The sequence below is a fragment of the Rana temporaria genome, chromosome 12 (assembly GCF_905171775.1).
Source record: "Rana temporaria chromosome 12, aRanTem1.1, whole genome shotgun sequence".
Taxonomy (NCBI): Eukaryota; Metazoa; Chordata; class Amphibia; order Anura; family Ranidae; genus Rana; species Rana temporaria.
This window is the reverse complement of record NC_053500.1, coordinates 22,913,450-23,048,586: the sequence shown is the minus strand read 5'-3', so window position 1 is coordinate 23,048,586 and position 135,137 is coordinate 22,913,450. Positions and strand designations below refer to the sequence as shown.

Here is a 135,137-nt window from a genome sequence, read left to right as displayed (position 1 = left end):
AGTCAAAAGCCTTTATGTGCATGCTTTTTCCAGTACAGAGACAAAATTTTAAATCCAATATGGCAGCCAAACAGCTAGCACCAAATAGTACTACAGTTGTGTTTACTAGAAGCCACTTAGGGACCAAGGGTAGCACTGTAAAATGGAGCGCCACCAAAAGACAACAGCCTGCTCTACAGCCTTTGTTGCCTACTGTGATTAGAAGTCAGTGTTACATTAAAGATGAACTGTATGCGTGTGAAAGGTTTTGACTGCCAAAATATATATAGCCTGTCCGTGATTCTCACATCACAACCTGAGACAAATAGCTTGCATTTGAGATGCTTTGACATTCCATTTCCTTAGACTTGTATCATGAGGAATTAAAGTGATGCAAGGCAAAACAGCAATAAACATAAGTATGCATATTCCAGTTGATTCAGGCTGATTCAGGCTGGATTTATACTAGTGCCTTTGCAGTGTGTTAACCACTTAACCCCCGGACCATATTGCTGGTCAAAGACCAGAGCACTTTTTTGCGATTCGGCACTGCGTCGCTTTAACTGACAATTGCGACGTGGCTCCCAAACAAAATTGGCGTCCTTTTTCCCCCACAAATAGAGCTTTCTTTTGGTGGTATTTGATCACCTCTGCGGTTTTTAGTTTTTGCGCTATAAACAAAAATAGAGCGACAATTTTGAAAAAAAATAATATTTTTTACTTTTTGCTATAATAAATATCCCCCAAAAATATATAAAAAAACATTTTATTTCTCAGTTTAGGCCGATACGTATTCTTCTACATATTTTTCGTAAAAAAAAATTGCAATAAGCGTTTATTGATTGGTTTGCGCAAAAGTTATAGCGTTTACAATATAGGGGGTATTTTTATGGCATTTTTATTAATATTTTTTTTTTACTAGTAATGGCGGCGATCAGTGATTTTTTTTTAGGTACTGCGACATTATGGCGGACACTTCGGACACTTTTGACACATTTTTGGGACCATTGCCATTTTTATAGCGATCAGTGCTATAAAAATGCATTGGATTACTATAAAAATAACACAGCTCCAGGTCCCCGCTCTGTAACGAGCAACGCACGGGGTCGGGGGCAAGCGGGGGGCCTGCGCGAGAGCCGACGTTATATTACATGCTCTCCCACAGGGGAACCGACCTGCCGCCGTAAAACGACGGCGGCCGGTCGGCAAGTGGTAATGTGCATTGCAGTACATTGAAAAAAGACTCACAACTCAGGGCGGTCTGCGCTAATTGTTTGCTAAACAATTAGCGCAGCCCCCCTCAGATGCCCACACTGGACCACCAGGGAAGACGCCAGGACCACCACAGAAGCCCCTAACATGTGGATGGCCAGGTAAGTCCCCCTTGGCCATCTACATGTGCAAATTTGTGCTCAACATATGCCAATCAGTGCCCACAAATGGGTACTGACTGGCACCATTTTGGCACAAATAAAATTAGTGATGCCCAGCAATTCCCATCAGTGTCATCAGTGCCACCAGTGTCCATCAGTGCCACCTATCAGTGCTCATCCGTGCCCATCTATCAGTGCCTATCCATGCCACCTATCAGTGCCACCCATAAGTACCCATCAGTGCTGCCTATGAGTGCGCATCAGTGCTCCCTATAAGTGCCCATCAGTGTCACCTATGAGTGCCCATCAGTGCCGCATATCAGTGCCACCTATCAGTGCCCATCAGTGCAGCCATATCAGTGCCCGTCACTGAAGAAGAAAACTTATTTACATTTTTTTTTTAACAGAAACAAAAAAAAGTATTTTTTTTTCAAAATTTTCGGTCTTTTATTATTTGTTGCGCAAAAAATAAAGATCGCAGAGGTGATCAAATACCACCAAAATAAAGCTCTATTTGTGGGAACAAAATGATAAAAAAATTGTTTGGGTACAGTGTAGCATGACCGCGCAATTGTCATTCAAGTTGCGACAGCGCTGAAAGCTAAAAATTGGCTTGGGCAGGAAGGTGTGTAAGTGCCCGGTATTGAAGTGGTTAATTGAACAAGCTGAAGTTAAAAACTGATTGACTACCCTGCACAGCTGCACCACATTTTGACTCTCCAGTGCGCACCACAGCAGGCAGATGTGTTCAGTGGCGTTGCTAGGGGGGTGCGGGCCGCACCGGGTGACACCCACTAGAGGGGTGACACCATCCCGATTTAAAAAAAAAAAAAAAAAAAATTTTTTTTTTTTTAGCTGACATGACCAGAGGTGCAGGCGGCTGTGTAATGTAAAAGGGGTGCAGTGATGCAGGGTGCTGTGTAATGTAAAGGGGTCCAGTGATGCAGGGTGCTGTGTAATGTAAAGGGGTCCAGAGGTGCAGGGTGCTGTGTAATGTAAAGGGGTGCAGAGGGCTGTGTAGTGTAAAAGGGTCCAGAGGTGCAGGGGGCTATGTGATGTAAAGGGGTCCAGTGATGCAGGGTGCTGTGTAATGTAAAGGGGTCCAGAGGTGCAGGGTGCTGTGTAATGTAAAGGGGTGCAGAGGGCTGTGTAGTGTAAAAGGGTCCAGAGGTGCAGGGGGCTATGTGATGTAAAGGGGTCCAGTGATGCAGGGTGCTGTGTAATGTAAAGGGGTCCAGAGGTGCAGGGTGCAGTGTAATGTAAAGGGGTGCAGAGGGCTGTGTAGTGTAAAAGGGTCCAGAGGTGCAGGGGGCTATGTGATGTAAAGGGGTGCAGAGGTGCAGGCGGCTGTGTAATGTAAAAGGGGTGCAGTGATGCAGGGGGCTGTGTAATGTAAAGGGGTCCAGTGATGCAGGGTGCTGTGTAATGTAAAAGGGGTCCAGAGGTGCAGGGTGCTGTGTAATGTAAAGGGGTCCAGAGGTGCAGGGGGCTATGTGATGTAAAGGGGTCCAGTGATGCAGGGGGCTGTGTAATGTAAAGGGGTCCAGAGGTGCAGGGTGCTGTGTAATGTAAAGGGGTCCAGAGGTGCAGGGGGCTATGTGATGTAAAGGGGTCCAGTGATGCAGGGGGCTGTGTAATGTAAAGGGGGTGCAGTGATGCAGGGGGCTGTGTAATGTAAAGGGGTCCAGAGGTGCAGTTGTGGAGAGGGGTACACAGTAGTAACAAAAAGATATTGTAGGATGCAGAGGTATGCAGGGGGCACAGTGGGGTGTTTTTACATTTTAACGTGTGGGGGGGGGGGGTGCCAGATATTGGATCCGCCCCGGGTGCCAAATGCTCTAGGTACGCCCCTGGATGTGTTACCAGTACACAAATTTGACGTCTCAAATGTTTATTGATTACACCAAACCTGTATGTCTTGTCAGTGCTGGCAAGATTATGGTGGTCTGGTTACCCATGGACTAGCCAACTTGGGCACACAGTCCAGAAAGTTTACTTGGGTACAAATGGCTCTTTCATGATATTTATCTGAAAAACAAGGAGGAAGCAGCCATTCCTAAGCGGAATATGGTATGTCCATAAACTAGCCTAATCTGTCAAAGTAATCGACTGTGGAACGTTTCTCACTCCACATTGATCATAATCACTGTATCTCATTTGCCTTTCAGTACATTCTGTTTACTGTCACACCTCACACGTCCTTTATTATTATACTTATCAGTTATCAAAGTCCAGATGGTTATCTTGTAAACAGATGGGAAGATCTGCAGGACAGTGACCTTCCAAAGATGCTGGATGTTTGGGTCTGGAATGTAGAAGTATTAGGCAACACGTAAGTTCATAAGTTAACCAGTGAGATCCCTCATATTCTTCTCATGGCAGGTGTATGTTAAGGGTATGGAAAATGTAAACTCCACAATCACCACAGGGTTCTCAATGGTGCAAACCAACCTCCTGACAAAGCCCCTTTTCCCAAAGATCTCCCTCTTTTATATTGAAGTCACCTGAACTATATGGCTGCCCATAGCCTCAGGTCTGGAAATTTGTCTTTGGAAAAGCCTTAGCTTCCAGAGTGTGAACACTGACCACAGGGCCGCCATCAGGGGGGTACTGGCAGTACACCTGTAAGGGGCGCGGAGGTCCCCAGTGGCCCGGAGCCCCCCAGGGCACCAGATGGCAACCCCCCTTTTTTTTACTTTTTTTTATAAAAAATATATATTTTTTCAATATATTTTTATTTTATTTTTTATTAAAGGGCCAATTTTTTTTTTTTTTTTTTTAGAGGTCCGGAGGTCCCCAGGGGCCCGATGGCCCCCATGGCCCTGGACGGCAACCCCCCCCCCTTTTTTTATGAAAAAATTATATATTTTTTTAATATATTTTTATTTTATTTTTTATTAAAGGGCCAATTTTTTTTTAGGGGCCCGGAGATCCCCAGTGCCACGGATGACAACCCCCCTTTTTTATAAAATTTTTTTTTTTTTATATATATTTTTATTTATTTTATTTTATATATATACACATATATATATATATATATATATATATATATATATATATATATATATATATATATCATTATAATATTATTATTATTATTATTAAAGGGCCCAGAGGTCCCCAGGGCCCCCGGATGGCAACCCCCCTATTTTTTATAAACAAATCTTTTTTTTTATATTATTTTTTTTTTATATATATATATATATATATATATATATATATATATATATATATATATATATTAAAGGGCTCAGAGGGCCCCATGTGGCACCCCCCTTTTTTTATAAATGTTTATTTTTAAATTTTTGTTTATATATTTGGATGGCAAACCCCCTTTTTTTTTATAAATGTTTATTTATTTTTTTTATATTTTTTTTTTAATTTTTTTTTTATTAAAGGGCCCAGAGGTTTTATTTTTATTAAAGGGCCCAGAGGTTCCGGATGGCAACCCCCTTTTTTTTTGTAATTTGTTTTCTGCTCTGCTTCTCTGCTCCAGGGGGCCCATGCCTGAAGCTGTGTAAGGGGCCCCATAATTACTGATGGTGGCCCTGACTTACCATAGTAAATCCTGATCTTTTAGGTCATGTCAAGTTTTACAAACTACTCTTTATTATTTTGTCTAAAATCTTAACACATAAAGAAATACTGCATTCTTTTTAACACTCAGTCTCCTCCAAAACAAAGAGGGGGCTGTAATGGAGACAGCCTCACTCATGTGCTATTTGATAGCACTGGGGCAGTGAAGCTCAATCCATCGTTGCTCGTATGCAGTAATGGCGAACCTTGGCACCCCAGATGTTTTGGAACTACATTTCCCATGATGCTCCACTACACTGCAGAGTGCATGAGCATCATGGGAAATGTACTTCCAAAACATCTGGGGTGCCAAGGTTCACCATCACTGCTCTAATGAATACAAATAGGTGAGGATTGAGGAAATAGCTTCCTCGAGGTCCACCGATAAGGGGTAGCACCGGTCCTTCTGTACAGGGCCCAGGCTCTAAATATTCAACAAGGGACCCATACAGCTTTATGGCAGTTCACTAGACCATTGAGGTAGGGAGCAATTACTGGAACCGATCCCCCACTGATCACCTCCCTCCACAATCCACAATCAGACCCTCCTGCAGCTCTGATCCACCTTGTGTGCCCCCCTTGCAGCGCTGTCAGGTGTCAGAATGAAAGGGGGGGGGGGCATTAAACATATCATATTTACTGGCTCATTCATTTCTTGATTGACCACAGTAAGCAATAGGTACAGATCATCCCTGTGTAAATTTTTAACTGAAGCATAGTAAACTGTGAACAAGAAGCTTCTGTACAGAACACTTCCTGTTAATTCATTTTGCAGTGCAACTGAGGCTGCAGAAAAAGGGATTGTGGAATCTCTGGGCCAGATTCACATACATTTGCGGCCGTGTAACGTAACCCGTTTACGTTACACCGCCGCAAGTTTCCAGTTTTAGTGCCTGATCCACAAAGCACTTACCTGGAAACTTGCGGCGGTGTATCGTAAATACGTCCGGCGCAAGGCGGGCCAATTCAAATGGGCGTGTGCCATTTAAATTAGGCACGCTCCCGCGCCGGACCTACTGCGCATGCTCCGTTTCGCAATTCCCGTTGTGCTTTGCGCGCAGTGACGTCATTTTTTCGAACGGCAATGCGCGTAGCGTAATTCCGTATTCCCGGACGGCTTACGCAAACGACGTTCATTTTTAAATTTCGACGCGGGAACGACGGCCATACTTTATACAGCAATACGATTGCTGTGTAAAGTTAAGGCACCAAAAACGACGACTAACTTTGCGACGGGAAACTAGACTAGCGGCGACGTAGCGAACGCGAAAATCCGTCGTGGAACGCCGTAACTCCTAATTTGCATACCTGACGCTGGTTTACGACGCAAACTCCCCCCAGCGGCGGCCGCGGTACTGCATCCTAAGATCCGACAGTGTAAAACAATTACACCTGTCGGATCTTATGGATATCTATGTGTAACTGATTCTATGAATCAGTCGCATAGATAGAAACAGAGATACGACGGCGTATCAGGAGATACGCCGTCGTATATCCTTTGTGAATCTGGCCATGTGAATGAGTGGTTTATTCATGCAGCTCAAGCTACCTGTTAGTTTATGGGGATGCAGCAGCTGTACAAAAGCCACGGGTCCTAATTTGACAGGTATGCAGGTGCAGGCAAGCATGAACAAATGCACTATGTCTGTATTTGGTGTTGTACACCTGCACCCACATGCCTGGGGGGATCCTGTCAGGTAGGCTGTACGGGGCCCCATTACAGCCTAATCACACAGTGATTTTGCTTTGTGACAATGCCCCTATGAATATGTTGTAAGAAGGCGTGTTGTTTTTTGGTTTCCTCAAAGACAGCACATTGTTGGAAAGTTAGCCTTAGATCCCTTTCACACTGAGGAGTTTTTCATGCGGTACAGCGCTTAAAAATAGCGCTGCTATACCGCCTGAAAAACTCCTGCACTGCATACTCAATGTGAAAGCCCGAGGGCTTTCACACTGAGGCGATGCGCTGGCGGGAGAGAAAAAAATCTCCTGCCAGCAGCATCTTTGGAGCGGTGAGAGGAGCGGCGTGTATACCGCTCCTTCCCATTTAAAAGAATGGGAAACCACGGTAATACCGCCCGCAATGCGCCTCTGCAGAGGCGCATTGCGGGCGGTATTAACCCTTTATCGGTTGCTAGCGGGGGTTAATACCGCACCGCTAGCGGCCGAATCCCGCGGCAAATCCGACGGTAACGCGCCGATATTTTTAGCGGCGCTATACCGCCACCGCGGCTCCCGCCCCAGTGTGAAAGGGGCCTAAGCTGCAAAGATTTCTTTAAAAGCTCCTCTGTCTAATGACAATGCAATGTAGTATTAAACATTTTAAGATTCCTCTAATGTCCTCAGGGTCCTCTTGGGATAAAAACACACATACCGTATTTATCGGCATATACCGCGCACTTTTTTCCCCTTAACAAAAGGGGGAAATCGTGGGTGCGCGATATACGCCGATACCCGCTTCCCGCGCTCAGTTTGAACGCCTCCGCCAACATATACCGATTGCAGTACACTCGGGTACATTGGGCCAGGCTCGGCTTCGCTCGTGCTCACGCATAAACGTCACAGAGCGTGACCACGAGCGAAGCCAAGCCTGGCCGAATGTACCCGAGTTTACTGCACTCGGTATGTCGGCGGAGGCGTTCAAACTGAGCGCGGGAAGCCGGGATTCGACTCGGAGACCGCGCGGGAGAAGCCGGGAGGACACCACCGAGGCCCCAGACGGACGCCGGACCGGACAAGGCCGCCGATGGACACCAAAACTAAGTATAAAATGTTTTTTTTTACAGGAATTTCGGGTCCACATTAGGGGTGCGCGCTATACGCCGGAGCGCGCAATACCCTGATAAATACGGTACTTTTATGTTTTACAGCACATTTTGGTTGGCTGTAATATCAGGATTTAGGCTGCTTGCACACTGATGCGTTCTTGCTGCATTTTTACCATGCTAAAAATGCAGTACCTTTAAATCCTATGGGTCTCTTCACACTACTGCGCCTTGGGTGCTGAGCGTTTTGAAATGTCCTGCATGTTGCATTTTTGGTGCGGTTTTGAAAAACAAACCAAAAACGCAGGTCCCCATTGAAATGAATAAAAAACTCATCAAAAACGCACCTGCATTGCGGTTTTGGTGCATTTTTTGAGTCACATGTCCAAGTTTTACAGGTGCATGCTGGGTAATGGGCAACTGCACTAAAAATACCAACAAAAAAAAATGAATTTTTACTGCATTTTTCTTTCAACAGAGTAGTGTGAAAGCAACCTAAGAGCAACTCAGTCAACACTTTTTTTTTTCGTATCAAAGCAGACCAGTACTGAATGTACTTCACCTCGTTTTGGCCAGTACAATATGGTGAGAAGATCAGCTCCAGGCTTCCACAGCGGCTAGTTCTACAACCATTAAGTAATCTCAGGTGATGGAGACTGATGCACAGACTGCTCTGGCCTTTCTCTTCTGCTTAGATCACAAGATCATGCCTAGGCATTTGGTCATGTAAAGGGCTGCCGGAAAGCCTTGAGCTGCATTTTCTGCAGGGCGGGTATGTATTAAAGAGATTTTTGTTTAGTCATTGTAAGTGTGCAGGATAGTCATTCACATAAATCTGTCAAGAGGTAAGTACAGGCACTGTCATTTAAAAAGAATGCTTAGCTCTGTGGTTTCAGTACATTAGTCAGCTATCTTGCCCGCCTTATTTTTTTTTCTCAGGCTGGTGACCCAAGCTATTGAACTAAGAGGCTCAGCATGACAGCCAGTCAACTAGCATTTTCAGAAATTGAGATCAGCAATCTGTATTTGATTCATGATTGGTTTGCGTAAAGCGATGGGTACATTTCGGTCTAGGTCTTATACTGAACTGTAATATACCATACAGTATGTAATCATTTATTTCTAGAACTATAATCTTTTAAAATGGTATTAAAGAAGCACAGCACAATATATTACATATAGTTTATTCCACTTTAGCCACCATGGTCTGCTATGAGGGTGTTTGGTACAGGTCCAGGTAGGAGCACAGCTGCATTCATTCATTAGTTATCAGAACCTCACTGATTATTCCACCTGTCATTGTGTGACTTTACTGCTCTCTAAATGTAAGGTACATTATAGAAGTGAGCTGTTCTCTCTGGCTATATCATTTACATCTAGTACAGGTATGCCTAACTTTAAGTCGATGTTTGATGCTTTAAATCAGTGGTCATCAACCCTGTCCTCAAGGGCCCACTAACAGGCCAGGTTTGCAAGATAACTAAAATACATCACAGGTGATATAATTTTCTGCTCAGAGATCGCAGTATTCTAGTCTGCATTTCCCCCAAGGTAATAAATAAAACCTGGCCTGTTTGTGGGCCCTGAGGACAGGGTTGATGACCACTGCTTTAAATAACCTGAATTTCTGTAAGCCAGAAATGGTGATGCTAAAGTTAGGTTGGGCTATTCCTTCTGTAGTCGTACATGGGTATATCACATAATTATATGTAAAACAGGGAGTGTAATGGCGCTTGCCAAAGGGAAACTAAAATAAGATAAAATATATTACACACACAACAACGTATATAAAAACGTATAGGTAATGATCAGTAGTGTTCAATCAAACTGTGTTCCACTCCTAATTTCCTTGAAGACCCTTCATAACATCCATAATTCAGGTGTAAAGGGTAGGAGTAGTGGATATAATAGATAAAATAGATTTACAATGATACTATGGAGATCATTGATTGAAGTGAATGTACCAATATAATGTAAACAAAGGTTTCCAGTGTTACCACCACAATAAAGTGCTTAAGTGTTAACGTGAATACAAAAACCCCAAAATAGGACGTAGTTTGTATATCAATAGTTGTAGCAAATAAACCAGTGTGCACAAAGATAAAAAGTGCAAAGTGAATAAATATTGGTATAAATAAATTCCATAAAAAATATATAAATAAAATTATATATATGAAAAAATATATGAAAAAATATATATATAACAAATCCAGTTGATATAGTGTTCAAGTTGACTTCCAAAATTTCATACAAAAAATGTTCAAACGTTGTGTTCCAAACGTGCAGATAAAAGAAAAAAATTAAATAAAGTGAAAAAGAATAAAGATATTCAAAGTGCATATATTTCAAAAGTTTTCCCAGCAGTGAAAAAGTTGTTCAAACCAATGCTCCAATTCACCACACAATCCTCCAGGGTGACTGTGCAGATAGGACAGATAGTGCTAGCCTCTCACCTCAATTGCGATCATACAAGCCTGTTGGATAGGGGATGACACCCAGCAGTACACACTCTGCATATAGGAAGGTTCAGATGACTCCGGTCCTCCACCTCCAAATTCCTCCAGACACTCTCAAGGGAAGCAAAAAACGGGCTCCATAGTGCAGTAAATCATTGGTAGTTTTAATAAAAATATAATAACACTCACAATTATAACGGCTGTGAACAGCATGCAGGTAACTCCACAGTATTATTTACAGATGGTCAGCAGATCTCCGCAATGTCAGCCCATTTGATATCAAATGGGCTGACATTGCGGAGATCTGCTGACCATCTGTAAATAATACTGTGGAGTTACCTGCATGCTGTTCACAGCCGTTATAATTGTGAGTGTTATTATATTTTTATTAAAACTACCAATGATTTACTGCACTATGGAGCCCGTTTTTTGCTTCCCTTGAGAGTGTCTGGAGGAATTTGGAGGTGGAGGACCGGAGTCATCTGAACCTTCCTATATGCAGAGTGTGTACTGCTGGGTGTCATCCCCTATCCAACAGGCTTGTATGATCGCAATTGAGGTGAGAGGCTAGCACTATCTGTCCTATCTGCACAGTCACCCTGGAGGATTGTGTGGTGAATTGGAGCATTGGTTTGAACAACTTTTTCACTGCTGGGAAAACTTTTGAAATATATGCACTTTGAATATCTTTATTCTTTTTCACTTTATTTAATTTTTTTCTTTTATCTGCACGTTTGGAACACAACGTTTGAACATTTTTTGTATGAAATTTTGGAAGTCAACTTGAACACTATATCAACTGGATTTGTTATATATATATTTTTTCATATATTTTTTCATATATATAATTTTATTTATATATTTTTTATGGAATTTATTTATACCAATATTTATTCACTTTGCACTTTTTATCTTTGTGCACACTGGTTTATTTGCTACAACTATTGATATACAAACTACGTCCTATTTTGGGGTTTTTGTATTCACGTTAACACTTAAGCACTTTATTGTGGTGGTAACACTGGAAACCTTTGTTTACATTATATTGGTACATTCACTTCAATCAATGATCTCCATAGTATCATTGTAAATCTATTTTATCTATTATATCCACTACTCCTACCCTTTACACCTGAATTATGGATGTTATGAAGGGTCTTCAAGGAAATTAGGAGTGGAACACAGTTTGATTGAACACTACTGATCATTACCTATACGTTTTTATATACGTTGTTGTGTGTGTAATATATTTTATCTTATTTTAGTTTCCCTTTGGCAAGCGCCATTACACTCCCTGTTTTACATATGCTTGTTGGTGCGTGATCACTGTTTTAGTAGTGGCTGCTGCCTTTATAGACTTATTAACATTTTATTGTATTTTACTTAGTTGCCCTGGGTAGATTGGTTTTGCGCATTAGTTCCCCCCCTTTTATATATCACATAATTGCCATGCAATGACTATACATTTATTTCCTGTATGTTCATGTTATAAAAAAAAATCATGTTTCATAAGAACAGCAAAAAAAAAAAAAAAAATCCATGTTTCTATGTATGGTTGATAAATATTCATAGTGGCAGGTAGGTTAGCTTAGTACTTGAAGTCTATGCTCCCTGGTTAGCAGTGCTGTGTACTGTTCTCTTACAAGACCTGAGCTTGTTCACCATAACACAGGTGCGTTTCTATGTGGTAACTTTAGCCACTTTACAATAGGCAGCATATTCATTTTGAATAGGCTATCGTTAAATTGAAAAATATGCCCTGTATCTTTCTTTTTCTTATTTTTTTCAGCATGTGCATGTGTATTATGGTGTGCTATTATGCAGGTCCATTGCAGCATTGTAGATGTGTGTTGGGGTGCAATCAAATTATATAGGCACTGCACAGCAATGCACATGTATAGTAGCCCTAGTCTGTCCAGACTAATTAAAATGTTATTTTAGCAGTTGGTCTGTATACAGAATGCCTGATATAAAAATGGCCACTTAGGCTCGATTCACACCTATGCATGTTGCTTTTGAGCATTTTTGCAATGCTTTTTGCGGTGCTTGCTGCGTTTTTTGACGTGCGTTTTTACCGCGATTTGCGTTTTATTTTTTTAGCCAGTCATTTTTATTTTTTTACATTTCCTTTAACAACCAGCTATAAACAGGTTGGGAAAAAAAACGCAAAATGCGTTTTGGATGCAGGTCCATTGAATTCTATTGCATGCAAAACGCTGCTTTTTGCTGGAAAAAAAAGTCCCTGACCCTTTCCAAAAACGCAGAGGCATAAAAAAGCATTGATGTGAACATGTTCCATAGGAAACCATGTTAAAAAATGTCCTTGCATTTCTGCAAAATGCATCAAAAAAAGCATTAGTGTGAATGGAGCCTTAAGTAGAGATAGTTATGATTTTTTTTTTGTTCAAATATTCGTCACAGTAAACGTGTAACAATCACATATTTAGCATGGTGGGGAATTCATGGATCAGACCTGTTTTTTCAGCACATCCCACAGATGTTCAATTGGATTGAGATCTGGGGAAACTGGAAGACAGATCAACACTTCACTTCACAACACTTCCTCAAACAATTCTTAAATTCATCAGACCAGGCCAGGGCTCAAGTCCTGCGGGAACGCGTGGGAACGGAGTCCCTGCACTTTTTTCACAGCAGGAACTCAGTTCCCTTTGCAGGACTAGAGCAGCCGAGCCACCCGAGCCAATCCTTCACTAAGCGGCGATGCCCAGCCCGAGTCACTGTCAGGGGCAGGCGAACCTTGGTAATCCTTTATGTTACTGGCCGCTTCCTGTATATGGATTCATCAGGTAGTGTGCGGGTATTCCGTCACTTCCTCGATGCCGCAATGTCTCCTGGGAGCTTTTGTCATTGTTCCCAGGAGACATTGCGGAGGTCTGCCGCGAGTTATATATCAGACAGGAGGCTTCGTATCTTATGCAATTCTTTCTTTACTAAAGCTCATAGCAGAAAGACATAAAAACTTTATGGTAATTTACAATAAAAAACTCAAAAGGACTACCAATCCCAGCAGTCCCTGGGCCAACGTGGCCCCTCCCAGGCCTCAGCCTATATATGGGACTGTCTGAGGTAACCACATCCTCTTTCTTTCTGCTCATCGCAGCTTTCAGATAAGTATAGATGTCATATTTATTGGTTTTATAATACAGCTGATATTTGGGTACTGGGCTGTGGGGAAAACCCCCCCCATCGCCTGCCTGTTTCTCTCAGCTGTGCACTACTTTGTTTTATGCATTATTTTATTCATATGTATGTCTTTTTATGCATTCTTCCATGCATATTGTTTGTATCCTGGTGAGGTGAGGTGACAGGACTCCCCCTACGATTCCACCCACACTTGCCGAGCGCGCAGTGCAGCCGCGCTTCTCTTCTGCACCTCCGCGGCTCACTCTCCGCTCCCCGCCCGCCCGTTGCCTTTCGCCTGACAGGCGATATCCCTGCGCAGTCGGCGCCATCTTTCCCCCCTTCTCCTCTCACGTTCGCGCGCGGAGGGGGGGGCGGTACTCGGCGCCGTCCAATCAGCGCTCTGGAGGCATAGTCTCGCGAGACTTCGCCCCCAGAGCGCGATAGAACGCGGGTTTTTCTCCCTCACACCGCTGCCAGTGCAGATCGTCGGTGTAGAGGTGAGGAAGCCTGCTGCTGTGCTGCCCCCAGCCTTTTCTTTCCCCTTCTGTCATCCGGAGATACTTGCTACCTCCAGACATTTCCCTCATTCCTCTATGCTTACAGCAGCCTGTAAGGATAGTTAGATTTTAAATAGAAAGTACCTTCTGCACTTTAATACCAGGATAGGAAGATCCTTAAAAGAATATACTGGCAGTGTAAATACCTTGAGGTATAGATATATATACAAGTGCAGATATATACAGTAAGAGGTGATCAGTGTTTTAACACATACGGGCTATATATATATATATTAACCATGTCTGAGGACAATTTTACTGCCCCCCTTGCAGGGGAGGCTTTCACCCTTGATACCACACAGTTCATGACGGCTGCTCAGATCCAGGATCTGATTAACATCTCTGTCCAGACGGCTCTGGCCTCGGCCATCCCGTCCAAGGGACCATACACCTCTAAGCCTGCTATGACTACTCCGCCTCTAAATGGCGAACCGCCAAATAAGAAAGGCAAGGTTTCTTTTAAGCAGAAACACATTCTAGCAGCACCTGACTCCCCGACAGGGGAAGTAAACAATTTGTTCCAGGCAGTACCCTCCCCGGCCTGCCAACCTCAATATCCAACAGACCCTGACCGACCCCTGGGCCTCAGGGAGTTAGACACTAAGAGGCAACGGTCCTCGCGAAGGACCAAACCTGACTCCTACGTCGTTTCCTCGGACGAGGATTCGCCAGGTGCTTCAGGGAGAAGCGAGTCTGATGACTACGGGTCGGATGAAGACAGACAGGATATTGAGGATACGGCATTTCACTCCAATGCCACCCCTGATACACAGGGAGAAATTATTTTGGATGCACTGGGGGAACCATTCTTCCACCCAGATGCCATCGCTCACCCGCGATCTGGCGATTGGTCCCCACTGCCTCACGTATCTCAATACGTAGAGCAGTGGGCCAGGAAATCCCTGGACAGACCTGCCCGCAACAAATTAAGGGCCGAATGCCCTAGACCAACCATCCCCAACAAGGTGGTGGCCACACCAGAGGTGGACCCCATGCTAGCTAAATATCTAGCAAAAACAGGGAAACTTCCCAAGAAAGGGATCGAGCGGTCCTTTAAGGCTATCCAGGAACGCATCCTTGATTTAATAGGGCCCCTGACTAAAATTTTGAACTTGTCAGAACAAGCAGCCGCTTCGGGCCAACCAGTAGACCTAATACAACTCCGCGGCTGGGCCCAGAGAGCCATTTGCCTAGCAGGTACGGCTAACACCTCCTGCTCAATCGAGAGACGCCGTTCCATATTAATGCGGCTAGACCCCCAGCTATCCCACCTGGCAGAAACAGAACCCGGCCCTTCAGCGGGCGGTATGCTCTTTGGGGACAACCTCCTCAAAGACATTAATAAATTCGTGGGATTATTTTCGGGCCTTGACAAGGCCCAGACTTCACTAAGGAAGTCAGGAACCGCAAGAGTTTTTAACAGGGCCGGCAGAAGCAGAGGCCGATCTGCCGGCCGCGGTTCCTCATACAGGCCACAAAACAGAAACCCCCATTACCAGTACCAGCAGGCTCCTCCCACCTACCCCGTTCCAGTGGCGCAGCCAGCACCGTTCTTTCCACCCAGAGGCAGACCATGGCGCGGACGCGGCGGACGTGGTTACACACGATCACGGCCTCCATTCGGTGAGTATTCCTTACACTCCACAACCACACATACCAGTGGGGGGACGCCTGAAATATTTTATCCACGCCTGGTCTGCGATTACGGCAGACCCGTGGATATTGCAGACGGTCGTGGGTTTCCGAGTAGAACTTCTATCCTCACCAATCTTAAATGTGGCCCCTCACCCCATCAATTTCACGAGCCACAGCATTGCTCTCATCGAGAGCGAAATTCAGGACCTCTGTTCCAAACAAGCAATTTTAAAAGTACAAAATTGTTCCCCGGGGTTCATAAGCAATCTTTTCCTTGTCAAGAAAAAAGGGGGCGGGTTTCGTCCCGTAATAAATCTAAGAAATCTGAACCAACATGTCTGCTACAGACACTTCAAAATGGAGGGCATCCACTGTCTCCGAGACCTCCTACAAACAGGAGACTGGCTGGGGAAAATAGATCTGAAAGACGCCTATCTCACTGTCCCTATTCACACGGAGTCACAACACCTGCTACGATTCCGTTGGAAGACTCAGATGTGGCAGTTCACCTGCCTCCCGTTCGGGCTATCGTCAGCACCATGGTGCTTCACGAAGTTAATGAAACCAGTGGTAGCATCACTGCGCAGCAGAGGAGTGCGTCTAATTATCTATTTGGACGATATCCTTATCATGGCCCACACAAAGGCCCTAGTGTCCCTTCACATGTCCTGGACGGTGTCTCTCCTTCAGACACTGGGTTTCCTAATCAACCGCGAAAAGTCGGTCCTAGACCCAGCCCAAGGGATGGAATTCTTGGGTTTCCTAGTGGACACCAAACAAGCGGTCCTCCGCCTCCCAAAAACAAAATTAGCCCTAATTCGAAAGGAAATCAGGGCAGTTCTCCGCAAAGGCTTCTTGTCCTTACGGGTTCTGGCTCGTCTAGTGGGACTCTTAGCTGCATCCATCCAGGCCATCTTCCCGGCCCCGCTTCACTACAGGGCTCTTCAGAGACTCAAAATTTTACATATTCGCCAGGGGCTCAGGTATGCGGACGAGATTCCCCTCTGTCCGGAGGCAATAGAAGAATTGCAGTGGTGGCTCCGTCACGCGATCGAGTGGAACGGCAAGACCATTTTCAATTCCGGGCCCGACATCATCATAGAGTCGGACGCGAGTCGCCACGGCTGGGGCGCTCGCTGCGGGACAAATTCCACAGGAGGGACTTGGTCTACCTCCGAGTCGGAATTGCACATCAATGCCTTGGAACTGTTGGCGGCATTCTTTGCCGTCAAGAGCTTCATCCCACAAGCTTCCAATTGCTGTGTACTGTTCCGCATGGACAATGTGGCCGCGGTTCAGTATGTCAACCGCTTGGGTGGCACCAGATCCAGAGTCCTTGCAGATCTGGCGAAGGAATTTTGGCATTTTTGCTTGGCCCGCAACATTATCCCCATCGCGGAATATATCCCAGGAATCTCCAACACGGTAGCCGACTGGTACTCACGACACCTTACCGACTCCAGCGACTGGCAGCTGGATCGCCCGGTATTCCGCCGTCTGGAACGCCTTTGGGGCCCATTGAACATGGACTTGTTCGCTTCTCGCCTCAATCACCAGCTGCCCCACTTCTTCAGCTGGAGGCCCGACCCAGAAGCATCCGCGGTGGACGCGTTCCGCCACATTTGGCCAGAAGGAACGCACTATGCGTTCCCCCCATTTCAGATGATTCCCAGAGTTCTCCTTCATGCCTCGAACCAACATGCGACAGTTGTACTGATAACACCCTGGTGGCCGACACAGCCCTGGTTCCCCCTCCTCTTGGGGATGGTCGTGGACTACCCCAGACTGATTCCCCTGTCCCCAATGCTGTTGACCAACCCGTCCGGGGAACCCCATCCACTAATCATGGAGGGCAACCTACACCTCCTGGCGTGGCTGATTTCAGGATCTCAGAATCGGATCTCAACCTTTCAGGATCAGCTAGGGATCTCCTCGCTGTGGCCTGGGCCCCTGGGACCAGATCAACCTATCAATATGCCTGGCGACTCTGGGTTCGTTGGTGTGGTCAACGACAGGTTGATCCCATACATGCTCCTGTGTCCGTAGTGGTAAATTATTTGGCGGAGTCTTTTGATTCTGGCAAATCTTACAGCTCCATCAATATATACCGTTCGGCCATATCAGCATACCACTGTCCAGTTAATTCGTTAGCTATAGGAAAACATCCATTGGTCTGTAGATTACTGCGGGGTATTAGATTCCAACGTCCCCCTAGGCCCAGATATCAGTCAACTTGGGACGTCTCCAAACTTTTGGACATGTTTGCCTCATGGGGGGACAATGAGGAATTGCCCTTACGGCTGTTATCTTTCAAACTCACAGTCCTACTCTGTTTGGTCTCAATCAAGCGCGTCTCAGACGTAAGAGCGTTAGACATCTCCAGGCGACAATTTTCGCCTCAGGGAGTCAATTTTTCTGTGGTCCGTAGGACAAAAACGAGTATCCAATCTGTCTTCTACCCCTTCTTTCCCACTCACCCGCGGCTTTGCGTGGTTCGCTGTCTACAAACTTATGAAGCACACACGTCGATGCTTCGACCATCTAATCTGTCCCAACTCTTGGTCTCGTACGTCAAACCCCATCACCCAGTCTCTTCCGCCACTTTGGCTCGGTGGGTACGTTCCACCATGGAAATGGCGGGCATAGACGTCTCCTTATTTGGAGCACATTCTACTAGGGGTGCTATGGCTACGAAAATCGTCTCCTCTGGAGGCTCTCTTCACGACCTACTCAGGGCAGCTGATTGGTCATCAGAATCCACCTTCCGTAACTTCTATTTCAGACCGGAGGCACATGTATCCATGTCAATTTTATGAATTTGGTTTTTGTGATTGTGCATGATGATGTTATTGTTTGCTTTAAACTTGCATAAGATACGAAGCCTCCTGTCTGATATATAAATTGAGATTTTCCTAGCTGGTGAAGGAAAATATTAGTTATATGAAGACAGGAGGCGAGTATCTTCCCTCCCTTCCCATCCCTATTACGATTATCTCTCTTCTCCTTTCAGGCTATTGAACCTCACAATCCTGACCCGGAAATGCGGATGATTTAAGTGGCTCACAATCCCTGTTGGATTGCAATTGGTCTGTTTTCTCCTGAAGGCGACGGCCCGGTCGACCCGGTATGCTTCGGTTTCCCTTGATCCCCGTTGGGATGAAGTCAGTTCGGTTGAAGCGGTCCAGTTGGTTTTCCCCCTTTTCGCTCCCTGCAAGACACGGAGATTGTGTTCCGACGAGGAAGCCCCTGATCATCACAAGGAGAGAGGATCGGACTTACATTCTGAATACACGGTTGTTACACAAAGAAAGAGGATGTGGTTACCTCAGACAGTCCCATATATAGGCTGAGGCCTGGGAGGGGCCACGTTGGCCCAGGGACTGCTGGGATTGGTAGTCCTTTTGAGTTTTTTATTGTAAATTACCATAAAGTTTTTATGTCTTTCTGCTATGAGCTTTAGTAAAGAAAGAATTGCATAAGATACTCGCCTCCTGTCTTCATATAACTAATATTTTCCTTCACCAGCTAGGAAAATCTCAATTTATAGCGGGATTTTTCTAAAGCATGCGGTTTAGTAATTCTCCATATGAGCGTATAATTATTTTTTTTTTTGGTGGGGGAGTGGATCTTGGGTGGGAGTTCCCACACTTTTTTCCCCAGGACTTGAGCCCTGGACCAGGCCACCTTCTTCTGATGCTCTGTGGTTCAATTCTGATGCTCATTTGCCATTGTAGGCACTTTTGGCTGTGGACAGGTCAGCATGAGCATTTTGATTGGTCTGCAGCTACACAGCCCCATACACAACAAACTGCCATGCACTGTGTGTTTTGACACCTTTATATCAGAACCAGCATTAACATTTTCAGCAATATGAGCTACAGCGTTTCTTCTATTGGCTTGGACTACACGACCAGCCTTCACTCTTCACATTCATCATTAAGCCTTGGCCATCCATTACCCTGTTGCCAGTATACCGTTCTTCTTTTTTTGGACCACTTTTGGTAGGTCCTGGCCACTGCAAACCGGGAACATCCCACAAGACCCGAGTTTCTCTGACCCAATCCTCTATCCATTACAATTTTGCCCTTGTCAGGATCTCTCAAATCCTTCTGCTTTCAACGCATCAACTATGCAATTATTGCCTAACATATCCCACCCAGTTTCAGATGTCATTGTAACGAGATAGTCAATGTTGTTTGTGTTTACCTGTCAGTGCTCATAATGTTATAGATGATCAGTTTGTATGTACTGTGAAATAAGCATGAAAATAAATGGTGAAGCTCTGCTGACTTCATCATCTAATCATGTACAATCGTAAATGCTTTTTTTTTTCCTCGCATGTGATTGGGTATTCTTTGCTAAGTGACCTTTTACCTCATTTGCTAAACTCTATGCATAACTACTTTGCAAAGTGCAACTTATCTTGCAAAGTCAACTGTCTTTTTGCCCTTAGTAAATCAACCCCTACGACCCCTAGAAATGTGAAGCCCAACCCTGGTCATCCAAAAAAAAAAGTATCCTTTGCACTGCTAGGATCAATTGCTCATTCTGTTCTAAGGCAGTGGTCTCCAAACTCCATGCGGCCTTTTTGCTTGCCTTTTTCCAGCTCTTGGTGCACTGTTCCTCCCACTGATACAGACACTATTTCTCCCACTGACACCAATAATAAGGCACCAGTGCTTCCACTGACACCAACAGTGGGACATAAAATCTGCAACTGAAACCAACAATGGGGCACTATTGCCCCCCCCCCCTCCTTTTTCTTTCCAACACCAATAATGGGGAAATATTCCTTCATTTTTTTTTTTTTTCTCCCACTGACTACCATGCCTGAAGCATTGTCTAATCTCACTGATGCTAGGGCATTTTCCAGTCCCACTGGCCACAGTCCAGCCCCCCTAAAGTCTAAATGGCAGTAAACTGGCTCTTGAACGTTTGCAGACCCCTGGTCTAAGAAAACAAAAAAAGATTCCCTCCACTCATCTCAATAAGGCTTGATCCACACCTATGCATGTTGCTTTTGAGCGTTTTTTGCAGTGCTTTCTGCGGTGCTTGCTGCGTTTTTTGACACACGTTTTTACCGCGATTTGTGTTTTGCATTTTTTTTTTTTTAGCCGGCAATTTTTATTTTTTTACATTTCCTTTTAACAACCAGCTATAAATAGGTAAAAAAAAATGCAAATTGCGGGAAATCGCTGTACTTGCGTTTTGGATGCGAGTCCATTGAATTCTATTGCATGCAAAACGCTGCTTTTTGTGGGGGGGGGGGGGGGGGGGGGGGTCTTAGGCCTGGTTCACGCCTATGCATTTAAAAAAAATAATAATTTTAAGCGCATTTTCAGTTTTGCAGAAACACACTGCAGTCCATTTAACATGGTTTTCAATGGATGCAGTTCACATCTGTGCATTTTATGGAATGGGCCAGGGACTTTTTTTTTTTCAGGTTTTTGGTTCCATAGACTTCAATGGATCAAAAATATGTATTGAAAAATGCACCTGGAATATGCAAACCTGCATAGGTGTGAACCTGGTCTAAAATGGGAACGCGTAACTCTTGGAGAATTTTGTTTTTGGTATAGGAAAAGCGATGCTGACTTGTCAGAGTACCTGGAAATTTTCCCAAACTGAGTGATCAGGTTTATAATGAGAGGCAAGGATTGCGCAGGGTTAGAATTGAAAAGCCGCACACCATCGGCAAATGCAGCTGCCTGTGTTGCATTGTCAAAAATACAATAATAATGCAGATGTGTTTGTTTGTTTTTTTTTTTTCTTTTTTTTTCTTCTCCTGTTGATGTGCATTTCATAACCATTCAATATGAATGGCTTGCCTTGACACAGCATGCCCCAGCACGTAAAGATGTACATGAAGGCCCAGATTCTTAGAGGAGATACGACGGCGTATCTCCAGATACGACGGCGTATCTCCAGATACGACGGCGTATCTCCAGATACGCCGTCGTATCTCTGCGTCCGGCCGGTCGTATCTATGCGCCTGATTCTTAGAATCAGTTACGCATAGAAATCTGTTAGATCCGACAGGCGTAAGTCTCTTACGCCGTCGGATCGTAACTGCATTTTTAAGCTGACCGCTAGGGGCGTGTATGCTGATTTACGCAGCGAAATATGTAAATCAGCAAGATACGCGAATTCTCGAACGTACACGCGGCCGACGCAGTAAATTTACGCCGTTTACGTTAGGCTTTTCCCGGCGTAAAGTTGCCCCTGCTATATGGTGGCGTAAGTTCGGCGTACCAATGTTAAATATGGCTGTCGTTCCCGAACGAAATTTAAAAATTTTGTGTCATTTTCGTAACTCGTCCGTGAATGGAGCTGGACGTAATTTTCGTCCACGTCAAAACCAATACGTCCTTGCGGCATATTAGGAGCAATGCACACTGGGAGATTTCCACGGACGGCGCATGCGCCGTTCGTGAAAAACGTCAATCACATCGGGGCACAGAAGATTAACATAAACACGCCCCCCTGTCCCACATTTTAAATAGGCGGGTTTACGCCGGCCGATTTACGCTACACCGCCGCAACTTACGGAGCAAGTGCTTTGAGAATACAGCACTTGCCCGTCTAAGTTGCGGCGGTGTAACGTAAATCGGATACGTTACGCCGCCGCAAACATATACGCTCCTACGGGAATCTGGCCCGTAATGCACACATAGGTGTCAGTGAGTCCTGGTGGAAGTGAAAACCAAAATTCAAGCACTAAATATGTACATGTACATGTACATATGTATGTGTTTTTTGAATAGTCTTTAGCTGTCATAAAATATTCAATGTATGTTTGATTCATTGCTTGATTCCTACTAGTAAGGACTGCAGAGTGGTAGTGATGCTGGCGTCCTGTGGGAGGCGCCTGTCCTCCACCAGCTGTATATCAGCTTGCACTGATGACTCCCCATCCAGATCAGCAGGATGTCTGCGCTGTGCCTCTGACAAGTTCTGCATTCAGCAAGGCAGTCTCATTTGTGCCAGGAATGGTACTAGGCTGTTTGATACGGATTATCTGATCCAGGGCCTTGCAGAGCTGGGATTATACTTTGTATCCTGCACACACCTGGGTTCATGGAGCAGAGAATATTCCTCTTATTGGGGCTTCTGGTCACATCCAACACAGGTAAGTGCTCTCTGGAAAGGTGTGTGAGCAAGAACAGCTTGGCACTCTACAATCCCAGGTAGAAGGTTGATATGCTGGGAACCATAAGTGTTAGCATGTCTGAACTTTGCAGAGACCTCCTGGAGACAGGCTAGGCTGGTCATTCATCTACTGTATGACTACAGGTCCCAGCATGCCTCCTAGAAGGTCTGTGCTGGCACCTATTGATTTTATAAAGGGTTCGCCTCTTGCATTTTAAAAGTTTGCCTGTTACTTTTTATTTATTTATTTTGGTACAGGTTGTCCATGACATTGTTTTGGGTAAATGGAAATATGTTTTAGGTAGGAACAGTCTAGCTTGTACTTCCATTAAACCTTTATTTTTTAATCAAGGTAGAAATTTTATTAAAGTTTTACAAATATTCATCAAGCCTATTAAAGCATCAAACAGCGCCAGAGACCCTCATCTCAGACTACAATAAAATGAAGAAACCGATAGTTGGCTGGTAATTTAATGATACATAATATTATTATTATTATTATTATTATTATTATTATTATTATCATTTAATGTTTTATATTGTGACAACATTATGACGCAGTATAAAGGAAACGCCAAGCTGTGGTCATCACTATGCCCCAGAAGAGCTTCCAAACTCATTTCCCACCCACCATCCTCTGCTTGCCCTACATGAAACTATTATTATGTGTCCAGTCTGACAAATTTTGCCAAAATTGGTTCATTCATAAACGTAAAATAACCGGTTGGACAAACTGGGTTTCTGACAGAAGTGAAGGTCTTTCTTGGCAGGTGACCACATACATGAGCGATTTAATGTGAGTCATTACATACATCTTAGTTGACATGCTTACTACTTCACATTTGCTTTAATGATTTTCAGAAACCGCATAGTGATTGTTTATCTGCCTTATGATTTTATAAAATCGCCAGTATTTTTTTTTTTTCTTGTAGAATCTTTATCTGATTGAATAAAAACCTATTCAATCTACCAGGAGTCCAACACACACAAGTCAGGGCCAAGGTATTATTATTAATAATAATAATATTTTTTATATAATACATTTTTATATGTGTGTGTGTGTGTATATATATATATATATATATATATATATATATATATATATATATATATATATTATATACACATTTTTTTTTTTTAATCATCCCCCCCCCACCCCCATCTTTTTTAGGCACATGGGGCCAGATTCACAGAAGAGATACGCCGTCGTATCTCTGAGTGTATCTATGCGACTAATTCATAGAATCAGTTACGCATAGATAGCCCTAAGATCCGACAGGTGTAATTGACTTACACCGTCGGATCTTAGGATGCAATACTTCGGCCGCCGCTGGGTAGAGTTCGTGTCGTTTTCCAGCGTCGGGTATGCAAATGAGGTTTTACAGCGATCCACGAAGGTTTTCGAGTTCGTTACGTCGTCGCTAGTAATTTTTTTTCCCGTCGCAAAGTTAAGCCTGCTTTAACATGGCTTAACTTTAGACGAGCCATGTTAAAGTCTGGCCGTCGTTCCCGGGTCGAATTTCAATTTTTTATTTTGCGTAAGACGTCCGGGAATACGAAAGTACGTTACGCACGTCGCCGTTCAAAAAAATGACGTCACTTCGCGCAAAGCACGGCGGGAATTTCAAAACGGAGCATGCGCAGTACGTCCGGCGAGGGAGCGCGCCTAATTTAAATGGTACACGCCCCATTTGAATTAGGCGGGCTTGCGCCGGACGCCTTTACGTTACACTGCCGTAAGTTTACACGCAAGTGCTTGGTGAATCAGGCACTTGCACTGAAAACTTGCAGCGGTGTAACGTATAGACGATACATTACGCCGCCGCATTTATATGTGAATCTGGCCCATAGATTATTTAGATAAACCTGATCTATGTTCTGTAATTGCTTTACATGATACGAATCCCAAAAGTGAACATTTTATGTTTTTGCAGGTTACCAATTCTTAGGCTGCATTCGTGTTTTTTTTTTTTTTTTTTGGAGGCTTTCTTTCCTCTATGGTGATCCAGCCAGTAAGTCTGTTTTTTCAACAGAGCAAGGTGTCCTGTAAATGTAGCCATTAGAGGATTGAAACAAACCATTTACCACTTATGGGTGCTTGCAATGATTGGCTCTTATTAATTGATGCAAAACCTTTGTCCCAAAAAAAAAAAAAAAGTTTGCTGTAACTGATTTATAAAGCTGAAATTTGGCCTTAAAGCGGAGTTCCACCCAAACGTGGAACTTCCGCTTAACTGCTTCCCCATACCCCCCCACAGGGTGTCACATTTTACACCTTTGGGGGGGGGGGGGGAATGGGGATGCAGTAGTTGGGGGGGAACGGGGATGCAGTAGGGAACTGGCCGTGGAGCCGAAAGGCTTCATTGCCAGATTCCCTTACCTGGAATGCACCTGACAGTCTATCGGTTTCGGGACAACCCTGCCTATGAATGTAGTTCACACCAGTGTGTTGCGTTGCATTTATCCAGCGCTAGAAAGCCGATTCTAAATGTTCGTACGGAAAACTCTGAAATTTTCCTTGAACGGGAACAGAATGAACGATTTTCGTTTTAATGTGTACCGTTTTCGTACAAGAAAAATTTAGAAAAGACAGCGCATGGTCAGGAAAAATAAACAACAAAAAAAAGCCTTTGTCGTACGAGAATTTTCATACGAATTTTCGTTCATCCGTTCTGATTTGCTGTGAAATATCAAGGGGGAAAAATTGGATGAACGTTCCCCTGATTTTTCTTATAGTTTACTCAGTGTAAACTAACTCCATATCTGTAGGGGAAGAGCGCAAATAATAATTGTACATTTTTTGCAGTTCTGCACAGCCCTGTTGTGACACCTGTACACCAGCAAATTGTGTCAGGTGTGTGATAATCGCCAACCTCGATACAATGTGTGTGTTTATTATCATTATCTCCTGTCATTGGAGCTGTCTGGACTTGTATATATGATTATGTTTAGTTTCTGTAGGTGGATGCAGCAATGTTAGACTGCAACCCGAAAGCCAAAGCGCACAGTGTAAAGTTACCTAGAGAGACAATTTTTCCAAAAGACCCCTTTCACACTGAGGCGCTTTGCAGGCACTATAACGCTAAAAATAGCGCCTGCAAAACGCCCTGAAACAGCCGCTGCTGTCTCTCCAGTGTAAAAAGCCCCGTGGGATTTCACACTGGAGCGGTGTGCTAGCAGGATGGTAAAAAAAAAAGTCTTTGGAGCGGTAAAAGTGCCCTGCTAGTGGCCGAATAGCGCCGCGAAACCCACCGCCCCAGTGTGAAAGGGGTCTTAATGACAAGTTTCACAGGATTGTAGGGGCTGCTAAGAACTGTGGTCTGTCTGTCACCCTGCCCAGCCCGGTGAGCTGACTATATGGTTTCCCCCTTGACTGCGCAGGCGCAATCCAAGCCAACGGAAATCACCAAACCTGGTCAGCTGTAGCAACAGGTCCAGGGCGACGTGGAATTCGTGGTAAGTGGCCAGTCGGCCTCACGTCCTCGCTTTGCTTGGATGGCTCGCTCGACCTCCTGGCTCTTTTTTTTAACATCCTCCAATCCACGGAGATGGTAAGGAATGAGCCTGGATGCGGCCCCGAGCCGCGCATGCGCCATGTACAGCTGATCAGGTTCGGAGATTTCTGTGGGCTTCATCTGCTCCTGCGCAGTCAAGCAGGGAAGCATATCGATAGGGGAACTAGCTCGACAAGACACCGGCATTCACTTCTCGGACATAGTCACACAGTCCATGCGCTTTTTTATTTTTTATTTTTTTTATTGGCAGAATTAAACTTGGGTGGGGTAAGGGAAGTATGGGATGCCCGGTAGAACTTGCTTGGGACAACTATATACAGTCCAGTGTATATACAGTTAGGTTCTCCTCCTGAACATCGCTTCCTCTAATCTTCAGGCACAGCTAGAACAAAGTGGATAAGCCTGACACTGACTCATCCAGGCCTTAGCAATTGCCCTTTGCAGGCAGGGACCGCAGGCCCCTATAGTGTGGCAAAATAGAAAGTCTCTGGTGCTAGCTGTCCTACATGTGGCTACTGAGCCCAGTAACCCATCTTCAGGCCCCGCCAGCACTCCTGGCTGCAGCTGTCTCTTTCCACTGCCCCTTCCACCACAGTCCACACTTCTGGTTCTGCACCCATTTCAGACTGCAAGCTCCCAGACCCCTTGACTGTGCCTTACTCACCAGCCCTCTTGGCTGCGACCAGTGCTCTCTCCTGCTGTACTCTCCTTGCTCTCTTGTGCCTACGGTCCAGGCCCTCCTTCATGTGTTCCTGAAAGTGGTCAGCACTCCCCCCCAGACTGGGAAACTCCCTCCACGCCCTCTCACTCCAGCTCTTTCACCCCGACAACTCCTCCCCAGCTGAGCTGGCTGTTTTTTTTTAAGCCCCCTGACAATCCAGGTTGGGGATTGTTCAGGGCTCCCTAAAACACCCCAGGCAGCTCCGCCTCTCCTTTTCTCTTTCCAGAACTTTTTGGAAAGAGGGAGGTCTCCGTGATCTAGTCTGTGAGTCACCAGCTGCTACCCTGAGCCATTTCCAGCCCAGACAAGATCAAAAAAGCCATGCCTGCCTAAATTTACATATCCTACCAAATCCTATCTCTAGCACCCACCTACCTAGAAGGCGCCACACAATATAAATTGTGCAATTTTCCCACTCATGCAGTTTTAATTAAGCTGTTCTATAATGTGGGCCAGCAATTTTCAACGGCGCTAGGTGATTAGCAGAGTTGTAGCTCTTGGGATTTTAGGTCCCATTCACACCTGAGCACCAATTTCGGTGCTATAAAACCCTCAACAGTTCACAATCCTATTATTTTAAATAGTGCATGTTCACATCCGAGTGCTGAGGCACCTCTTGCTTGAGAAGTACAGGAGTTACTTTGATTCGTAGATTTCAAGGGGAGCACCTGTGCACAAAAGCCCACATTGCATGCACTTTTCGGATGCTCCCATAAATAGTATATGTGGCCAAAAAAGCAAGAAAAAAATACAGAAACAAGCAGCAAGCACAGCATCTACCTGAGCTACTCAATCCTAAGGTAAGTTTGCATCGTAAAGTGACAGCTGATTGTCTTCTACAGGAGAAAGGGGAGAGACCTAAGTGTACTGATTCTCCTTAAGGACTATAGAAGACTGTTTTGTATTACATCGTAAAATATGTGTTTTTACTGCTTTTAATGAGAAATTGCTTTAATTTCTGTGTGACGGTTACATCTTCCTGCTGCTATCTGGGAAGTTTCACAAACGTGGGAAATGCAATGCTTTTAGGTGCGCTAACTCATACTTTTTGACCCAAAGGAATATATACTGTAGTATTGTAGATTTAAGTATATTGTAAATTATAAATCTCCCTGATGTGTACAGCTGCTCAAAAAAAGAAATTAAAAAAAAAAGTCTGACATGCATTAAGTGTTTGTTTATTGCTGGGGCCCAATAGCGGCACATATTACATCTTAACCTGTGTGCATGAGCCCGATACATTCACTGGGGAACTGGTTAAGTAAAGTGTTTACTAACCTTTTAGCCTGGGTTCACACTGTAGCGAACACAGACATCGCATGTGATTCACACCCGCACCGCAATGCCGATCACATGAGATTTCTGTGCAATGCGAGTTCAACCGTACAGTTGTATGGCTGAACTCGCATTGGATTTGCACAAAAAAAGGTGCAGGGGCTTTTTTTTTTTTTTATCTCCCCGCACTGGAATCGCATTGCATGGGTGTTCTCACCTGACCCACACGTTACGATTCCTGTCCAAATCCATAGTTCGCACTGCGCAGCTGGTTCCCGCATTGCTACAGTGTGAACCCAGGCTCAGGGTCCATTTACACTCTTGCCATGTAGTAGCTCTGGGCCTTATAAGTGCATTACTGAAATGTGCAGCATCACACACGTTGCAGACATGACTGCTGAAAAGCATAGGCTTGATTTGACCAACTAATGTACCAAAGCCTTGCGCCCCCCCCCTCCAAAAAAAAGACAAAGGCTGATAAGGCTCTACCCAGTGACCTTGTGTCTTAGGCCGCGTACACACGGTCGGACAAAACCGATGAGAATGGTCCGACGGATCGTTTTCATCGGTTCACCGCTGAAGTGGTCTGATGTGTGTACACACCATCAGTTCAAAATCCGATCAGGTCAGAACGCGGTGACGTAAAACACACGACGTGCTGAAAAAAACGAAGTTCAATGCTTCCAAGCATGCGTCGACTTGATTCTGAGCATGCGCGGGTTTTGAACCGATGCTTTTCTGTACTAACCATCGGTTTGGTCCGATGGGGCAGCGGTCCATCGGTTCGGTTTTGAAGCATGTTTTAAAATTTTGGACCGAAGGAAAACAGACCGATGAAAATGAACTTCGGTTCATTCTCATCGGACCAAACCGACCGTGTGTACAGGGCCTTAATGGGCAATCTTAATGAAGGCACTTAACCTTCCTGTTTTAGGTTGATGCCCACGTAGATGCCAAGCTTCCAGCAGTCAAGGCTCCCTTTCCCTAGGATGGGGTCTTCATCATTGCCATGCTATTAATCTTGAAAAGGCAACACACCTGGGGTCCCCAGAATATTGTGTCCAGTTCTGGTACAAATACTGCAGCTGCTGACTTTTAAAATAAGGACACTTACCGTTCATAGTGCCCGTGATGTCGGCACCCGAAGCCGATCTCTCCCTCGGGTGCTGCCGTCGCCATCTTCAGTAAAGGAATCGGGAAGTAAAGCCTTGCAGCTTCATAGCCTGGTTCCCTACTGCCCTGGCGCGAATCGTGCTGCGCAATCCCACTGGTCCCTGCTGTCTTCTGGGGCATGTGTCTCCCAGAAGACAGCGGGGGGGGGCGGAGGAGGTGCCGGACGTGGCATAGATGGCTACGGGTGGCTCGGCTATCTATGCCCGGAAGTGGGAGCAAAATACCTGTATTAGACAAATATCTGCTCCCTCCCCCCTGAAGGGTGCCAAATGTGACATCGGAGGGAGGAGGAAACGGAAAAGCGGAAGTGGATGTAAAACCAATTCATGAAATTTGAGCTGGGCACATATATCTGCAGTGTTTTTTATCTCTCTTAAAGGCACTGAGGTCGTAGCTGTCTCCTGCTCTGTTCTGTTATCAGCTGATAACTTCAGACAAGTTCTCCATCACGTATGATGATAAAACCTGATGAAGTTTTGTGTTTGGGAGGATGCTATAAATAGATTAGCAGAGTTCTGAACGATTCAACAAACGGAGCTGAAAGTCAATGAGAGGGGGTGTGTGCCTTTTCTCCAATCGGCTGTTTTGACTGTATGACCAGTCTTCATTGCAGTGCTAACCAGGAAGAGAAAATCTAACACGATCTGAACTGAGCCAAGTATGGAGGAGGAGGGAGGACAGATAAACAGAGTGACTGAGCAGGAGCAGAGCCATCCACAGAGACAGACCCCCTCCTGACCCCCTGTACCATGTCCGCACAGCCGCTGACCCCCTCCTGTACCATGTCCGCACAGCCGCTGACCCCCTCCTGTACCATGTCCGCACAGCCGCTGACCCCCTCCTGTACCATGTCCACACAGCCGCTGATCCCCTCCTGTACCATGTCCACACAGCCGCTGACCCCCTCCTGTACCATGTCCACACAGCCATGTCCACACAGCCGCTGACCCCCTCCTGTACCATGTCCACACAGCCATGTCCACACAGCCGCTGACCCCCTCCTGTACCATGTCCACACAGCCGCTGACACCCCCCCCCTCCTGTACCATGTCCGCACAGCCTCTGACCCCCTCCTGTACCATGTCCGCACAGCCTCTGACACCCCCCCTGCACCATGTCCTCACAGCCTCTGACCTCCTCCTGTACCATGTAATTGGAGAAATATGGTTTTTGACTTTTTTGTTTAACTTAAACACATTGCTAATAGCACTAGCTACATGTTTATAGTTTAAATCTTGATATTTGCACTGTTTAGCACTGGAAACAGGCATTGTAGGTACTTTTGCAGTGCCAGTAAAAAATGTGGCTCTGTCAGTAACTTTTAATAATTTTTGGCAGCAAATAAAATTTGCTGCGTTTTGTAAATTTTGGGGTCCTGCCAGTAAATTTTACTTCGGAGTGGTTGGCAACACTGGCTGTCTGGTGCTGCCGTCGCCATTTCCGGTAAGGAAACCCAGCAGTGAAGCCTTACAGCTTCACAGTCAGGTCCTTACTGTAAGGTGACCAGATTTTTTTAAATGAAATCCGGGGACAATTTAGTTACAATTTGGATCATTCACACCGTGAACACATCCTGTGAACAGAATTGATGTCTGTCTATTTATTTATTTTTAACATCGGTGTCATTGGTGTGTGTGTGGTTTTTTTTTTTTTTATTATTTCTCTCTCTATGGAACACAAAAAAACAGGGATGACATACATGTTTAGGTTCAGAAAACTAGAAGAGGATGCAAATTTTTTTTATTTATTTTTTACCTTTTTATGCGTTCTCTGTATTAAGATCAAAAACATAAACATTCTGTGACCAAGATCGCCCCCCCCCCCCAAATACTTACCTTTGCCCCGTCTCAATCAAGTGCTGTGCCTAAGAGCACTTTCAGCTCTCTCCTTCTTAGTGTCTATGGATGCAGGCAGCGCAGCTTGGGATCGTGCCCACATGAGTGACCTAATAGGAAGCACATTCTTATGGGGGCACTTGCCAAAGAGGAGGAGGCAAGAGCTCCAGCATGGGAACCCAGAAGAAGATGATTGGAGACGCTCTGTGCAAAACCATTGCACGGAGAATGTAAGTATAACATGTTTAATTATACATTAGAATCACTTTAATGTTGTTTAGTGTGTAGTAAGCCACAGCAATATACGATGTGGATTTTGGGTTGTGGTTTTTTTTTCTGCCTCACCCTGAGCTGTTTATTTAACCTAGCAACTGCAAGAGAAAATGTTATCCAAGACACCAGGGGAACCCCCGCTGATAATGCACTGCAGCCCATATGTTTGGTTGGGGTAAAAAATTTGGAGTGGAAAACCTGCTGAGAATATAGAGGCTATCATTGCTAACCTCTACTTCTGAAAGTACTACTTCCGAAAGTACTACTTCCCCTGATGTTATGCTGATCCATTCGTTTAATAGGCAGAGACCCGGAACAAGCATGTAAATCAAAAGAGCCAAGCAGGGTGGATTTGAGTTAAATCAAATCCATTTATATCATGATTTAAATCGCTAGTAAAAAGGCTTGATTTAAATCATAATTTTTAAAGAGCAACTGTCCTCTCTGTCCCGCAGCCGCTCATCCTCCTGACCGGCTGTTGACTCACCGAAAGTCCCATTCACTTTAATGTGATGGCTGGTGATGCGGCAGTGACACACCATAGTGAGGGACGTGTCGGTAGCTGGTGATTGGATGCCCGCAAAAGGGCACTGTCATGATGAATATGAAATGACAGGTGCTCTTTAACTGTAAGGATTTATTCTTGCTGGTAGTTAAAATCTGTAATATTTGCGAACAAAATTAAGGTTTTCTATTTGGAATAATAAGCTGTCAGGTTCGTAAAACAGCGATATCGGAACCGATTTTAGGTTAATCACACACAGTTGGGGAACAACTCAAATTATTTTATTTATTAAAGCCATAACATTGCCAGTGCATGTTATCTCAGCTTGCGGAGCTTGAATTCGTTGAATGAGTTTACCAAAATGTAAATATTGCAGAATATAGAGCCTCATGATACATACAGTAATTTCATGCTGAATGAACTCAATTATTATTGTATCTTAGAAAACTATTACTCCTAAAGCTTTTTTATTATGTTGGATGAAAACAAAAAAAAATCTGATTTTAGATAATTTTTAAATCATCAAGGTGTTTGTGTGTCAAGTCAATGCTGCCATTCCAATCTATCCCTTACTTTTTTTTCCGGCTGTCTCCAAAAAAATAAAAAAATAAAATTTTTTTTTTTTAGAGGGATGTTGGCAAAAGCAATCCCTACATTTTTCTCAGTACAGGCTTCCTTTGAAAGTGTAAGTTTTTATTAATGAAGAACGTCAATGCTTGTTACACAATGCCTTCTCCTCGGTTTCAGGATCTGGTTTCAGGGCTATCACTTATCCTGTCTGTACGGTTAGGGATCGTGTCACATTTGATTTGCTTGATTGATTATGTCTTGGGGAAGGGGGGGGGGGGGATAAGGTTGGGGGAATGTCTGATGAAATTAAAGTTTTCTTAACAAGAGAATCTACTATTGTAATGTTCTCGCTTTTAGAAACTACACATACAAATGAATATGACTTAAATGTATGTGATGCCTCTGTTTTTCTTAGATTTAGATAAAGGCACCATTGGAGAGATTTATTTTATTCTTGGTTTCTGTCCCAGTTAAAATGTAGGAAGAGAAATTCTTGAATGGGGTCACAGACCGGAAAAAAAATCCAACAGGCGTTTTTAGCCTCGCCCCACTCTTCTAAACCAAAAAGCATTTTTATTTCTGTCTGTATTGCTGTTGGAGTCAGTGTAGGGTCTGCACAAATGTTCTGAGTCAGAGGCTCAAGGTATTGAAGCTGTTGGGTCAGCATGGTAGCCCGGCAATCATGGTTCCCAGCATGATGATACCTCCTAGACCCTCCCTCATCAGCACGAGTGATGGTGTTTGGAGTGAAGAAGACCCTAAGGTGCTAGAGACCCTAGAGCAGGGATTTGCAATTAGTGGACCTCCAGCTGTTGCAGAACTACAAGTCCCATGAGGCAAAGCAAGACTCTGACAGCCACAAGGACGACACCCAGAGGCAGAGGCATGATGGGACTTGTAGTTTTGCAACAGCTGGAGGTACGCTAATTGCATACCCCTGCCCTAGAGTAACTCCAGGCTGAACAATCTTGTGACAATTGCAAATCTTTCACACCCATCCCATATGCTCTAGTCGCTCATCCAATATTTCAACTCCCATCTACTTTATACCCTACACATACTAAGGGCTCATTTTTATAAGTGCCCTTTTATCATTTTTTCAGATTATTTTCTGATTAAAAACGCCTACAAAAAAACTTAACAAGGATCCTTTGGATACCTTTAGTCTGAACTGCAGGCATTATTAAACCCAGGCCTACAGGGATGAGGTTCAAATTAAAATTTTTGGATATTATATAGTCCAAATAATTTTTTTTGGATAGCCTCAATAGCGGACTTTCCCAGTACATCGATATCTCTTCATCCAAATATTTTGTTATCGTTTGCAACTTGACATGTCTGTTCCAGTGCAAAAAAATATTTTAAAGATACCTCCTGGCAAGACCTATCCTATCAAACGTTTTCAGCTGCTCCACTCCACTAAGAGCCGGTTCACACTGGGGTGACCTGGGATCCAACTTCAAGTCGCCCCAAGTTGCGCGGTCGAGAAAATGAATGGAAGTGAATGGGAGCCGTCTTAATGTGTACACTACTGAAGTCGCTCCGACTTCAGAAAAGGTTCCTGTACTACTTCAATCCGACTTCTAGGCAACTTGTACCCATTGATTTCAATGGAAGTCGCCTCAGAAGTCGGATCCCTGTCTTAACTGAAGCAACAATACAGACAGATAACATACATTTCTCAGGCAAACCCCTCCCTCCCACAGAGCTGATTGTTGTTTTGATTGGCCACTGGACAGCCTCCTGTCCTGGAGGCGACTTGAAGTTGCCTTGTACTGTCCTGGAGGCAACTTGAAGTTGCCATGTAAGTTGCCTGATGATTCATACTCAAGTCGTGTCCAAGTTCCCTCCCAAAGTCATGCTAGAAGTCGTGTTGCCCCTGTGTGAATGGGCTCTAAGGGAGCTAAATAATTGTTTTTGTAAAAAGACAATAACATTTTCTGATTAAAGTCAAGATCGATCCAGAGCCTGGACAGGCTGAGTGTTGTCAGCTGACAGCAAACTTTATCCTGCTGTCATCTAAAAACGGGTTACTGGAGTGCAAAACGAAGTGCACTCCTGTGACCCACAGGCTTTGAACCTACTTCTTTTAGGCAGGGCAATTTTTCAGCAAATGGGAAAAAAATACCAGACGTATGCCGAATTTTAGTTTACATTTAAAGGGTTTCCTTGTATTTTATTTACACCAATTGCAGTTTAAATATATAAATATAATTAATTTTTTTATGATTACATAACTGAATTAATCAGTGGTGTTTCAGCTTTAAAAGGGTAACTCCACGTTTGTGGGGAAAAAAATTAGCAAGGAAAAAAATAGCGTATACAATTGCGATACAAATAATATTGTAATTGAATGAATGTTCTTAAAAATTGCCTTTTTCTTTTTAATCTGCAGCCGCTGTAATTCTCTGTAAAATACAATGCAATATGGCACCCTGGAGACGTTCTGTACACAGAAGTTGTAGACTCCCCCTCCAATGTAATTTACTGCTTGTGTGATTTTCTGCACCAAGGCTGGCCATACAATATACAATTTTCTTGTTTAAATGTTTCTATAAATTCACCCAAACCATATAATATGAGGTCAAACCTAAACACTTTCAATCTGTATGCAATCAGATAGGCCCTGGAACTAAATGCATGCTGTGAAAAATTATTTGCCCCTTTTATGATTTTTTTTTTTTTTTTTTTTGCATATTTGTCACACTTAAATGACTCAGATCATCAAACAAATGTTATTACACAAAGAGAACTCGAGTAAATACGAAATGCAGTTTTTTTAAAATGATGGTTTAATTTATTTTGGCAAAAAATCTGTCCAAATCTGCCTGGCTTTATGTGAAAGAGTAATTGCCCCCTAAACCTAATAACTGGTTGTGCCACCCTTGGCGGCAACAACTGCAATCAAGCGTTTGCGATAACTGGCAATGAATCTTTCACATTGCTGTGGAGAAAATTTGGCGCACTCTTCTTTGCAGAATTTTTTTAATCGTGTGTGGGCCCCAATCGGTCCTTTATCCTTCGGTCTCAAAATGTATAACTTGCTTTAAAATTGGACCGATGGACGCCTGACCGATAGGTCAAAACCGATGGTTAGTACGCAAAAGCATTGGTTCCAAACCCGGGCATGCTCGGAATCAAGTCGACGCATGCTTGGAAGCATTGAACTTAATTTTTCTCTGCACGTCGTTGTGTTTTATGTCACCGCGTTGGACTCGATCGGTTTTTGAATTGATGGTGTGTAGGCACATCAGACCATCAGTCAGCTTCAACGGTGAACCGATGAAACTGAACTGATCGTGTGTACAGGGCCTTAGAAATCGCTTTGAAACCCTTTCTAGACCGTTACATGTACATTTGCTTCTAGGCCCTTTTTTTTTTTTTCGATTGTGGCTTTTCATGGTCTTATTCGTGTTCTTCTATTTATGTGATTTCTTAAATCAACAGGTCTGGTAGTAATCGGGTCTGGGTGTGTAAAGTAAAATTTTACTCAGCTTTCCAAAAATTTGTGGTTAATCACAATTCGTTAATGATTCAACCAACCAAGTTTGGTAAAATCCTTTCAATGTACATAGATCACCCAGAGGGGAATGGGTTTGTTTTTTTCTCAACAAAATTGGTTACTCTTTAAGGGCATATGGTCTGTTGTGTGCTGCTATTTTTTCATTGTGTTTTCTTTTTTTTGCTAAAAAAAATCCTCTGCAAAAGTGGAGTTACCCTTTTAAAGCTGAAATACCGTTGATTGATACATGTGTGTAAACATTAATTGTTTTTATATTTTAACTGCAATTTAGTGTAAAAACACTTTGCGCTTGGTGTAAAATAAGTTGGATTTTTAAGGTGAATGGTAAACACACATACTACTTAAAACCAAATAGATGTGCTGTTCTTCTTTTAAATCACAACTAGACATTTATGGTGTGTTTGTGTGTTTTTTTTTTATTTTTTTTATGGTATCTAGGCTGAAAAGCGTCACGTGACCGGCCTGAAGACTGCTCTAAATGGCTATTTACACTGCTGGTTTTTAGAAAGAATTAACAGTGTTGTATGCCAGCCTCTAATAGCTGGCAGTTTAAAAAAAAAAAAAAAGGCTTAACAAACACATTAAGGGAGTCCTATGCACACTATGGTTCCAGTGACCCTTCTTGCCCTGGCTAACCAGAATCAACATCTAATGATTTTTTGCACAGCATGCAATGAGTTGCTACAGTCTTTAGTGCAATTTAGAGTATAACATCAGAGGTTATCTACAGTAAGTTGACTGGTTCTGTAGATGATCATAAATCTTAACATGCAAGGTTTGTTTGACAATGTTCATCACACAGCTTTTAGATGTTTGATTTTATAAGCTTTATTTAAAGGGTCAGTCTCTCCAAATTAGGTAATTTAATGGCCCCTGTTGAACTGAATCGCCACTGGCTTTTTATTTATCTTGGAAACTCTGGTGACAAGACTTCTGCACATGGGTTTATGGTCCACCCATCTGCTGCACTATTTGAGGGACTTTTTTCATCGTAATTTATTTTATTTTTTGGAGGGTAATGCAGAAGGCAAGACAAATGCGAGTGTTCCTTTTTGCTGCAACTGTAGCATGGTAAGAAGCTAAAAACTCTAGTGAAAGTATCTTGCTGCTGGCATTAACCCAGAGAGCTCTGGCAAGCCAGTGTGTGATTTGGCCAACCCACATTTGCCAATGTCTTTAATAGTTTTTGGTTAGACTTACCCTTGAACTGAAAAAGAGAATAGCTTTGCATTTCCCATGTTTGCCATGAGTCTTCTTTGGTTTCGTAAATGCATTGTTCTTGGTCATGGGTGGCAAAACATTTCTGTGAGAATTTTAGGCACATTAGATACCACTATTGGATATCTCATAGGATTTGTCCAGGCATGGTGTCATGGCTACCTGCATAACTAAGATGTATATTTTTCTCTTTCTTTTTTCCAGGGTTTGTGCTGGCTCTCTTGCCTCAGCTCTCTGGGGGGAAGGTGAGCCCCCAGATCAAGGAAGGTGGAAGAAAGGCAGGCAGGGGAGAGAAGGAATCGGCAGCTATCTTTCTACAGTCAGGAGTAACCCAGCGTCCAGGATCCACATCCCCTGGACCCCAGGGAACCCCAATACCTGGATATGATCAAATGAGCCCCAGTTTCCACTTGGAACCAGACTCCGGGGGCTCACACAGGAGGGAGAAACGCTGTACATGTTATACATACAAGGACAAAGAATGTGTGTACTACTGTCACCTGGACATCATATGGATCAATACGCCTGAGTAAGTAAAGGTACACATCTTGTCTCCTCTTCACATCTTTCTGCTTTTCGTAGCCCAGCCCTGGAGATCTGATGTTCATATTGGCCTTCTCTGTATTCTGTGACCAAGGGCTTGTGTTGCTGTACGAAAATGTGTTCTGCAGATTGTGTTTTTTCTAGAGTTGTTTTGGAAACGCTTTCTTGTCCCTTTTTTGTAAATGTTATAGTTTAAATTCAGCATTGTTAATTTCGACTTGATGTTCCTAATGTCCTTTTCAATGATGTACAATGGCCCTTAGGGTCCTTGGCTTTGTAAAAATGCGGTATACTAAATTCTTACGTAGAATGATCTTTATATCTACGCACATGTGTGATATTGAATGATACACAGTCTCCTGTGTAACATTTGTCATAATTTCTGGACACCATAATATACAATTTGCTTTCAAATTTAAAGTATTTGATACTGAAGTTGATACTGAAGTTAATTGTATGTCCCACAATTTCTAATGGTGGTTGATCCTTTTCTTTCCAAAGCTTTACTTTGTTGTTGTTCATGAGATAATATATATATATATATATATATATATATATATATATATATATATATATATATATATATATATATATATATATTAATATATAATAATTGTGTGTGTGTGTGTGTGTGTGGCAATTTTTGGAGGTGTCTGATAGTCCTTTCATCCTAAACTTTAATTATCTGGCTGCTTATACATCTTGTGGTTTCTAGCAAGAATGGCTCCACCCTCTGCCATGGCTAATATGAAGCCTTGAAAAGTCTACCGGTGAGCTTGAGAGACCCTAGTAATTATTGAGACATGTGGATGGAGTTGGGAGCACTGGCACAAAGGTTTCCTGTTGCCTCTAAAAGCAGCTGGCACGTGAGTCAGCCCATCAACCTCGAAGCAGGCTGATCCTTTGAGAAAGGGGGAAAAAAGCTTTGGGGGAATCGCAACTCACAAGGAAATCTCAGACAATTTTCCAAACTAGTCAGGGTACACTCTCGCACTATATGGTTCTCTGCAGTAAATTTTCCCACCTCAAGTCACTTGGTGAAGTGCACATTTGTGCATACAAATTCTGAACATTTCTAGAAAATTGGCCCTTCTGCATTGGGTGGAAGAAGGGGGATTCTTGTGTGTTCCCCAATATCCAACTGCTTGTGCCACTCCAGTGATGCTGTTATTTTGCCTAGCAATGGCTCAGGGCACACACATAATACATACTAATTTTAATTTGTTAGTTCACTTGTAACCTAATGATGACACATGTGGTGACTAGTTCCAATAGGTAATTACTAAGTGCTAACATTTGCGCAAAGAGCGTCTATCTCTTTGTCCCCTGCTCCATCTGTCATATGAAGCTTCAATAAAAGGATTTTTGGAAGTGCAGCCATCCGGAATTATTTCTTTGATATCCCTCCACACTTCTGAGTACACTGTGCAGAACACAATACAATTCTGACAATCATCTTAATCTCTGTATTCCATAAAAACAACAGATTCGATATTGCACAATAAGTTTTCCTTCCCAATGAGAGATCCTCAGATATTTTTAGAAAGCTTTAGCATTTAGGTAGTACTGCAGAACAGTTGCCCCCCCCCCTCCCTAAGCAAAATCTATAGTGATGATGTTCATCATTGGTGGTGGTGTCCTTTTTTTTTAGTTGCTTGGTTGTTTCAGGCTCCCGTATTGTAGTAGATTCTTGAACAAGCATGCAGCCAGTGATGTCAATGTACTGATATGACTTCTTGTTCCTGAGCAGTAACTCAAAGTATTAATGCTATCAGTTCAGGATGACTGACAACATTTTTTTTTATAAGTTAAGCAGTGGTGGCCCCCCCAGCCTAGGTTTGCCTTAATACATACATTTTTTTTTATTATTGCGAGTTGCTCTCATGAGTTGTGAAATTTTAGTTTCTGAACATTTGACAGCAAGACAGGTTGCAAAGAAAAAAAGGAAGGAAGTTGGGCAAAAAAAAACTGTACACTCTTGTCAGGTAATCTGTAATTAAATCTGTTGAGTGAATTCATGACTTCTACTGCTACAGATTTCAGGAAGCGGCCTTGTACTTTTCTATATAACTGTCATAATTGTGAAATGTTATGAACAATGGCAATGTAGTAATCACTATGGGGAAATTTTAAGCCTATTTTCTGATTTGAGAATTTGTTGAGTTAAACATATACAGTGGCAAGAAAAAATATGTGAACCCTCCGTAAATTAACTGGTTTTCTGCAGTAATGTGTCAAAAAATGTGATCTTCATCACAGCAATAGACAAACACAATGGGCCAGATTCATCAAGAGATACGACGGCGGATCTCCTGATTCGCCGTCGTATCTCTGAGATCCGACGGTCGGATCTATGCGACTGATTCATAAGAATCAGTTCCGCATAGATCTCCCTTAGATCCAACTGGTGTAAGTGACTTACACCGTCGGATCTTAGGCTGCAATCTCCCGCCGGCCGCTAGGTGTCGCCTCGGTCTTTTACGCGTCGGATATGCAAATGAGGTGAACCGCCGATTCAGAAACGAACGCCCGCCCGTCGCTTTTTTTTTTACGTCGTTTGTGTTCGGCTTTTTCCGGCGGATAGTTACCCCTGCTATATGAGGGGTAGCTAATGTTAAGTATGGCCGTCCCCGCGCCGAGTTTCAAATTTTTACGTTGTTTGCGTAAGTCGGTCTGGAATACGGATGGCCGCAATTGACGTTGCCGCCGAAAACAATGACGTCCTAGCGACGTCATTTGGAGCATGCGCACTGGGAAATTTCGCCGGCGGCGCATGCGCAGTTAAATCGGCGCGGGAACACGCCTGATTTAAATTGTACACTCCCCCTAGCCGCGGAATTTGAATTCCGCCGGGGGAGTTACGATCCGCCGGTGCAAGTTTCGAGGTAAGTGCTTTGTGAATACTGCACTAGCCTCGCTAAATTGCATCGGCGGATCGTAAATCACATAGATTACGCGGATCTAAAGATCCGCTAATCTATGTGAATCTAGCCCAATGTGCTTAAAGTGGGGGTTCACTTTTTTAACATTGGATTCAGCCGAGTTGTCAGAATGACAATCGGCTTTTTTTTATTTTATCCTCGTACATACCGTATTTTCACCGCCGCTTCCAGGTATATATTCTGCAGGACTGGGCATTCCTAATTGACAGGCTTCCGACCGTCGCATACTGTGCGTCACCGAAAGAAGCCGAACGTCGGTGCGCAGGCGCCGTATAGAGCCGACTCGCAGTCTGACTTCTTTCGGCAACTCGTGACGCGCTGTATGCGATGGTCGGAAGCCTTGTCAATCAATTAGGAACGCCCAGTCCCGCAGAAGACATACCTGGAAGCGGCGGTGAAAATACGGTATGTACGGGGATAAAATAAAAAAAAAAACAGCCGATTGTCATTCTGACAACTCGGCTGAATCTAATGTTAATTTTTTAATTTTTTTGGGTGAACTCCCGCTTTAAGCTGATATCACACAAACCATTCTGATTTCTTGTGTCTTTATTGACTGTCTTCCCTGTCTATCTTGAACACACCCATTAAACAATCACAGTGCTGGAGGAGAAAGCAAATGCTGGAGTTAATAGCTGGCCAAACCTCATTTTGGCAGTAATGACTTCAAGCTAGCACTTTTGGTAGCTCTGGATCAGACCTGCCCTATGTTCATGTTCAGGAGGAATTTAGGACTCTTTTTCTCTTTACAAAATGACACATTTGTAAGATGTTTGGTGTGAATGGCTCTCTTGACTTAACCCCAAAGAGATGCTGTGGAATTAAGGCCTGGGCTTTGACTATGCCACTCAGAAAGGAACATTGTCCTGTGGCATCACCCAACATCTATTTAGCTGTTGGATGGCTCCCCTGACATTATCCTGTAGGGTATTTTTGGTAAACCTGGGAATTCATTGTCCCCTTGATGATGGCAAGTGATCCAGGCCCTGAGGCAGCAAAGCGAACCCAAATCATGATGTTTCCTCCACCATACTTCATTATTGGGATGATGATTTGATGTTGGTAAGCTGTGCCTTTTTTTTTTTTGCACCATACATGGTGCTATGTATTCTTCCCGAACAATTAAACTTTTGTTTCATCACACATTATTTTCCTGGTAGCATTGTGTTTTGCCCAGGGGCTTTTTAGCAAACTTTACGTGTGTTGCAAATATTTTTATATTTTTGAGAGCAGCAGCTTCCTTCATTGTGTTCTGCCACAGACAACCCTGCCTATTCAAAGACTTGGGTATGGTAGACTCATGAAAAGGCATGTTTAGCAATTCCAATGATCTCTTCAGCCCTTTAGTCGGTACTCGTAAGCTCCTCTTACCTCCATTAAAGAATCTGTGTTGTGACTTGGGAGTCATTTTGGCTAGGTGCCCACTTCAAGGAAAAGTGGAAACGGTACTAAACGTTCGCCTTTTTATAGACCATCTTGTCACTGTATATTATTAAAAAAATGTGTTTTGCTGCTTTCACTTCCTTGTCAGCAGCCTGTTTACACAAATAATTGAATAAGGAGAGAATATACTAGGGACATTTCTCATAAATATTGTGTTCTTCTCTAATAGTAATCTAGCATTCCAGTTCCGTTTCCGGTAAGGATTTTGGAACTAGATTATATTTTAGATGACAGGTTCTCTTTTTTTTTTTTTTTTTTTTTTTATTGTGAAGGAGATACATTTTTTGAATAATAATTTGGACCTTTCACGGCTTGGTTCACACTGCAGTATGGAGCGTCTCACAGAAGAGGTCTGGTGCATTCCTGTTCACAGTTTCGGGTCTGATTTTCGGTCCATTTTTGATTTAAATTCAGACCTGTAACGGACCAGAAGACACGCAGAACTCCTGTGCAATTCCCTATGAAGCGACCCCGGAGATGTTTAAACCGGCTCCATTGGCCACAGTTTTCTTTTTCAGACTTGGGTATCCCAGACTGCCTCCACTCCTCCCCCACCCCCCTTTTTTTTCCCCAGGTCTCTGTTCTACCTTTCCTCTTCTTTCTTTTCCTATATATATCATCCTTTATCTTTCGCCTCTCTAATATCTTGTGATACCCTGCCTCACTTTTGTGCACACATTGGGCCCTCGCTTCTGCCCTGACTTTGTCATTGTTGTGAGTTTTTATGTAAATTACAACTTCAAGGCTGACGAGCCTTTTTGTTTTGTTTCTTTGCTATTTTAGACATTCGTATGCCTTTTTTGTAATACTTTTGTATGCATTTGAAATAACTTGCCTGATATGATCAGGGCTTTGTATGCCCTTTCGAAATATATATATATTTTTTGCAAAATCTTTTTTATTGAAGTTTACCTTGGCATGCGAAACTGGCCCACGCAGGGGCCGAACATTTCCCCACGCAGGGGTAGTACCTCTTTTGTGACAAAATGCCGCAACAGGGCACAACACACATCTTAAACATCCTAACTTAACTGGGAACAACTGAGACTTGTGCCAGTTCACTCTCAACCCCGTGAAGGCGGAGAAGGCATCCATGATTTCCAGTGCACCCCGCAGAGAGTCACCAGCATCATTCAAAAAGAGCAGCAGATCATCCGCATAGAGAGCCACTCTCCCTTTCGAAATTTTAATAAAAATGTTGGACTACAAAAAAAGCCAATTTTACTGATCTGAAACTATAACCACATGATGATCCTTCTCTCTTTTCTATACTTCCTGGGGTTTTTCTTCAGGTGTCCACATCACTGCCTGTATGGTGTGGACATCTTCTATTTGTGAAGGTGAAACTTGCAGTGGTAGGTTACTCTCAGGCTTCAGAGGCAAGTAGAACTCACTGGGGCAGGGAGGGGATCCATGCTCAAGATATCAAGCACGGAAATGTCTAGTCCCCAAGGTAGGAAATGGGCTTGGTTTATAGACGTAACTGGGACTTGATGCGCTACGTGATGGTTTAGGAAGGTCAGGGAACAAGACTGAGGAGTAAGTAAAAAGAGCATAATGCACTCTTTAAATTACATTTTTGCCTGAATGTGTGCTTTTAAATGATTCCGATAAGAGCACCTACATTCTAACACCACCATGACAGCATTTCTTATTTTATTTATTTTTTTAAATGTAGAGAGCCTACATTTAAAAAAATGTGATGGACCCAACCGGGACCGGGGCTTTTGGAGGGGGCTGCAGGGTAGCCTCTTGCCTACTGACCCATAGGCCCTGGCTTTTATAGGGGGCTCTATATTCTTTGGGAGGTGTGTGCCTGGGGGACCTTTTTTGGAGTGGTTTTACTTCAGATTTGGGTTCATATCTCCCTGGAAACAGACTCTGGGAACTTAGGACCTGGATAAAGATTTGGGTCCTCTGTACCCAAACCAGCATTGATTGATTCAACCCCCTCCTAGACTCAGACTCCTAAGCAGAAGATTAAAATCAACTTCAAACAACCTGATGCTGAGGTCTCCTGCTGTTTATGTATAAACTGTTTTTTATTAAGGTGTCTCTCTCTTGTATAATTCCCCATTGTATGCCTCCTAGATGTGAATCCCCATTGTCAATTGAGTCCCCTATTGTTCCCCAAGCTATGCCTGCTAGTATTGTGCCCACTTCACCTCGTTGCCAAACTAGTGTGGGATGTTTATGTATTTGTTAGCTGGTCATTAGATGTACTAATGATGTTACTGTTTAAAGCTTGCATTGTTTAGAATAATGTGATCAAGCTCTTATGTGGATGTGTGTGGTATATATTCTATGTGAGCTTGCAATAAGGCAGTTCCAGTTTGTACCTAAGCTAGTGTCCTCTAGTTTTTAAATGCAATATTCAGCTAGATTATCTGGTTCCTGGTTCCAGAATGGAGGAAGCTGTATTTTGACAGAGGCACCCAGGCTAGGTGCCAGGTGGCCTGTCACACTCCCTAAGTGCAAAACGCTTATTGTTTAACCAGGTCTGCAACCATCCCTGCTGGAGACCTTGCAAATGTTCATAGTCTGTTGTAGCTGCTTCTGCACTCAATATGCCAGTGCTGGGGAAGGAACTGTGATCTCATTCTGTCTGTGAATTGTAGTTTCCTGCAGACCCCAGAGATTATGTAAGCAAATCCATTGCATGTGTTGTGCAAACTGTGTATGACAGTTTTTTGTTTGAATCTGTAGTTTAGCAACTAGACCAGTGGATCAGCAAGAGCCTAAATAAGAGGGTTGTTCAAAGCTATGTTACAGCTGTGTGTCACAAAGCTTTGGCTTCAAAAAATTTGGATCGCTCAGAGGATAATAAAATGTTCAATGTTCTATCCTTGTTTCTATGTTGGTATTTTTTCTTGGGGCTGTTGGTGATGAATTGTATTTAGTATTATACTTTGACTTTAACATTTTGTAATGATAAAACCGTTCAATGATCATATCCAAGTCTGCTGTATTTCTTTTTACAGTTGCGCCCTTTGACTTTATGTAGTATTTTTGTGGCATTCAGTTATGTTTGTTTAGCGCTAGCTGGTAGAAATAATCATGATAAAGGATTGTGACACTTGCTATCATTTAAAAAATGAAAACCATGCAACTAATAGGTGCATAAAAGGAGATATTGCACGAAGAAGGTAACAGTTCAAATAAGTTATCAGATCAGCCTATCAATAAACATATCCGTTAACCAATTGTGTATAATTTAGAATAATGCTTTAAAATTGCACTTTGATTAATTACATTAAAGCCTAACGCCAACCAAAGTTTTTAGTTATTTGTGATAAAGTATGGAGGAGTTAAAATGTTATGTCTGTTTTTTTTTATTTTTTGGTCTGTGATCCATTTTGGAGATTTTCTTCTTCTTTCCTTTCCCTGTGGGGACTGTACAATAAATAAGGCATGCGGTTGTCACCAGGACAAGACGGTCCAAACCACAATAGAAGCATTGTCAGAAGCTCTTACCCATCTTCACTCAATTTAAATTTTTTGTTTTGCACGTGTCCCTGGTGACTATATTTCCTATCAGTTTTGCTCTGTTGTGAGGAGAAATCATCTTGGTGGTGACACAGATGGCAATAAAAACGTTGCCTTGAGGGGCCAGTTTTTGATTTGGACACCAGACAAGTGAGGGGTGAAATCACGTATATATGTGATATGTAGGAAAAGTGAGGGAGAAGGGAGAGTGAGGATGGGGCATGGAGGGGAGGATTAAAAGAGAATTTTCTATTGTATTAGAAACCCTGAGAGAAGGGGAACACTAGTTTAATTGGTGCATAGCTGAGAAGGAATTCAGTCAAAGGTAGGAGGTGTAGGACAGTTAGGTGGCCACTTGTACCATAAAAGAAAAGTCCAGCCAATAGAACCAATTTATTCAGAACTTGTAATTTTGCCCCTTATGGGAACTAGTCAAGTCTTCCATTAACACAATATCTTCAACATGGTGGAGCCATTGTTTGAATAGTAGGTGGCAAAGTTTATTATGACTGGATTGTTGTATGCCTTGAGAGAAATTGTTGTGTGAACTTGTATCCCTAAAAAAATCTGTAGGGTAGGGCATAACCAGAATTTAGGTAGCATGTTAACTTGTGGTGAGTTACACCTCTAGTAGTTTGGGACAGATGGATATATGGAATTAAATAATGTGGGGGAGCAATACCAAAGGGTAACCATTTTGTGTCTGAACTAGTTTATCTACTGCTTATGGATGAAAGATAAGACAAGGGCAAGTATTTTAGATTGGGCCGTGGGAAGATCTGCCTTCCATTGTTCTGAGAAACAATGTATGGTTTGTAATGGCTCTGAAAGAAGTAAATTATACAGTATGTGAGTGAGTGTCAATTTGGACCAGTGGCCTGGCATTTGCATTTGTGGTTATTCAAACAGGTGAGCAATTCGATAAAAATCTGGAGATGGGACAACTGGAAGATTTGAAGTGGACCCAAAGATGACAAGGCTGGTTTTCCTAACATTTGGTCAGTTGTTAACCAGGCTGAGCTATTGATTAACTGTGATGCGAGTGGTGTGTGTCTGTGTGTGTTGTGTACCGTTAAATTTTTTTTTTTTACATGCTCTGCCTTGTAGGCCAGGGGAAAAGGTGGGGTATCCCAGAATTGGTAGGAGGGGAAAGGGAAATGCCATGTATGGTAAAAGCTTGATTACTCGCATGTCATGTTGGCGCAATGGTGGTATGTTTGCGCAGAGTAGAAAAGGCGAAATTGTTCCATTGAGACTCCTTGTATGGTCAAAGAGTGTCCTCCCCATTCCAGGGCTTGTGTGAGGTAGTCAGCGAGTTGATAGTTTGATATCAGGAAGTGCCATGCCTCGAGGTGTTTTCAGTCTAGCTCTCCCCCCCTTCTTTAAAAAAAAAAAAAAAAAAAGGGGGGGGGGAAAATCAAGCTTTCACCATTCAGCTGTGCACATGGTGCATTTATATGTCAACACCACTTGGGAAGAAGATAAAAGTTGGCCCTGGTTGTATGCATAAAATTTTAAGGAGGTATAAATGTCTGCACTACTTTTGCATTAAGACCTCTGCATGTTTATGGACACGCTAGGAAAGTTAAGTACTGTGTGTTTTTTTTTTTTAAAGGGGGGGGGGGGGAATTATACAGTATAATCTCACTATCAGTTTTCTGCTCCTCATAGTGGTCCTGTGTACCTACAAACTGCTGTTCAGAAAGAGAGGAAACAAAGTGCTGCGGTTTGATTGGCAGATGTGATTTAGGACCTTCATGGAGTGGTTCCTGACCCTCTCTGCAGGACTTAAGCCTACTAACGGCAGCCACTCCCAGAGCTTAAATCGCCCATGAGAGTTTTTGGTACATAGCACATAACCAGAGGTTGCTTTTTATGCTTTGCGGACAGTAGCAAAGCATTAATTTTAATAGAATTTTTATAGTAAAACAAAATAATCAGATTTTCCGTGAAGCAAAACAAACTCTAAAGCAAGCAAAGATCTTCCAATATGTTCTTTTAGTGTCACAAATTGGAAGATCTTTTTTGTTAACTGTTAATACAAATGAGGCAATAATAACTGTCATTCATTCAGTAATTCTACATTTCCAGGAAAACCAGCAAGATATATTATAAATGTTGTATGCAAACATTAAATAAACTATGCAATTACCGTTTTGTAATTTGGAAATTCACTTTCTGGCGGTGTTTAGCCTCTGAAGACACTTCTCCTTTTTTTTACCATGATTTGTATATACTTGCTTATGACTTTTCACAGTGACTTCAGACAGTGGTTATGGTGTGCAAGATGCAATTATATGATAATATCCAATTGGTTGGTATGTGTTACTATACTTTTTGTCTTTTTCTTGCCTTCTCAGATGTGTGCATTCCCTGTGAGATCAGGATTCCTTAAAGTGTTACTAAACTCAGTAATATGAAAATGGTTCATCTAACCCCCCCCCCCCCCGCTCCCGCAGTGCCCACAGCTTATAAATCTTCACATGCTGTTATGAGAGGCGAATCATCAGTGAATTAAGATGCAGCATCCCACCCACTGTGGGATGGGAGGAGGAGGGAGGGACTGGGCTGTCATTTAGGATCTGTATACATGCCCCAATGTGTGTTGTCAATACCATGTGACTTAAACTCAACTCAACAAGGAAATGTTCTCTCCAGCACTAGAGACCAAACTGAGCATGTGCAGCTTTACTACCCTCACGGTCTTGTCTGGTCTTGCCAAGAGACCCTGCAGGAGGGGGAGGTTCTATGCATAGAGCATTAAACGGCCTTTTTACACAATACAGAGGATTAACCCCTTAAGTTCCACAGTGAGTATAACCTGCATGCTATTCTGCATATGGAGACTTGTGGGTTTAGAAACACTTTAACTTAATTTGGACTTTGTGGATCATTGTTTAACGTCTTTAATTCTTTAATGTTTTGTAATATTTTTGATAGATCTTCTGTTTTTTTAGTGTCTAAATTCTGTCTGGCAGAGGTTCTATAGAATATGTTGGTGGCTTTTTTTTGGAGAGCTTCAAAGTAGCCTGAAACCATAGCTCCTAACTGTCCTTCAAGTCATGTTCCTCTTTGAGGTCTAAGTACAGACTTCTATAAAATAAACAGCCAGAAGTGTTATTTACTACACTTATCCTTTCATCCAACCTCTAAATGATTGAATTTGCTGTTGTAATCTATTTTATTAAACGCCATTATAAAGATAACATTGTGGTGAAAATAACTACTTGTGGGTTTAACCAACAATATTTTGCACAGGCTGATGTATTGCGGTATTGGGTTGCTGTTTTTAGTTTTCCTCTGGGGAGCCATCTACATAAAGCTTTGATTTTCTTGACATGTTTTGTATCGGTACTTACTGGTTTTTAGATTTCCTTCCACAATTCAAAAATATTGTGATAGGTTTTCATTTGATCAAACTAGGGGAGTGTGTGTCTTCCTGACTGTGGTAGTCACAGAGAGAATAGTTGATTGCGGGAACCACTATCCCTACAATAGCTACCTAACCTAAACATTTAAGACCTGTTACGCTAAAGCCCAGCTGAAGGCTCTTTTCTTTTTTTTTTTTTTTTGTACTCACCTTTGTTAGGCTGGCCATATGATGCTGTAGGGATTTCTTCCTCTTCTCAAGCTGGGTGTTTTTCCATAATGATTCAGATAATAAGAGATAATGGGGTGGTGGTATAAAAGTTAAGAGGTGCACAACAGGAAGCACCGACCTTCATAAGTCGGTGTGCCAAAAGATATCGTCCTGTGTACATCGGGAGCTGTGCAACTGGTGCTATTCTGACCACATGCATTACCATGTCTGCTATTTCATCATGGACAGCAAGTTGGAACAAAGAGAAAGCGGGAAATTCTGCGTTCAAGGTGTTTTCAGTGTCACGTATGATTGTTCTCCAACGATCATCATGCACAAGATGCCGAATGGTTTCAATGTTTTCAGGGTTTGAGCTTGTTGAAGGTCTTCCTGAACTCTCGTCGTCTTCCAGTGATGATCGCCGTAAACTTGCCAAATGGTGTCAAACATCTCTGTGGCGGATTTTTCCATGTTTCATGAAGCATTTCACAATTGCTTATTGTTCCAACTAGTCTTGGAACTTTTTGATACTACCTCCTAGGTACTGCACTGTGTATGTTTACTGCTCTGAGAACATATGGATTTGTTTAATTCTGCGTTGTTAACCTAGTAGTTCCCAGTGCTGTGGTGACATGCTCGTGACACCCTGCACTCACAGTATGTCCTCAGTCTTCCAGGCTGAATGACTTTAGATGTCATTCAACCTGGAAGACTGTGAACAGCTTGTAGAGGAGAAAATGGACTGAAGAATAAAGCACCGTATTTAAGATAAGTATAGCAATTTGAGCTGGGAGACCTTTTTAGGAAGAAAATCCTTTAGCTTAAGTTTTAAACAAAAACCCATGCTTTGGGAAAGGCTAAACAATAAGTTCTCCCACCCTCCCAATTAGAATATACTTGCCTTTTCTTTGCTCCCTAGATTTCCATTAAGTTACCACTAGCAAAAAAATATACTCAGCACCTCCTATATACCAGCACTGGGCCAGTCACCATTTCTTTCAAAGGGTTAGAGCCCATGTGAAATATCACTAGAACAATTTGAGCTTACCACCAAGTGGTTTTCTTACTCCTAGTAGCTCAACAGACCTGTATGAATGGTGGGGGGGGGTCAGGAAAGGTGATTATACACAACTGGGGGGATTAAAGTGAACCTGTTGCTTTTTCCATACAAAAGCAAAACTTGACTTAATTTTAAGTAGCTTGGAAAACATCTGTGTGCGTGTTTTTTGTCCATTGCTTTTTACCCAGTAGAAACATTCTGTGTGTAAAAAAAAAAAAAAAAAAAAAAAAAAAAAAAAAGGGATTTGGACTTTGATTCAGAATGTTATATAATGTTATCTAACGTCACAGATTAATATGGCTTTGTGCATAGTAAATATGTGAACAGCATGAAAAGGCTTGCAAGGCAAGTTCATCGGGTAGGGTGGATAAAGAGCAGAGCTAGTGTTGTGATCTTTGGATAAATCCTTTATTGCTAAGGCCAGGCCTGGGTCAACTAGTCATGGGAGTGACAAGCGGGGCACTGTGCCAACTTGGCACAAGTTCTTCAACAGTTAGTGCTGCCTTCTATATCTCGAGCACTGGACTCTTGGAATGTGTGCATGAGAAAGCAGTAGGATAAGGACTCGGTGGTATTTTAAAGAAGGCCAAAGTGCAATGGTCTGATTGCTGCTATTGGCTGTATGGTGTTTTAAAAGATACAGTTTCAGACAAATACACTAAAAAAGATGAGCCAAAAAGGGGATGCTATAAAACACAAATCACTGGTGTTTGAACCACTTTTATGACCAGCGAATGTAGATCTTCTTCAGCTTAAATCGCATGGCTTTTTCCAACAACGTATGTATTCTCTTTTTCCAAGCAGGCTGTTAACAGGTGGAGGTTGTATGAGCTGAACACATGAGTTCTCAATACATGATCCCTGTTGTTGACAGTCTAACAATGCAATAAAACACTGCTTTTTTTTTTCAAAATTCACCTCCCACTTCCCTTACACGGGACCCAAAGAAACAATGTGCATAAAAAAGATTTGGGTCAGAGATAAGATATGGCATTGTGTTTTTCCTGATATGACAGAGCGTTGATCGGATGTCGATCGGCAGAACTTTTTCGATCATGCCCCTTTCGACAGAATCCGTCCGAATGTAAATGTTTGTCGTCATTTGGTACTGAGTATAGATTAATAAAAAAAGTAAAAACAGAACTTTTGAGAAGTTTGTGAATTTATTAAAACGAAAAAAAAAAAACAACGAAATATTACATGTACTTAAGTATTTAGACCCTTTATTACTCAATACTTTTGTTGAAGCACCTTTTTGGAGGCAATTACAGTTCTGAGTCTTTTTGGGTATGACGCAACAAGCTTTGCACACCTGGATTTTCTGCCATTCTTCTTTGCAAATCTTCTCGCCATCAGTCGGGTTGGATGGGGACCATCAGTAAAGAGCCATTTTCAGGTCTCTCTAGAGATGTTCAATAGGGTTCAAGTCAGGGCTCTTGGTGGGCCACTTTAGAACATTCACAGAGTTGTCCCACTCCTGTGTTTTGCCTGTGTGCTTAGGATCAATGTCATGTGGGAAGGTGAACCTTTGGTCCAGTTGAGGTCCTGAGCACTGTGTAACAGTTTTTCATTGAGGATAGTGCTGTACTTTGCTCCATTCAGATTTCCCTTAACCCTGACCAATCTCCCAGTCCCTGCTTCTGAAACCCCCCATGGCATGATGCTGCTACCACCAAGACGCAATTGATAAAATAAAATCTGTGGGATGAGAGGGTGTTTCAGCCCCCACCTTCTGAACATCTTACAGTAAGTAATGTATATCTGTTGCTGAAGCTAAACTTTAAAATGAAAAAAATAAAATAAACCCTTGGTGCAAGGGTTAAATGCTCATTAACTTTAGGGTGTAGAAGAAGAGGTTGCATGCCTTGCCCCTTGTTTTGGTGGCCTCCATTACTCTCCTTCTGCTCCTGCCTGTGGGCTGTGCCGTACACACGGGCCGACTATCGGGTGGCATTGGCCAGTTCAATAGAAACCGTGCCAACATTCAGCCTGTGTTTACAGCAGCCAGTCCAACAGAAACCGGCGGCTCAGCCGGCTTCTGTTGGAGGCGCATAACTGAAAAAGGTCTGCAGATCAGCACTTGATCAGCACTGACTGGTGTGTTCTGGCGGAAGGGCCTTCCTTTGTCAACACAATAGCTCAATGGGGGAGATTGCTGTACTAACATCGGATCATTAGTACATCAGCTCCTCCCAAGCACTTCAGTTTTGTTTTTTGTTTTTTCGTTCAGCACATTGGGTTAAACAAAAAAACCTCTGTGTACCAAGCCTAAATGTCATCACTTACAGTGCAGAGATATCGGTCTTGCATTATATGAGAGGAGGTAAGCATACAGGGCGAGTATCTTGAGAGAAGGCTACAGGAAACCGGACATGTAGATGGAAGGAGCCTATCACAGAGGATTGCGATTCCACAACAAAGATATTTTTTATTTTATTTTCTTGTGCCTAGAACATGGTACTGTCCAGTTTTTTTTTTTCAGGCATGGCTTAAGTAAGGGGACTTGTAGAAGTAATAAATACAATTGTTGTATTTTTATTAGGCTCCATTCACACCATGGCGTTCCGTTTTGCGGGCAGAATCGCTGGGATTCTGCCCACTATTCGGAAATGGCGCAATTCGTGGGACGCCCTTGCAATCCCTGTTTGAACGGCACCAAATTGCGGGGTGATTTTTTGCTGTGATTGTCGCCTGACGAATCGTGGTAAAATCACGCAAACAGAATCATCGGACGCCTGATGCCCAAAAGAAGTACAAGAATTTCTCGTAATTATGTGGCTTATCTTGCAGTATGTTTGAAATGGAACATAAAAAAAATATGTGGGATCAACTGGCTGAACATTTGTCATGCATTTTGAATTTTATGTTTAATAACCCTTCTAACATGTCAAAACATTAATTGAGGGAACATCTCAGAAGCCCTGCAGGATTTAAATTTCAGCTATTAGAAAGATTTTTTTTTTCCTGCTGTCAGAGGCAAGGATAGGAAAAAACTACTTTTAGTAACCGATTGGATGTACGAGCTGCATACGCGCGCCCCCTAGGGCTTAGCCATCAATAGTATGTAAGTTCATTGAACAATTAGGTTTTCTTAGAGCCTCTTCTCTGATAAGTTTATTTTGTTTTGAATATATTTTCTTGTTGGGTAGCAGTGGTTGTGTTAATATATTATGGGTTTATTTATATTATTTTATGATTTGTTGTACGTTTTTGTATTTTTTTTTTTTTTTTTTCTGGTTCTTCCTTCTATGACTCAAAACAGACCCTTCCAAACACCTAGCGCCCAGTTAGGAGGAATGCATATGTTTGACCTTCAAATGGCCCTCATGTTTGATTCAGCTAAGTACAGTGCTTTTGTGGTGATTTTCTGAGCGGCTACATCTATTGTGTTTGCTGTCCTAGTAAATAAAAACGTATTTTCTGTGCTTTTATATGGACGTTTTCAATACCGATGACTGAAGTCTATTTTAAATTAATTGTGCAGTACCCCCTGTATCTCCTATTGAAGTCTATGCATGCAAGTGGTTTCAGAATCTTTTGTAAATTACAGCACCTCCTTGTGTTATATATACATATATAATGTTTTTATGTTGGGGGCACTGATTGATACTGGCTTGCAATGTTCATATTTTAGGGGCAAGGGTATTTGTGAATAATTTCAGCAATCTGGCTATTTATATTTCAGATTATTTTTGTTTTAGGATAACTATTTTTTTATTATGAGGATGAGCAGATAGGGTTTAGAAGTCTGAGTTCCTGCTGAGCGACTCTCAAACTCTATACATCTTCAAAGCGATGTTTCTTTATTTTGGTACCAGAGTTTGGCTGTCCGCTCGTGAGAATGGAAAGCCAGCTGTGCCCTGAAAAGATGATCCAAGGTGCTTGCCCTCTGATGTTTTATAGCTGCAGGAGAAGGCACGCTTGGCACGTGAAGCAATGAATCCTGTTACCCTCTGGAAGCAGAGACTGTTCTAGAACGGCATGCTTAATATTCAGATAGCTTGCCAAAGTTTCATGAGCTCGCTAAAACATGCTTGAGATTTGGGTACAGAAGGGTATGTGCTGAGAAACTGGCTGATTTTTGGGGGTGATAAGTCAGCTATTGGAAACATGGTATTCAATGTCTGTGTCTTCAGGCCACTTGTAAAATGATGCCATACTATTACAATATATACAAACTATGGAAGGGTGGAATGTACTAGCAGCGAAGTCTAAAATATTTAACTATTGTTTAGCATAGTTTGACTATACTGGAGCACAAGGATGATGCCATTTATTCATCTTCGTTTTGTGCATTTATGAAGTCTACCTGTTCAATAAACAACTCTTGAACTTCCAATATAAATTTTCTCTCAATGTAAAACCTACAAATCTGTTTAATTATACAATGGCAGCCAGTGCTGGGACTAGGTCATCTAGTGCCCAGGGCAAAAATGCCAAACTGTGCCTCCCCTTCAAGATGTATAAACATTCTATGTCAACAAAAATCTCTCTACAAAAACACTGAGCGCTAATCTGCACGCTTGCCCCCTAAGCATAAATTTCCCCTCCTCCCAGTACATATCTGCCCTCCTGCTGAAATCTATCATCTCACCACAAATCTTTGCCCTCCCCATCCCTTAAATCCCCTCAGCTAAATTGTCTCCCCCCCCAAAAAAAAATCCTCTACCCCTAAAACTTCCCCTAGTGCACATCTTCTCCCCCCACTTCAATTCTCCCCTTCCAGGACTAATTCCCTCAATTCCACCCACATAGCATAAATCTTCTTCGCCATCACCCTCCAAACATCCCCCAAAATCACCACTTATACCCTCCCATTTCCCTTCCAAGAACAATACTTATCCCCTGCAGCCCCCCCAAATTCCCCCTTCCTACACAAATCCCCTCCCCCTCATCTCCTTGTGGTGCCCCACCATCTCACATGATACCACAGTGCCCAGGGCAGCCATCCCTCCTGCCCAACCCTTGTCCCGGCCCTGATGGCAGCTCACCCTCTTAAATCACTTTAGTCGTAGAAATGTACAGCCTCAAAAATAAAGTTGGGAGGGAAAGGTTCATATTAACGCAGACCTCCACAGACCTTCATTTCACTCTCCCGTTGCGCCTTTCAACTGCCAGAAGCAAAAAAAGAAGGCAGGTGCAATATACAATTCAGCCCCTATGGACTTCGCTGTGACAGCACTGTCTGGCCCAGCATTGTCACATTTTTTGCCATACCCAGATCTACTGGTTATGGTACAAATGTTTGCTTTAAAATAAGTGTTTATCCAACTGCATGACATTTAGTTTGATATGGTCCACCATTAAAGGTTAGTCTTTATTGGTAAAATGTGTGACAGGGTGATAACACAGAAAAGCAGTTGGAAGAAAAGTAGTGTTGTTCCCCTATAAAAATATATATATTATGCGCCGGGCGCAAGTACGTTCGTGAATCGGCGTATCTCCCTCATTTGCATATGTGCATAGAAAATCAATGGGAGCGGCAAATGCGCCCACAATACGACGGCGTAGGCAAGTTACGTCAGTCGTAGGAAGCCTATTTTTAGACGTATCTTGGTATGTTGTTTCGGCGCATAGATACGACGGCGCACATTTGTACTTACGTCGGCGTATCTTGAGATACGTCGGCGCAAGTGCTTTGTGAATCCGGGCCTATGTGTCCAAGTTGCAGTGGGTGATTGTTGCATGCCAGGTGTTCAGGAGTGCCTATGTGCAGTATGAAAGGGGTCTAAGGCCCCTTTAACATGGGTGGACTCTGTTGGATGGACCTATCCACTGATTACCTGCTGAGCAGAGCAAGTGGATGACAAGTCTATGTCTGCTCAGTATCTGCAGAGCGGACATGGAAAAGCCCACTGAGCTCTATGGGCGGCTGGGTGTACATAAACTCCACTGTCCATTTACACCTGTCTGCCGTGTGTGTGTGTGTGTGTATAATATAAAAATCTGATCTATATTATATTTCATTATAGAATTTTTTGATCTTCTGTATATTTAAAGGATATTGTGTGGGAAGATTTTAAGATATGTAGCCAGCTTTTGTTGGGCTATATAACCCTGTTTACCTCCTGATTCAACATGAGGGAAGAAGAATCGGAATGTCCGTACTGTTTTTCCACAGCATGCAGGACATGAATAGGAGGGTGGCGTTTGATGATTTTTGGGTTACAAGCCCTACTAAATCAACTCTTCTGTTCACTCCCCTAAGCATGCAAGAGGGCTCGTATGTCATCAAGAGGCTGCAGCGCTATGAACAGCGAGTTTGGATTATATATTATTCAGCCTTCAGGTCACACAATTCCTATGCATTGTAGGACACAGGATTCTTTTAACACTCTTAGACGGCTTCTTCTATTTACATAGTTCCATAGTTTATCTGGTTGAAAAAAGTCCATTTAGTTCAAGCAACCTAGAATAGAATAAAAAAAAAAACATACGCAAATAGAGAACCTTTATATATACAACCCTATCCAGAGGAAGGCAAAAACAAAAAAAAAACAAAGCATGATCCAGTTTGCTTCAGCAGGGTAAAATATGATCTCCTGATCCCCCTAACAGGCAATCGGATACTCCCTGGATAAACTTTACCTATAAAATATATTGGTATCCAGTTATATTATCTGCATTTAGGAAAGAATCCGGGCCTTTTTTAAAGCAATCTACTGAGCTGGCCAGAACCACCTCTGGAGGGAGTCTATTCCACATTTTCACAGCTCTTACTGCAAAAAAGACTTTACATATTTTGAAGAATAAATTATCCTCTGTGACCTTGAGGTGAATAACTACACTGAGTTCACTATATGGACCACTTATGTATTTATACATGTTGATCATATCCCCTCTTAATCTCTTTAAGAGAGAATTTAATGCAGTTCCTCCCAAACTTTACTCATAGCTGAGCTCCTCTATGCCTCTTATCAGTTTGGTTGCTCTTCTCTGCACTTTCTCCAGTTCCTCAGTATTCTATTCCCCAGTTCCCCAAGATATTATATAAACTATAGACCTGGTAATGAAAGGGTTAAAGGAGTTGTAAACAACATTTTTATAAATAACAAACATGTTATACTTGCCTTCACTGTGCAGCTCGTTTTGCACAGAGTAGCCCCGATCCTCGTCTTCTTGGGTCCCTTGGCGGCTGTCTCTGGTCCTCCCCGCACAAACTACACACGTTCATGCGAGAGAGCTCGCATTGTGTGTAGTTCTTGCGGTCGCGCTCCCCTGATACAGCGAGCGACAATAGCCGCTCACTGTATCACTCGGCCCCGCCCCTCGGCACGCCGCGTCACTGGATGTGATTGACCGCAGCACCAGTCAATGGCTTCGCTGCCTTCAATCCATCTGCTCTAGCCAATCAGCGGCGAAGATGATGTCGGGGCCGAGCGTGGGACTTTCGAGGGGTCAGGTAAGTATAACGGGGGGGCCGGGGGGGGGGGGGCAGTGTGTTCGGAAGTTTTTTCACCATAATGCATAGAATGCATTAAGGTGAAAAAACATTTTTCCTTTACAACCCCTTTTAAGCTTTGGTTAAAAAAAAAAAATCCTGGAAGTTGATTGGTTTCTCTGCAGAGCTCAACTAGATTTTGCACTCAAGTTTTAATAAATCGACCCCTTAGGGTTTATGTCAATGGCATTCATTTGCGACGCTTCAGAGACCATTCAGAATTCATTCACAGGAGCATCTGACCGGTAGCTGACCACCTTCTGACCTGTTGAAAGTGGGTTTTGCATTCCCATAGACTTGTATAAGAATAAGAAACCTGCCTGACGTGAACCAATCCCATCAACACAAGCTTAAAGAGGCTGTTTAAATGTGGTGGCTTGGCATATGAGGACATTGGGCCTAAAAATGCTGTTTGAAGATGTTTGATTTAATTACATTTATACAAGCAGAATAGAACAAAAATTCAGCTTTTTCCTTTTTATTGTTATGGGTAACAGCTGGACAGCCTGTCACCCTTCTCACTCCTATCTCAAAGGTGAACTTTATTCTTATTGCAGTATTCTCCTATTTAATCTTATTTGTACATCAGATGGGCAATGTGACCACATGTTAAACGTGCTCCTCTGGGAGCTGCCCTGTTACCCAGGAGTGTAAATGTCACACCTGTTTTATACCCTGTAAAAAAAAAAATTCCATCAGTTCTGTCATGGGTCAACAAGGTGAAACTGATGCTCTGAAATTATACAAAAAATACAATCCTGTGTATGTGTGTGTATATGTATGTGTGTATGTGTGTGTGTGTGTGTGTATATATATATATATATATATATATATATATATATATATATATATATATATATATATAATTAGTACAGACCAAAAGTTTGGACACACCTTCTCATTCAAAAAATGCTGCAAAAGGTGGCTACTTTGAAGAACCTAGAATATGAAATATATTTTCAGTTGTTTCACACTTTTTTGTTATGTATAATTCCACATGTGTTCATTCATAGTTTTGATGCCTTCAGTGTGAATCTACAATTTTCATAGTCATGAAAATAAAGAAAACTCTTTGAATGAGAAGGTGTGTCCAAACTTTTGGTCTGTACTGTGTGTGATAATATATACATAAATCCCCACGGACAGAGAATACGGTGACGTAGACGACACCGACGTTCTCTATCGCGCGAGTTCAATGCTTCCACGCATTCGTTGAATCAATTCGACGCATGCGCGGGATTTCGGTCCGCTGGTTAGACGTACTAACCAGCGGACATGTCCGACGGACAGCTCTCCAGCGGACAAGTTTCTTAGCATGCTAAACTTTTGTCCGCTGGAAATCTGTCCGCTAGCCTGTACACACGATCGGATCTGTCCTCTGAAACTGGTCCGCGGACCAGTTTCAGCGGACATGTACGGTCGTGTGTACGAGGCCTTATAGTATATAGGTGCATTACACACAGTGATATATTTCAAGCATTTCTTTTCTTTGAATTTTGATGATTAGGGATTACAGCTTGGGAAAACCCAGAATTTTGTATCTTAGAATATTAGAATAAGGCCAATAAAAAATAAGGAATTTAAAACAGAGATGTTGGCTTACTGAAAAGTATGTCCATGTACAGCACGGGTCCCCAAACTATGGTCCTCCAATTGTTCAACTACAATTCCCATCATGCCTTTTGCTCCTCAGTTTAGGTAAGACGCTTCTGAAGTGGTCTCTGGTTCAGGAGTGGCTTGAGACAAGGAATGCGAATTCTAGCCCATGTTGTGGATACGTCTGTATATAGTGGCTCTTGAAGCACTGATGCCAGCCGTAGTTCACTCCTTGTGAATCTCCCTCAAATTCTTGAATGGCCTTTGCTTCACAATCCTCTCAAGGCTGCGGTTATCCTGTTGTCTGTGCACCTTTTTTCTTCCACTCAACTTTCCATTAATCTGCTTGGATACAGCACTCTGTAGACAGCCAGCTTCTTTAGCAATGATCTTTTGTGACTTACCCTCTTTGTGGAGGGTGTCAGTGACTATCTTCTGGACAACTGTCAAGTCGGCAGTCTTCCTAATGATTGTGTAACCTACTGAACCAGACAGACCATGTAAATTGGCTGATTAGAGTGTAACACCACAATTCGACAATATTGAACTATTAAACAATATTGCCTGTCTCAGGTTTACCCACCAATACTTTTTACACTTTTTTAATACTACATTTTGTATTGCAAATTATTTGCAAACAGCAGTATTTTCGAAGTAGGATGGATCAGTGCAGTATACCACCATGCCAGCACCCCACCATTTTGTCCTCTCATTTGTTTCCATAATGGCTGGTTACTTTGGAAGTATTGTCAAGTAGATCTATGTAACTTAACAATCTGTGATGGGTTTTTTTGGGGGTTTTTTTTCATGATGCTTGGCTTGTTTGAGAGAGAGAGAAAAAAAAATAGAAGCACATTTTTGTGTTGCTCACAGCAAGCTGTCAGTTCCTAGCTGCCATTTTTCTTGTGATCGATCAGCAGTCTACACTCCATATTTTATGTTGCCCACCTTTTTTTGTGTTCTTTGAAACCTGAGAAATAATTTGGAGATAAATGTTTTTATTAGGCAGTGTTTTTGTGCCAAAGGGAGCATTTTATTTCTATGACTCTTAGTTTTATTGCAGCAATTACAGCACGATATCATAAAACTGGGTGTATCACAGCCCCATTTAGTATGTAATTGTCAACACACAAGAGGGGAAGACAGTCAATTGGAACCTGGATATATTTGCAAGGAGATTGTGTCCGCTTCTCAGACAATATATGAGAGGATGCAAAGGAGGTCTGTGACCTCCCAACAGTCCAAGTGTACATTTATGCGTTCAACCTTAACATGAACATGTTAAACAATCTCAACAGATTCACTTAAATGATGCCCCCATAGCTGCTTATACTTGCCTTTTTTCTTTTCTCTCTCACTACTGCATTTGGCCACTGGAGTTGGGTAAAAAATAACATGTGTAGCTACCCAGTTGGTACTTACAGCTTACACACTACTGAGGACACTTTACCCACGCCCTGTCAGCTACGAACCCCCAGCTCCTGTAGAAGCACGTATAGAGAGTCCCATACATTCCCATCTGGAAGTACTAGGTGTGTGTGTCACTATTCTTCCTTGGGCAAATGGAGCAGTGAAATAGAGAAGTTAATTAAAATTATCCCAGCCATTCCCATACCCCCAATTGTATGGTTTCTAAAATAAACACATACAGTTTGTAAGTAAAGGCTTCCTGAATTTAAACCCTTTTCCTTCAATAAACCTTTCCTTAGAAAAGCTGAAACCCTTACCAACTGCTTATCTGTGGTATTGATTTACTAAAACTGGAGAGTGCAAAAATCTGGTGCAGCCCTGCATTGTAGCCAATCTCCTTCAACTTCAGCTTGTCTAACCAGTTTAGCCTCAGAAGATTTGGCTGCTCAATGACCAGGCCATTTTCAAAACCGCGCTGCGTCGCTTTAAGTGACAATTGCGTGGGCGTGCGACGCTGTACCCAAACAAAAAAAAACACAATCTTTAATAATCTTTCAATAAAAATATTTTCCTCAGTTTAGGTCGATATATATTATTCTCTTACATATACACAAAATCGCAATAAGCGTACTGTATATTGATTGGTTTGCGCACAAGTTTACACAAGTTTTCCGCACTAGAATCGTATTGCATGGGTGTTCACACCCATGCGATCTGATTCCTGTCCGAAAAAAGTTTGCACTGTGATTTGTAAACCGATCCGGGGGTGTCATTAACTTTGTATTGACACCAACAGCGGTTTGCAGAGGGCAGTGTGTACTGCCTGCGGGAGAGATGCGATACAAGACCCTGCACTGGAATCGCATACCTCCCAACTGTCCCTGATTTCGAGGGACTGTCCCTGATTTGGAGCAATGTCCCCCTGTCCCTCATTCCTCCTCATTTTGTCCCTCATTTTGGTCTGATCTATATAGATGAATATAAAATGCACTTTTTATCTATCAAAAAGTGTTTCCCAGTGCTAAACCTTTCATCTGATTTCTAAATTGCTGTATTTGTAAATTCCAAAAGCCAATATAAAGGAATAGTAGTGGTAAAAAAAAAAGCATTTGTGTGTTTAACCAATCTTATTTTTTTTGTACAATTCTCCTTTAAGGGGGCGTGGCAAGGGGTGTGTCCTATGCCTACATACTTTTGCTGATGGGTATTCCTCATTCCCATCTCAGAAAGTTGGGAGGTATGGAATCGCGCTGGTTGCTGCATTTCTATAGTGTGAACCCAGGCTGAAAGTACCTGTAGTAGGCCAGCTTTTGTACACAACTCGAAGTTCGTGCTGTGGGTGGCCCCATCTGCACCACCTGGTTTGACAAACTTCAAATGAGAAATCTAGGGAGCTGCACGATTTATCGTTTAAAAAAAGCGATCTCGATTCAACCCCCCTCACGATCTCTTTGCAGCATTTACACGATTCGTTCATGCAAGTATCGAGACAACAGATGTTTATCAACATTGTCAGCGCTGGGAGATGACTATAAACAAAGTATATTTTATTTTTTAGATCAAAGGAATGAACTTTAGTCTGTAAATGAGGTCAGTTTAACCACCTAAAGACTAAACCTTTTTCTGTCTCTTTCTACAAAAAAATATAATGTTTGGGGGTTCCAAGTAATTTTCATGCAGAAATTACTGATTTTAATTTGTAAACAAGCGTCAGAAAAAGGTTTAATCTTTAAGTGGTTAAACTGACCTCATTTACAGACTAAAGTTCATTCATTTGATCTAAAAAATAAAATATACTTTGTTTATAGTCATCTCCCAGCGCTGACAATGTTGACTATAAACAAAGTATATTTTATTTTTTAGATCAAATGAATGAACTTTAGTCTGTAAATGAGGTCAGTTTAACCACTTAAAGACTAAACCTTTTTCTGACGCTTGTTTACAAATTAAAATCAGTATTTTCTGCTTGAAAAGTACTTGGAACCCCCAAACATTATATTTTTTTGTAGAAAGAGACCCTAAAGCATAAAATGGCGGTTGTTGCAATATTTTTTATGTCACACTGTATTTGTGCAGTGGTCTTCCAAACACATTTTTTGGGGGAAATATACTTAAATGATATGAAAGCGAATTAAACAGTAAAGTTAGCCCAATATTTTTGTATAATGTGAAAGATGATGTTGCGCCATGGGAATCGTGATCACAATTTTTTTGCTTAAAATAAAGATTGTCATTTTAGCCAGAATCCTGCAGCTCTAGAGCTGGGTGGAAAATTGTCGACCAAACCATGACCGCATCCATTCAGAAGCAGTCACTGTCCAAGTATTCAGCCAGCAAGCAGGGGGAGATTACTGTGTGGATGGGGGAATCAAGTTATTGCTCTCATTCAGCCCACATGGCTGATTAAGAGAAATGTTAATACCTTATTGCGTGCTAGCCTTATCTTGCCAAAAGCAGCATTTGCATAGCTGAGCACTTTGCTTTCCAACCTCCTGAAATACTAAAAGTGTTAAAGGGTAGGTAAATACACCGGAGGCTTCTTGCTTTTAATTAAAGTTGTTGGTAAAAATATACATTATTTTCTTAAAAAAAAAAAATACAATTATTTAAATTTACAAGCTCTAGGCTCTAGAATACAGCTCCTATTGGGATCATTTTAGTTTGCTTACTAATTATAGAGCAATTTTCTACTGCTGCCTGCCAGCAACAAATTCCTTATTTGTGTGTACATCATAAAACAGCAGGGTTCTCTAAAAGAGGACATGGAAACACAATTTTCTATTTTTAACTAATTCCTTGCTAATCATTTTTGCAATATCAATGCAGCATTTTTTTAAATCCACCTTTGTCATTAAAGGGGTTGTAAACCCTTGTGTTTTACTTACCTGAGCCGTGGAATTCACTCTCAAAGGGGTCCCGGCTCTTGATTGAATAGATTGATAGCAGCGCTTCCGGGGGGCGGGGCCGAGTCATACATTCTGAAGCTATGGAGCCTTTTAATAAAAATCGCACAGATTTGTGAAGAGGTTTGGTCAGTTTGTAATGCCAGTCCTATAGTATGAAGCCATCTGAGGTAACCAAGCTTACAATGCATTCTTATGTATTGATAAGCCACAAGTGTCCAAAATGTTTCTGGAATTGGGATTGTAGAAGAGAGATTTATGTGTCTTTATGTATTAAGTTCCCTTTTTAAGACTGTAAATGAAAAATGTGTGGAATCTTTTCTGTGTATATACCGGTAAGTGGCAATAGATGGGTTGAAATTTAAAGGATTGTAAAGGTACAATTTTTTTTCCCTAAATAGCTTCCTTTACCTTAGTGCAGTCCTCCTTCACTTACCTCATCCTTCCATTTTGCTTTTAAATGTCCTTATTTCTTATGGGAAATCCTCACTTCCTGTTCTTCTGTCTGTAACTCCACACAGTAATGTGAGGCTTTCTCCCTGGTGTGGAGTGTCGTGCTCGCCCCCTCCCTTGGACTACGGGAGAGTCAGGACGCCCACTAACACACAGCTCCTTTCTCTAGCTGCAACGTAGAGAGCGTCCTAACTCTCCTGTAGTCCAAGGGAGGGGGCGAGCATGACACTCCACACCAGGGAGAAAGCCTCACATTACTGTGTGGAGTTAGACAGAAGAACAGGAAGTGAGGATTTCTCAGAAGAAATAAGGACATTTAAAAGCAAAATGGAAGGATGAGGTAAGTGAAGGAGGACTGCACTAAGGTAAAGTAAGGTATTTAGGAAAAAAAATTGTACCTTTACACCCCCTTTTAAGCTCACCCTGTTTTGCATGTGTAACAGGACTCGTACCCAGAAGTGTGCCAGTTGATATTCATCCTATGACAAATCTTAGGCCCGCCCTTTTCGTGCCCACTGAAAGGCAAGCTCCACAAGCTTGGAGCGCATTGTAGCTGTTGCACCCGGAAGAGTAATATTCCCACCCTCCTTCTAGTCAGTAGAGAGAAACCCAGCACACATGTGATTTTCAATAAATTAGCTGAAACGAGGCTATAGATGCCGGTCTTGGAATAAAAAAAACAAAGCCAAGACCAAGAGAAAAACTAGACCTAGACCAAACATGAGAAGCTGTACTGGTGTTTTGGGAGTCGAGCATTGGTTTTAGAGTTCTAATTTAAAAGGTGATGTGGCATACAGGCGAGCTGTGCTCAGAAGAGGGTCTACCTCTTGAAACATGTTAGCTTGTTGATGTGAGTGATGCCTGGATCTTGATCAGGGGCAGCCTGTCCAGTAAAAGCGCACAGGCTGCGCCCCCTATCCATCACTGCCTTCCCTATCGATGCGTCAAGCCCCTTTCAGGACACGGGCGCATGGATTCCAATGCAAAGGGGTTGTTTTTTGAAGCATCAATTAGAGCCAGAGTTTCTAATAGGCTTCAATACAGGGTGGGCTCGGATCGCAGAGAGTGGTCAGAGACTGACTGAAAGGACAGGTTATTGTATTGGATGCCTAGGAGAAAGGGAGGAGCGGCCACCTGCTACAATGGGTGCCGGACTGACTGACTGACAAACAGCATGGTTGCTGCTGGGGGAGTGGGTGGTTGTTTGCCCCCCCCCCAAAAAAAAACAGTCACCACTGGTCTTGATACAAATCCTAAAGCTGACCACCCTGTTGCTTCTGTTCTTTGTAAATCCCTTTTTGCATGTTGCCTTTTGCGAGTATTCACTTGCCATCGTTTTAAAATTCTAAATTGTTTTACCCCAGTGGAAACCTTGAAATCATTTCCAGGTCTTGATGGACCGCTGTTAAAACCAGTTCATTGGAAGTCAGTGGGAAAAGTGTCTCTGTTGTTGGCAGCCAGTTGGGAGCATACCCCCCCCCCCCTCCCCCTTTCACAGTGGTCCAAACGCCTTGCTTGCAGATAGGTAAAAAGATCTCTGGTATGTTGGAGATACTTGCCATTATGTCCTCCCAGTTAAGAATATTCTGCATGCTGTGGAACTTGTCACATTGTGTATGCTCTGAACCTGTTAAGCTGCCTTTTTGAAGTTGATGCAGATATTTAATATTTGTTGCTAGCATATTTTTGTGTCATTGTATCTAGCTTTACCTATACCTTCATTTGTATAATGGAAGTACAAAAAAGATCTCTGGTGTCATGTTTCTGGCTCTGCCAAGTGGCATAGGTTTCAGAACTAAGCAGGTACCATCAAACGGGAGTTCCACAAAACCATGGTTGAAAATGAATGGATTAGAGTAAAACAAACCCATGTTTTGGCTCTGGAATTCAGAGCCTAGGTATGGAAGAACATTTTTAATATTTAACTATTAAAAACGATTTTCATTTACATGTTTTGCCATTCTCTACGTGCAGGGTTTTGAAGTATTCATTTTTCCCAGTGGAGAGAGCTCAGACTTTGCTTAATGACTCTGAGGCCCCGTACACACGACCAAACATGTATGCTGAAACTGGTCCGCGGGCCAGTTTCAGCATACATGTTCGGTCGTGTGTAGGCGCGAGCGGGCCGAATTCCAGCAAACATTTGCCCGCCGGGCCTTTTCCCAGCGGGCAAATATTCCTGGACGTGTTTTAAAACCGTCCGCTGGAATCCTGCCCGCTCGGACATGTACGGTCGTCAGTACAGACCTACCGTACATGTCCGAGCGCCCGCCGTCCCTCGCATGCGTCGAATGACTTTGACGCATGCGTGGAAGCCTTTAAATGGCAGGCCCGCCCACGTTGCCGCGGCGACGACGCGGACACGCCCCGCGTAGTGTTTACGCGCGGACTTCTGTACGATGGTTAGTACAACCATCGTACAGAAGCCCTCTGGCAGGCATGTACGGTGAAAACGGTCCGACGGACCGGTTTCACCGTACATGTTTGCTCGTGAGTACCCGGCCTGAGCTGTATCTATAGATGGGCAGGCCTGTGTCTTCATCCTTGGGCACCTACATGTCCATATTGTGCGGTTGGTAGGGGGATGTTTTCAAAGCGGAGAAAATACATTCATCCCTTAGGTTATTGTCTTTAATCTGTGACCTTACCGTGCTATCCCTTGGGGAGGCACATTGGCTGTCTGTTTTCCCTGATGCCTCTTTGTGTGATCTAGTTGCTTTCTAAGATCTCCCATGACAAGTTGATAGCCTGACTTGGTGGGTCCTGACTAAGATTGACAGCTTTCTTAATTGAGCACGGATATTGTGTCAAATCTACTTCATTCATCAGACATGTCTTAACACCTCGGGTTTAGTGATACATACTTGGCCAACACAAAGCAGGAAGTTGGGACTTGCCTGGAATGGTGGTGTCTGTATGTATGTGGATATAAAATATTTATAAATGTACTTTCCCAGTGCAGCTTTTTTTATTTCGTTTACAACATAAGAATTTACTATGCTATGTGAGGGGTTAGCTCGGTAGCGGGGTGTGTGACCCCCTTGGATAGGTTCACCACACACTGAATTTATACAGACTGGCAGTCGAAGACGGTTGAAAACAAAGTTTCTGGTTTATTTTTCCATCTTGCTGGAAAACAATTGCAAGCATCCAAACAGTATAAACAAAAATCAAACATAAAATAAATCCTAGCCACTCTGGGCGTCTACCTTCCACACAGGAACCTATCTATGAAGTCTAACACAGCCTACTGCTGGGTAGACAGTGCTGGTCATACAGCACAAAACAATAGTCTTTTGATTTTTATCACACAGAAAAACCAATCCTCTCCTCACCTCCACCGAAGACCTTCTGGCACTGCTCTCCTACTCACACAGCCTTAGGAGTGATGCAGCCAATTAGTGGTAATCCTTTGGGCTACTTATAGAGGCCTTAACTGCCTCATCGTGAACAGCTGGAGTCTTTCAACGCCCTTAGACCTTGTCTGGCTATTTCTCGCAGCTGACGCCTAATAATAGTGTATTGGCTAAGCAACACCCACAGATTTACCTGACTTCCTGTCACAGCTACTTGTAACAGCTTTTTGTAACCAATCCATTACAATACATTTTTGGGGTGCATTGCTTAAAGTGATATTAAAGGCTACAATGTTTTGTAAATGTGTGCTTTTTGATATAAAGACATATGACTCCAACTATTGTAACAGTGACTTATCCCTTTCTGAGACCTCTATGCCTGTATAAGCAGATATAATCACCGCGGGCAATATATCATAATAGCTTGAAAGACACAAACCAGTCATGAAAAATTTGCAGTCATGAAAGAAAATGGCTGATCATCGCCATTAGTAGTAAAAAAAAAAATATTAATAAAAATTCAATAAAACTATCCCCTATTTTGTAAACGCTATACATTTTGCCCAAACCAATCGATAAACGCTTATTGCGATTTTTTTTTTTTTACCAAAAATAGGTAGAAGAATACGTATCGGCCTAAACTAAGGGGAAAAAAAACGTTTTTTTACATATTTTTGGGGGATATTTATTATAGCAAAAAGTAAAAAATATTGCAAAATTTTCACTCTATTTTTGTTTATGGCGCAAAAAATAAAAACCGCAGAGGTGATCAAATACCACCAAAAGAAAGCTCTATTTGTGGGGAAAAAAAGGACGCCAATTTTGTTTGGGAGCCACGTCGCACGACCGCGCAATTGTCAGTTAAAGCGACGCAGTGCCAAATCGCAAAAAAAGACAAGGTCCTTAACCTGCATAACGGTCCGGGTCTTAAGTGGTTAAAATATTTGCAGTTGTACGCTAAGGTGCCGTAGCATTTACCCTGGATATGCTGGTCTATAAGTGTATTTCTGATCATCTCAGAAAACTCTTCTTTCTTTTCTTGACTCTGTTCGGTTCTCTCCCTCACTGAGCTAATGTAACCCCAGTGCTGATGGAGAGGGGCAGGGGGAAACGAGGATGCTGTGCAGATGCCAGAGGACGTCCTTATCAACTGACCAAATCCTTGATTGTTAGGACTGCAGCTGGAAGGTTGTAATGCTTTACAATGATAACCTGTGGCTTTGTATAACTAAAAGGCAGGCTTTATCCACTTTAGACATTTTGCCAAGGCACCACTGAAGAAACATGAAGGCACCATGGTTGAAAAAGGCTGTCCTAAACCACCCACTTTTTTCTGTGCCTTTACAGCTTCAAGCACATTGAAGGGCGTGGACCCAAAAGACTGCGCTGTCATTCGAAGCAGCACAAGCCAGTCAGAATTTCCCGTCCAATGATTTGTGGCCGGGACCCGCTGATCGCCTCAGCGAATGACAGAAGTACAGTTGTTGTTTTTTTTTCTCCTTGCAACCCCCTATTTAACATCTTGATCGCCCAAGATGTTAACCCCCTCCCAGCTAGTTTTATTAGTACAGTAAAGGGGTATTTTTATTTTTTTTAGCATCAATCACTGTACTAGCGTCACTGGAAATGTCAGTGGCAGTTAGTCAGTCCCCAGTGCGGCGGGCAATCTTACCCTATCACAGTCCCACTTTAAGTCGCTGATCACCACAATTTTTTGTTTTTACATATAGAATATGTTTTATAGCAGAAAGTAGAAAATATTGGTGCTTTTTTCAAAATGTTGGGTCTTTTTTCATTTATACAAAAGCACAATCGCCAGTTAGGCTTCATTTCCACTGGCGTTTTTACAGCCACTGTTGTTAGGCTTTTTTACAGCTTAAAAACGCCTGTCCATGTTTATTTTCTAAAAAAAAAAAAAAAAAAAAAATTTTTTTTTTGTGAGCTGCAGCTTTAATAAATGCTGCGGTCACGTTTTTTGCGCGTTTTTGAACGTCTGGCGTTTTTACAGCTCTACTCTGGAGCTTCAGAACGCCCTGGTCTTGCGTTTTTTTTACAGCTCAAAAACGCCTATGCCGTTTGCAGCTCAAAAACATCTATGTGGGCATGATGCCATAGCATAACGTGGACAGGCGTTTTTAAGCTGTAAAAAACGCTCAGAAAAGTGGCTGTAAAAACGCCAGTGGAAATGAAGCCTTAAAGTAGTGCAGTGCTGAACTGCAAAAAGTTACTCTTTTACGTGTCTTGTATCAAGACATAGTGTAAACTGCTATTCGCCAAACTTTTTTCTGTTCTCTGAAATTAGATTGAAAAGTTTTTCGTAGGTGATAAGTTTTATATGCAGACTAGGATTATTGGAATGTTGCTTTACGTTCCAGACTACTCCAGCTATGATCTATGACTGGTGGACTCTGGACAGCCAAGTTCAGACACACATCTGTGTAATAATAGTGCTTGTATTGGCTTCCATATACTTCTTATGCTGGTGATCTAGTTACAGTAAAATGGTCATCGTTTCCATGTGCGCTGTTTTCCGCGCCCCAGTGTTTTACAACCGCAGTAGAATCTGCTTTATCCAACACTTCCATGTGTGTGTTCTGTACATTGATGGAATGGAATGTGAAGGATACAAGCACCACTTTAATTAGAAAACATGTGTATCCTTAGGGGAGCTTGAATCTAGCACATTTGAATGTTGTAGCATTCCAAATTCAGCTGAGATTGTGATCTATAATTAAATTAATGGAATTAAGTCTTCATCTGTAGTTAATTGTGTCCCATACTTAATTATGGTTACCTAGCAGGGTGTGTCCAGCAGTGCTGTTTAGCTATCATCTGTGCATTAATGCTAACTATTTCGATCCAGATTGTTTTTTTTTTTGTTTGGCCATACAAATAGATTTTTTTGTATTCAACCTGCAGGCTGAAAACAAAAAAAATCTTATCAGATTCCTCCATCCATTCAATACATGAATGGAGATATCTCCTGCTGTGAATATTGCATTTTGACAGTCGGCTTTGCTAGCTGTCAATATACCAGAACACTGCCTGAATCTGATTGTAGGTGCGGTTTGGACAGCAATTTGTTCAGTGGATCTCTGATTTAAATTTTACACAAATTATGCAGCGAAAAAAAGGGTTATGTTCATTCGCATGCGGTGATATGACCATTTTTATATTGGCCACTTCCATACAGGGCAGTTATACACCCATCCATACCAGGCCTATTCTGGCACTTCTCTCCTACATGTACAAATCATATTTTTTTGCTAGAAAATTACGCAGAACCCCCAAACATTATATATGTTTTTTTAGCAGACACCCTAGGGAATAAAACGACGGTCATTGAAACGTTTTATCTTGCACGCCATTTGCGCAATAATTTTTCAAACGCCTTTTTTTTGGAAAAAAATTGTTTCATGAATTAAAAAAAATAACAAAACAGTAAAGTTAGCCCAATTTTTTTGTAAAATATGAAAGATGATGTTACACCGAGTAAATAAATACCTAACATGTCACGCTTTAAAATTGCGCACACTCATGGAATGTCGCCAAACTTCGGTACTTAAAAATCTCCATAGGCAACGCTTTGAATTTTTTTACAGGTTACCAGTTTAGATTTACAGAGGAGATCTAGTGCTAGAATTGTTGCTCGCACTCTAACGCACGCGGCGATACCTCACATATGTGGTTTTAACGGTGTTTACATATGTCGGCGGGACTTGCGTGTGCGTTCGCTTCTGCGCGCGAGCTACTGGGGACAGTGGCGTTAAAAAAAAAAAAATGTATTTCTTTTTTTTTTTTTTACATATTTATTTATTTTTTTACACTTTTTTTTTTTATTTTTTTTTTTTTATTATCACTTTTATTCCTATTACAAGGAATGTAAACATCCCTTGTAATAGGAATGTGTGTGTGACAGGTACTCTTTATGGAGAGATGCGGGGTAAATAAGACCCCACATCTCTCCTCCAGGCTGGAAAGCATGAAATCGGTGAAAAAAAATTCACCGATCTCATGCTTGTGGTTGCTTAGCAGCCGCAATTGCGGCTTTGTTTACTTACGGGGACCCGGGCGTGACGTCATCACATCGCGCCCGGGTCCTCCGACGGTCATAGAGATGACTGGTGACCATCTGGTCACCAGTCATCTCTATGCTTCCTGCCAGCGCCGGACGATTCGTTCTCCGGGCCCCCGATGGCACGGGAGAGCCCGGAGAAGCACCGGATGGCGGCGGGAGGGGGGGGATGTCCCCTCCCGCCGCCTGTAAGAACGATCTAGCGGCGGAATCGCCGCTACGATCGTTCTTACGTTGTGCAGAATCGCCGGCAGGAGAGAAGGATATCTGAATGATGCCTCTCGCTGCAGGCATCATTCAGATATCCACCCGGAAAGCCCAGGACGTCATATGACGTCCTCCTGGATCGAGGAGGGGTTCCTGCCGCCGTCACTTCACAATGACGCGGTAAGGAAGTGGTTAAGCCAATTCTTTTCACATGAACCTTAAACCACTTCAGCTCTCGGCCATTTACCCCTCTTTCTGACCAGGCCATTTTTTGCAATACGTCACTGCGTTCTTTTAACTGACAATTGCGTGGTCATGCGACACCGTATGCAAATAATATTGTCCTTTTTTTTCCCCCCACAAATAGCTTTTGGTGGTATTTGATCTCCTCCCTGTGGTTTTATTTTTTTGCGCTATAAACAATAAAGAATTGAATTATGGATTTTGCATTTTGCTCCGAAGAGCGTTGTCCGTGAACTTGATATGCATACACACGGTAGGTACAAACGCAAACAAAGTGACGTGCTCTTTACCACCACCCTTTGGGCAACTTCTGCTATTGTCTGATCTTTAGCATTGGTTCTGAGCATGCGTGTGTTTTACTTTGGACTTTAAGCCCTGGTTCACACTGGGTACGATTTGGAACGATTTGAGATGCGATTTGACATGTCAAATCGCATCTCAAATCAGCGGCATTTGCCGGCAATTGCACTGTCCTAATCAGTGCGACGCCGCATCTAATACGATGGACTTGTGTACACCTGATCGGATTAGCCAACTTGGGACATTTGTTGCTGGAAAGTTTATCTGTTCACACAGCGAACATTTGTCCGATGAAAAAGCAAAAACGTTTGTCAGATGGACCGTACACACGGTCGGATTGTCTGCAAAAACAGGTCCGTCGGAGGTTTGTTGTCAAAGTCTGATCGTGTGTACCGGCCATAAGGGAGATTTATTTTAGATAGTCTGGCTGCAACTATGTACCAGCAAGACATGATCTTGTAATTGGCTTCTATTAACCGGAGGTTCAAAGATGCCTTTATGGGTTCTGTGACAAGGAAGCAAGTTTCTTCCTATGGAGTACCATTGAGAAAAGTAGGAGCCAGGAGCAATGGCAGGCGACCCAAGAAGAGGGGGGTTGGTCCCCTCTGTGCAAAACAATTCCAGAAAGCTGATATGACAAGCTTATAATTAAAAAAAAATAAAATAAAAAATCACTTTTAAAAATGCGCCCCCACTACCTATCCTGCGTACTATACTGCGTAGAAAAAAAATGTCTATTAATGTTCAGTTCAGTTCACTCTAGTCACATGATCTCGCAGCACAGGCTCTCCATGTCGGGGAGTGCTCAAGAAACAGGTGAGATTTCTGGGAGTGGTGATATCACTTAAAGGCTCTCAGCTGTTGTTGGTGCTCCCTCATCTCCCCTTCAGCTGCCACTCACTGACACAGGGTAGATGGAGCTGCAGGATCATGTGACCAGAGCCAACTGAAAAATGTATACAGATTTTACCTTCATAGAGTAGGCAGGATAGGTAGCAGAAGAGGGGAAGATCTCCCATCTTGGTTATTTGGGAGATGATCCACTGATAAAAAAAAACTTGAAAATATGGCAGAACATGGTAAAGTTTAAACAGCCTGTTTCAGTTTAATCGTTATTTTCAATTAATTGAATGCTCAAAAAATGTTTTGTCTCACTCTCATATCTTCTTGTTGCATGTTGAAGCTCTACTTGGAACCTTGTTAAGATCCAACAATGTAAAATATGATTTTCTGCCATTTTTCAAGTGGTCTTAAACTTTTGATCAGGACTGTATGACAGATATTTTTATATATCATGTGGAACCCATGAATAATTCTTCAAACCTTATTCACATAATAGGAACCATTGTGTTTGCTATAATAACGGTGCAGCGCCAGATGCTGCTAAGAAAACTTAATATAGTGCAGCCGCAGGCAAGGGCAGAATGAAACCGATAGCTACAGGGCACTGTTGCAGAACTTGAATTTGGGCCCCTCATGCAAAGACCTTTCATGTCCTGATCAGCCTTTTAAGGTGCAATTTTTTTTTTTTTTTTTTTTTACTTTGATAAAATAATCTTTTCAACTCTTATAAACACGTAGAGGATTAAACTGGAGATACATGAACTTAAAAGTAAACTGCTGTGCATTTTCTCTAGCACAGTAATTATTATACAGGATTTGTATAGTGCCAATAGTCAGAGCCGATCCACCCTACATGCTCACTACGCAAGCTGCGTAGGCCCCCGCAAATTACTTGAGGCCCCGCCTCCCCCTCGTGTCATAGCTCGACTCGGGGTGATCACTGCGATCCTCATTGATCACACATATATCCATCCATGTCACACCAGCAAACTTCTATCACACGCCGTATTACCGTAAGCCCCTGTGTGGGCGTGTCATGGGAGGAGCCGAAACGCCCAACCAGAAACTGACGTGCTCCCAGCTTACACGCCTCTCCCCCGTGACGCAGCCCACTGGGCAGGGTTATAGGGATCCCGCATCTCCTCTCTTCACTGCCATGGAAGTCAAGTAGCTGAAGGTTGAGGGGGCTCGCGACCGGATGGAACATTAATTTCTGGCTTGGGCCAAAATGATGTCCCACAGCCCATGAGTCTTCATGGGCATTTATTTTTCTTTCATCTGGAAGAAGAGAAGAGAGGCTTTCTGAGCTAAGTACACCCTACTGCCTGCATGCCTGAGCTAAGGGCTGATAGGTTCCTGGAAGATATGGGGCTCCTTGCGCAGCCTGTCAGAAGCTACATACAGAACAATCAATTTGAATACAAGCTGGCACAGTCTGTTTGCAGCAGACTGAAAGGTTGAGCTCACAGTGCCTCTCATTTCTTGTCAGAAGCTCTGAGCTCAATGGACTGCTTGGAATCTTGGACCAATGGTAAATTAGCCCCAGCTGTCCAATAAAAATGCTGTAGTGGAGGCACGCCTCTCCAATACTGTGTCATAGAAGGGGGATGTGTCAAAAAGACAAATACTCCCGCCCAGCCCTCTTAACTACAAGGAAATAAGTGGGTTTATGGGTATAAGATTTACCCACAATCCCATGTTTGTTTTTCTCATACAGTTTAGAGGGAGAATGAGAATCTTCTGCTGTTGAAAAGGTACTGTTATAATAAAGGTAAATAATATATTTATGCTATATGTTAAAAAAATTATTTTATTATTGATCTATTTACTGTGAAAATACTGGTTTGAGTTATAACTTTAACCTTCAGTAAATTTCTTCGTTAAGCCACCTGCTTGAGTACAGTTTTTGAAAATATAGTACATTACCTGAAAAACAATTATATAATAATTTGTGTGCTGTTACGATAAATCCTGTTTATATAGGGTATGATTCCCCTTTTAACCTCTCCGACCTTTGATTGATATACCATGCAAATCAGATATCTGAGAGTCAATTCCCATTAAACAAGAAAGACACACACACTCTATGCTAAGTTCAAAGGAAAATGGCTGTATTTTGATTTGTGCTCTTGCATTTTATATTAAATTATATTCAGACAATATATGGTTAATAGGGCATGTGCAGTACATACAATTTTCATAAGCAATTACAGTGGTTGTAGGGGGGGGGGGTTGGGGGGTTAGTCTAGACTAGTTTACAGTCTAGACTAGCCTAGACTGTAGGTGTTTGCAACATCTCCTAAACCTACATGGTTTAAGAGAAATTTTCCAAAAGGTAGACACCGTTGCGCAGCCGCAGTGAGAATCCCATAATAAAAAATATTTGCCAACTCCCACGCGCATATATTACTTATGGTAATTAACCCCTTTGCCACCCAGGCCAATTCTGATGCTGCGTACACACAACCGTTTTTCAGGTTCTAAAGAATGACGTTTTTTTTGTCATTAAAAACGATCGTGTGTGGGCTCCAGAGCATTTTTCACGATCTAAAAAATGGCCCAATTTTTTTTCGAACATGCTCTACTTTTTCACGAAGTTTTTAACTTTGTAATTTTTCAGGTTGTAAAAAATTGTCGCGTGTGGGCTTTAACGACGTGAAAAACCCGCGCATGCTCAGAAGCAAGTTATGAGACGGGAGCGCTCGTTCTGGTAAAACTAGCGTTCGTAATGGAGTAAGCACATTCATCACGCTGTAACAGATAGAAAAGCGCGAATCGTCTTTTACTAACACGGAATCAGCTAAAGCAGCCCAAAGGGTGGCGTCATCTGCATGGAACTTCCCCTTTATAGTGCCGTCGTACGTGTTGTACGTCACCGCGCTTTGCTAGAGCATTTTTTTCACAATCGTGTGAAGTTGAAAAAATCTTTTTTTCTAGACCCTTAACGCCATTTTTTAGAACCCGGAAAACGGTCCTGTGTACGCGGCATGACACTTCTCTCCTACATGTATTAATCATAAAATTTTTTGGTAGAAAATTACTCAGAACCCCCAAATATATATGTGTGCAAATGCCTCATGTTGCTGTAAACACATCCCCTTTTGCATGTGTAGAACCCTCTAGTGTGTGCTACTAGTGTAGTGTACTGTAGGAAAATCTAACTCTGACTCATGCTGTAAATCTGTGAGTTTTAATTGGGTCAGGGTTATTAGAATTCAGGGCTGGGTACTTGTACAGGCAGCTTTTTGGTACCTTCTCCTGGATCTGGAAGTTTGGAGAAACTTCTAGAAGTTAGTGGGTGGAGGCTAGGAGGTCTGTCCTGTACGATTTTTAAAAGAGCTCAGTCAATCCCTGGGTGGTTGACTTGGCAGGGGACTAAGCCAACCCTTAAAAATGGATGAGCCATGCCAGCCAGGGGAGTTGGGTGGAAGCTGGAGATTCAGTGATAAGGAGGCTGTCGTGGTCTTTGAAGTGAACCCCCTAGTCTGGGGGGGGGGTACTCTGCCTCAGGCTGGGGCTCAGGTGCTAGCCTGGAATGGACCCTACCACAGAAGAGGCTGGAGGGAAGCTTTCTTGAGAGGCAGCTGGAGCAAGAGGACAACATGAGTAATTCAGCACTGTGCATGGCCTCAAAAGAGGGGGAGACTACCGCATGTAGCAAGTCTCTCTTGAAGACTTAAAGCGGGGTCCACCCAAAAGTGGAAATTCCGCTTGTTTTCCTCGTTTCGACAGGTACTCGCTCCCATTTCCGGCTGCTCTTGTAGCTGCTGACTTTTAACTTTTTTCTGTTGAACCCTGGAGCTCCTCTTTAGGTCTTTGGCCTTGCCCTGAGAGATCTCCAGAGAGTCAGTTGGGTGGACTATTGTAGAGCGAGAGAGAGTCAGCCTGGTGGGCTGGTGAAGAGTTGGCCAGGTGGGCTATAATTTTCTTCAGAAGTGGAACTGTAAAAAAGGAGTTGTCCCTGGTTTTTCTTGTCGCAGTCAAGTGGGTATCCCATAAATTCCTATTTCCATCCAAGTTATTAACCCCTAATAGAACAAAAACTAAGCTTGAGGACTGTTTTCTGTGACCGAATGCAAGTGTGCTTGGCTGTTCAGCAGTGTGCCATCTTCAGTTCCTATGAGGGGTGTGCTACACATGCATAAGAAGCCTGCATCATCATCCTCCTGCATTGTTTGAAGCTTCAGTGTGAGCTATGAGCTTTACTCAGTGGAGCCAGGTTTGAGGTGTATGGTGTTCTTGGTGTGCATGAAGGAAGCAATGACAAAGCCAATAGGCGCAACATGCTAATGCGTTTGAGGAAATCATAGGACCAAGTAATTTTCCCCTGGATACTACTTGGGCTCCTAGTCCGGTTAAATAGGACAGATAATTAATCTTGCACCATGCAAGCATTACAGACCTAGTGATTTGCTTGTTTTTGTTTGGAGATAATCCGAATCTAAAATATGACTGCATGTTTAACAACCCCAGGCAAGGAATGTATTGACAGACTGTTAGCACTCAAGTATCTATGTTGAAAAAAAAAATTGTAACTCCTTTATGAATGAAGGATCCAAGCCAAGGGTCATGGCATTCTTATTTATGTAGAGTACGTGAGTAAATTGGATTCCAAGAATTCATATTTACACTTGCATACAAATCTCTGAAGATGAGCGGTTGGCGTATTTTGTTTAGGTGCGGCTTTCTTGTTGACAGCTGTATGTGGTAATTTACTAAGAAAATTATTTCAGGGATGACCTACAAAGATGTTTTGGATGGCAGCGAGAAGAGATGTCTTGTCTTAACCCAAAACCTTTGTTTGTTACAACTGTAATGTGAAAATTCTACTAAAACTTCATCCAGGCCGATTGTACAAATAAGAAAACATCTGTTTTATGTTGATAAGAGAACCATTGGCTAAGTAGATCTGACACTTTATCAAAAAAGATTATCTTTGACGTCCAAACCATTTAGCATCACCATTAATGCGGAACAGACGGTTGTTTCTACTACAAGAAATCATTTTGCTGCAGGGTACAAACTAATTCTATTAATTGCCTGTTTTTTTGTAAACATGTGTATACTTATATGCACTGTTTTTAAATTAACCCCCTGGGCTGATGTAGATATACATTCTCTTCCTTAAAGAGAAATGTATACTGCTGTACTATTATAGTAAGCGCTCTTGCAGCCCTGACATACAAATACGCACTTTCTGAAATCTGGCCTGCTTTCACAGGTAGATAATAAATAAATATATATTTACCCCCTTCCTGACCAGAGCACTTTTTGCAATACGGAACTGCGTTGCTTTAACTGACAATTGCACTGTTGTGCGATGTTGCACCCAGGCAAAATTTACGTCCTTTTTTCCCTACAAATAGAGATTTCTTTTGGTGGTATTTGATCCCCTCTGCGGTTTTTATTTTTTGCGCTATTAACCAAAAAAGAGCAACAATTTTGAAAAAAAAGCAATTTTTTTTAATTTTTGCTATAATAACTATACCCCAAAAATATATATAAAAGAATGTTTCTCAGTTTAGGCCGATATGTAATCTTCTTCATATTTTTGGTAAGAAAAATCGCAATAAGCATATATTGATTGGTTTGCACAAAAGTTATAGTGTCTACAAAATGGGGGATATATATTTTTTTTTTTTTTATTCGTAATGTCGATCTGCGTTTTTTTTTATTTTATCGTGACTGTGACATAATAGCGAACACTTTTGAAACTATTCTGGGACCATTGTCATTTATACAGCGATCAGTACTATAAAAATGCATTGTTTACTGTGTAAATGACACTGGCAGGGCAGGGGTTAAGCGTGTCCTAGGGAGTGATTCTTATTTTTTTTCAATTCTTTATTTAATTTTTTTTTTTTCACAAGGATAATCATAATACATCTTTGCAAATAAGCCAACTTATGCATACATTCTGCTTATGTTACTCTTATACACATCTAATTTCTTCTTTCCCCCTATTTACTACTTTATCTTTAACCACTTGCCTACTGGGCACATAAACCCCCTTCCTGCCCAGACTAAATTTTAGCTTCCGGCACTGCGTCGCTTTAACTGACAATTGCGCGGTCGTGCGACGTGGCTCCCAAACAAAATTGACTTCCTTTTTTTCCCACAAATAGAGCTTTCTTTTGGTGGTATTTGATCGCCTGTGCGGTTTTTATTTTTTGGGTTATAAACAAAAAAAGCGCGTAAATTTAAAAAAAACACTTTTTTACGTTTTGCTATAATAAATATCCCATTTAAAAAAAAAATATATATATATATTTTTTATCTCAGTTTAGGCCGATACGTATTCTTCTACATATTTTTGGTAAAAAATAAAATAAAATCGCAATAACCGTATAGTGACTGGTTTGCGCAAAAGTTATATTGCCTACAAAATAGGGTCATAATTATGATTTATTTTTTTTACTAGGAATGGCGGCGATCTGCAATTTTTTTTTTTTTCGGGACTGCGACATTATATCGGACACTTGAACGGTGCTATAAATATGCATTGATTACTGTATAAATGTGGCAGGGAAGGGGTTAACCACTAGGGGGCGGGGAAAAGGGTTAAATGTGTAGCCTAGTGAGTGTTCTAACTGTAGGGGGAGGGGGGTGACCGATCTGTGTCCCTATGTACAAGGGACACAGCATCGGTCTCCTCTCCCTGACAGGACGTGGATCTCTGTGTTTACACACAGAGATCCACAGTCCTGCTCAGTTACTGGGCAATAGCGGGTGCCCGGCGGCCATCGAGGCCGCTGAGCACGTGCATTGTGTTCCCAGTAACGCGACGTTACTTTTCCAGAGAGCTGGAGAATTTTTATATTTTTCTGCAGACAGAGGAATATCAAATAGCAGGAATGCAGCTGGATTATCTCCAAGTGACACATCTATCATTTCTTCTATTGTATCTGAAACCATTCGCCAAAAATTCCTTATTTTTGACCATTCCCAGAAGATGTGCATCATAGTGCCCACAGTCTCTTGGCACCGCCAGCAGAGATTCGAAGTCTGTGGGTATATCCGCTTGAGTACTTCTGGGGTTCTGTACCACCTGCTCAGAATCTTATAGCTTCCTTCTTGATACCTAGTTGCTATTGACACCTTATGTGTGTGTGACCCCCATCTCTCTTTCCCATGACTGTAGGAAACCCAGGTTCTGAGGTGTCTTCAACTCTATCACCCAAGTATATAATGTTGATATTGCATGTTTTACTGACTCTCCTTTTAAACATAAATTTCTCTTATCGTCCATGGACGGACACAGCTCCTTAAATCTTGACAAGTGGGTTATGTTCCCTGTTTACAGGAGAGGACTAGGCAGAAACATGTTAAATAGTTAAATACATGTTACATTAACAGAGTTGAACAGCCCCGCCCAGGGGGCGGTCCCTCCAGACATAACCCTCCTCACTGCAGCATGCAGCCTCAGTTTCGTTCTGCCTAGCAAAGGAGAAGGACGTATGGCTCCCTTTGGGCCCAGCGCCCTGAGGAGAAATTTTATTTTATTTTATTTTACTTTACTTTTTCTTGAAGAATCTTCTTTCAACTGTTGGCTGAGAGACAGGCTGGATAATATAGATCCTTGTAGTCTACTCAGTCCGACCAGCAAGCGTGGGCACACCTTTGCAAAGAGGCTTGGTCTGCCACGCCATACCTCATGACTCCTGAGGTGGCCGGTGAGCTTTGCTCCGAGGTCCACATATGACTGGGCTGTGGTGTTGTCTCACTCACAGTGGACCGGGCCGACAGCTACCTCCATTGCGGTTGTATGTCTGTCAGGAATGCGTCAGCGAGTCCTCGCTTGGACGGGTAAGTACAGTCCCTCCTGCTTCGGTGGGTTGGTACGGCTGGGCATTCCTGGGGTTCGGGGGTCCCTTCCCCTTACTTCCCTGCTCCTTTCCCTTGCTGCATTGCTAACATTGCCGCTGTCAGGGGGGAGGGGGCCTTCCTGAGGGGACTGTGTTATCTGGCCTGTGTTTTTTCTTTTTTGTATTGGGCTTTCCTGTGAGGTAAAAAGCCCTGTGATGAGCACAGATGTTTATGATTATACTTCAGCAGACGCTGACTGATTGGTGACACCTGTAACGGTTTTGCTTTTTATGCTGTATCTGTGTCTTATCCTTAAATAAAACAGCCCTAGGAGGCTTTTCCTGTTTAAACACAGGTCCCTGCAAAAGTTACCTCACGGTTCTTTTCCTCACAGGCAGCGCTGGGCAGTCTCCTCCTGAGGGAGTCCCCTGGTTACCCCTGGTCAGCGCAGCAAGTGGGTGAGAGGCCCTGAATAGGGCTCTAGGAGCTTTTGTCTATTTGTATGGACAGGTGTGCATATTATAATACACACTATATGTAAATATTGGAGTCAGTATCTGGGTCCTTCCCCACATGCTGGTGGTGGCAGCAGGTGTTAGCACCTGGGATTCCCACAGAGTTTTTATTGTTAGTCCTGGACACAGTTTGTGCCAGGGTGGGGGTGGACTGCGGGCGGGCGGTAAAAGAGTGCCCCCTTCCCCCGTTATCCCCTGGGGAATGCTCTGTTATGGAGCCATGGACTAGGTACCTAGTTAAAAAAAAAAAAAAAAAAGGCAGAATAAGGCATTTATGGGTGCGCTTTTTACTGCTGCAAGGGACTCTCCTAAGCTGCATAGTGCAGCTGGGTTTCCGCCGAGGGCTCGGTCTTTTTTGGATCACACAAATCAGACCGCTGTGTAGGTTTTTTCCTTCTGTGCCCTTCTTTGATAATTTCTGAGATGCGGAATGAGAAAAGCCACTGAGGGCTTTTGTAGTCCCTCACCGCCGGGGCGGGAACCCCCGCTTGTATGGATCTGACTGATAGAAGATCCGAAGTACTGACCCGTTCCATGGTTACCATGCTGGGGTCTGGCTTGCGGCCTATTGTGGCCACTACACTGGGGTCTCAGTGGTCGCTGGCGCTATTTTTTGGGAGGTTTTTCAATTACATTGAAAACTCCCATTGGCGCCCATTTTGTCGTAGCCACGCTATGGCGCAGCTTACATTGTGCTGGCCATTTTCCTGTGGCCGCGTTCTGAACGCTCGGCGGCCATCTTGGAGTAGTCCTGACCCCTAGTGCTGTATACAACTCACAGAGTGAGCATTTTGCACCAGACAGTGGAGGAGCACCGACTCTCTCCTGAGGTTATTAGCCTAGCGGACCAGCTGGTCCAGGGCCTCATATAGGTCTGTGATGCTTCATTGAATGTTGCGCCCTTGTTATCCAGGGCGTCTGTTTCAGAATGGTTTTATGCACACGGTGGTGTAGTGCTTAACTCCATTACTCGGCAGCAAAAGAGTCATTGGTTCGAATCTGCACACTGACGCCAATCTGCACACTGACGCCAATCTGCCTGGAGCTTGCATTGTCGCTCCCTGTGTCTGCGTGGGTTTCCTCCGGGTACTCCGGTTTCCTCCAAAGACATGTGTGCATACACCTACATAATATACATACACACTATGTGTGTGTATTATTTAGGGGCAACCCTCCCAGGCCGTCAAAGGCCCAGCTGGGGGACTAATCTGTGCATAAGCCGATCACGCCGGCACCCAAATCCTGCCAATGTATATAGCCTTCCCTCCCTGTCTCTAGGTGGGAGGGGCGGCTTGCAGGTTCACAATTCAGTGAAACCTCCCTGCTCTCCGACTAGTGGGTCTGCGAGGTGGTCTCTTCGGAGTACTAGATAGGGTTTCCTCCTATCCACAGAACAAAGTTCTGTCCTTGTGTCTTCCCCTCCCGGCCCGTCTGTCTGCCTTGGGCAGTGTGGGATTTGCTAAGCTGCAAGGTAATTTTACCTTTCCTGCAGGACGAGAGTTTTGGGGTTTTCTATGGGCCTCAGGCCCTAAATACCTTTGTGAACGTCGGGTAGTTCCGCATGGAATCCATTTGTTCGGTGGTAGCTGCGCTTCATCCGGGGGATGTCCTGACGTCCTCGGACATCAGGGACGCATACATGCATGTCCCGTTTTGCACATGTCACAGTGTTTTTTTCTGTGCTTCGTGATGAGAGAAGGGTCTCTGTCAGCCTGTGGCCCTCCCTTTTGATCTGGCGTCAGCACCATGGGTTTTCAGCAAGGAGCTCGCACTTATTTGAATTTTGTTGGGACAGCGAGGCTTTGCCTCATTGGCTACTTTGACGACTTTCTTCTGAGAGCAGCTTCTGTCTCCGACCTAGTGGATGGGTTATTCCCATTCAGACCCTCCGAAGATTCGGGTGGATGTTAAACGTTTAGGCCAGAAAGTGTAGCTCAGTGGCAGCAAGCCTGCCCTCCATGTGTGCGACCCAGGGTTCAAATTATGGGCATGCTAGGTTCCGACTCAGCGTTGGAGTATCTAGTGTTGATCCAGACTCCTCAGTGGCAAAGGTCCTTCTTCCCCTGGATAAATTGCAGACTCTTCAGTCTGCGGAGAAGGTATTGGCATCACGCAATCGGTCTTCTCTCCGGGCGCCTGCTGGTTCGGGGTCTGTGGGTAGCCTCCTTCAAGGTGGTACTGTATGCCCAGTTCCACACCCTGGTTTTCCAGTGGAACTACTGTCCAGGTGGTAAAAATCTCTTGTCTCTGAAATCATTAGATTCCTGTGCGCCACCTAGTCAGAGTCTCTCTGAGTTGGTGACAGAGATTCCCGACTCTTCGGTCCGGGAAGTTGTTCCTTCCTTCCAGTGGTCGGTGTTTACGACGGATGCCAGCTCACGGGTTGTGAACCTGGAGGTTCACAAAACTGGGGGGTCCAGTCGGCCCTGAGTCGCTGGACTTGCGTGGACCTATGACCACACCTCCTTGAATGTGTCTGGTCTCGGTAGCTACCCAGGGTCGGGCCTGGCTAGTGCCTGGTGGGAGACCGCCTGGGACTACCAGGTGCTGTCTACTGTTCATTGTCCTACTATTTTAGGCGATCAGGCTATGCTTCTCCTTGTGGTCGACCGATCTGGTTTCAGCCGGACAACGCCACGGCCGTGGCTTCAGTCTACCATCAGGTATGTCGGCAGGCGGACTACTGGAGTCGCCAGATGCTGGACCAGGGCAACTGGTCTTTGTGCTTGGGGTGTTTCGGCTCCCTTGCAGGAGGTGAGCCTCACATGGCATGGATCTCCTGGCAGCTTGTCTCCGCCGCAAGGGTGTCAGTTAGTGGCCAGGTCTAGTGATCTTGTATAGACGCGTCAGTCGCGCTGGTGGCCCTGTGTTGTCTGTATCGGTGATTTTTTGCCATTCCTCCATGGTAGTTGCTTCCTCGGCCGCTCCACAGAGTGGATGCTGAGGAGATCCCGATGATTCTAATCGCTCCAGATTAATCTCGGCGTCCTTGGTACGCTGATATCGGGCGCCTGGTAGCAGAGGCACCCTGGCGATTGCCAGGGCAGGAGGTTCCTGTCTCAAGGTCCCATACTTCCTCCTGTTGTACAGTCACTGACTTGATTAACATGGTTATTGGAAGCCAGACTTTAGGTGACCAGGGTCTGTCTGACTCGGTCATCTCAACAGGGCACCGTAGTCTTCTTCCGGAGGATCTACCGTCACACTTCTCTTGGTGCGAAGGGATGGAGTGACGTCCACGGGCGTACTCTCGGTGTCCAGGGTCATGCTGTTTTTAAAGCTTGGATTGGATCTAAAAATTGCTTAAAGCACCGTTTGGGGGCAGATTTCAGCCTTGGCTGTGTTCTTTTAGTGGCCTTTTTGCGGCCCGTTCCCTGGTGGGTCCCCTTTTTTTGTGTGCAAGGGGTTTGTCATATACTTTCCCCTCTTGGCCCATCTCTTCCCCCATGAGTTTTGACTCTGGTGCTCTCGGTTCTTCAGGAACCTTCCTTTTGGAAACATCAGAGAGATTTTCTCTTGACACTATCTCAGAAGGTGGCCCCTTTAGTGGCCTTTACCTCTGTTAGAGGGGTTTCTGAGTTGGCGGTCTTGTCTTGCAAGCCGCCATGCTTGATCCCCCATAAGGATTAGGTGATGGTGCGCCCGCGACCTTCCCTTCTTCCGAAGGAGGTTTCGGCCTTTCATACTTTAGGCGTGGTACGCGCTTTGCGGGTATACCAGCCTACTACGGCTCCATTTCGGAGCTTCTGACTCTCTTTTGTGTCGGTGTCTGGTCCACAAAAGGGCCTGGCGGTCTCGTCGACCACCATTTCTCGGTGGATCGGGCAGGCCGTCATACAGGCCTATGCTCCTAAGGGCGGGCCCCCCTTTCCGGTCACGGCACTTTCGACCAGGGCAATTGGTGCTTCCTGGGTTTTTTTTTTTTTTTTTTTTTTTCTCGACATCATGCGTCGGTCTCACAGGTGTGCGAGGTGGCGATTTGCTCAGCCGTTCACGCTTTTTCCAGAATTTACATGGTTGCTGTGAGTGCATCTTATGATGTTTTTTTCAGCCGCTAGTTTTTGCCGGCGGCTGTTTAAAGTTGCACCTCCTCCGTTGAGGAGCTCTGCTTGTTTTGGGGTGAAGTTAAAATTGTTTTTACTGATTATATTTCCCACCCCTCGTTTTTTGACACTGCTTGGGGACGTCCCACTTGTCAAGATTTAAGGAGCTGTGTCCGTCCATGGACGATAAGAGAAAATAGGATTTTTTGTACTCACCGTAAAATCCTTTTCTCTGAAGTCCATGGACGGACACAGCTCCCACCCCTCCTTTTTAGGTTTGTACTGCTTGTTACGAACTGAGGCTGCATGCTGCAGTGAGGAGGGTTATGTCTGGAGGGACCGCCCCCTGGGCGGGGCTGTTCAACTCTGTTAATGTAACATGTATTTAACTATTTAACATGTTTCTGCCTAGTCCTCTCCTGTAAACAGGGAACATAACCCACTTGTCAAGATTTAAGGAGCTGTGTCCGTCCATGGACTTCAGAGAAAAGGATTTTACGGTGAGTACAAAAAATCCTATTTTTCGAACTTAAACGGTGTAGCTATTTCTCTTATTCGCATAGAGATTGATCTAAGAAATGCGTTTTAACTGCATTCTCCTGAAAAAGTCTAAACTTTCTCCAAACTCACGGTCCAACTCTTCTCTAGACATTACATGATTATCTACCGTGAAATTAATAAGTCTATTTTTACCCTGTCGATTTAGAGTCTTAAAACTTTTATCCTTTAGGCCCATTCCTAACTCTGGGTTGCCCAGTATAGGAGTCATTGGGTTCAGCAGATTTGATATTTTAACAATTTTTTGTATCCTTTTGACTGCACTAAGTGTTGCTTCTACTGTCGGATGTGTCTTCGCTGCTTGCGGTATAGTCGTGTTTTTTTTAGCCAAATTAACCCCTCCAGGGGTATCTCCACTATTGCTTGTTCCATGTGTACCCATGGTTTTTCTTTTTTAGATGCACACCAATCCAATACTCTTGCCTCATAATACCCCTCTGGGTCCGGAAATCCTACCCCACCTTTTTCTTTTGGTAAAGTCAACATATCTCTGCGGATTCTGGCAGGTTTTCCGGCCCATACAAACCTTGCCAATCTTGCTCTTAACTCTCTGATAACCCGCCGGAATCTTAATAGGCAGAATCTGTAATAGGTATAGCAGTCTTGGCATTACATTCATTTTAATTATGTTAATTCTGCCAAACCATGTGAACGCCTCCTTATCCCATTTCTGCAAGTCTAATTTAATCGGTCTTACCAAAGGCACAAAGTTCAGTTCAAATATCTTATTTAACCTATTTGGTATTTTTGTCCCGAGGTAGCCTATATGAGAATGTGTCCATCTAAATGCAAAAAAAATTGATAACTGTTGTTGTAATATTGTGCTCGTCTCAATGCCCATTGCTTTCGATTTATTATAGTTAACCTTAAAATTAGACAATTTCCTGTACTTATCCATTTCAGTCATTAGTGCCGGCAAGGGAAGCGATGGGAGAGTTATAAAAAAACAGCAGGTCATCTGAAATGCATCCACTTTATGTTCCCTTCCCTTTGCTCTGATGCCCCTAAATTGCCCCTAGATCCCTGGACCGACACCTGGCTCAGCCTCTCAGCGAGCCGCTGAGAGCCTGAGCTGGCCGCTCTCTGCCCCTCCACAGCCCAGCGCTCCAGTGAGTGAGGAGGGAGAAGAGCAGAGCGCTGTGACTGTAGCTCTCTGCTAACGGAGCTGTCGGAATCGAGTGATCAGTGGTGCAGTGTAGAGGCACCAGGGGACAGATGCAGCATCGGGCCACCTAGGGATGAATCAAGTAAAAAAAAAACATTACTTCGCTCTTTTTAAAAGAGAAGCTGTAGTTGGGCTTCAATAAGACCGATTTCATGAAAGCAGTTCTACTCCCTAAAATCATTTTTCACCACATATACATGTATGTTTGTTTAAACAAGAAATATTTCACCCCTGAGCCATGTTTCATTTTACACAAACACGGTTTGGCAGTCATTCTGATCATTAGAAAACATAATGAGTTTTTCATCCTTTTTTTATTGTGCATTTTATGACAAAGTGTTGCATTATTTGTAGCATTAATGGTCCAATTACTATTGTATGCCGCTTGTGCTGACATGTTGAAGCTGAACTCCAGGAAATCGGTTAAACTACCAGGAACCTACACCTGGTAAATGTTTTTTAATTCTGAGCAGGCAGTTTTGTGAGCTGTGCACATGCACCCTCATCCGAAAGCACAGTCGGGTCCTTCACCGCTCCAGAGCCAAGATGCATGGCATAACTTGTTGCTGTGGTAAGGGTGGCCAGTGTTCTGTCGAAATAGCCAACTCGTCAAAATGTCCAACTATGCCACTTCCAGAGACTCTACAGCAGCAGATTTTGACGAGTTGGCTGTACTGCCCATGCTTGTGTGTGCACCTGACAGAATAACAGAAACCCCTGGCAGTTTTTTTATTGAATATACGAATCGCCGCAGTGCGCATTTGCAAGGTATGTCACTGACCTTTTTTAAAAACTAGTCAAGTTCTCCAACAGCTGCTGGGGGTTTCTGTTATTCTTCTGGGTGCACACACGCACGCACGCACGCGAAAGGCCACCGGAAGTGACGTAGTTGGGAGAGTTTGACGAGTTGTCTATTTTGACAGAACACCGGCTCACCCACACCATGGCAACCCATGACTGCTCAGGACAGACAGCGTGCAGGGCTGCTCCCAGTATTCAAGGGAAGATGGAAGGCAGCCTCCTCCGCCTCCTACCCTCTGCTGCTATGCTTGAACAAAAAGGTAGGGCTCTGATGTGATGGGTGACTGGCAGTGACTCTGATGTAATGGATGGGCTCTCATGTATAGGATGGTCTCTGATGCCAAGGGGGAGCTTCTGATGTAAATTTATTGTCATCAAGTCGGTTGTGTGCAATCAAGTTTACCAGTTGTGGAGCTACTTTTGCAGCTTAATTCGGGCAGATTAATGCATGTTTGAAAGCAGAAACGCATTACAACAAACGATGCAACAGATTATAGTTTTTCTCTATTGGCTAATAATAATCTATTGGCAAAATTCCCAAATTATAAAAAAATGCTGTACAAAAGTGCTCATAAAAATGTGCAACAAAACACCCAATACAGCCATGCTCGGGTGTGTGTGCAGACTAAATGTTGAAAAATAATGGTTTAGATCAGGAATGACCTGGCTACATCTACAATTAACAAACTGCATCCCAAAAGATTCTCATCTGTCCATTAAGAGGACACCACAGACCCTCTCAACGCTATTAATTAACATCAAAACAAAGCAGGTCAACCAGTTAACCTTCCGAGTTCTACACCCCATTAACAGGACAATCCACAACCTAATGGCCATCATAAAACTGTCAAGCTTTAAAGCTTGAGTAACTAGAATCTTAACGGATATCTGTCCTGGTCTCCGAATCCTCACCTGTCATAAATGGTACAGCTGGTGTAATGGCCAAATAGGCATTCCTGACTTCTTAGCCAAAGAATCCAAACTTCAGTGTATTTCATAACTCCTGAGCTCATAATCGTACAACCAGAATAGGAATATATTTACCTAATTACCAGTAATTGGCAGCATTGTAAACCCAATCTCCACTATCCGAGGAGGTAACATTACCTCTCATAGATGAAATAGCCATCTGATACCCATCTCAGGGCTTTTTTTTCTCAGACAATAGGTGCAAGAACTCCCCCTTTACGAGTCACCCCTTTTCTCCGCCCCTACCCACCTCCCAGTACCATCCCTTTTAGATATCATAGAACCAAGTATCATTTTGTGGTGCTATGGAATTTGGTAATGATATAAAGATCTAAAATATTTACCTGGTGGCAGGGCCTTTTATTCACCATCTGTCATCTTCTTCCTTTATACTTCTAGTCTATGCCTGGGGTGGGATCTGTATGGGTCAGAGGCTCTATATTTCTATCCTACACAGATTCTATTCTGCCCATGGCTTAATCCATGGGAAGAGTAGAGAAAATACAGCAAGATGGATTTGATTCCATTCTAAGGCATATCTATGCTTAAATGTATAAACTGTCTTGCTGAGATAGATAATCGAGCAATACAGGGGTTGAAACCCTAACCCTTCCTGGGGATAATGCTGCTCCAGGATCCCTGTAGTGCTAGTTTCATAACTTCAGCATAGCTTAAAAACCCTATAGGCTCAAATTGCATTGACGTTTTACCCTGTGACCACTGTTTGAAGGTCTGTTTGCTTTTCAGTTCAAAAGATCCTGGTCTGTGTCTCATATTCAAGCTGAAAAACACACAAGAATGCTTTACAGTGGGAGGAAATTGGTGCTTAAAGTGGAACGTTACCCATAACTTCATAAAAAAATATGGTTCTTTAGCAAGGAATAAACATTCCACATTAATACTTATGCTACCAAACTTAGCATGTGCTGTAAATTGCTGCCATTTTGCTGAAGCCATTTGGGTCCCCTGCTGGTGCTCCTGGCCCCTCCTCTTAGTCCAGTGCCCCCATGGGAAGCTGCTTCCCACGTGGGCACAAATTGGTAATACTTTTTTGTTAGTATTTTAGAAAACTTTTAGCATTTAGGTGGTGTAAGAAGGTAATGCACTAGGCCGGTGTACTTTCTTTTAGAATTAAAGACTTTCCTGGTCTAATAGGAGCTGCAAGACTGTGAAAAATCTCTGGACATCACAAGAATTGGATAAACGTACACTATATTACCAAAAGTATTGTGACAACTTTACATGCCCGTGAACTTTAATAGCATCCCAGTCTTAGTCCGTAGGGTTCAGTATTGAGTTGGCCCCGCCCTTTGCAGCTATAACAGCTTCAACTCTTCTGGGAAGGCTGTGCACAAGGTTTAGGAGTGTGTCTATGGCAATGTTTGACCATTCTTCCAGAGGCGCATTTGTGAGGTCAGGCACTGATGTTGGAGAGAAGGCCTGGCTCACAGTATGCACTTGAATTCATCCCGAAGGTGTTCTATTGGGTTGAGGTCAGGACTCTGTGGAAGCCAGTCAAGTTCCTCAACCCCAAACTCGCTCATCCATGTCTTTATGGACCTTGCTTTGTGCACTGGTCCAAATCATTTGGTGGAGGGGGAGTTATGGTGTGGGGTTGTTTTTTCGGGGTTGGGCTTGGCCCCTTAGTTCCAGTGAAGGATACTCTTAAGGAGTTGGCATACCAAGACATTTTAGACAATGTCATGCTCCCAACTATGTGGGAACAGTTTGGGGATGTCCCCTTCCTGTTCCAACGCACCAGTGCACAACGCAAGGTCCATAAAGACATTGATGAGCAAGTGTGGGGTGGAAGTACTTGGCTGGCCTGCACAGAGTCCTGACTTTAACCCAATCGAACACCTTTTTGATGAATTGGACTGCAAGCCAGACCTTCTGTCCAACATCAGTGCCTGAGCTCACAAATGCGCTTCTGGAAGAATGGTCAAACGTTCCCATAGACACTCCTAAACCTTGTGGACAGCCTTCCCAGAAGAGTTGAAGCTGTTATAGCTGCAATGGGAGGGCCACCTTACTTTTGAACCCTACAGACTAAGATTGGGATGCCATTAAAGTTCATGTGCGTGTAAAGGCAGGCGGCTGAACACTTTTGGTAATATAGTGTATGGGAGGCTTTTTTAGCCTAGCATCTCTCACACACTTCCCCCTAACACTTGAGCACTGTATTCATTTTTGGAAATCAGTGCTTGTTTAATCACTTAAGGACCACCTAACGCCCATATACGTCACGCGACCCGGTCCGAAGCTCCGTGACCGCAGGACCCGATCGCTCCTGGTGTCCTGCGATCAGTCACAGGAGCTGAAGAATGGGGAGAGCTGTGTGTAAACACACCTTCCCTGTTCTTCACAGTGGCAGTGTCAGTGATTGTCTGTTCCCTGATATAGGGAAAGACTATCACTGACGTCACACGTCCAGCCCCGCCCCCTACAGTTAGAAACACATATGAGGTCACACTTAACCCATACAGTGCCCCCTGGTGGTTAACTCCTAAACTGCAATTGTGGTTTTCACAGTAATCAATGCATATGTATAGCACTTTGTGAAAATGACAATGGTCCCAAAAATTTGTCAAAATTGTCCGATGTGTCCGCCATTAGTAGTAAAAAAAAAATTATTAATAAAAATGCCATAAAAATATCAATCACTAGTATGTGGTGTGTGTAGGAGAAAAGGGGAGAATATGGGAATCCCACCTAATAAAGAATAGTGCAGTACTCACCGATATTATCGGGGGGTGCAATCAAAAAGTACAATAATGACTGTTCCTTAACCACTTAAGCCCCGGACCAATATGCTGCTAAATGCCCAAAAGCATTTTTACAATTCGGCACTGCATCGCTTTAACAGACAATTGCGCGGTCGTGCGACGTGGCTCCCATTTTTAAGTGCAGTGGGGAGGATTAGTGACTGAGAAGCTGACTTTTAATTACACAAATCAGACCTGGATCACAGAGAACCCCACTGCAGAAGTTCCTGATAAAACCAGTCCATTATGAGAATCGATACATTTTTGGTGAATATGGAGAACAATTTGTTTGTATGTTTCCTTGCGCTGAGCCTTCAGTAATCGATGCAGCTGAACTCACCTGGTGTGAATGTATTCTAACTGGTGTGTAAAACCTGTACCCTAGTGGCACAGATAAGTCCAATACCTTATATCAGAGTTCACTGCTTTCTCTTTACATCAGAGTTCCCACTTACATCAGGGTCCTTGCACTGTAAGGGGGAATCCTGCAGACTCTGATGTAAAGGGGAACACCATGAACTCTGATGTGTGGGGCACTCTGGTGACCAGAGACCACCTTCCGTAGAGTAAATACACTAAGGTAAGGGGGGGTCACTAATATTTTTGTATTTTTGTATTCACTCCCCCCTTACATCAGCAACCACCCGTCCCTTAGACTGGCCTGGCGGCGCTATCACTGACCTCCTCTCAGGTGCAACATGCACGGCTCAGTCAGATGGCTCCAGCATGGCTGCTCTGGTTTTATCCTACTGTCTCCTCATGTCTGACTTCTCCCGTGACCCCCATCCCGGAGGCGCTCCTACTCTTGACTCCTCTTCCTCAGAGACTGTAGACACGATACAGTTCTACAGTTCTGACCCGCTGCTCTCCATCATTGTTTACTGGGCAGCCGATGGGGGGGCCCCCCAGGCAAGTGGGGCCCCCGGGCAACTTCCCAGTGTGCCCAATGGAAAAGACAGCCTTGCAATCAAATGTATGAGAAGTCAAACCATGAGGGTCGTGTGGGATCAATTTCTGTTCTTATACTCTTTTGAACCTAGGCAATTGTCTTATGATTATAAGAATACTCTTAAGCCTCAAGCCTTGTTGTTCAAGCAAGAAACAATACGTTGAACATTTGTTGCAAACCAATTCTGTGTCACCTTTAAAAAAAAAAAAAAAAAAAAAAGATTTTAAATACAATTGAAAATTGTAGTTGTATTTGAAATGAGTGTGTATGTGGTTCCCAGGAGGTGAGATGAACATCACCATAGTAAATGAGTACAAAGAATCCTAATTATACAGCTTCTGCTTCTTGTATTGCTGTAGGGAACATTCTCTCTATCTTTGCTCATACACAAGGGTGTGAAATTTCCTCAGGCACAACATGTAAGTTGTTAAGCTCTTTATTTTTTTGAATTTTATAAATTATTGCAGAAATGTAAAGGTAGAGAAATTGATGCACATTACTAGTAAAAATCCTGAATAAGAGACAGTCCTCCCAAGCAATTCCTTCCCAACCTGTCTGAAATATGCCATGTTCTCCTAACTGTAGCTAATGTGGGTGGCACGTTGTTCAGATGTTTTTTTATTATTTTTTTAGTTGTTTACAAAGTATGCATGAGTTTAGTAAGCTGCTAAAAGGACACCTAGGGGTTGATTTATTAAAGCCAAATATGCTGTTCACTTTGCAAGGGAAGTTTCCTTTAGCTTAGTGAATGTGGTGAAGTTATTTTGACTTCCATCATCCAGTCATGCACCAGCAAAAAAACATTTTTTTCCCCCCTTACACATAATAGGGCAGATCCACAAAAGGATTACGCCGGCGTATCTATTGATACGCCGGCGTAATTTTAAAATTCCCGCGTCGTATCTTTGTTTTGTATCTACAAAACAAGATACGACGGCATCTCGGAGGGATCCGACAGGCGTACGTCTTAGTACGCCGTCGGATCTTAAGGTGCAATATTTCGGCGGCCGGTAGGTGGCGTTACCGTCGAATTCCGCGTCGAGTATGCAAATTAGCTATTTACGGCAATCCACGAACGTACGTCCGGCCGGCGCATTTTTTACGTCGTTTTTCGTTCGGCTTTTTCCGGCGTATAGTTAAAGCTACTGTTATGAGGCGTACTCAATGTTAAGTATGGCCGTCCTTCCCGCGTAGAAATTTTAAATTTTTACGTCGTTTGCGTAAGTCGTTCGCGAATAGGGATTTGCGTAGAAAAATAAATAAAAAAATAAAAGAATTGTTTAACAAACAGCAAATATATATTTTTTGGTTGCTCCAACAGAATAATAGGTATTCAGTATACAGTTGTGCTCAAAAATTTGCATACCCTGGTAGAAATCGTGAAATGTTGGCATTGATATTGAAAATTTGATGGATCATGACAAAAACTGTACACTTTCAGCATTGTCACAATTCGAATGAATATTACTTAGTCATGCAACACTGTACCCATATGAATTTTTTTTGAGACCCCTAGAGCTTTCTTTGGTGGTATTTACATGGACGTCCTTTAGTTTCAGTGGTTATACCGGGATGATGCCTGCACCTTGATTGTTGTTCCTCTGAGATTGTTTTTTAACTTGTGCTTTTCAGCCTGGAAGAGAGATGTGGGGTCTTATTGACCCCAGATCTCTCTATAAAGAGGACGTGTCATGTCCTATTCCTATTACAACGGATGTTTACATTCCTTGTAATGGGAATAAAAGTGATAAAAAATAAACTTAAAGTGCCCCCATGGGCGCATGCTCACCCACATATGTAAACGGCATACTATCCACACATGTGACACAGAATTGGTTTGCAACAATCGAACCTTAGAGCAACAATTCTATCCCAATACCTCTGCTGTAACTCTAAAATGGGTAACCTGTAAAAAAAATTAAAGTATGGTCTATGGAGATTTTTAAGTACTGAAGTTTGGCGCCATTCCACGAGTATGTGCAATTTTAAAGCATGACATGTTGAGTATCTATTGACTCGGCGTAACATCATCTTTCACATTTTATACCAAAAAAATTGGGCTAATTTTCTTTTTTTTTAATTTATAAAAAATTGCTGCGCAAATACGGTGTAAAATAAAAAATTGCAACGACCACCATTTTATGCCCTAGGATCTCTGCTCAAGAATATAATATTTGGGGGTTCTGAGTAATTTTCGACCAAAAAAAATATGGAGGAGCAGCGTGCCATAATTGGCCCAGATGGCAAGTGGTTAATCGAAAAAAAAAGTTTCTTACTTTCCGTTTTAAAATTTTGCAAATAAGTAATTTTCTTCATAAATTTTAACCAATATTTATACTGCTACATTTATTTGGTAAAAAAAACCCCAAATCGGTGCATATTATTTGGTCTGTGTGAAAGTTAGAGTCTACAACATTAGTACAATACATCAGGTGTGATCAGTTTTCAATGATCGGTAACAACTTCCTCTCCTCTCCTTTCTTGAGTCCCTAACCACTTTTTGTAAAGTAGAAGGCCCAAGGTATTTAGTAAAGGGGTATGGTAAGTTTTTGGAAGTTGTCATTTTTTTTCCCCACTAAAATGTCATATTAACAAGTTTTTTTGCTACTCCTCACATTTTGTAAACTTTTTACAGCTTAACCACATAGAGGCCCAACATTCAAGGAGCACCTTCAGCCATTATCCACTTTAACAGCTTGCTGCCTGTATAACTTACATATACGTCGGCAAGACGTATCACGTACTTGGTATGGATCCTACACTTCCGGGTCTGGGGCGCATCAGTGGGAGCTGATCTGCGGGTACCATGTTCTTCATGTCCACCGGCACCCACCGATTTATTACGAAGAGAGCCAGAACGATGATCTGCCTATGTAAACAAGGCAGATTGCCTTTCTGTGAGTAGGGAAGGCATTGATCCTGTGTTCCTGCAAAGCCTTCCCCCTAGTCAAAGCACCTCCCCCACAGTACAAAAGCACTGGCTAGGCACACGGGTAACCCTTTTTTGATGTTAACTCCTTCACAGCCAGTGGAATTGGTACAATTACTGCATATGTTTTAGCATTGATCACTGTATTTGTGTCACTGGTCCCCAAAAAGTGTCAGTTTCCAATTTGTCCACCGCAATATCGCAGTCCTTACTAGTAAAAAAATTAAATAAAATTCCACAAAATCTATATCATAGTTTGTAGACGCTATAACTTTTGCGCAAATCAATCAATATATGCTACTTGGGATATTTTTTTTTTGTATAGCAGAAAGTAAATTTTTTTATTTATTTTTTCAAAATTGTTGGTCTTTTTTTGAAAGCTCCATTTGTGAAAAAAAAGGACATACATTTTATTTGGGTACAGTAACGCACGACCACGCAATTCTCAGTTAAGGTAACACAGTGCCATATCGCAAAAAATGGCCTGGTCATGAAGGGGGGTAAATCTCCTGACACTTTTAAGTTTACAAATAAAAATCTGTATTTTTGCTAGAAAATTGCATACATTATATATTTTAGTTTTTTTAGCAGAGGCCATAGAGAATAAAATGGTGGGTTTGCAAATTTTTTTTATGTGACAGTATTTGCGCATATCATGCTTTAAAATAGCGCACGCTTGTGAAATGGCGCCAAACTTCAGTATTTAAAATCTCTCCATAGGCGATGCTTTATAAGGCTTTACGGGTTACCAATTTAGAGTTAAAGGCGGTCTGGTGCTACAATTATTGCTCACACTTTGATGTTCATGGCTCACATGTAAGGTGCGATCTCCGTTTACGTATACGTAAGGGACCAACACATTCATTCATCTTTGCACATGGGCATGGAGGGATGGGACAAAAAAATGGTATATTTACCAGCACACCATGGATCGACAAAAAAGTAGCATCCAAATAGATAATTTATTGCATGATCACAACATAAGAAGAGTGCAACGTTTCGGAGTCACGCAGGACCTGCCTGCCGAAGTGTGGGATTGGAATATGAAGTATTACATGGGGGGAGGGGGCACTTTAATTTTTTTATTTATTTTTACACTGTTTCTTAAAAAAAAAAAAAAAATTTAGGCTAGGTTTACACTACCTTTTTATAAGTCCTTGACCTGGAACAAGCTTCAACTAGGGAACTATTGGGATACAACATATGATGGTGCTTTTTCCAGGTGCGTGCCTCGCAGTTTTCCCTGGACTCTCGTGCTTCTATACAGATGGGTCCCTTTATTGTGCATCGTCACCTTTTGTAATTATTTAATGTAGAGCAGGAAATTGAGCTGCTGGAGTGAGAAATTTCCTACAGCAGTAGAAACCTAACCTTCCATGGTCTATCCCAAACAAACAAAAACTGGTTTTAGTTAAAAAAAAATTGTCATTTAATGACCAGGGTCTCATCTTGATCTTGGGAGAGTGTGAAAGCCTGGTCACAATCCTTTTATACAATATTATTATTATTATTATTTTTGGAAATGTTACTACTAAAGTCACTACTGTATATAGAAACAGGGTGCAAAATGGCAATTGGTGTACTCAACATATAGAACATTTAAAAAGGGGAAAAAAAGGCAATGCTGTCTTGGTTTTGCTGTCCTATGGGCTACCTGGAGAGACTTGTTATGATGCAATACTCTCTGTTTACCCAAATTTTGGGAGGGAAAAAAAAAATTTATAATCAATTTTGCCATTTATTTTTAGAATGGGGGGAGTAGGTAAGTGAGGAAAAGGAGAGGGAGAGGGGAGGGTTGTAAGTGGGGAAGGGTATTGAGGGGTATCGGGATGGGTGGAAGAAGGTTATAGAGGAAGGGGTGAAGTGGGGCAAAGACCTGGTGTGGAAGAGAGAGTGTGGGGGGGGTGAGGGGTTGTCTAGACGGGCACTAGGGTGCATTGCAATGGATCTGGATTTTTCATTAAGGAGGGCTTTACCAGCTTATGAAAACAATCCAATAATACTACATATTACAGGACAGGCCATGTCTGTTTTGAGTAGAAAGAAATACTACGCATATCCACAGGGATACTAGGGAGAAGAGGGATCTCTCCAGCTCAAGGCAATGGAAGATTTGGCAGCATTCAGGAGGTGAAAAGTAGACTTCTTAAGTTTTAGTGGGGATGGTAGAATAGTGCAGTAGGACGCAGGGTCATGCGGTATAGGGAAATCCCAGAACGGTCTGCGTTTTGGACAGGACCAAAACATTTGAAGGATTGAGCCTTTGTCTGAATTGCATCACCAGGGACAAGTTGGGTAACATTTGTGGGTAGCTGTTAAAGTTCTGCACCATTAAGAAATATTTGTTTTAGTTTGTTTCCTGGAGTTTGGTACATATTAAAGGGTCACTAAAGGAAAAAATTTTTTTTGCTGAAATGACTGTTTACAGGGCATAGAGACATAATAGTTAACTGATTCCTTTTAAAAATTATTAAAAATTGATAAAAAAACAATCCTATAATGTGCCTGCAGTGTAGTTTCGTTTTTGCTGTTGTTTCCTGGTTCTCTGATGTACAGAGAGCCACTAGAGGGCAGTCAGCCAATAGAGATCAGTGATACTTTGTCTAAAACTCCTCAGCACCAATCCAGTTTCGTTTTACACACAATAATCACATTAGTGACCACCGTGAGAAATCTCCCAGCACTGTGGTTATCAGGAAACAGGCAACCAGGAAGTGTCCAAAACAGAGAGGATTTACAGCAACATGAAAGCAAAAACGAACAATGAGGACATGAAACCAGGACTGCAGCAAGGTAAAGGAAGCTATTTAGCTAAAAAAAAAAATTCCTTTAGTGACCCTTTAAGGACTTTAGAATGTTTATTGGCATTGTTCTGGAGAAAGGTAACTTGTGAATCTTTCTCCAAGTTGTATGGAGACATTTGGCCTGCCTTGGGTTGAGAACCAAGTGTGTAGAGAAGGGACAGCAGCAGACACATTCATTGTTCACAACCTGACAAGGATATCTATGTTACTTTGTTAGCACCCTGTCTTATTTCAAATAACTTTACAATCTCCTACTGTATATATTTTCATAGCTTGCAGAGGCAGTGTCACAGGTCAGTTCATCTGTCATCTCATGTTCCATGTCTGCTCTGGGGATGTAAAGTGAGGTGGAAATGAAACAACATTGTCTCCAATACAGTGAAAGCTCATTATACACACTTGTCGATCAGAGCTCTGTGCCCACAAGTGGAAACTTATGCCAGAATTATTGTTGGTAAACTGACCAGAGCAGGGGCGGACTTACCATTGGGACTCTCGGGCACTGCCCGAGGGTCCCATGCCACTAGGGGGCCCCATTACTGTTGCCAGGCTCAATAAAACCAGGGACAGTATGTAAAAATCTGTTTTTTTTTTACATCTGTCCCTGATGTGTCCAAAACCGACATTCTTTTGATGTGAAAATCCTGAGATTTTAGCTGCCCTGCCTCCTGGCATGGTGGCCATCTGTAAGCCCGGGGGCCCCATAATCTTCTATTGCCCGAGGGCCCCATGAGTTGTCAGTCCACCCCTGGACCAGAGTATGACAGTGATGGGATTCTTAGTTATGGGATTGCCTACGAGAATCGCATGTGGTCCTTCTGTAAAGTCTGCATGGCCTTGAGCCACATATGCAGTCATTAAAGGTAACCCCACATACCAGACTTTTGTTTCAGAGTTCTATTGCAGTTATCAGCAGGGTACGTATTGATATATACATTTTTTCTGTACACTCCTATCTTGCAAATGTTTTGCTTGAACCCATAATCCATGTTTGAACCCAACTTTGGAGTTCCAGGCTCAGTTTAAACACTTATTGTGTACATAATTACCTATAATATCTGGGATAGCGTCATCATGTATCCCAGGAGTCCTTGCGAGTCCCCTAGTGTCAAAATCTCACTTTTTTTCCCGAACTGGAAATGATGCGAATGGGAGGACTAGGATGTCATGATTGACAGGTTGTTATAGCAACGGGCAGGAATTTTTGACGATGCCGCCATTGCTATGGCAACCTATCGGGATGAGAGAGCCACTCAGTGCGCAAGTGCGAGATTGGGAGGTGCCAACTGGGTAGCCAGCTGCACCTAATCCCAGAAATCGAGAACATGGCTTCAGATGCCCACAGATGACATGGAACCTGCCTGCTTCTGAGATCTGGTTAGTCTTCAAATATTTTAACACAGACTACACATAGGACATGTTCTAAATGTTGCTAGATCTGTTCAACCAAGTACAAAGGAGTGTTTTAAAAAAAAAAAGTATTTGGGGGACTGAAACTCCGCTTTAAGTGCATTTGATCTCGTTCTGATGGGAAGCTCTGCTGGTTTCTATAATACAATACTATAGTACAAACAAAAATGCTATATTTTATTTTCCTGCAATGTGATTGAGTATTCTTTGCAAAGTGAAATTTTACCTCTTTTACTAAGCTCTGGAGCAAGTGCACTTGCAGTGCACAGTATATTTGCCTTTAGAAAATCAACCCTAATGACATCGTAGCCATTTGAAAAAAAAAAATCATAAAGTTGATGGAATAAACCATTTACTGAAACTGACTGTAATATTGCGGCTTCAGTCAGATTACATGCATTTCACTACACAAAACTATTGAAATAAAGGTTTGCAAATACCACTGATCATTTTTTTAGAAGAAAATCAATGCAAGCACAATTTTCTTAGGTGGCTGTGATTTGCACTACAGATAGATGATATAATTTTACATATTCAGTGATAGAGGGAAAACAATAGTGAGAGTGACAGGAAGCATGTAAAGAATGTTGCCCCAAGGTAAGGGACCATGAAGAAGCCTCAAGGCTAATAGAACTTGATCTTGGAATGTCTGTTGTACTGACCTCCTCCTGTTATCATCCACATTTATGGAGAACTATGATGGGATAAGGTATCAACTTTTTTTTTCTATGAAGTCCGCATGTTTTTTTGTTGTAGTGTCAGTTGTATGGCAAGCTTTTTTTTCCCAGCTAGGCTGAGTTCTGGACAGTTACTTTTTATTTGTTCTAGATATTTAAATTGTGTGCAAAGGCAACCCATTTTTTTAGTTTTGGATAGAGTGGGTTTAAACCCTCTATGAACTTTTATATTGCTGTTTATGTTGTTTTTTTGTGTCACCAAGACAGAAATGAACAAGGTGGGGTTCACCGCTCCAGGAAAATCCCAAGTGCATTGGTTTTGGGCGTTAGTAGATTGATTGTGAGTTTTAGGAGAGCAGTTTCTGTGGAGTGTTGAGAGCGAAATCCAGACTAAAGGGGATCAAGAAGATTATTCTTGGTGAATTGGTCGCTCAGTTGGTTATAGACAAGATGTTCCAGGAGTTTGGATAAAAAGGGAAGCAAGGAGATGGGACACAGGTTGTTAAGATTGGTGGAGTCCAGTGAAGCCTTTTTAAGCTGATGATGACTAGTGCATATTTTAGAGAGTTTGGGAAGATGCTAGAAGAGAGGGAGAGATTGAAGATGTGAGTTAGAGAGGGTGAACGTAGCATTGGCAAGGGAACAGGGTCCAGGGTGGAGGTTAGAAATAAGTTTTTAGCAACCTTGTCTATAGTGGTGGGATTAAATGAAGGAAGTAATGATTGTACCTGTGGACATGAAGTGTTAAGTGGGGAAGGTATCAGTAAAGCAGAGATCTCCTCACAAACTGTGGCAGTCTTTTATGTTTGAACTAGAGAGTTTAAGGCGATAGGATAAGTTGTTAATGAGAGCTATAAAATCGTTTTTCTTTCTCTTTCCATCCTTCTTATTCTTTCCCTCCGGTTTTATTTTTTCTATTCCCCCTTTCTCTAAACCCTTCCTCCTATTTCATTCCCTCTTGAATAGGTGAGTGTTCTTGACACTGGTATATGTAATATCAAATGTTTGTACTTAATGGTCTTTTATCTGTGTGTCTAAATGATTACTATCCCTCCCTGTTCCGTTTCCCCAATTAACCTCCTTGCACGACACATCAACCCTTCCCTTTTCCCCTTCAAGAGCTCTCATTGACTGACTTCTTCTGCAACCCCTGATGTACAGGGCATTGTTGAAGGACTCAAAATATATTTACATCATTTTTTTATTAAAATTGGTCAGTTTGGGGAATATTGAGAAGTAACTCCATATTTCAGCAAAACCTTAAAGGTTTGGGGTTAACCCATGACCCATTGAACATCTCGCCATCATAACAGGAATGAATATGGAGCTGCTGTATTGCTTGTCAACAATTCTGTACATCCACAGTATTCCTTTGCTTTGTTTCATTTAAAGCGGTTCTCCACCCTAAAGTGGAGTCCCGCTGATCGGAACCCTCCCCCCCTCCGGTGTCACATTTGACACCTTTCAGGGGGGAGGGGGGTGCAGATACCTGTCTAAAGACAGGTATTTGCACCCACTTCCGGCCCGGCATTCACGGGCAAAAGACAGGCATTCCGTCAAATCCCGTCGCGTGCTGGGAACACTCGGCTCCCAGCACACAGCGGGAGCCAATTGGCGGGCGCGGCGCGATTCGCGCATGCGCCGTAGGGAACCGGGCAGTGAAGCCGCAGCGCTTCACTTCCTGGTTCCCTCAGCGTGGATGGCGGGGGGAGCAGCAGAGAGACGAGCGATCGCTCGTCCTCTGCTGCGATCGGCGCTGGACTCCAGGACAGCTAAGTGTCCTAATATTAAAAGTCAGCAGCTGCAGTATTTGTAGCTGCTGGCTTTTAATATTTTTTTCCCATGGCACATCCGCTTTAAACTGAACAACATTGTTGTGAGGATCCAAGTGAGCACTGCACATGTGCAGATTTATGACTAACACATTTCTGCATCTCCCCTTTCATTTATTACAAAAGATGATATTTAAAAATGATATAATATGCAGTTAACATGCAAAAGGTGAAGGTAAACCTCTTTTTTATTATGGGCGAAGGTAACTGTTAAAAAAAGGATTATTGTATCCTAGCAGTAAGTAGACGGAGAATACAGTTATGAATGTTTCTCCATTTCTCCTGGTACTTATTTTCTTTAGATAGGGTTAAGGTGTCTTTCATCCCCTGATCAAAGCATGTGCATAATTCCACTCTGATGATTGGCATTATAGCGCCAGGATGGAATTTGTCGGTTCTTAACCTTGTCCATATGATGAAGCTTAAAACAGAACTGTAAACATCTGAGCAGCACTCCATAATAAAATGTCTAACTCCAGAGCAAGCACACATGGAGGCCTAGTCCAGCATAATGGATACATGGAAAGATATGGACCTCTTACAGTTTCCAGGCTACGGATGAGTTTATGATTTGGTGCTTGCTTATTTTTGAATTAAGACATTTGACCTAACTTGTTCAGGTAGTAAATAATCTGTTTATTACTTGTTCAGTGATGGAGTGTGCTGGTTCCATACAGTTGTTTCACAGTATTGGAGATTACATTGCATTTTTTTTAATGGTTTTTATTGTATTGTATTATTCTAGTTCCAGTTGTAAAGTAGAGAATAAAGGCAAATATTCACAGTTTTACACAATTCTCTTGCTCGTGTCATTGGCCTTGTCTGAATTTTTTTTTACAGCTTTTCCGAAATCCTCCCCATGTCTTGTATGCAGGTTTCAATAGTTTATTTCCCAGTTTGCTGGAAGCTTTACAAGGGCACTCCACTAGAAAACTGGTGAGGCTCAAAGCTGCACGTGTGAATCGGGTTCCTTATAAGTGGATTTGACAATAGTGCATATCAAAAGGAACAATTCTAGGGGGCAATATAACATACCTATGTGCCACACTAGCCCACACAAGTGTGCCTTTTCTGTTTTTGTCAAAGCTGAAGATCCTTTGTAAAAAGTGAAGGCACACTAGGAGTTACATTCAGGAGAGGTCATGCACCTCGTTGGACTTATCTCTATTATATACATCTTTATGGAACTCCCAGGAGAAAGCTATCGCTGTAGTTCCAAGAGCCTGACGCTGGACATTCTCAGAATTTTCAACAGTAGAGTTGCTCACCTCTTCCTTCCTCCTTCCAAATCACAGAATCCTTTGTATTATGTGAACACGCTCACAAAAGGCTTCTGTGATGTGGCAGCAGAGTGGAGGGGCGGGTATGGCTGCTCTGTGTGCGTGTATCCTTGGGCCCATGAGATGTTATGCGCCATGTTGTACTCAACTCTAAGTGTGCCTTCAAAACACTCCTGAAATTCAGCCTTAAATTGAATCCCCCACTAGATTCTCTTCTGCTAGTGACAACCTTTGTTTTACATTATGGAAAGGGCTTCCTCCCAGGATCGAGTTAACAAATGTGTGTGCCAAAACCAGAAAAAAAAAAAAATTCCATTTAGGACTCTATTGGGGTCATTGTTTGAAAACAGCCAGAGCTCATGCCTGGTAGCTATTGTTCATTTACATTATTGCAGATTATAGCGTGACTTTCTACATTTCAGACTGCATTTTTTGTTAAGGCTACTTTTTTCTATTTGATTTTGTGCTGAGCTTAAAACTGCTTTGAGATTTTCTTGGGTTATTTTACATTTCTTTTTGAAAGATGAGAATATACATGGACAGATAATGGGCTGCCTTTCCATCCGTGAGCAATTTTGTGCACATCTGACCTTAGAAGCTCTTTTATTGCCTACCCAGGAGCAGTCCTAACCCTTCCAACCTATTAAAGAGTGCGTATATATCTTTGGCTAAAGTAGTGATACTTGTTTTTTTTTTATTTTTGTGGTCTGTGTCTCAGATTTCCCTTCACTTTCTATCAAGAGACACAACGGTAAGTGAAAGAAAATCTCCCCTCTTAGAACACTGTCACCAGGACAGGTGTTTCCATTGGAACATTTAGCCTCACCTCTTGTTCTGGTGACAAAAGCCACCTGGACAAAAAGAGAAGGTGAATAATAAATCTGGCGTGGCACAGACGGCAATTAAAACCTAAGAAAGGCTCTAATCCTTTTACTATTCTATCCAAATCTGAATAAAGTGGTTTTGCTTTACATACACTTTGACTTGATTGTAGCAGTATCGGTAGACTGTTGTGCAACATTTCATTCCTCACTGAATAATTACGGCTTTGGATGAAACTTCTTATTCATGGACCAGCACCCCTAGACTGTGGGAAGAAAGAATAAGTGATTGTAGACTAGGGGATCTGAGGAGAGCCAAAGAGTTCAGGGAGGATTTGTACAATATAAGAACAATTTTAAATGGAGATAAACTGTAACTGAATGACATTTTAGTTTGCTAAAGCATTATCACAAACAATCGCCATATCCTGTTTTCACCTTGTGTTCATCCTTTGTGCCTGTCTCAGTGCTCGGACTACATGTACTTTGGAGATGACTGCATGACATTTCTGAAGTCTGGCTTTCCAATGCTGTCAAAGTGAATCGTGTTGTATGGCTGCCCCAGGTCAGTGGGAACACGTGACCGGGCGATAATGCAGGTTTATTAAATTGCACCTGCTGCAGAAAATGTACTGGGGGAGGGCGGCAAGTGGTTAATTCAGTTCTTTACCTACAAAGGATTGCAAAGGTGATATCTCAGTCATCGCTGCAGAAAGATATCATCTTTTAGAGCCAGCAATGTTGAACAAAATTAAAAGTAATCCGAGAGGAGCCGCTGGATTACTTCTACGGACAGCAAAAGGGGGCCCAGTAAGGATGTGACCGGTGACATCTGGTTCCTGGGACACAGTGAGAGGAATTGATGTTTTTCCTCCCACTGTTTGATGTCTGAAAGTGACAAGGATTTAGTCACTTTCAGTTTTGGTTTGTTGTTGACAGTTACTTGCTTGTACAAGCATCTCATCAAACTGATCTCCATTTCATCAGATGCTCTCATGGCCCATGCTATCACAAGGAATGATAGCAATAAAAAAAAATTGGGCAGTGCAAAAATAAAACCTTTTTAACGTGCCCCCCACCCATCCCTCCCTCCATGCTTGCAAGCAAATGTGTGTGTGTGTGTGAGTCCCCCAATGTACACGGCGATCGCACCACACATGAGATAATTCTAGACCTTCTGTGTAACTCTAAACTGGTAACCTGTAAAAGCGTTACCTGGATATTTTTAGGTACCATAGTTTGGTGCCATTCTACAGACGTACGCAGATTTAAAGTGTGACATGTTTGATATCTATTTATTTGGTGTGACTTCGTCTTTCAGGTTTTTCCAAAAACATTGGGTATTGTAGTGTGTGTGTGTGTGTGTCTACACTAAAATTCATTATAGTGTTTGTGTTCATAAAAGTGTATTTTGGAAAGCCACTGCACAAATACTGTGTGACATAAAAATTTGAACACAACCATTTTATTCTCCTGGCCCTCTGTAATAGGGGGGTCTAAATACTTTTCTAGTAAACCAATTTTTTTTTTTACATACATGTGAGAGAGAAGTGGCTGCATCTGACTGGCACTGGTGAGGCTGCATTGATCTCTTGTATCATGTCTGGTTAGAGACTGCAGACTGCATTTTTTTTTGACCTTTCTTGCACTAAAGGTGCCAAAATTTCCATTCGGTGCACCCCTACCTGGCCTCAGCAGCAGCTGTTTTTGGCTTCAGACATTTTTTTCCTACAGTCAAACTCCCCATCATGTTATCCTATGTGTCCATGCACACATAAGCTGTTATCAGCAGTTTTTGGCTGGGGTGTTTTTTGGCTTTAAAAACAAAACTAGTGGGTTCTGAGATTAGTTTTTTTTTTTTTTTGCTGTTTTCAGCTGTAAAAACGCTCTTACGTCAAAAAATGAGATGAGCGATCCATTGAAAAAAAAAAAGCTAAAAAAACAATATTGCAAAATTTTTGAAAAACTCACTGCAAAGCTGCTGCCATTTTTTATGTGTCTTTAACATCCAGTGTGCATGAGGCCTTAGGGTTGTTAATCCTGCCGTGATGGCACACTCTTACAGGCTGTGTCTCACCCACCATATGAGATACTGGGAAGGTATGGGCCTCTATTGTCCCAACCAGGAAACCAACCCTGAGAAATGGCCAGCGTTGGCGGGCTGCATTAGATCAGCAGTACTGAGCTGTAACAAAGGATGAAAGCAACTATTTAAATAATACAAGTCATTTTGAGAAGTAAATAAATTTCGCTAAATTCTAGCCAGGTCTACATTAACCACTTATAGACTTTTGAACGTGTGTAAAACATTTTTTTTTATCTTGGTATGTTAGGTGTGTGTGTGTGTGTGTGTGTGTGTGTGTGTACCTTAAGGGGGGTAGCTGAATCCCCACTCTGTCCTAGGAGCTGCTGGACCAGCCCGCGTGTAACTAAATTAATGCTCAAGCTTCCTTTTACATCATACTGTACATAAAAACTTAACACAATGCATCAAATGCATGTACATTGATGTGCATTTATCATGCATTTCTATGTGCACAGTGAGTGGTGACTGACAGTCACTGCTCTCCACTCTGAGCAGACTGAGAATGGTGCGGTCATGTGAACGTTCAGTTTTTCCACGGACAAAGCCTCAGACTTGTGTTCCAAGGGCGTTGGCCAGGAACTTGTCTTGCATACAAACGGCACACAATTGTCGGCCAACAAACACAAATGTAGTTACGTACTACGTGTTTTTTCAGCTCTTTAGCGCCACCCTCTGCTAATGTTGTGTTTGGTGAGCATTGCTTCCGAGTGTGTTTGTACTTTGGAGTTGTGTCCGACAGACTTGTATACATGCCTGCCTCCACCTCTCGACATCTATAAGTTCTTAAAGCGGTAGTAAACCCGCTGCTGCTTTTTTTTTTTTTACATACCTGAAAGGCAAAAGGCATAATGAGCTAGTATGCACGGCATACTAGCTCATTATGAAATACTTATCTTGGAACGAGGCATCGGTAACTTATCTGGTCCACGCCGAGGGAGATGTCATCTTGCCTCGGCGTGTCTTACGGGTATCGCCGCTCCAGCGCTGGGAGACTTCTTTCCGGCAAGGTCCGGCGGCTGCCGGGCCTTTAGCTGAGAATCCCCGCTGCGCATGCGCCGCTGCAGTCAGCGACTCATTGCGAGGGGAATATCTCCTAAACCGTAAAGGTTTAGGAGATATTCTTTTTTACCTACAGGCAAGCCTTTTTTTTTTTTTTTTATAATGTTGCATTATTTAAAAAATGTAAGCAAAAGAAAAAAATAAGTCTTCATTTGTAAAGATTTTGCTATGCTTTGTATCAGGGACATAATTTTAGTGTGAGGACAAAGTGCAGAATGTAAATTGTATACGTCATCATTTTAAAATTGGTCTGCTCATACTAGAAAAGGTGTACTTTCTGGTTTTGTTTCATCTATTTGCCAGTTGATTGCATAGTAAGAGTCTGTTCACACTGGGGCGACACGACTTCCAGCGCGACTTTCAGAGGCGATTCCAACACGACTTGAGCATGAACCACAGGGCGATCTGGGGCGATTTACAACATGACTTGAAGTCGTCTCCAGGACAGGAGACTTTCCAGTGGCCAATCAAACAACAATCAGCTCTAGGGGAGGGAGAGGTTTGCCTGAGAAATGTATGTTATATTCCTGGAAAGTCGCTTCAGTTAAGACATTGATCAGACTTGGAGGCGACTTCCATTGAAATCAATGGGTACAAATCGCCTACAAGTCGGATTGAAGTAGTACAGGAACTTCTTTTGAAGTCGGAGCGACACGAGTCGTGTGTATTAACACCGCTCCCATTCACTTCCATTGTTTTTCTCAACAGCGCGACTTGGGACGACTTGAGGCGACTTCAAGCCGGATCCCAAGTCGCCCCAGTGTGAACCGGCTCTAAATCTTTAGGATCATATAACAGAAAGTATTGCGTGTTCCATAGATATAATAATATATATTTTTATTATATTGTCAACCATGAAAAACCCTTAGCGGTTATTTCAAAAGTTGCTTCGGTCCATCAGGGGGGTGTACAGGTGCAAGTATTCAAGCAGTTTATATTAAAGAAAAATGCTTTGAATTCCGAATTTTCTCATTTGTCTGAAGTGTAATGTAAAACGCATGTTTTTTTTTTTCTCTGTTCTACAACACGTGTGACTTGCTGTGGTATACCTGTCCCTCTATGAAGGATTCCAGCTCATGCAGAATAAACATTAACAACCTGTGAATCATTTCCATCGTCGCAGGTCTCTCTTGTATACAGTTCTTAGCACAAATCTTACACAGAGATTTTACATGTACTGTACAAACATCTGGCCAGAAACTTTAATTGAAACTGCAGATGAATTTGTTTGCGCCAAAGGCAAAGAGTTTGAATCAAATGTTTTTGTTTTTTTATGGCTCTTGTTCATGGTATATAGACTGCTATAAAGTTTTAGCCTTTCTTGGCCTAGATCAGAGAATGGAGGTCACTTCAGATCTTTCCATAATTGTAGGGAAAAAAAACAAGAATGTTTGTTTGTTCAGGCACAATGACTTAAGTAACTAGAACAAATGGATTTTTATAAAATCAGCTATGCTAATAAAAATCTACAAAAATGCAGGAAGTGGTGTTCTATACAGACGTGTTGAAATATCACTTTATATGTGGTGCAGCAGTTTAGTGCTTTTTTTTTTTTTAAAGGCAAGGCCTAAATGGGAAAGGGATGCAGCTGCAGTTGGTTAAATTTTCCAGGTCCGACAACCCCTCCATACATAATTTTCTTAACCACCGGGAGGTTTTACCCCCTTCATGACTGGGGCATTTTTTGCCATTTAGCAAACTGGCAATTGCTCAGCCATGCAACACTGTACTCAAATTTAATTTTATATATATTTTTTCAAACAAATTGTTTTCTTTTGATGTTTTTTTTGCTTTTTACTGCTTTCTTGGCATTCTCTTGATGAGCTTCAAGAGGTAGTCACCTGGCACAGCACCCCATCACTCTCCTTGCTCAAATAGCCCTTACACAGCCTGGAGGTGTGTTTGGGGTCATTGTCCTGTTGAAAAATAAATGATGGTCCAACTAAAAATAAAACCGGATGGAATAACATGCCGCTGCAAGATGCTGTGGTAGCCATGCTGGTTCAGTATGCCTTCAATTTCGAATAAATCCCCAACAGTGTCACCAGCAAAGCACCCCCACACCATCACACCTCCTCCTCCATGCTTCACGGTGGGAACCAGGCATGTAGAGTCCATCCGTTCACCTTTTCTGCGTCGCACAAAGACACGGGGGTTGGAACCAAAGATCTCAAGTTTGGACTCCTCAGACCAAAGCACAGATTTCCACTGGTCTAATGTCCATTCCTTGTGTTCTTTAGCCCAAACAAGTCTCTTCTGCGTGTTGCCTTTCTTTAGCAGTGGTTTCCTAGCAGATATTCTACCATGAAGGCCTGATTCACACAGTCTCCTCTTACCAGTTCTAGAGATGTGTCTGCTGCAAAAGGTGGCTACTTTGAAGAACCTAGAATATGAAATATATTTTCAGTTGTTTCACACTTTTTTGGTATGTATAATTTCACATGTGTTCATTCATAGTTTTAAAAGCCTTCAGTGTGAATCTACAATTTTCATAGTCATGAAAATAAAGAAAACTCTTTGAATGAGAAGGTGTGTCCAAACTTTTGGTCTGTTGTGTGTGTGTGTGTGTGTATATATATAGTCACAGTATCTCACAAAAGTGAGTACACCCCTCAAATTTTTGTAAATATTTTATTCAATCTTTTCATGTGACAACACTGAAGAAATGACACTATGCTACAATGTAAAGTAGTGAGTGTACAGCTTGTATAACAGTGTAAATTTTCTGTCCCCTCAAAATAACTCAACACACAGCCATTAATGTCTAAACTGCTGGAAACAAAAGTGAGTACAGGGTGTACTCCACTTTTGTTGTCAGTGCTTTAGACATTAATGGCTGTGTGTTGAGTTATTTTGAGGGGACAGAAAATTTACACTGTTATACAGGCTGTACACTCACTACTTTACATTGTATCAAAGTCTCATTTCTTCAGTGTTGTCACATTAAAAGATGGAATAAAATATTTACAAAAATGTGAGCGTATTACTAATTATATGGCGATATACTATTATTGCCTTTGTCTAATTAATACAATGCAAGCTTGTCTTGGTATTAATGTTTGCAGGGGTCCCTTTTTGTTTAGTTTTGTCGCTGTAATAGCATCTGTTGACGAATGAAAAAACAGGCAAATGGATGATCATCATCATGTGACCTAAACGTATGTAAATGTCTAAACAGTCCATTTTTGCATTGGTTGTTGGGTGCCAACACCCACCAGCTTCCTAACAATGTTGAGTCCTCGCTGTTGTCAGTGGGGAATTCCCCATAACAGTTTATCTGTTATACATTTGTTTAGGTCCCCTTCCATCTCTTTAAACAAAAATAGAGGCTTGTTCCATTAAAAAAAACAGACATAAACAGATGATCATCTGTTTACATCCGTTTGCCCATAGGAATGTGTTGATGTCCGTTTTTCATCTGTCAATGGATGTATGAAAAGTGGACAAATGGAACGCTTGTGTGAAAGGACCCCAAGATTTGTCAACATGGGGGGGTGTTTGGACTTGCTTTCTTTTCTGTCCATCCAAAGAGCCATGTTATGTGAATCACATGGAAAACAAAGCTTTTAACAGTCTGCCTATTTAAAAAAAAAAAAAAGGGCCGCACACGGCGCTATTGTATTCTGCTAGAAAGGAGTCTTCCCCACCTGACAGTGATCAGTGTTGCTGGCTAATTTGGGGAGACAGAAACCCAACATGCCAATTCTACACTGACTTCTGTACATTCAGCCTGCTCATAGATGGATCAAAATTTGTCTTGTCCCTGTTGAACTGGCCAAATTTCAATCCATCTATGGCCAGCTTAAGCTTAAATCTACTCCCACCCCCATGCTAATGCTAGCCATACACCTGTCAAAAGAGTTTTCGAAAAACGAACACATCGGCGTGAGAGCAAATGATTTTGCCATCATGTAATGACTGAAATTTGATTGATAAAATCATTCAATTGATATAAATGAATCCAATTTTCGTTTGCTTTTTCACATAAGCCCAGTCCAAACTGCTTGGGTGTGAGAAACACATTAACCTTTCAATTTATCGTTTTCCAAACTTTTCCTTCAAAAACATTATAACCAATTTTCGATTTTTGTGCCCATTAACTAGATGATAAACAAACTATCCAAATTACAGATTTTTCTAACGATTTTCTGTCTAGTGCATGGCCACCATTACTATTGTATCTACCCAGTAAAAGGAGAGATGCCTATACTTGCCTATTCTCAAGTCTTTCTGGTCCGGTCGCATGATCTTTCCAGCTTCATTGTAGAGGAGAGATCTCTGACAACAGCTGCAGAGCCAGGGCGCTGATATCATCTATAGACTTACTACGGGGCATCTGTTGTCAGCTGTCCCACCTCTTCACTGAAGCCGGTGCGGGGACCTGATCACATGACCAGACTGGAATGGCTTCAGAATAGTTAAGTATAGACACATTTCCTTATACAGGGTGGGAGTAGATTTATGCTTAGGTTTTTGACTTGCCTTCCATTTCCCTGCATGTGGAATTGCTCATAAGAGGCTGGAGGCCTTAGCAGAGAGCTGTACATAGACCGAGTTGCAGCGAAGGATAATTTTAGGGCAGTTCACACCCCACATGCAGTCCAGTGCATTTTTAATCTGCATCAAAAATGCATGGACAGTAGTTAAAGTGGAGTTCCATCCAAAAGTGGAACTTCAGCTTTAAGGACTCCTAACCCCCTGACATGCCACATAGCCATGACAGGTACGCACTTCCGTTAGCGCTGCCTAGAAGGCGACTCCTCTTCCCCTGCCTCCCTGCAATCTTATGGGAAACATCAAAGGTCCTAGAAGATTGCTCTGCCATTCAGGATGTGCAGTGCACACCCGGCTGTGACACACTAGTGATGTCGGCGCCGGGAGAGAACGGAGGGTTCGCATTACTGGACCGTGTGTGTTTTATTAAAAGTCAGCAGCTACACTTTTTGTAAACAGAAAAGTTCACACCAGTGCAGTGTGTTCTAGTACTGTCAACAAAAGTTGCACTTTTTTGTGCATGGAATGCGGCAAAACTCCTCAAAAACACACATAATTCATGAAATCAAAGACCCCCCCAAAACGTCAACAAAAAAGAGAGAGCGAGCAGATAAAATGCACTGGAGTGCATTGTTTCTGCATGCACGTTTGTGACGTGTTTTCACAAAATTGTGCCGTGATTTGGCCCTTTTACAGAGCGGTGAAGACAAGCTGTTCTGTTAAGATATACATAATAATATATATAAAGATGGAGTGTTCTAGGTAAAGAGTGAAGCTGATGAATTGTTTGGTCCGTCTCTCCTCCACTACCATTTTTCTCTGCTATCAACATCCACATCTGCTTTTATTTTGCATTTTCAGCAGGTCACTGAAACTGAATGAATAAATGATTGGCATTCTGTCTCATCACACTAAGAAGAATTTTTACAAAATTGTCTAGAAAGCCTTCTGTATAAAAAACAGTGTCTAATAATACAACACAGGTGTGGGAGCAGGGGGAACCTTGGAGACCTAAACCTGAATGTAATCATAAAAGGCAAAAAGAAAAATGATATTAAAATAACAAACATGTTATGTTTACCTGCTCTCATTTTGCACAGAGTGGTCCCCCAAACCTCCTCTTCTGGGTTCCCCCTGCTGTGATCTAGGCTCCTCCTCTTCTTTGTGTGCCACCATAGCAAACTGCTTTCTATTGGGGCACACAATGTGCATGCTTGCAACAGAGCTGTGTGTGTCGCTGGAGCCTTACTCCATAGAAGCACATTGCGGGGCTTGGCTCTGCCCCTTCTTCCCTCCTCACACCATTTGATTGGCAGGAGCAATTGGCCTAGTCCCTGTGTGGAGAGGAGATGTAGCCATGCATAGCACTTGTTCAATTGTGGACTTGTGTAAATATTTGGGAGGTGGGGGAGGGCAGCAAGATGTACAATATTTTTTACATTAACCTCTTCCTGCCGGTGGTACGCAAATATGTGGTTTCTTGGTGGGTGAGAAGCGTGCGCTCTCAGCACAGTCACAGACGGTGACCAGTAAGCTCCCGATGCATAATCACGATCGGGAGCTTTCCGATTATGTGACAACAAATGACAGTGATCACATGACGCAAATGTCTGCCTCTGGGCATTCAGAAGCTTAAAGGGGCAGGAACGGGTTAATGCAGTGAATACGTTATGGTAAAATTATTTTGGGTTTAGAACCACTTGAATTTCAGGCAGACAGAAAAGCCATTCAATCCAGTTATGTATTAACTAAAAAATTGTGTTTAAAAACAAAAAAAATATATTTTTTCAAGTGAATCTCAAACCAAAATGTTGTCAGTGGGACAGAAAATTATGGGAAAAATCCACATTTTACAATTCTCACTAGAACAGAAGAGGGGGGGAATATTCCAGTAAAGGACAAAGCTTACATTGGAAACATTTAATCTATTCCAACATTTCAAGAAACAATGAAAAACTGTGAATAATTTCTACAATCTAATGGAATTATGTAAAGCTCTCTTAAGCCACTAGGTCATCCAAAATTGGTGCATGTCAGAGGTGACAAATCTGCCAACAGTGTAAATGATTTTTAACATTTTAAAAACAGCAGTTGTCATTTAAGGCAGACTCTGTGCTTGCAGCCTGCCTGGTCCAATACTTGCCTCTTCTTTCCCCAAGCAATGATCAGAGCAACACAGCCTTTCTTCCAAATAGGTGCCCATTAACTTCTCTTCATCCTGTACATGCATGCATACTGCAGGATGGGGGGTGTTGGTATGCCTCACAGGAAAACTTGTGTCATAGGTACCGTCTATTCAGAACTAAAAAACAACGTTTTTGCTTGTAGGAGCTATAGAGTCACTATTGTCACCCACCTTACCTTTTCTCTCTGTGTTTTGCAGGCAAATAGTGCCATACGGTCTCTCCAGTTACAGAGGAAGTGTACGGAAAAAGCGATCAGTAGAGAAGAGTCCAGTGCAGTCCCAGTCACATTCCCGATGTACATGTTTCAAACCCAGCGATCAACAATGTGGCAGCTTCTGCACAGAGACCACAAACAGGTAAGAAGGAGCTTCACCCTTTGATAATTCTTTATCTCAAATTGTTTTAAGACATAAAGATAGTGTAGCGCCCTGGGGTTTAGTCAGGGAGCTCCTCACCAAATTCCTTGTCAAGACTAGCTACTGTAGATAGGGAGAAATCAATGGATCTCTAATGCCTTGTACAGACGAGCATACATGTACGATGAAACCGGTCCGCCGGACCGTTTTCACCGTACATGTCTGCCTGGGGATTTCTGTATGGTGGCTGTACTCACCATCATACAGAAATCCGCGGGGCGTGGCCGGCCCTGCCAGTTCAATGCTTCCACGCATGCGTCAAAGTCATTCGACGCATGCGAGGGATGGCGGGCGCTCGGACATGTACGATAGGTCTGTACAGACGACCGAACATGTCCGAGCGGACAGGATTTCAGCGGGCTGTTTTAAAACAAGTCCAGAAATATTTGCCCGCTGGAAAAAGGCCCGGCGGGCAAATGTATGCTGGAATCCTGTCCGCTCGGGCCTACACACGACCGAACATGTCTGCTGAAACTGGTCCACGGACCAGTTTCAGCAGACATGTTCGGTCGTGTGTACGGGGCCTAACAACTAAGTTTGGCCTTGTTGTACTTTTCTCTTCTGCCACTAGATGGCCTGGCACTTGGTGGCATTAGATGCAGGGTTGCCAACTTTCAGTAAATTTACAAACGGTTTGCAAAATCTGTGATTTTTGCATCTGTCGATAAATGTCCATTTTGTACGTGTAGTCTGTATGTCCGTAATGGACATTTATGGACAGATGCAAAAATTACAGATTTTACAAACTGTTTGTAAATTTACTGATGGTTGGCAACCCTGATTAGATGTGAGAAGGACATTTCAAGGTCAAGATATGGGATATCTCAGCCAATAGGCAGGGGTTTTCTTGAATCCTTTGGCCTGCTGAGAGAACCTAATTATTTGGGTGGAGTCAGGTGATCTATAATCTGTGCCACCCGGACTGTTGTCTGGGTGGACGAGTGTCGTCTGCCCTGGGTTGTTAGACTGGAGATTGGGCCTATCCCAGGGGCATCTGGCTATGTTGCAGAGTTGGGCTCCTGAAATCTCTCCCTCCAGCTCTCTGCCTATACCTCTGTATGGGGTTTTGGTTGCAGAGCTCTAAGAAGGTCCAATATATTATGAGTGCCCTGAGTCAGCCCCTCCTGACCCCTCCACACCAGTGATTGCTGCAAGGGATAGCAGAGAGCTGCTGACTGACAGTCTTGGCTCTCTGCTCAGAGCAGAGAGGGAGACTGAGCGATCAGCCGTGTTTATTATTACACAGGGTTAATATAGGGCCAGCAGTTTGAATTCTTAGTACTCACTGCAGAGTCAGCAGGGGGTAGCTAGTACAGGACATCATTGCTGCCATGTTTCTTGCTGGTTTTGGGTTAGTCACTCACTAGGTATGTAGCACAGGATTATATAACTTTGAAGAATCAGGAATGGCAGCTTTGATAAATGCTATTCTCTCCTGACTCCTTTAGCTGTTGTACTGCCTTATGAATCGGCCCCCACCCTAGTACCTGAAAACAAGTCTATGCACCAAGAGCCAAAAAGTCTGCTGCAGATTGTGGGACAATGATACAATTTCAGGCAACAATATTAGAAATAACTTTTGTTTTAAACTTCCCTTGAAACTTTAAATAAATGCATAACTGAACTGAAGTGAAAATCCTTGCCTGGATCTGCAGGATACTGTGTGCCCCCTGTGCCCTTCTCATGAATCAGAGCGTGATTACAACAAGCTCTTGTCACTTTGTATTGTGCAGCCTTCCAGGTGAAGGTGGCCATGTGAGACTCATCAGAGCTAGAAAGGCATGTATTCACCAGACATGGACCACGGCCAGGGGGATACAGGGAGGATCAGATGACAGCGAGCGAGCGTGTTCTGCTGTTTGTTTTAATGAAATGTTCTCCTTTTATCAATTCTCACATGTGGCCCCCTGATGGATGCGCACAGAAGCTGGTTCCCAGAAATCATACTCATTATTTCAATTATTTAAGAGCATTTATGAAATGCTGAGCACAAGTATGGGGTCAATTATTTCCTGAATGTGGGGGTGCCAGGGTTTCCATGGTATGTGAATAGATAACTTGCACCTTTATAAGATCAGTGTGTCCCGCATCCTGAAGATGCTTTCAGGCACCAACTACTACAGTGAGCTTATCTGGCTAATGCAAAACGGGGGAAAAAAGTCCAACTGCACCCGCGTGTTGCAGTAACCCCCATTTACATTTCACATACCAAAGTGTCATTAATTTGAATAGCACACTAAAGAACCAGTGTTGCAGTGTACAGCAGCACAAGATAAAACGCATGGCTGTGTGATGTGGTGTACTGCATTAAAAAAAATAGTGCAGGTGATATGTTTGGGAAAGAGTGGGGAAGGGTTAAAACCCCCTCTGGAGTGAATTCCTCTTCTGCCCCGGTAATTCAGCCCTTATGCACGCTTTTGAAGCTGCTGTTTTTGGCTTCAGAAGTTTCTTTCTGCAGCCAGTAAACTCCCCAGCATCTTATCCTATGGCCTGGATTCACATACAGCGGCGCATAGTTATGCCGGCGTAGCGTATCGAATATACGCTACGCCGACGTAGCGAAGAGCGGCGAGCGCAGTATTCACAAAGCACTTGCTCCCAAATCTACGCTGGGTTCCTTCGGCGTAACGCGTCGTAAGATACGCATAACGAACGGCGCATGCGCCGGCTCATGGATGTATCCCAGTGCGCATGCTCAGAATCACGTCGGAAGGAACGCCTAAGATAAGTCGAATCACTGCCTACGACTTGAACGTAACCTACGCCCATCCCTATTCACGGACAACGACGTAAAATACGACAGCTGTTCCCTGGTCCATACCTTTGCATGAGTTGCGCCTCATAGATGGGGAATAACTATCCGCCGGACGTAAGCCTTACGTAAACCGCGTATATTAATGCGCCGGGCGCAAGTACGTTTGTGAATCGGCGTATCTCACTCATTTGCATATTCAAATCGTAAATCAATGGGGGCGCCCCTTGCGGCCAGCGTAAATATGCGCCCAAGATACGACAGAGTAGGAAACTTAAGGTCGGTCGGATGAAGCCTAGTTTCCGGCGTATCTTGCTTTCAGAGTCAGGCGCATAGATACGACGGCGCATGTGTGCACTTACACGGCGTATCTTGAGATACGCCGGCGTAAATGCTACGTGAATCCGGGCCTATGTGTCCATGCACACATAGGCTGTTATTAGCAGTTTTTGGCAGGGTTGTTTTCTGGCTGGAAAACCCCCCCAGAACTAGTGTGTTTTGAAAGGAGTTTTTCAGCTGGAAAACAGTTCCAAGTCTGAAAACTAATTAAAAACACGGCTATTCTGCGTTTTATCAGCATTTTTGAGCCATAAGCATTTATGGGAGTATCGTTTTGCTAAAAATGCCCAAAAAACGCTGAAAAATTCACTCTACAGCTAACATTACTGGCTTTTTTTATGATGTCCAGTGTGCATGAGGCCTTATACAAGTAGCAGTTATCACTGGGACAGGGACAAAGTGAGAAGAAATCTTCCCAGTATGATGAACACACAGCAAATACAAAATTGGATAAAGGCTCACATTTTTTTGCTGCTGTATTAAAATCAACTTCCCAGTTTTGGGAGGTCGGGCAACTTATCTACTGTAACCGAAGTGCTCCATCTAGCACAGCAGGACTTAAAAGAAGCCGGGAGGTGCAGGCTGAGGGGGGGGCCATATGTTTAGTATTGTATGCAGTCTGCAAAGACTATGACAAATAAAGGATCTGCAATGGAACATTTAATCCTTTAACTGGCAATGATGTAGTAGCCAGTATTCTTCTAGAATAGATAATCAATGATTTGGGTGTTATGTTGCAGCAGTCATAGGGGTTAAGACAAGCTCAGGGCTGCAATGAACTTTAAGTAATTTTATGTAAGTGCTGGCCCACAAATAATACAGCATAGTCTCACAACACATCTTTCTTTTCTTTTTTGCTCCTTGTAGACCTCCAGTCCGCAGAAGACAGAGAAATATCAGAATAAAACAGACAAGGATGCGTGCAGCAGCATGAAGGCCAGCCACTGGGGTGAGGCCTGCAGCACATCAGGTATGACCCCCTGGATACACACACCTGGCACATAATGAATAGTGTCCAGTTACAAGGTCAATGCGCATCTATACAGGTCATTTCAGGATCTCTATGCAGATCATCTTTCCCTTATTAACAGACCAGGAATCCTCAAGTACAAGTTAGCGGCACATCAATTAGAAGTAGCTGTAATAAAATCCACAGTTTTTACCTGGAGATTTTTTTTTCCTGTGCGGCCATTTTCCACACCCGTCATCCGAAGCCACTAACCTTTCATGTTTTCCTGATCTCTTCATAAGCCTATGTGAAAATCAATCATTACAGTGCTTCAGGCAAACCTGTCCTGAGAAAAATATGTAGCTACAGTGATAACCTGTATGATAGCAAGTAATCATTTTTATGAAAAGACTTTTCACACACAGAACAACACAAAAATCAATAACTTACAGGCTGTAAATTCCATAAGTGCGAGCAATAGAAGTTATGTTTAATGGGGAAAAAATATCAATTAATTAGCGAATATCACATGGAAACAAAAAGTGGTGATCTGCAATAAAAGAATAATTCAAAAGATGAAAGGATGTTTAGAGATTTTTTTCTGATTCTGCACACAGTGAACAGACTTCTGTGCTGACCTTGATATTTTATGTCCCTTTTGTTGTCACATCTTTTCTTGTTTAGTTTGGGTACAGGCATTAAGAGTTCATAATCTCTGGACATTTATATTCTTTTTATAATATTTATATATTTATGACATGTACTATGCCAAGCTCATTCCATTCACAATACTGTGCAAAGGTTTAATGCAGGTGTAAATAAATACTGTAAAGTAAAAATGCTTTCAAAAATATTTTAAATTGTTTATTGTGACCAATTTATAAAGTGTAAGGTGAGCAAACAGAAGGCCAAATCAAATTAATATTTGGTATGACCAGCCTTTGGCTTCAACCAGCATCAATTCTTTGAGGTACACTTAAGCCGTGTACACACGATTGGATTTCTGATGGAATCAAATCCGATGATTTTTTTTTGGTAGGATATCCGACGAAGCTGACTTTCATCAGTCTTGCCTACACACTATCAGACTTAATTTCCGACCGTGCCAAAACGCGGTGACGTAAAACACTACGACGAGCTTAAAGAAATGAAGTTCAATGCTTCCGAGCATGCGTCGACTTGATTCTTAGCATGCGTGGATTTTTCTCCGATGGAGTTTTCACACAGACCATCGGAATTTCCTATTGTTTTTTTTTTTTATCCATAGGAAAAATGTAAAACATGTTCTATTTTTTTTACACCGATGGGGCCTACACACAATCGGTTTGTCTGATAAAAACAGTCCATCTGTCTTTTTTCATCGGACAAACCAATCGTGTGTACACAGCTTTACAGTTTTTAAAGGAACTTGGCAGGTAGGTTGTTCCAAACATCTTGGAAAACGAACCATAGATCTTCTGTGGATTTGAGCTGCCTTAAATCCTTCCATCTCTTCATGTAATCCCAGACAGACCCGATGATGTTGAGATCAGGGTTCTGCAAGACCCAAACCATCACTTCCAGGACTCCTGGTTCTTTGTTCTGCTGCAGAATACAATTTGGGGTCAATCACACCCCTCCCTGATGGCATGGAATGATGAAAAAGCATCCGCCTATATTACTCAGCAGTGAGGACCATAGATGCAATGGTCCGCTAAGGAAACTTAAAGCGGAAGTAAACCCATCGATTTAACAGTTTCAAAAAGCAGTTACATTTCCGGCATACCGGGATTGCCAACTGTCACATTGGTTGTGCTCTCAACCAAACTGTCAAACCATCCAATGGCTGGTGTCATAACTGATCACATGTGCAGCATCATGGCAGTTGAAGATTAAACATAGGCCAAGATGGCAGCTTCCTTGCCTGAAAATGATAGGTGGGTTTACTTCCACTTTAAGGCAGCAGATGAAAGGCGCATCGTGCTTACTCTCTTCAACATCAAAAGATGTCCAGCAATGCAATCAGCACAGAACTGGGGTGCAGATACTGATAATTCAAAATGTGAAATATTGTCTAAAAGAGTGTCTGCAGGCAACAGCATGGTGGAGGGTCCTTGCAGGTTTGGGTCTGCATTTCTGCAAATGGAGTTAGAGATTTGGTCAGGATCAATTGTGTCCTTAATGCTGAGAAATACAGGCAGATATTTATCCATCATGCCATACCATCAGGGAGGTGTGTGATTGGCTGCATAAATTTATTCTTCAGCAGGACAACGACCGACCCCAAACATACAGTCAATGTCATTAATAACTATCTTGGTGTAAAGAACAACAAGGTGTCCTGGAAGGTAGGAGGCTTAAACCGGGTGAGGAACAGCCAAACTCTCCTACTAAGAGTGAGGTTTATGGAAGACAGTTTCATGTCATACACTAGGGCAGTGATGGTGAACATTGGCACTCCAGATGTTTTGGAACTACATTTCCCATGATGCTCATGCACTCTGCAGTGTAGTTGAGCATCATGGGAAATGTAGTTCCAAAACATCTGGGGTGCCAAGGTTCACCATCACTGCACTAGGACAAGACTGAGAACTGCAACAACACAAGTTAGTTTTACTGCATCAGCAAGGTCTCTCCCAGCCAAAGATATCAAAGCAGACTGGGGGGTTTCAAGGTGTCCTTTTTAAGCTCTTTTGAAAGGCCACAAAGAAACTGGCAACACCGAGGACCATAGGTGTAGTGGTCGGCCAAGGAAACTTAATGCAGCAGATGAAAGACACATGCTTACTTCTGCGACATCAAAAGATGTGCATCAGCACAGAACTGGAGGATACCAGTACAGTAATTTTCTGTCTGGCCAGAAGTGGTTTTCATGGAAGAATTGTGGCCAAAAAGCCATACCTCTGATGTGGAAACAAGGCTAAGCAACTTGACTATGCATGAAAACATAGAAACTGGGGTGTAGAGAAATGGCAGAATGTGCTCTGGAGTAAATTGAGTTACAGGCTACCGTGAAGCATGGAGGAGGTTCCTTGCAAGTTTGGGGCTGCATTTCTGCAAATAGAGTTGGAGATTTGGTCAGGATCAATGGGGTCTTCAATGCTGAGAAATACAGGCAGATAATTTTTCATCATGCCATACCACCAAAGAGGCTTGCGATTGGCCCCAAATGTATTCTGCAGCAGGACAACAACCCCGAACATACAGCCAAAGTCATTGAGAACTACCTTTTAACATAATGAAGACCTCCAGGAGTGCTGAAAGTGGTGGTTTGGCCTGATCTCAACATCATGGAGTCTGTCTGGGTATAAATGAAGAGACAGAAGAATTTGAAGCAACCTACATCCACAGAAGATATGTGGTAAGTTCTCCAAGATGTTTATAACAACTTACCAGCCGAGTTCTTTCAAAAATTCTGTGCAAGTATACCCATAAGAATTGATGCTGGTTTGAAGCCAAATATTGATTTGAATTTCTCTTCTGTTCATTTGCTTTCAGTTTTGTTAATTAATAAAAAGAAACTTACCACTTCTATTTCTGAACGCATTCTTACTTTGCAAACATATTTGTGTGAAGACGTGCTTTACAGTACTGTATATCTATTAAACTAACTGGAGCAATTTTACACACACACTTTAACATCTTTCTGGAAATTACTTTAACTCTCACAAACAATTGTATAGCTTTTGAAAATATTGTCAGTTGCAATTTTTTATGTCGCACATTATTTGTGCTACTGTATGAAACACTCCCCCAAGCAGTGACAGCCCTAGACACAATCAGTCCATGTGCAGGGTTGATCAGTCGCATGTTATCACTAAATGAGCAATTGCATGCATGTGGGCGTGATTAGTAGTGGGTGCTGACAGCTTCCCATTGTTTTCAGTGAGGCTGCCTAATTGCGAGAACCCCCACTGAGAATATTACATTCAATTGCAGACAGGGTGCATTTTTAGGTGTGAATGCACCCTTAACGATGGCTTAAGAATTACTGCTTTCACTCTGTCATTCAGGGCAATAGCGAATGTGTGGTGCAATTTTTTATGTATATAATATATATAGATATATACACACACTGTGGATATATAAAAAGTCTACACACCCCTGTTTAAAATGTCAGGTTTCTTTGATGTAAAAAATTAGACAAAGATAAATAATTTTGGAACTTTTAATGTGACCTATAAACTGTACAACGCAGTTGAACAACAAACTGACATCTTTTGGGGGAGGCGAGGGGAGTAAGAAAAATAAAAAAATAAGATGTGGTTGCATAAGTGTGGACAACCACTTATAACTGTGTTAAGAATTAAGCAATCACATTCAAACTGTTAAATAGGAGTCATTACACATCTGCCATCGTTCATCAATCAATTGTCTGATTAACCTCAAAGTTCAGCTGTTCTAGTAGGTCTTTCCTGACATTTTCTTAGTCACATCCTACAGCAAAAGCCATGATGCGCAAAGAGCTTCCAAAGCACCAGAGGGATCCCATTGTTAAAAGTTATCAGTCAGGAGAAGGGTACAAAAGAATTCCCAAGGTATTAGATATACCATGGAACACAGTAAAGACAATCATCATCATCAAGAGGGAAAAAAATTGTCACAACAGTGAAATTACCAAGAACTGGACTTCCCTCCAAAATTGATGAAAAGACGAGAAGAAAACTGGTCAGGGAGGCTGCCAAGAGGCCTACAGCAACGTTAAAGGAGCTGCAGGAATACCTGGCGAGCAATGGCTGTGTGGTAAATGTGACAACAATCTCTTGTATTCTTCATATGTCTGGGCTATGGAGTAACGTGGCAACACGGAAGCCTTTTCTTACGAAGAAAAACAACATCCGAGCTTGGCTAAATTTTGCAAAAACACATCTTAAGTCTCCCAAAAGCATGTGGGAATATGTGTTCTGATCTGATGAAACCAAGGTTTCATAATTTCAAGATATGCTTGGCGCAAAAACAACACTGCACATCACCAGAACACCATATACCTACCATGAAGCACGGTGGCAGCATCATGCTTTGGGGTTGTTTTTCTTCAGCTGGAACACGGCCTTTAGTCAAGGTAGAGGGAATTATGAACAGTTCCAAGTACCAGTCAATAGTGGCACCAAACCTTCAGGCTTTTGCTAGAAAGCTGAACATGAAGAGGAACTTCATCTTTCAGCACAATGACCCAAACCATACATCCAAATTAACAAAGGAACGGAAGAAGATTAAAGTTTTGGAATGGCCCAGCCAGAACCTAGACTTGAATCCCATTGAAAATCTGTGGGGTGATCTGAAGAGGGCTGTGCACAGGAGATGCCCTCGCAATCTGACAGATTTGGAGTGTTTTGGCAAAGAAGAGTGGGCAAACATTGCCAAGTCAAGATGTGCCATGCTGATAGACTCATACCCAAAAAGACTAAGTGCTGGAATAAAATAAAAAGGTGCTTCAACAAAGTATTAGTTTAGGGGTGTGCACACTTTTGCTTCCATATTATTTTATTTTTACTTCCCTCCACCTAAAAGATTTCAGTTTGTTGTTCAATTGAGTTGTACAATTTATAGGTCACATTAAAAGGTGAAATTATTTATCTTTGTCTCATTTTTTTTACATCACAGAAACCTAACACCTTAACAGGGGTGTGTAGACTTTTTATATCCACTGTGTGTGTGTGTGTGTGTGTGTGTGTGTGTGTATATATATATAAAAATGTGTGCACAGGCAATAGAGGTGCTTTTATATTTTTCTTTCTTTTTTTGACACTGTAATATTTCTTCATTTAACTTTGTTCTTATCACAAGGGGCCCTTCCGAGCCCCCTATGTGATAGCATGGGCAGGTAACATCTGGGATCTATTAGAACCCTAATGTCACCTCTGCCCTCCACTACATCAAGCACAGATCATGCTTGTTTGCTGCTCTCTCAACTGCAGTAACCGGGGAATGTTGTAGTAATACACATCGCTCCTGGGTTCATTCTTCACAGAGGTTATCGGGGGAGGGGGGGAAATATTTGCTCCAAGCTCCTACTGCTCTCAATGTTGGGGCATTTTACTGTGGCCCCAAGTTTCCCGGGAGACTGGGATAGACTAATAACCGCAGGCATTACATTAATGGTTCTGTAAAAGTGATTGGACAACTCTAGAGCCACCCTGTTCACTTTTACCTTGAAACAGATTGCTGACCGAAAAAATGAATAACAAAGAATGTTTATAAACTTACCTTGGTAGATAAGGGGTTAGGGATATAGTCACACTATGGGATGCAGTTGTAAAAGCACATTTAGGACCCATACACACTACAGCATGTGAAAAGCTGCAATGAACTTCTCAACCTATCAAAAACAAAAAAAACGTTCAGGTGTAAATGAGCCTTTTATAAAGTGCAGCATGGTTAACGACTTGCTTACACAAACACATCATTTTTGTCCTTTATTGATGTACGCTGATGAGGCTGCACTGATAGGCACTGATAGGTGACACTGAGGTGGAAGTGATGGGCACTGATCAGCATTGGTAGGTGACACTGATTGGCACCACTCGTGGGCATTGATAGCACTTTTTTTGCCCTGATGGGCACTGGCAGGCAGTAATGGTGGGCACAGATGAGGCAGATGTGCCTCTTCCTCTTCGGGACCGATGTCCCTTGTACAAGAGTCGTGATCGGCTTTTTTTTTTTCTCACGCTGTCAGCGCGAGGAGAAAAAATTACTGAGGTTTTGTTTACATCACGTGATCAGCTGTCATTGGCTGACAGCTGATCACGTGGTAAGGGGCCGGGATCAGTGAGTAGTATAGCTGCAGATGGAAAGGTTTGCAATCCGCATCATTTGTGTGCAGGGTGTGTTTGATTGCACTACATAGTTTAAAAATACTTGCATCAAGGGGTCATAGATTATACAAATCAATTTAAAAGTGTGCAAATAGTACCCAATTAGGACTTTATATACACACATGAAAGAGTTTTATAAATGCAGTCAAACACGGCTGAGCGGTTACTGTTGAGCAGTGAGAACTACTGACAGACCTGCTGTATCAAACAAGGCCTGGGGGGGATAAAGTATATCAGGAGAGACTATACAGTATATAGACTCTTATGTACAGTTTGGAGGAAAGCATGAAAGGGGAGACATGACTGAAACCTTTCATACATGAAGGCTGGGAATATAGTTCTGGTGGGCAATATTTTCAATATGAAGACCAAGAACACAAGGAATTGACCTCATAGTAGCAGGAGGAAAGTTCAAAATGAATCTTAGAAAGTATTATTTTACCGAAAGAGTAAGTTGATGCTTGTAATGGTAGGTGGATTCAAACATGCGTAAGAAAGATACAGCGGGTAAAATAAGTATTGAACGCGTCACCATTTTTCTAGGTGCTATCGACATAAAATGTTCACCATGTAAATAACAACCGTGCATACATACAAAGAAACCAAAACAAATAAGTTCAGAAAATAAAAGAGGAAGTAAACTTCCTCTGCAAACTTTTACCTATAGGTATTGAAAATATCTCCTAAACCTGTACAGTTTAGAAAAGGTTTCCAGTCCATGCGCTCTGAAGGAACGGCACCCGTGGGCTTGTTCCTTCACAGCAGAATTGGGAAGAATTGATGTACCATTTGGTTGATCTTATTCTGCCATCACTTTTCCATGTTTTGAATGCTCTACCTCTCCAATCTGGAGTAGTTTGATCTACAAGTAAAAATATATATATATTTTACAGGTATTGCTAATCCATTACGACTACATTTTGAATAATTGTAATGATTTATCTCCTCTCTCTAGGTGTGAAGATGTCATTTAGGACAAGTGAGTTTCGGAGACACTTCTTGATTATTGACTTGTCGCTTATAGGTCGACAACCAGATAGCGGACACAGCCGCCTGTTAAAAGTGTCACCCATTCAGGCACAAGTGACACTAAGCATTTTACATTCTAAAGAATTGTCCTTACCTCATATCCAGTCTTTGTGTAGAGAAGTGAAGAACGACAGTGGTTACGTCCTACAACACTGGAGGGAATTGTCCGTAGAGAGTCCAACAGTCCACTGCCAGCACCAGTAGAAAGGTGCACAATGCAATGTGCTGCAGACCTGCAAAACAAGAGAAAAGCGCTAATTCACTTTGCTTTTCAGTGGGTGTGGGGTGACGTGAGTGTGCTGTATATCACCTGGGGCGTTGCCCTATAAGCCTCCATGTACTTTGAAACATTAATAAAGTTAATTTGCTGCTTCATTTAAAAGAAGAATTTTTCTTCCCATCATCTCAAAGCACTTATAATATTAAATCAGGCTCACAGTGAGAGCTACTGAACGGATGATGGAAAGAGAGAGTCGAGAGGATCTCTTACATCCTTGTTACAAAAAGTGATTTCATACATGCCATCCTGACCAGCCTTCTCTGAGGATTGGTTGGAGGGAGGACCCTTGTGATTTGGCAGAGAAAAATGACATCACTCTCAAGGTTAAAGGTTTTGTATAGAATGAGAGAAGTTTAAGCAAGAAATATGTCTCAAAGGATTATTTAAAAAAAAAAACTACAATGTGATTAGCTACCTGGAGGTAAAGGTGCCAATGTCTTGGTGGTAGTTTCACTCAAAATAGTAACTATATATACACGGTGCAGATGTACTCTGTAAGTAATATAAAAGTAAAGTAACTGCCATTCTTTCATTACTGGGTTATCTGTCACATCTGAGGGTGCCTTTGGCTAACACCCAGAATGCAGTGCTTGTTCTAGGACAACCCACCACCTCTGCAGCACCTTCTTCATAACTCCCAACTATTCAGAGAGACGGGAAGCCTCAGCTGTCCTGAAAGGGTCCTTTTTAGGAACTTCTATTTGGTTGGGCATCCGAGGCTCTGGGTCACCAAAACACAGAGGGGGCTGCAGCTCAGGAGAAAGCTGGAGTGAGGAATTCAACCAATAAGGGACAACAAAGTAAAAATGTATATGCACATTTTTACCTCACCCCCCATCTACTGAAAGGCAATTAGTGGGGTTATCCTTTTATGACATGTAAAGCCAATAAAACCAAACAAGCCTCTAGTATTGTATTTGTATTGCTGAGAATCTGTGTTAAATTTACTGCATAGCTTTGAAAGAAATTAATTATGCATATGAAAGCTTTGCTAAATCAGCCAGCCATATCCCGATCCTCTAAGTGTCTGCATTGGACTGGGTGACACCGTTATCCTACAATCACTAGGGTGCTAACAAACAAACAACAACTCATCTTGATGGATTTGTTTAAAATGACCTTGTTCTCAGCTGGAACGCATTAGAACTGCAACGGTCATTTCAGCATCAGAAGAAATGGAAATCTGGACCATATACAACCTTGCAGTTTGAAAGTCACCCAAGAGGAAAATAAATTTCTCAGCACACAGTACCCCAATCATTGGAAGAAACCTCAAAGGACTACAAAAATGAACAATCACAACTTTAGGTTACATTCCACCGTGCTGAAAAATGCCAAACTATCGCCCATCAATTCTCCTATATGTGACATGAACTGGCTTATGCAACAAGGTAAAGGGTAATTGTCAAGTAACCCAGAAGCAACTAAGCAGAAGTCACTGTTTAGAGGTCTGATTTCAGTAAAGTGCGGTTTGTTTGCTCTGGTGTACTGTGCCCAGTGTGGTAGAAAAAATCTAAACAATTAGGTGGCACACTGAAAAGTGACTGCTTTTGGCATGATTCCTTTAAGGCTAAATAGCAGGAGAGCTTGTCAGTCATTCAATGAAAACCCGTCTGCTATTGAACATAGAATCAGAAAGACTTCTTGCTCTGTGTGGACCACTCAGTTGCCAAGAAGAGAGCCATGCTGTCATGCCATGCTCTTGTGTGTCTACATGGCATACAGCTTACCTTGTAGTCTGCCCCAGCAGAGTCTTTGGTTCTAATACACTGCAGATAGTTTTAGTTGCACTGCCCACTTTAGACAAATCCCAGAAGCTAAATGAGCCTTAAAAAACCAAACAGCTGGTGCATATATTGCTGGAGCCTTTGTAGTTCAGAGTCTCCAGCAATTCAGTTCAGCTCAGTTCCCTGAGGGGTAAGTGCCTCAAATACCATGCTAATTTAAACAAGAGAAACGTGGCAAAACCATTAGACTGTAAGATTTTAACCAAATAAAACATGAGCTAAAATTAATTACACACATTTTTATTTATCTGAAGATGTGTATCCTGATCTGCCTCACACGACCTGACCTCCCCCATGACTGGTTCTAAAGGCACAAGCAATCTGTCCCCTGCAATTACCCTGTGCCAGTCTGATACTGCCCACATACTGCTGCAGAATAGACAATCAATAGGATAGGAAGGGAAGCGCTCCCATAGTGTAAAACTTCCATTATTGATAACACAATGAAAAGGAGAACAAGATGTACTCACATGGTTCCAGTAAAAACATGACTGTCCCAGAAATTGTAAGCCAGAATAATCCCATCCACCGAGCCAGATGGCTGCTGCTCCACAACGTAATGCTGCATGCAGCACCGGGCTCTGAGCCAAGAGCTGCCGTGGGAGTCAGGAGGGAGACACTCGACCCACTAGAGCCTGTGGCGGTAGCGATGGAGAACCAGGCCTGCTATGAACACCGGACCAATGTGCCAAGGGGGTTAAGGAACACATGTCTGTGTACTCCCAGTTACTAAGACAACTGCAACGTCTTTCCTAGTGCATGACCTGCTCCTTCAGTAACTCAGAGTACACAGACTTGTGTTCCGTGACCCCCCTCGGCAAATTGATCTGGTGTTCGTAGCCGTCTCGGTTTTCCATCACTACCGCCACAGGCTCTAGAAATGATCTGTATGTTTTGAGTTAGTGACTCTCAAAGTACTGGAACCAGAGTATTAGCTTCCATATTTCCCTGAAAATAAGACCTAGCATGATTTTTTTAGGAGGATTGTAATATAAGCCCTACCCCTAAAAGAGATGTGTGGGCTCGCTCCTTCAAACCTCGCCGATTCCTTTAAGTACATCCTATTCCTACTAACCATTTGAGACTATAACATGGAACACTGAAGCATTATTTGTGGCATTACTGGACAGAAAATCAATAAGGCTCCCACTATTCTCATATACATACAATTCAGGACATCAGGAAAGGTACATATCCATCCATAAATATAAAACCCAGCTTCACACATACAAGCTTTTAAAGAAGGATTTCCAAGAATATGAAGTCCTTCATCTCAGTGGCCTCTGCAGTGTAAGCAAGAATCGCCATCCATCTAGATCATGCAAACTACCATAAAGTGCTCTAAGCCCAAGTTTAAAATATTCTGCTACCTACACATGTGCATTGCAGACTTACATGGAATCTACGCATGGGTTAGAACCGGGCAGAATGGGAGATAGATGAAGATACTAACCAGTGAAGGGGGTGGCCTTTTAAGATCAAGTGACAAAATCACTTTCTAGTGTTCGTATACATGTACAATGGACCCTGCACGCAAGCCACTTACATGTGCAAATGTTTTTTGCCATCTCCTGTAGCCACATGTTCATGTTACATGCATGTATGTGCCAATAACAGCATCCACTTTTATGTAAACTGTGAACTTAAAAAATGTAGGTCTAACTTGCCTTTCAAAGCATTAAGAAGCAGCAATGGTCCTGTCCCTCCTGCATAAAGAATTAAATGAGGAATAATCAGAAGTCATTTAAAAACACAATTCCCTGTATATTTTCCAGATTCTGTACAACAAACATGTGTTTCCTGTTTTCATTCAGAACAAATACATTTGTGGCATTAAACTTTGAATCTCTTGATAAATGTGTTCTTAGAATGAAAGAAAAAAAAAAATCCTTACCCACTGCCAGAATTTTTTTGTTTGTGACCTAAATTCTACTCTGACCAGAGTTCTGCTGGGGTAAAAACTGCAGCAGAAGCTTTTATTCAGGTTATGTGCATTGAAGTTATTTCCACACTTTCAAGAGGAACTCCAGTCTTCTGAAAAAGCAGAATGTTCTTTAGAAACAATCCACATTGACACTTGTATATTCACGAATTGCTGTAACCGAACCGCATCCAGTATCTAGTCCAGAAGAACCCTACACACTACAGAAGCATGTTAGATCAACTGCATCTCAGTAGCTGACAGAATCAGACCACCTCATTTTGGACATATAAGGAGAGGATCCTTGTAGGCCCACATTGATTTCTACATTTACATCAGCTAGGGCTTGTACAAACAAGATGTTGGACCAGCACTGGACACCAAGGGAACCCCCCTCATTCAACTGATGTAAAAAAAACTATTTACAATGATTGACAGCTGTCCCCAGATCCGAGGGCTCTCAGCACCCATCTGAACCAAGTCTAATATAAATTAGCTACCAAGTCACAAAATGCCCTTGTACAAGCTATATGAAGCAATAAGGGAACATGCATTGTGCAAACATGAAAAGTGCGCTATAGGAAAAGTTCTTTGTTGCCCTCAGCAACCGGCTTCCTATAATCATTTCTCCAGGCATTGAAAAAAAAAATTTGATTTTCTACATTGTTGATACATCAGAAACCAGAGCTCCATTGGTTCAGTGACTGCGGTTGACTAGAAAAAGATTGGCCACTGTGCATTTGCCTTTCTTCCAAAAAATAGGATTTTTGTACTCCGTAAAATCCCTTTCTCTTTAGTCCATGGGCGGACACAGCTCCTTTAGTCTTGACAAGTGGGTTATGTTCTGTCTATTAGGAGAGGACCCTAGTCCTCTCCTGATAGATGGAACATAACCCTACAGTCAAGATTATAAGGAAGCTGTGTCCGTCCATGGACAAAAGAGAAAATAGGATTTTTGTACTCACCGTAAAATCCTTTTCTCTGAAGTCCATGGACGGACACAGTTTTCTTATAATCTTGACTGTAGGGTTATGTTCCGTCTATCAGTAGAGGACTAGGGTCCTCTCCTAATAGACGGAACATAACCCACTTGTCAAGACTAAAGGAGCTGTGTCCATCCATGGACAAAATACCATTTATGATCTGACAACAGACACAAATAATAATGCTACCTATTTATTATTAAATAATTCAAAATGACTGCATGAAAGGTAAAGCAAAATAAAGTGCCTATGTTGTTGTCCATAGTTACTCAATCTCAGCTGCCTTTTTTTCTATCTTAGACTCTGGATAGCAGTTGCAACCCAGAAAAGTTTCTTATTTCACATGTAGGTGTCTCATGTCTATGGGTGACTGATAGGAAACTGTCTCGCCTCTACCAAGCAAACAGATTTTCCAGTTTACATGTCAACGGCAAATCAGAAAATTAAAACACAAAAATGTCTAGAAGAGCCATGTTGCACATAGCAATCAGCATCCACATTTTCTTAACCTGACTGCTGTGGGCAACACAGACAGCCTTTCTTTCAGGCAATGTAAAACATAATGCTTACTTCTGCTTTGACTGGAGTTGTTCTTCAAAGTGACTTGCTTTTCACTGTGACTTGTAAAAAGTGCCTTAAACTGCCATGAAGTAAAAAATTATTTGCCAAAAAAATAAAAAAATAAAGTTATATTCTAATGAGGTATAAGTTATTCTTGCACCAAGCCTTTTATATGTTTTCATGCTATCACTGTATATCTGCCTCCTATCCACAGCATTTGCTCTGGACAGTTACTATGTGGACTATTTATTGCGGAAAAAAATCCTCTTCTAATACTGCATTGTGTCTGGACTTTTTTTTTTTTAGTAAGAAAATCTTTATATATAAAATATCTATTAAAATTTGAAATTTTTGTTATAAAGCAATTGAGCTGGCGTTGTCTTGTGCTTCAGTCTAACACAAGGAAAATGTACATGGTGTTATGAAACTTGGGGGCCTGTTTATAAACAACCTGCTGGCTGTTTTAGTAGTATTATACTGTATATCAGGGGTCTCCAAACTGCGGCCCGGGCACCGAATGTGGCCCTTTGCTAGCCTTCATCCGGCCCTTGGGGCACTATTCCTCCCAAAGACACCAACAATGGGGCTCTATTTCTTCCACTAACACCAATGATGGAGCACTATCTCTACTGAACACCAACACTGAGGCCATGTTTATTCTCACTGAGGCTCGGCCCGAGGCATTTTTTACCCCCACTGGTCTGAATTCGGCCCCCCTCAAGTCTGAAGGACAGCAAACTGGCCCTTTGCTTGAAACGTTTGGAGACCCCTGCTGTATATAAAGTCTAGAAATATCAGGCTGCTGAAGCTGAAAAGTGTCAGACACTCCTATAAAATGGCAAAAGAATTTGCTTTCAGGCATTTTCAATAACAAAAATGCACAGAATGATGGAAACTCGTTACAAAATAAATGAAAGTTAAATTAAACGAATAAAATTCATCCTGTAACAACCTGTAAGCGGAGAGCATTAACCTTTTGCTGCCTGGGTAACACCTATGTGCAGCAGCAAAAAAGTGGGCGTTAATGCCCACAGGCTGCACATACGCATCAGTGGGTGGCCGATGATTCTGTGCTGAGAGCGCATTTATTGCCAAGACAGCCTCTGGTCCCCACTAAAAATCAGTTGGCAGCAGGACTGGCCCCCCGATCATGTGACCAGGGTGACAGCCAATCACAGTGGTTACATGATCACCAATCCTTCCAGTCCTCTGGGCATACAGAGGACTGGAAGCTGGGGCTGGGCAGGAAGGGGTTAATGCCGCTGTGTGCTGGGTAAGGGGAAACTATCTCCTTCATTGACAATGCCTAGAACAGTGGGTGCTGTTTCTGCTGTAGGAAATTTCTGCCATGTTGTTGGCCCTGCATATTACACAGAGGCGCTCGGGGCTTTGCAGTCATGTTTGCATAGAAAATTAAGCAAAAAAATACATTTACCTTGTGATTTGTTGTATGCACTGATGGGGACAGCATTTACAAGCTAGATGTTATAATGCCTAAACTTTTACTTTAGGTTTGCTGATGTTGTGCAGGCCACGTAGATGAACAACAATACCTGCATTTCAAAATACATAATTATGCTTATTTATAGGCAATCTACAAACTCCTTATTGCGGGAGATTTTTTTTATTAACCTAAAAACCTGAAAATGAAATATAGAGGCTGCCATTGCTGATGACTTTCTGAAAATGCTAGGTGCCTGGCTTAAATCCTAAGTCAAGGATGTGCAGAGCGAGGCCAAGTGATATGACGAATCCTGTTCTACATATATTTGTTTCAGGTCAGTGACTTAAACCTCATAAACATGATCCGATTGTTGAAGGGGATTGTCTGTGGACAGACTGTTGTCCTAAAATCTGACCCGTAGTACACTCCTTTTGACAATTGTTGTCCAACTTTCAGCCAACAAATGTTGAATGACACGCTAGTAAATTTTCGGCGGACAACAAACAGTTTGTTGTCAGATTTTGATGGGCTGATGGTCAGTACACAAATTCGTCACACAAAAGTCAAAAGTACTCCGGAGCCACAACCTCTGTTTGCTGACTGACGAGTAAAGTCAAGCCGAGCCCTACTAGGAATCTAAGATTAATATATAGATCCTTTAGTTGAGGTTCTACAAATGGACAAGGCAGGATTGATCAAGCCAAACAAGGCTGATTTCTGTCAATCAACCTATTTTGATTGATCGTTATCAGACTTCTAAGATTTTTATACACCACATTTGGGGGGCCCCTTTAGGGTCCTTTCACACGTGCAGACGAACGGACCGTTTATTACAAGTCCGTTTACGGACTTGTAATGTATCCCCATGGGATTGCAGACGTTAGCGGATGATGCATCCGCTAACGTCCGTAACGATCCGCGTCCGCAAAGTTCCGCTTTTTCAGACGGAAGAAAACCCTATTTTTCTTCCGTCTGGCGGAACGGATCGGATGAATACGGACACACGGTCCGTATTCATCCGATTCTCTATAGGGGAGAGCAGAGCAAAGACCGGGCGGTCTCTGCACAGTGTGCGGGGACCGCCCTGTCCGCCGACAGCTCAGCTGGGATTTACGGAGGATCCCCGCTGAGCCAACGGACACACACGGGGCAGATCAATACGGATCCGCTCCGTGTGAAAGGGCCCTTACTGTGCGGCACTTTGACCTGCATATGCGCCTGGCGGATGGATCTCCTCGGATTTTCTATTTTTAATTGAATCATCACACATTGCTTGGTGAAATGCTTATATCGAGGATCCAACTTTCAGCTTTGAAAATACTAAGCCCGGTTCAGTCCCTGAAGAAGATATAAACCATGTTTTTTTCGAAACGCGTTGGTCTGTCATTTTGACAGCTTCTGGGCTTTGGTTTTCAGTTGATCTTTCAACAACTGTGCTTCCATTCACATGTTGTTTTTATTAATTGTTGTCTGTATTATGTTTCACCATTTAGTATTGTTATCTGTTTTAAGTGTTTCACCATTTAACAATTGTTCATTTATGTTAATAAAAAATTTCAAATATTTTTTTTACATGTATTTCTATCTGTGATCCATTCAAAATCCCACTT

At 42.5% G+C, this 135,137-nt stretch overlaps 1 protein-coding gene across 1 annotated transcript; it reads left to right on the top strand.

Annotated features, from left to right (window-relative positions):
• The first annotated feature begins 22,403 nt into the window (after nucleotides 1-22,403).
• On the top strand, nucleotides 22,404-129,111 carry EDN3 (endothelin 3). The gene is made up of 5 exons (XM_040330458.1): nucleotides 22,404-22,614; nucleotides 37,447-37,771; nucleotides 114,470-114,628; nucleotides 118,647-118,749; nucleotides 126,478-129,111. Exons 1-4 carry the CDS (start codon nucleotides 22,563-22,565, stop codon nucleotides 118,711-118,713), a joined length of 603 nt encoding a protein of 200 aa, XP_040186392.1. The 5' UTR covers nucleotides 22,404-22,562; the 3' UTR covers nucleotides 118,714-118,749; nucleotides 126,478-129,111.
• The last annotated feature ends 6,026 nt before the right edge of the window (nucleotides 129,112-135,137 follow it).

Bases quoted from the DNA above. Each gene is read 5' to 3' on its own strand.
- EDN3 (XM_040330458.1), top strand. From the start codon at position 22,563: ATGGAGCAGAGAATATTCCTCTTATTGGGGCTTCTGGTCACATCCAAC. The intron at 37,772-114,469 runs GTAAGTAAAGGT...TGTGTTTTGCAG, and splicing joins ATATGGATCAATACGCCTGA to GCAAATAGTGCCATACGGTC. The intron at 114,629-118,646 runs GTAAGAAGGAGC...TGCTCCTTGTAG, and splicing joins TGCACAGAGACCACAAACAG to ACCTCCAGTCCGCAGAAGAC.